Raw genomic sequence first — 144,179 nt, 5'->3', positions numbered from 1 at the left:
TAATAAATATTGACAATACATATATGTTTATAAATGAAAAAAACAATTGTTTAATATAATAGAATATAATCTATAATAGATATACTTGTATAAATATGCTTATTTTTGATGTGTGTCTCTGTAAAGTGTGCATAGAAACTATCCAGACTGTATTTTTAATCTTTCTGACATGTGTTTTATCTTTCACTTGGATGTTATAATTTGTACGGATTAAATTATTCTAAAGAGGGGTGATTCTTTTCTATACTCACTCTATCTTTCTCTCTCTCTCTATATGTATTTTATTTTTCATAAATGAATCCTAATCCTCTGTTTTCCATGAAAACACACACAATCAGAACAGCTCGAGGGATTAAAGCTTGTTTCGAGGGAACTGTTTTAATAATGTGATTAATCTTGCAGTGTTTCTGTGAGGGAGGTGGAATGTGTTTTTCTCCTCTGATCGGCTGAACTTCCAAGAGTTGAGTGGGATTTGAGCACCGACGGCGAAAAAACATGACAATCAGCAGCCAAACACACAAACTCAGAGGAAATCTGAGAGATCTGACTGAAATATGAGCACCATAAACCTGGAAAAAGAGTTTGAACATGATTTTCAGCGACCTTGTAAGATCCAGAACATTTACTGTAACAAAGAGAAAGAAAAAAGACATTTCTTAACATTAGCCGATGCATTTACTAAAATGAAGTAATGAGCTTTTTTTCATCACTTAACTATTGCTAATGTTTGTTAATAAAAATACAGATGATCGTTGTTTTAAACCATAAAAACATTATGAAATAAATGAAATATAAAAAGGTTATCTTATTTCAGATAGTTTCAGCATTTTATTTTAATTTGGATGTATGGTTCAATAAATAAAATGAAATTATGCAAATCAATAAATAAAATGAAACTAGAAAACATATATGAATAAAAAAAAATGAATAAAAAAAATGAAGTAAATAAATAAAAAAACAACATAAATCAATTATTAAATAAAATGAAATGACAAAACAAATTAATTAGATGACGTAAAAAACAAACAAAATTAAATGTAAAAATACATAAATTAAAAAGAAAAAGTGTATCATATAATATAAAAATGACAACATTTTGCTACCTCGTATAAATATATATTTTAACTAATTTTAATAAATAATTCTTAATAATCATTTTGACTTAATTTGGATGTATGGCTAAATAAATAAAATGAAATTACGCAAATCAATAAATAAAGTGAAATTATAAAATATAAATATAGGAATAGAAATGTGAAAAAATAAATAATGAATAAAAAAAATCTAAAATAAATAAATAAATAAACAAATAAATAAAATCATAAGATAAATAAATTATAAAATAAAATTAAATTATAAAACTAATTCATTAGCTAAAATAATTAATTTAAATGTACAAATACAAATGAAAATGTGAATAATATAAAATAAAACGATAAAATAAGTACATAATATAAAAAATAAATAAAATTGATAAAAATAAATATTTAAATTAAAATTTAATTGACTTTACTGCACTGCATCTTTTCTTAAAAGGTTGAAATCCTGCCTAAACAACAACAACAACAACAATATTGAATTCTATGATATTTTGCTGTATATCGTAGTGTCATCTGTTTTGGTGAGGAAAGCTGCACAGTAACATCTCTCTCGCCTGTTTGTTAATCTAAGCTCCCCTGTCATCTTTAGTGATGGGTGCATGATGGGACAGGTGTCTCTCCACACGCACACAGGCTCTCGTTACAAAGACATGGACCACAGCCAGAGGACGAATCCTTACGGTCCCACACATGAAACCCCATTCCCACGGAAAGAGAGTTTTAACAGGAGTGTGGTGTTTGAGCTCATCTGTGACGGGGTTATTACAGATGAATGTGTGCGATGTACTGTGTCTTACACAAGCGTTTTATGAATCTGTTCAATGCTGTCCTCTACTTCCTCTTTCTGGTCGGGGACAAAGCGGTATTCAGACACGTAACCTGGCGTGTGTTTGTAAGGGTCGTAGTCTCCGAGCTCAGCTGAAGCAGAAGACAAAGAGACACAACACATCATATAATATAATATAATGCTGGAATAGAAGTAATACAACTATATATTTAAATATAATTAATCATTATAATATATAAAAAAAATAATAAAAAATAATAAAACTAAACTATACAGTTAAATAAATTAAATTAAATTTTAATGAAATTATAATATTACAGAAATAAGTCAATTTTAATGTTTAAATGGAATTAGACAAACAAATAAATGACTAAAGTGAATAAAAAAAATGAATAAAACTATCAAACTGAAAGAAATAAAACATTGAAATTATACAAAAAAATAATAAAATGAAATTATAAAATCAGATGAATACATGCATTAAAAGAAAATCACTAAATAATTCAAATAGAATTATAAGATAAATAGTTATAAATATACATAAAATTAAATTATTAAATGCATACAAATAAATGAGAAGAAATGAAAAAATAAGTAAAAAATAAAATGCTTAAATAAAATTATTAGTGCATCCAAAATAAAAGATTTTGTTTGCATAATGTATGCGTGAACTGTGTATATTTATTATGGATATATAAACACACACAAACACACACACATTTATTTATCTATATTTATATTTATATAATTTATATTATAATTTAATATATAAAAATATTTTTTTCTGAAATATATACATGCATGTGTGTGTATTTATAAAAATTTACATTTAATTTAAAAATTAAATTAAATTAAATTAAATTAAATTAAATTAAATTAAATTAAATTAAATTAATGCATTTAGCAGATGCTTTTATCCAAAGTGACTTACAGTGCATTCAGGCTATCAATTTTTAACTATCATGTGTATATATATATGCACAAAACACACATATATATTATACAAACAAAACTTTTATTTTAGATGTGATTAATTGTTTGACAGCACTAAAAATTCGCAAAATATAACAAACAAATGAATTGTAAATTCACACCACAACATAACCTTTTACTCTCATGTTACACAAAAATATGAGTTATACAATTTCTTACTATATTAACAATCTCAGAGAGCATCTTATAAAACAAGTGGGGAAGCCCATAACTCATTTGTATCTGTATTAATATCTAGACTGCTGTATTAACTCCCCAGGAACAGATTTGCTCATACATTGAACAGCAAGCGCTCCCAGCTGTGTGCTGATGTTTGATGGACAGGGCAGTCTCCCCTGCAGGACGTCCTGCTTTACCTGAAGGAAGAACTCATACCTGACCCAAGACAGAAACACCCACAGTTAAGAGCATGATATTACTGAATATATGCACTTCTAATATCAACATAGTGCTGATTTATTCTCACGATACACTGAGCACACACCTTGTGATTTCTTCTTTCAGTTTACAGGGATCTTCGGCGTAAAATTTCACCCCAAAGTAGAGCGTGAACGGAGGTCCAGCTGGAAAGAAGAAAACAACCCTTTAACTCAAATACACAGTGATCTAGCGTCTAGAAAATACATATAGGGAATAGTGATTTATCTGTCTTTTATTAAAGCAAAAATACAATAAAACAATACAACACAGCCAATCAGAAGATATCTGATGTTTAAAGTTGAGCTTTTGGACCAATGAGATCGTGTTGTGGGCGTGGCTTACCCAGCGTGAAGCTTGGTTAGGACTAAAATACAAATATTACATAAATAAATAAACTGAAATTTAAAAATACACAAATACAATAAAATTATGATAATAAACAAATAAAATTAAGATTAAAAAAGGTTGATAAAATGGAATTGTAAAAATAAAATAAAATAATAAAAAAGTATGACATACGTAAAATGAAATTATGAAATAAAAGAAATAACATGAAATATATATACATAAATTATAAAATGAATAAAACTAAACTAAAATTAAATTCTACATTTATCAATAAAATAAAATAAAATGAAATGTTTAAATATATAAATACTATAGATAAAGTGAATAAAAATGACAAATACTAGATAAATACGAAAAAGGAAAAATTTAAAAAATAAAAAAAATGTGATTATAAAATAAATAAATTAATACACAAAATAAATAAATTAAAAAATATTTTAAAATTGAAAGTTACAAATATATAAAGAAAAATTAACAATTAACATTGCAAACGTCTTAAAAAAGAAAAGAAAAAAAGGATTGTGATAAATTTGTGGATTGTAATCCAGACTTAATAAATATATTTTTGCCATATCGCAGTAATATGTCATTCTGCTTTGTAAAGAAAAGTTGCATGTTCACAATTATTTCCAAACAAGCCTGGTTCGGACACACTGCCAGTGTTTACTACACAGATTACATGCACTTATAATTAATTTTCAAAGCAATAACAAGAATTATAGGTCATTTTAAGCAGTTGCACAAAACATAACATAACATAGCATTATCCTCTACGGCTAATTTACCAATTTCCCTTCCTGCTAAACTATCACACCTGGTCAGGTTTATTTTGGATACATTTTAAACAATAGTTTTAGAAATATAGCCAGGTGGTAGCACGCAAAATATTTAATGCATACATTTCCCAGATTTCCCTGAATTACTGAATTAAACAAATGTGTTGTAAATTCTGCCCTACATTCACATCAGTAGATATGCAAAACCTCAGCTTGCTCTGCAACTAAACACACAAACATAATTGTATTCATTACCACTTATTGAGGTGGGATTAAACGCATAATTACTTTCAAATTATCATCTGAAATGATGTGAGTTTTATCAGGAGAACCATTACGGCTCCTTCTGTGCCGATCCATATTTAATCTCCACTGAAGATAGAGGATCATCATTAGGTCAGTGTTTCATCGCATGATGCATTAAACACCGTCTCTGAAGATTTCTGAGGAGCGTTTAAACAAAAACCAGTGCATACTTACTTGTTATCAAATCTTTATGCTCAGCGAGTGTTTTTGAGGGATCGAGCCAATACTGTAAACATAAGAGAGGAGATGTGATCAGATGGAAACATCAGAAACAAACAAAACGTACAGACTTTAAATCGAACACTGCATTTGTGCTGCTTTTGGTGGACCTAAAACAGACTAAAATTAAGATTTAATATGATTTTTATCAATTTCTGAAGAGACTGCCTTTGCTAAACCCACCCTTTTGATTCTCCGCGACAACTCGTCAAAATAAAAGTTTTGATGTAATGATGACCCAAATTTTCTTCCATGTTTTAATTTTAACAGTAAAAATCTGTTTCGCAGCACTTTGTTCGCCCCCCAAAAATGAAAAGGTTTGTTTAATTTTAATTTAATTAAAAGATAAATAAAATTAATGTTTTTATGCCATAACACTGAAAAAAAACCTAAACAATTAATAGATAATAAAAAAATATTAAAATTTAAACCATTAAAATTAAATCCAGTAAAAGTAAAACAGAAAACACAGGATTATGCAAAAAAATAATAACACACACAATACAATACAACTGAATTTGTTTAGAAAAAATAAAACTGATTTCATAATGCCCTAAAAAATATTTAATAAAATTATGTTAACTTGTATACGTTTTATGATTTCAGTTAATCAGACATGCATTTTGATTAATACAATTTAATTTAATCATTAAAGTCCAGATAAATCAAGAAAAAAATGGAATCCTGAAAAATTAACACAGGAAAAAAACTACATTTGGGGGAAAAAATAAAACCGATTATAAAACAGCCCTAAAAGATGTTGTCTGTAGAAAGTTTCTATTTGCGTGGTCAAAAATATCATTTTTTTAAAATACTTATCCATACTGAAATATCTAAAATGATTCCAACACTCTTTTTTTATTTTTGCAGTTTTGATACACAATAGTATAACCGATACATCTATACATATATCCACCGTACGTTTGCAACAAAATACACATTTAACAACACATATTTACCTCAAACTGTGAAAAAGTGTTTTAAATAACTTCCTTTTGTGATCTGAGTGGCTTCTTATCATAGAACGAGGCCGAAAGCGTACTTTTGTAGTATTCTACACTGTAATACATACTATGTGGATTAGCATTGCATTATAAATCGAATTATTATAATTTAAATTAAACATATGCAATTAGTTTTTCTCCATTGTTTTACTACCTCAGGAAGTTTTTATTAGTGTAAAAATGTACCTCAGTGTCATGTTATATTAGAAAGTAATATAACATGTAGTTATACGAAAGTAGTACCGAATATCGATATTTTTCAAGTTATCGTATCGAAATTAAAAATTCCAGTATCGTGACAACACTACACTATAGGGAAATGTTCAAACTGAATAAAAACATTAATAAAAATGAGAAAAGTATATATATATATATAAAAACAGCTTTGCACAAACAAGCAGCTTCAATTTCTGCCCAGAAATGTAAATAACTAGTTCAAAACAAGACTCCTCCAATGGATGTGGACAGATGTTTTATTTTAAATGTATAACATCATGTCAAAAATGTCTGCACCGAAGGAATTCTCTGTGCCTTACAATTAGATGAACCATCTATGAGTCAGGAGTGCATGAACACCACACCCAAACAGCAGAAAAAAGCATGCTTCTGAGTAAATTACACCCGGTTTTTACCGTAATAACTGTTCATAGAGCTGACAGATTTGTGTAAATGTAAGTTAAAGCGTGCCTTTCGCCCAGTGCAATCCAAGCTCGTGGGACAGGGACTGAAATGCATTGTGGGAAAAACTTCTGTCTTAGGTCGAGCTAATGATCTAATGACTGTTGTGTTCTTTCACAATGCTGCACATTGACTAACACAAAATTTGGCCCTTGGGTAAAACTAACCATCCTTAACCTCAGACGCGACCCTTAGGACCTTACGAAAGCAAACTTCCTTAAAGGAATAGTTCACCCAAAAATGAACTCATCCTCACGTCATTCCAAAGATTTTTTATTGCATTTTAAATCTGAAAACAAATAATCAATGTTTCCCATTGGCTTCCATTATATGGACAGAAATAACAACGGGGAACCAAAACGTTCTTCAAAATATGTGTTCAACAGAAAAAAAGAAAGTTTTACAGGTTTGGAATGAGATAAGGGCGAGTAAATGTACCAGAATCTGAATTTTTGGGGTGATCTGTTTCTTTAAGAGCTGATTTGGGATAAATTCTCCAAGAACTCACCGTTTGATGACTGTGGTCGCAATAGCGAAGCCCAAAATACTCGGTTTCAGCGAGGTTCACGTGACTGAAGACATAGTCCAGCACAACAGACCCTTTGGTTGATTTCTGTGGAGGAAGGCATGAGAAATATCATCATGACCAAACTGTTTTCAGATCGCAAACAACATTAAAGCAAAAAATATACCCACACTCTTGGCAATTAAGATGCCAATGAGTTTGTTTCGTCATCAGATTTGGAGAAATGTAGCATTGCATCAGTGTCTCATCAATGGATGCTGTGCAGTGAATGGGTGCCGTCAGAATGAGAGCTGATAAAAACATCACAATAATCCACATCTTTTGTCTTCTCCAGATGTTCACTGATGGACTGGAGTGCTGTGGATTATTGTGATGTTTTTATCAGACTCTCATTCTGACGGCACCCATTCACTGCAGAGCATCCATTGATGCAACGCTACATTTCTCCAAACCTGATAAAGAAACAAACTACTTCTTAGATGGCCTGAGGGTGAACACATTCTCAACTGTACTGCGTCGTTTGTGGCTTCGTTCTGATTTAATACGGTGTTTGACAGGTTACTTTCAACCAGAAACCACACCTATGATAAATGACCCGTGCACACACCAGTCACAACATGAAAACAAACCGCTAATGCCAATAAAGCCAAGAATGACTAAGTAAATAGAGGCAAAAAGAGTACAACTCAATGACTAATCCTTCTGACGAGCTTTTTCTTGTTTTTGAATATTGCTCTTAATGTCCTACAGTTGTTTGATATTTCAGACATGCTGAGGTGATTATCACTCACAAACACAGCCGTGATGTCAGCTGACACTAAAGAAACACGTGTATGACACACTGACTATGAGTTACAGACTTGAGTTTTCTGAGAGAAGGCTCTTCTGCTCATGAAGGATGCATTTATTTGATACAGTAAAACAGATAAATGTGAAATCTTTTTATGATTTAAAATAGCTGTTTTCTATGTTAGTATGTTGTAAAATGTAATTTATTTTCATGACTTTCAGCATCATTACTCCAGTCTTCAGTGTCACATGATCTTCAGAAATCATGGAAATATTTGTTTTGTGATGCATTTTATTTTTCAGGATTCACAGATGAATAAAAAGTAAAAAAAAAAAAAAAAAGCATTTATTTGAATATAAATCTTTTGTAGCATGTCTTTACTGTCACTTTTGACAGATTTATTTTTTATAAAGACACTTATGCATTTTCTAGAGCAGCAAATAAGCTTTTTCATGATTTCTGGAGATCATTGAAGACTGGAGGAATGATGCTGAAAATACAGCTTTGGTCACAGAAATAAATTACACTTTAACAGAGATTCACAAAGAAAACAGCTGCTTTAAATTGTAATAATATTTCACATCATTACTGTTTTTACTGTATTTTTTATTAAATAAATCCAGCCTCGATGAGCAGAAGAGCCTTGTTTAAAATAAAAAAAATAAAAAATAAAAAGACCAGCGTGGCATGAACATCTTTGTGCTAGTAAATTCATGCAACAAGTACGTTACCACCAATAAAATCTTAACTGTGCTCATAAATCTCCAGTGTTTATGTGACATCTCTGCTGATAGTTGTGCAACAGCAGCTCAGACGTATGACACACGGAGAGTAAGAGGAAACCTGCAGGAGCGTGTGTGTGTGTGTGTGTGTGTTTGCTGTAAGAACCCACCCACACAGAAAACACACAGAGGGACGTATGTCATGATCGCTCCTGTTACACGCTGCAGGGTGAAACACAATGAACTTCACATCTGAAACACTATACAGCTACAGCAGCAAACCCACAGGACTGAGAAATCACACACAAGATCTCTTCATCTAGACAGAAATACAATTAAACGGAGAGCAAGTGGAGAGCTTTCTACTGAAAACACCACAGTAATCTCACACGCATCTCATTTCTCATCAAATTAGCTGAGCTGCTCAACATTCATTTAATAACTCTTAACTCTTCACAACTATTGACTCATTTGGGTCTGTTTTTATTGATTTTGTTAAAAACATCCGAGACAAAGTTGATACTTCAATTAAATGTGATTGAATCACAATTTGAGCAATTCAATTGAGATAAATTCAATGTAACTTTGCAGATTTACTAGTAAGTTTAAATGAATTCAGTTGATTTAACCTGAAATTGAATTTTCTTGTAAAACATGATGCAAGAATATAATCTTTTTTATTTACAATCACTGCATTTAATGTGGTACAAGAGCAAAAATTAAAGCCAAGCAATGCATTTTATTTCCAAACACAAAGAGAAATCCACTGATAATTACCAGGAGAAAAATATAATAATATCTGAAAAAAAAAAAATATATATATAAATAATATACAAGTGTGGAAGTATACAAATAATAATAATAATTATTATTATTATTTTAAAAATGCTAAGAAAAATCTGTGAGAAAGAATGTTGATAAAACTGAGGAGAAAAATGTAAATAAATAAATAAATAAATAAAGACATGCATTAAAAAAATGTAAAGCCAAAATTAAAGATTTTATTTAGCGGAAAACTGAAAAAAAAAAGTTTATTTCATAATCAATTAATAAATCACTTTTATTTTATAATAACAGAGTAAAAACATTTAAATTGCACATAAGGAAATTTTTTATCATATTTTTACTGATATAGCTTATGTTTCTACTTCCATTTGTTGTTCAAATATAAACTTTAAACCAGCGATGCAATAAAAACGTTTCCACGGCAGATTAATTAAAACATTCATTAAATAATGGAGTTAACAGAAATAACTCAATAAGCCAGAAATGAGCTAAATTTAAGCAACAACCTTCACATTGAACAGAACTACAGGAATAAACCTAACAGTTTGCAAAACTGCATGATTGGTCAACCTTGGTGAACTCAGGTTTATTAAGGACATTCTTCTATAAATAGTTTTTCACTGTGGACACCGAGCGCTCACAGGTGATGTATGTATGTTTAAGACGCTCAGGTTCACCCGATGGCGAAATATCAATCAAAGCTGAACACACAGAGGATCACAGGAACGGTCTTACCAGGGAAAACCCCTCTGATGCGAGCGTCGTAATTCAAGTCCCAAAAGCCCAGCGGGAGGAGAACTGAACACCACACACCGCAAACACAAGCATCCTCCTAAAACATGCCCTCTGCATTCCTGCCGTATCTCTCTTCCTGATAAGACTTCAGCGCGGATCAGGCTGGGAATGTTCAAACAACAGGGAAGAGTGAAATGAATAGATAGGGAACGGGTTTCCTTGTGCAGAGAAATGCACCTACTGTAGATAAAAACGAAACACTAGCCAAGCAAAGCTTTCCTGCGTCGGGACTGAAACTTAACGCCCACGTCTCTTTATTTCCATCCAAATGCATTACCAAGTGTACACTAATAACAGCTTTATTTTGAGGGACAAGTGAAAAAAAACTAAAATTTTACAGCATTTTTTAGAAAAAATGTTAAAGCTGTGCAATGCATTTTAAAAACAAATACAAAGAGAAATCACATTAGATTTGCTTAATTATACAACGAAGAAAAAGTGCTGCGAATGCAATCACACTAATATCTCAAATCAGACATCAAGTCAATAAACCAATCAGAAAATGTGCTTAATTGCCTTGAAAGAAGCTTGTAATGTAATGATTGTAATGATTGGGGGGGCAATATGACCCGGATGTGCTCTCGACAGGTTTCCTCAGATCCCGGTGAGATTCTGGAGGTTTGATCATTGAGGAGATTCTTTGAAACAATTAACTCCCTTTAACATGCCCTGCTGTTCCCATAGCAACGGGGTCACTGTTAACGAGGCCTGACCATCTGCTGACCGCTGGTGTGTGTGTGTGTGTGTGTGTGTGTGTGTCTCCATCAGCAGATGTTCCTTTACTCCCCCAGAGACCTGAACGAGACTAAACGGGTGAATCTGACGAAAACTGTCAGGAACACGACCAGGTCACATTTCACCCCAAACTCAAAGAGAAAGAAAGAAGAAATTATGCTTTGCACAAAGAAAATGATTGAGAAATGCATAAAGAAACTGATTGAAAAATGCATCAAGAAATTATTGAAAAATGCATCAAGAAATTATTGAAAAATGCATCAAGAAAATGATTGGAAAATGCATTAAAAAATGATTGGAAAATGCATCAAGAAAATTATTGAAAAATGCATAAAAAAATGATTGGAAAATGCATCAAAAAATGATTGAAAACACATCAAGAAAATGATTGAAAAATGCATAGAGAAAAAGACTGGAAAATGCATAAAGAAAATGATTGGAAAATGCATAAAGAAAATTATTGAAAAATGCATAAAGAAAATTATTGAAAAATTCATCAAGAAAATGACTGAAAAATGCATAGAGAAAATGATTGGAAAATGCATAAAAATGATTGAAAAATGGATAAAGAAAATGGTTGGAAAATATATATTTTTTCATGTCAATTAGACAAAATAAATTCATATAGAAAGAATCTTGAGAAATCTGAAAATCTTGGAAATCTGTGAAAAAAAGATTTCTTCTAACTCCAGAAAAAGACATGATGTTTTGCATAAACAAGCCATTTTCATGACAATTAACCACACTGAGCCCTAAATTCTTTGAAATAACAATCAAATTTGTGAAGAAAGAACCTTGAGAAAATTATTGGGCAAAAGAATCTTGAGAAAACTCTTTGTGTAAGAATCTAAGGAGAAAAAAAATCTTGAGTAAATTCTTTAAGAAATATTTATTTTCAAACTCACGAGAAAGAAAGTCATTATATTTTGCATTAAGAAAATATATCCTTTTTTTATGACAAACACATTTTTTTTTTAACTTTGAAAAGAATGTTGATAAAAAGATTTGAAAATAAATCATGAGAATTTTTTAAAGAAAAGACATTCTCTTTAAACTCTAATGAAAGAAATAAGTTATATTTTGCAAAAAATGAAGCTTTTTCATGTCAATTAAACACATTAAGCCCCAAAATTCTCTGAAAAATAATCTTGAGAAAATAGTTTGAGGAAAAATCTTGAGAAAAATGTGGAGAAAGATTGTTGATTCTTTAAGAAAGAACGTGGAGAATATTCTTTGAAAGAGTATTTCTCTTCAAACTCAAGACAAAGAATTATATTTTGCATAAAGAAAATTATGTATTTTCATGAAAATTACACAGATTAGCCTCAAAATTCTTTATGCAAGTAATGTGTGAAAAATTATAATAATAACTGTACAAGCACAATACATTATGGTAATATTTGCTGTACTTAATATAGTTGTACCTTTATTGTGTGATGAAATTAATTATAATAAAAAAGTCCTGAGAACATCCTAGAATAAAAAGAATGACAAAGCACTTAAAAAAAAAGGCTATTTAATTTTTTTATTCTTTTGATTTCACTTAGACAGTGGAAGCTCTGCTTTGAGAAGTCACAGTAGAAACAAAGGTAGAGAGCGCTGTGGGACCTGAGCGTGTTTTAATGACTAATAACAACAGAAAAGCCACTTCTCTCCTGGTTTCTGCTGGAAACGGTCCAGGTGTCTCAAACCCCCTCTGCGCTGGTGGCACAGACCCTCCTGTTTCCATAGTTACTCGAAAATAAAAGACAAAGATGTGACACATGGAGCAGTGGAGATTTACAACAGCACTGATGAGCACGCTTGACAAGTCTTGAGTCACGGCGCATTGTTAACCAGCGATATTACAAGCGGCTAGCATTCTTCTGTTAAAAATGCAGGATGCTCTTAGAAAGGCTTTACAAGGTAAAAAAGCATGCTCTCAGCATACTACAGAATGATTAACAAATTGGTATTTACATGCAACTCCAACTACACTGTGGCATTGGCATGGTGCATGTCCAAAAAACATGCTATTTCAATGCAATCATGCTCAAAAAACATGAACACAAGGGGGAAAAAAAGCAAATGTCTGTGTTCTGCAATACATCCCAACCACCATGACTGGAAGAAACACTTGCAATCAAAGGCAAAGGAAATTACAGACAAATAAACACAGCGAACACTGATAACATGTGCTTTGAGCTCCTAACCAAACACATTAACCAAAGCTGAAAGAGGAAGCCAAACATGAAACGTGAATAAATAAATTCACACTAATTTACTTGGGGGAGAAAAAAACCCGCAGGAAAGCAAAATAACATCTCTGACACACAATTCACAATTCTGATATTATAACTCACAATTGTGTTTTGTATCTCCTAATTCTGAGAAAAAAAGTCATAGTTCTGAGTTTATATTATATATATGATTTATTATATATATTATGATTATAATATATTTCAGATTTTTACCCCCAAATTGCAAAAAAAAAAAAAAGTCTGAATTGTGAGATAAAAAGATGCAATTTCCTTTTTTTTTTCCTTTTTTTTTATGCCATGGTGGAAACAAGCTTCCATCTCATTTGTTCTCCCAAAAATTCTTGGAAAAAGAATCTTCCGAAAATCTTCAAACTCGAGAGAAGACCCCAAAAAAAAAAAAAAACACACTTGAGGAAATTTCTGGAGAAAAAAAAAGAAATTATATTTTGCATAAAGAAAATAATGATTTTTAAATGACAATTATTAGCCCAAAATTCTTATAGCAAATAATGTGAAAAAGAAGAAAACATTATTTAAAAAGTAAAAGTATTAATATGTAATGGTAGTATTTGTTGTATTTCCATTAATTCATGATGAATTTAATTTAAAAAGAGAGCGAGAGTTCCCGAATATGGAGAAATCTCACATGTTTCTCCTACACAGTTCCTGAAAAGATCTCAAATATGTCTCAGATTTGCCAAGATCGCAAAAAGAAAGTTTTTTTAACATACCAATTAAAGCTGCGGTAGGTAACTTTTGACGCTCTAGCGGTTAATAAACAGAACTGCTTGCGTCTTGCGGAAGAACATCGTAGCCGGAACTACTTCTCTCTGTTTATGTCTATGAAGAATCACAAAGGTACTGGGTTACTCCGCCGCGGTATTCCCGAAGCAATCTAAAATAGTCCGAATATAAACACTTATTATAGGTGCACCCTAGTGATTCAGGACAAGCCAAAAACACGGTTTGGAAAATGGATTCATGGTGTACTCGCTTATTATGTTCATTTTTCTACATTTTGAACACAAACAAAGTTACGGACCGCAGCTCTGATTGGTTGTTTTTTACCAGGAGCGATGGAGTTTCTGCAAATGGCAATAGGACACTGGGAGGAGCCAGAGGAGCTTGATTTTTACACAGATTATCTGTCTCATATTCTACTGTCAGGATATAATGACAGGTTTAATAAATATGTAAAAAATATATTTTTACAAAAATTACCTACTGCAGCTTTAATTGAAACGAACCGCTTTATTATCATCTTATCTTGTTTTGGGTCGTGGGTCCCTTTAACAAACTCTACAATTGTTATTTCTTCTTCAGTGATTTACAATAAATTTACCTTATAAATGTTTTTTTTTTTTTTTTTTTTTTTTTTGACATATTGCCCCAATAGAAGATCTAATATAATTAGAACTTTAATACACCACATTGTAGAAAAAGTAAATAAAGATGTTTGGAGCATGTTTTACAACAAAACACTACATTAGCTTAGCATTTCTTTGCAATTATTTGTAAACTTCACAAGCAATTTTGGGTTGAAAATAGTTTCAAAGTGAATCCTATGCCGTTTTTTTTTTTTAGGAACTTGGTTAGTTCTTTAATAAGAGATTTCCCAGCTACTGGATTTGAGTTTATGATTCAGTCTACAGATCAAGAAGCTGAATATTCCATGTTTCTCTGGGAACTAAAACCCAGAAACCACGTCTCTCTGGAGCTCTGCGCTTTGGGAGAGTTTGTGCACGGCAGACAAATTTAAAATTAGACTCCAGCATCAGTAATAATTCATATGCATGAGGCTTGTTGAAATACTCAGCTTGATGACGGATGAACGTTTCTGAAAGCCTTTGTTGAACGCTTGCTTTTGACTTCGGAATGAACTTCCCAAGCCATTATAAACGACAGAAGCCTGGAACAAAACTAAAGACCGATGCAGCTAGTTTTTAAGACTGACGCGGTTCAGAATAGCTCTGGAGTGACTCTTAAAGGTTTAAATAAAGCATAAAAGAACAACAAACCAGCTTGATTATTTTTGATCAGTCTTTTATAATTCAAAGCGATTCTCAGACGAATTTTTGATGTAAATTTGATGAGCACCTCAATAAGCTCAATCAACTGAATAATTAGCATTCTAAATGCCAACGGTGGTTCATTTAAGAACTGTTTCTGCCGTCTGCACACGCCGAAGGAATGTGTCTGTAGAAAAACAAAGCAATCAGTGTTGATTCTGCGTTTGACAGGAGAGATTACGACCCTCGGTGTGACTGAAGGAAGTCGCTGATGCAGAGATTATTCTCATGTTCTTTTCTCGCTCCTTCAAATCTCTGTTAAATCCTCTGACCTCATCTGACACAAAAACACTGCTGACACCAAGTCCGCAGATGGACTGTGCATGTCCGCACCATTTTGTGACAACATCGGCAGGATTCTGTGGGATTTAAGAGGATTTATATATGTTAAGATGTGTAAATTGAAAGTTCTACGGTTACTGTACTAGTAGCTGAAATCACCAATCAAAGATATTCAGAATTTGATTACAATCAACTGTAGCTCAATCAGTTGCAACACCAAGTCCATTGGTTCGATTCCCAGACAATGCATGACTTGATCAAATGTTTACTGTAAATGCAGTGCACATAATTTGGATAAAAGCATCTGCCAAATGCAAAAACGAAAATTGTGAATTTCCATTACAGTTCTGTTGAATTTTAATTCTAGAAAGTAATTCACAGCCATGGTAACTTTCTGCCAACAGAATGTAAAATTATAGCATATTATAGTAAAATTATATGCTGTACTTTTGGTTTTCAACCGATGAAAATGGGTACAATTCAACAATTTGGACACCAAGTCACAGTGGAATTCTCGTATATTTGGATTCGAAATATAGGGCCTAAAAAATGAAGATACCAATAGAAATGTTTGTCAGGAACCACAATCTAAAAGGATATTGAGGTATCTTTAATATTTCTTGAGGTACATGCATGCAAAATAAAAATAGTTTTTTTTAAAGTGCTATTTTCTATTTGCATACAATGCAACAAAGATCACTCTAATATTACACTCGTATCAGCCAATCAGATTCAAGGACCAGAAAGAATTGTTGTGTGTGTATATATATATATATATATATATATATATAATATGAACAAAGGAGTCCATTCCTAAGGGTAAAGACTGATGGTTTAAATTCTTAAGAGCAATATTTAGGCGTTTAAGTGTGTTTCAAATAACACCTTTATAATAACAATTGTTTTTAATTACAGGTTTGAGATAATTATCTGTGAGGTGAGGTTTCTCGGAGGAATGTTGTGTGACAGGCTCACTGGAAGCAATAGACTATCAATATTGTACATCTCTCCAGCACACTTGTATTCACTGATAAAATCGTATCGTAGGTATTAGCTTGGGTTTGTTTTGAATGTTTACTACGGTGTTGTTGGCATGATATTCTTGATATGAGTATTCAAGGTGTTCATATCTTCTTAATATTAGCCACCACTGTCATCAAACTAATAAAAAATATCATATGATTTTAATCTAATTTTACAGTTGGTTGGCAGAACGCTACAGTGGGTGTGGATTATATTCGGAGTGAATTCCTTTCTTGAATGAGATGTTGGCAGAGCCAGTAAAACATCTCTGGGCTGTCAGGGGCTTCAGAGTTCAGGTTTGGAGTCTGTCTGTGCCTGTCTCTGACGAAACCATACACCCCTGCATCACACACGCACACGCAAGCACGCACACACACACAAACACACACACACACACACACACACACACACACACACACACACACACACACACACACACAGAAACATGTAAATCTCGGGATAAATAAATGCTGTTCTTTTGAACGTTCTATTTATCAAAGAATCCTCAAAAATTTAAAATGCATCACATTTTTCACAAAAATATTGTGCAGCACAACTGTTTTCAACATTGATAATAAACAGAACTGTTCCTCGAGCAGCATATTATAGTAATTTCTGAAGATCGTGTGACACTGAAGACTGGAGGAATGATGCTGAAAATACAGCGGAGCATCACAGAAATAAATTACACTTTAACACAGATTCACACAGAAAACAGTTATTCTAAATTCTAATAATATTTCACAATATTACAGTTTTTACAGTATTTTTGATCAAATAAATGCAGACTTGGTGAGCAGAAGAGACTTCTTTCAAAAAATATTTAAAACCCCTTACAGACTAACCCATACCTTTAAAAGAAAACTTCATGCACTTTTAAAATAAAAATAAATAAATATATATTTAATGCATTAATTGTTTTACCATTGGGAAAGCTAATGCACAAAAATGCACATCATATGAGCTGCGAATGCGGTTTATTATTTTTAATGGCACATTTTCATTACAAGATGAGCGCCAGATAATGGGCTTAAATGGTCACACTGTACAACAAAACGGTCAATAATTTAATTCTGTCCTATTCTCTACTGTATAATTAACTAATTAGGCTCAACATCATTATTAATGTGAGCTGTGAAATCAGCTTGTAAGTGAATATGTAAAACACCACACATACAGGAATCCCATTAAACGCATCAAGGTGGGATTAGATCCAGAGCTCGCATTAATCCGCATTATGTTAAAATGACATATTATTTGTGTGTTTTGCATTGCAATAAGAACATTTGGTGGTTTGAATTTGTTTAATTGTCACGAAAATAAACTTTCCTATTTACTTGCTTTCATTTCTGTTCAATTGTAGAGTGAAATGTGACGCAGAGATTCCCTCAAATATGTGATATCGCCACTGTACAAAGAAAACATTTTCTGTGCACCTCATCCTGAACCTCTGAACTCTACAATAACAGCTTTTAATAATCTTTGTTTTTTGTTTGTTCTGAAACGTGCCAAAGGTCCTTATTGTTTCGTGCCATGTGTTTTCTCACAGGAAACACCGCGGAGGAAGACAGTCTAAATCTGGTCAGAAATGAGAGCATCACCTCGACACAAGCACGGCCTCCAAGTTGCTGTCTTTGTTTTGTGATGATGGAAACTAGAGCCCGACCGATATATCGGCCGGCCGATATTATCGGCCGATATGAGCTTATTGCATTTAAATCGGCATCGGCGTTTATAATGGCCGATGGAACATGAGAAACGGAGTCTCATGCTTTACTCATGTTATGAGTGTTGCATAGTTTACCCACCAGAGGGAGCTCTGCAGCTCCAGAGTTGACAACAGCGCCAGAAATTCACTAGCGAAGAAAGCGATAAGCCAAGCCAGCCACGGAGATTTTTTTTCTGTTTTGACGGTGAGTCTGTCGTTCTTCATGTGAAATGATTTAGTTCATACACTGTATATACAATGATGTGGTAGTTCTAGCTAACGGTCCTATCATTATCACTTATAAATATTCTGTAACATCACTTACAGCCACTAATGCATTGCTATATTAGATTAGCCACGAAGCTAATACCATGTTTATCAGTGGAAGAGTGCGAACGTTAATAAGATGTCAAACTATAACGTTATCGTTTAACTTATTCTAAATATATCTGCAGTGTTTCCCACATAATGACCGGGTAACTGTGGCAGGGGGGCAATGACTAGAAGTTATGTACAGCGTGCCTCGAAAAAACAACAGCTGTTATGTTATTGAATGAATTCATTAAAAATAGGTCATTGCACTTACATCAAATCACGATATGGACGAATATCTGTAAGTATTAAGACGGAATAGTCTGTTTAAATATGAATCCTGCATGTTCTGCGTGTCTCTGTTAATGAATGGCGCAGAAGCGCCTCTTCATTCATTAAACACACGTAAGCGCGCATTAAGCTCGCGGTGAATTCAGCGTCCGCTGTCTCACTAAATAATCACGTGAACACATGAACAACATCCCCAGAACTGCTCTGACAGTCACTTCATGAGCATTTGACCGTTTGATTTAAGTAAAAACAGCGCCACATCACATACACAGAACTGTAAATGTACGCCAACCCGTCAAAATAAAAGTCCAGTTAAAGGCTGTTGTTCAGCAGAATGTACAAAAGCCTATCATAGACCCGATTACTAAAATATTCGATATTTACAGCCTTATGTTATTCTAACGCTAATATAGCTTCCTTTTTAGCAGGCCCCTTAAATGCTTGCTATTAACTTGATTGAAGGTGGTTCTTCTCAAAATTGACAGCGGTGTGTTCATGACACTAACGTTAACCATTCAACTTCGAGTAGGTGGGTCAGAAATGATTAACCAGAGGGGACATGTAAATAAATGTGAGCTGAACAAGCGCTTTTATTTATTTATTTTTATTTTTTACAGATTGTTTCAAAGCAGCTTTAAAGACATAACAGGAAAATGTTGTAATATTGTTAAATAGAAGTAGGTAATAGGTAATACCTATTGGTTGACAAATAAAAAAAATATATATTTCTCATTTTTGCCTATGTAGGAGATCCCTGTTTATTATAATTCTAATTCTAATGATGACACGAGTAATGATACATGGTGATATTATTAATACACATGCTTATTCTTTCTCTGTCTCTTTCTGGCCTACAGATACCTGAAAAAGGTGAATGCTGTAGCAGCAAAGTGTGGGACTACTTCTGCAAATACTTTAACTTTAGTATTATAATTTATTTACAGAACACACACAGACTGTTAAAACCAGCTTCAACTGGAAGAAAGTAAAAGTGTTTTTTTGACCATTAAAAAATATATACTTTTGATGTGCAATTGTTTAGTCATTGAGACTATAATCTAAGGCTTTTTTTTTTACATAATCTCTTCTGGAAAATGGTTTATACAGCCCACATACATAGAACAGGCAGATATTTTGCTATTGAATGTTGTGTAAGTGCAGTATATAGGAAATGGGTCTAATATCCAGTTTATTTTCAAAATCAAAATATCGGCTTATAAATCGGCTCTTTTCGAGTTAATATCGGCATCGGCATCGGCCCCCAAAAATCCATATCGGTCGGGCTCTAATGGAAACACGTGAGCCGTTCTGTTCCTCACACACAAATACACACACCGCCGTCTGGGTCAAATCAATGAGGCCTTTGTGTCGTAAGTGTGTGTGTGAACCGCTCAGTGTTTTATGTGTGTGAGCTTCTGTGCACGTGAGCAGAATCAGCAATGACTTTACAAGCACAAACAAATGCAAAAATACTTTTATTAGTCATTATCAGTATTAGTGCTCGAGGTTAGATCACATGCACAAAGTATTAAAGTCGATGAAAGGGAAGAGTACACCTAGCAACCACCTTAGGATGTGCATAGGAACATATAGGCTTTAAATTTTAAGCAAAAGTATTACAATTTCATTTGTGCTGTGTTGTTTTTTCAGTGTCCTTGATGGAGGGAAACATTAAGAACATCCAGACAAGCGTGACAGATGGACACTTTCATCAACTTTCATCTCAACCTGAACTCGACGACCTCGACATGTCCAGCAACGTCAACAAACTAATAAAACTCTGATGAAAAAGCTTTTTTGATCCCTTCACATTGTTATTACCTCCTCTCTGCAGATATCAGCTAAAAGCTACACTGTTGTGCAAAAAAAGAAAAAAGAAGAGTCATTCAAACTCCAAACACTGCCCATTTTTCAAAGTTGTGTAGTCCTTATGTACAGTACATTACAGACCAGCTGTCCATCAACTATTCACAGCAAAGTCTGACCTCTGACCATACTCTGTTCAGATCATGATTAGGAGACGAGCAGTAGCCCAGCTGACAGAGAACGTTCTCTCAAGGTTCTTCCATCAACGTTTGGTTGAGTTATCTGGTCTGTAATATTAATGTTCTCATATATAATAGCTCAAAACGTTATTTATACATCGTTCATGGAACATTTTATTTCTGAAACGTTGAATGTTCATCTATCTTTTTTTTAAATGTTACTATTGTTACAGAATGTTCAGAGAACATTCAAAAGTAACATTCCCATAGTGATTGGAAAATGTATAAAATGTTACATTCCCTGAACATTCTTAAAAAAATAAAAAAAATAAAAATAAAAACACTTTAAAACCCGGACTTTCGTGATCATTCAGAAATAACGTTCTCATTTTTATGGAAACGTTAACATATTGTATAGAACATAGTTTTGTTAGCTGGGATAAAATTTCAACTGGATAGACCACTCTGATACAAATACAAAAATGTAAAATAAAGGAAAAAAAACAAAAAAATAATAATATTATAATAATATTATAATAATATTATATATATATATATATATATATATTATTATTATTTTTTTTACTTTAAGTTTACTTTTTTTTTAATGTCTTGTTAATTTACAAGCCTCAAGGGAACGTTCCATTTGATCATTTTGAAAACTTTGAACGTTCCTTATGAACGTTTTCTGAGCGTTCCGAAACAAGAAGTAACATTTAAAAAACATTAGAACGTTCAAAATGTTTCAGAAAACATTCCACGAACAATGTATAAACGTTACGTTTTTATATACATGTATTTATATATAAAGACAAAACAACTTTGAACAGACATTTTAATAACGTTTGCTCATAACTTTCAAGAACTCTTCCAGAACATCAGCAAAAGTTCTGAGAGCGCTTCATGAACACACCAAGTCCAAAAAACTACAGCAATCCCATGATACCTCCTAGTTAGTGTACACTTCCAGGTTAAATATTTCTCTGCACACACCATAACCGCTTTAAAGCATCAATCTGATGTAGTCCCTGTTCAGCAGCTGTATATAATAAAGCTGGTCTCTCGTGTTTAACCAGATCATCTTCTGGTTACCAGTGTGCTGGGCTCATGGGTTCAGGGTGTGCACCTCAGGACTGTTCAAAATCAGTATGATGAATTAACATGATTTTACATCTTTTATTTATTTTGTTCATTATTGTGGTAAGAAAGAAAAGCAGAGTGTAACCTACAGGCCCTTTGGATCACGATAGCTCATTTTCTGAAGATATGCACTGAAATAATTTATTATAAAAGCATCTTTTACCTTTATTCCCTGCTGCTGGGTGGTTAAAATCAGCTTGGACTCATCCAGGAGCAGAACCTCACAGTAAAATTCCTCTTGGACTGAACAGAAACAACTCATCTTGAACTAGACAGAAGATGTAGGAAGAGTTCTGATCCAAACTGAAGAGCCTACAGAGAGCTCGAGATGTTACAGTCCATCATCCAGCTCGTGTCCTCCTTTGTTACATGTTCTCCGCTTCAGTCCTCATGCACCTGATGTTTGCACCAGCCGAACGTCCCATCTGAACTCAAAAGATGAATAAAGTCTCTGTGGAAAGGTTCATCGCGCTCCTGAAAGTAAGTCCTAGAACCTTTAGTTCTGTTCTCGGCTTGTAGGCGACTTTTGCTGCTGGTCTGGTCCAAGTGTCCCATTAAAAATCTCCTGATATTTCACTTGGATTCATGCTGTGTGTTGCCAAGCAGCACGAGAGGCTGTTCATGTGTGTGACTCCTCCCAAGCGCGTGCACGCATCATTGTGTCATGAGCAAGACTTTCCTGCCACCTGTTGGAAACTCAGCGCATCCTGTCCTCTAATAATAATGGAAGTCATTCTTTGTATCATGCATTCATGCATTTATTTATCAGTCAACTTTTTATTATAAATAATGATTATTTGTAATAAAATAATTTAATAAATAAATAATTTTCAAATATTAAATAATGCTCAATGATATTATAATTTAGTAAATTTCAAAATCAAATTTATTAGTTAAAAATATTTCTGTAAAACATTAACGTTTTTAAATAAAATCATTTATTATAAAGTACATTGTGTTTTTAACTTGCTGTGAGCAACATGAATGTATGAAACATTCTCTACAAAAAGCTATTTTACCCTAAATATCTCTTTACGTAAAAATGGCTCTAATAATGTCAAGATCCGGTCTATGAAGTTCTATTAATTCACCACCAGGGGTCATCATCCACCATACACTCTTACACTACACAGTACACCCTGGACTACATTTCCCATGCTCCATTGCACCAATCACATTCACATGATAACAATCACACCATGCACCTGAGACTAATCACACACACAGCACAATCATCAGACACGCTTTATAAGTATTGGACTTCCTCTCACACACTGCCGAGTATTGTTCTGCATATATTCCTCTCCTAGCAATAGTTGCAATAAAAAAATAAATAAAAAAAACAACTCTCTGAGTTGTTTCTCTTATTGTATTAGTTTCTAGTTTTCATAGTCTTGTTTCAGTTTCTTGTTTTCATAGCCTTGTTTCAGTTCATAGTTTTCATAGTTTAGTTTTTTTTCCTGCCTTGTCCGGTGACTTTTTTTATCTCACTATTCAGACTTTTTTTTTTTTTTTTTTTTAATTGTGAGTTTATATCCAGTAATTCTAACTTTATAACTCACAATTATGAGTTTTTTCTCGCAATTGGGAGTTTATACTTTGCAATTCTGACTTTAACAGGTTTAGAAATATGAAACCGGTTCCATATTAATACTGACACTAATACTAGTAATACTAATTACTAATTGTGAGTTATGAAGTCAGAATTGCCTGATATAAAGTTGCAATTTTGAGAAAAAAAACTAAAAACTAAAAACTAAATTGCGAGATTATTATTCAGTGACGGAAACGGCTTCCATATTAATACCAATACTAATATTAGTAATAATAATTACTAATTGTGAGTTATAAAGTGAGAATTGCCTAATATAAAGTCGCAATTTTATTTTCTTATTTTCTTTATTTTCTTAATCGTTTAATTTTCTTAATTTTATTTTTTACTTTTTCAAAACTAAGAGATTATATCACACAATTCTGAGGGGGAAAAAATACGAAATGTGATTTAAAAAGTCACGATTACCTTGTTTCATTTTTTATTTAGTGGCAGAAACGGGCTTCCATATTAATACTGATACTAATGCGTGATATAAGCAAATAATTCTGGGGAAAAAATTCAGAATTGCAACTTTATATCACACAATTCTGAGGGGAAAAAGGCAGAAATGTGAAATAAAAAGCCTTGTTTTATTTTATTTTATTTTTTATTATCCACTAAATAAATGTCTAACCATTATTGAAGAGAATGAAGCAATTCTTTTACCTGCCGCTTGGTGGAGTTTTGCGCATACAGCTCACTGCGCATGCGCGTCCACTAACAATATGGCGCAGCGTCGAGGAGACAGAAGCTGCTGAGCAGATCACTCACACAAAAGAAGCAAAAGTTTCTAACAAACACATGATATAATCAGCAAACCGAGAAACATCCGTTTACTGGGCTCTAACAGTATGAATTCCGGGGATTTATCCCGACTTGGGCGATACACTCGAGTGGTTTAGTGGAAGAGGACGAATGTTTGTGCAGGTAAGAGTTTAAAAAGCTTCAGCAGTGTTTATATAAACAACACAAACTCAGATACACGTTAATAAACACATTTTCTGTTAATAATGCTTTGTCTGAGTTTATAAAACCGTGTGTTTTTAAAACAAGTAGTGCTTTCTAAAGCTGAGCCTCGAGAAGTGTCTATTTATGTGTAATTATGTGTTAAGAGTTTATAGAACAGCTGTGATATGAGCAGAAGTCCATAAATACTGAATAAAATCATATCAGTGCAAATGTCATGTATGGTTATTGTTTATTTTACTGCTTTACGATGCATCTAATATTATCTCCCTGTCCTCAAGTAAAATATTTTAAATAAATAATTTTAAATTAAATGATATTTATATGATTATTTGTTGTTATTTGCAGTGAAATAGTACTTATTACTTAATTGTTAGGGGTGTCAAAACAGTTATGCATGCTATAACTCGCTATATATATATATTTACTTTATTTGCTTGCTTTAATGCTCTTTTATTGTTTTTTGCATTGAAAACAGTGAGCAATATTTTATTTATAATTGTCTTCTGTTAGTATTTCATGGTTTTAAGCCTTAAATCAGTGCATTAAATCGTATTTCCAATTTGTAATTACTTGTGATGCAAAATAAAAATATGAATTCTAGTTTTCTGAAAACTAAATAGAATTTCTGATTAAAACTAGAACAAATGTCTATCCATGGAGTCAGATTAAGTGTTTGTTTTTTTGTTTTTTTGAGCACATTGGAAGAAATCTGTTCTTGTTTTAAATGATAAACTTAGGTTTGAGCAGTTTCTTGTTAAACAAGACTTCTTATTTGATGTAATTTTGCTTCTTGAGTTAATGTAACTTGATTAAAGAATCTTTAGGCTGTAATACAAGACAAAATACTAAGGAAGAGAATGCATTTGTTTTTTTGCAATCAAAAACTAATGCAGAGAGTTTGTATTTTTCAAGCATTTTTAATACTGATGTATTGTTTTCCATTCAATATATTACTTCAATATTCTTCACTTGGTCTTAAAATGTGCTTAAAAAGTACCTTTTATAAAAATGCAGAAACCCTGTGTAATAAGTAAAGCAAAAATGTATAAATAAGGACAGAATGTACATTTTTGATGGAGTTTTTGTATGTGTTTGTATTTCTGAAACGAATCTGGGGGAACTTGACCGTAGCAAACCTATTGATATTTAATGTGAGATTGGACAAGTTTTGGTGTATTTTTTAATATACTGTTATCGTTATAGTCATTGTCTTCTCAGTTCTTCCTGAAAAGTTGCTGATTTTGGTTGAACAAATCAAGTTTGGAGTGCAATATTTGTGTTTTGTCACGTATAGGTCCTACACTTCATTAGCACTAAATGAACAGGGATACTTAAGCATGGAAATTATAGATTGAGGTTTTATTAAAATATTAGCTATTTAGAAAACCCTTTGTGTCCTTTACAGTTTGGAGCAAATGTTGTGTGTGTATTATGTTTTGGCTTGAAACTGTGGCTCACAAGCACAACAAATTTCTATGTAAATCAGAAGTAAAACGTTTTGATTGTCATTTGTCCCAAATGGAGTAATTTTTAAGGTTTACACACATTCGTTCCACTCGAGTTTCATGCATAAGTTTCATTACTGTGCTGGTTTTGTATATTTGTGGAAATATCTCGTTTGGTATTTCTTCTATAGACCGTAAAAATAAATTTTAGATTAAAGCTTTTTTAATAAATGAATTTAAATGATAGGGTTTTTTAATTATTATTACGTAATACTGAATGTGAATTGTCAATGTTTAAATTAGGCTTTTTATGTGCATACATAAAAGGTATGGGATAAAGGTATTAAATTAATTACAAGCTGTTAATTCACAATTATTATAAAATTATAAATTATGAAACTACATTCTAAAAACCATTTCATAATAAAATTACATTGCAAAAACGTAAATTATTCATTGCATATAATTCTTAAACACAATAATTATTATGCATCAGTCTATGCATGCACTGTGAGACATTTCTTTTAAATTAGGGTTTATTGTACATAAATTGTTTAGTGCAAGCTTTCTATTTGATCGGTTAGATTGTAGAAATCGTGTACTTGTGCATCTTGCATGCAAAATGTAAATCTGAAGAATTACTGTCATTTTCTTATTAAATTATTGCACTATTAAATGTTATAAATTAATTACATCATGCAATTGCATAATGTTAAATAGTTTTCCATTTGTTTGCATTCAATAAAATATTTAAAATGAAAGTTACTTAATAAATAATGTCTGACATTGCATATAATTATTAATATCATATAATAAGTAAATAATTGCATTGCACAGAATAATTATTAAAGTGTGTGTTTATGCAATGTCAAGCTTTTTTTTTGTTTTTTTTTTTTGCATCTAATTTCGAGTTTCAGTATCGATTTCAGTTGCATCTCTCAATTTTATTCGTCCATCATAGCTTTTCTTTAATGCATTAAACATTCTATATGATCCGTGATTAGGCTGTCATATTGATCATTTTTGTTGTAAATCATGTCATGTGACCTTCCGCCATTCCCCCGCAAGAGCTTATAAAGCCAGTCAAGGGAAGCAGCTGTATGGTGGGCAAGCCACCATCAGCCACTGCACCAGCACCGGCCTGGGCTGGCTGCTTCTGATTGGCCGAGCCCTCGTCCATGTGACTCAGGGCTGGCTTGATGCTCTCGGCAACTGACACAGTAGATGTGTTGCTGGGATGGAGGCTGTCACTGGAGCAGAATGGGGTAAGTCTCTGTTTAACGCCCGGATCTCTCCATGCAAGCGTGCTGATGCGTCGTCTACTGTTCTGGCTATTCAGCTCTGAGGAAATAATAGTGCGTTTGTGGTACAGCAAGGCGGTGCTGATAAGCCTTTTGTTTTGATGGGAGTCAGTGGGGGGATGTGCATCGATTGGGATTCATGCTTGATCACCAGGATGCTTAAAAAGCCTCTTTTGTGCCGTGAGAGGACAGATGCGCGAGAAGGCTGATTATTTACAGCGATGGACAAGATTCCATGCTAAATGTAAGCAGTAAATGCTCCTGACAAGATGAAAGGGGCTGTTGCAACAAAAGCCTTATTTTCTGATTTAGCGGGTGATGCACGAACAAAGCAGACTGGATATGTTGGTGCAAAACAGGATTGTGGGTAGGTTAGATGGTGCATGTTAGACTGGGATGTCATTGCACACCGTGTCTTTGTGCACGGAGGGAAGGGCATCTTGAATGCAGGGCATTTCGTATCTTGCATTGCTGGCGAAGAGGTGACTGCTTTGACACGTCAGAAGCGATGCATGCACAACCTCTAATGAATAAATGCACACAAGATTTTGGAAAACGTGCCAAGGTGCATTCTCATTTTTTAAGAAAGTGTTGAAATATTAATGAGTCTTTCTCCTTTTTACTCCTCCCTGTTTCCTTTTGATTCTCTCATACCTAGAGCCTTTTTGCTGAGTAGATGTCGACCATTTTGCTCTGTCTACAACATGCCAGAGAGAGGTTTGTACTCTTCATTACGATGGATTTATAAGAATACAAAATCGCGAAGCATACATTGTGCAAGGTTCAAATATTGTGAGCATAAAATGCATCATTGCATACATGAATTTCTCCTTTTAATTGCATTTTCTTTTAAAAGTGCAAGTGTTCGTTTATGCACAAAATGTGCGTCAGCAGGTTTATGTGGCAATCGGACTCTTTCTGTCCTTATAATAGCCCTAATTAAATCATAAGCATCCATGTTGGTTAATTATTCAGGTTACTTTATGATCGCAAGATCTTGATGCAATTATGTGGATTATGCAAATAAATTTCTCTCCATTTTTTTGGTTGTTGTCTGTATCGGCTACATTTAGTTCCCTTTGGAAATCTGACCAATCTGTTATAAACAGGCGGATAGTGATAGTATATTCTTCTTTGTAATGGCTGTAGATGCCCTGGAAACAGTGGCAGAATCTGTAGCAGAGTCACATTGATTGGTTACAGCTGCAGATTAGCCCTGACACATTGACCGGCTGCTTGTAATCTAGGCTGTTTATGTTGGTTAATGTAAAACCAGGTTAAACAGAACCTGGTGAAAGTGGAATGGAAGGAATTGAGTTCATTGTACATGTTGTGAAATAATCACCACAGGCACATTTTTCCCTTTGACAGTTTTTTGCCCTGTGCAATTTGGTGTTTTAGCACAAACCGTTTTGAAGGCAAATGCACAGTTGCATTGCTTGTAATTATTAAAGTGCAATGTTTCTTTAGCATGCAATGTTATTCCGTTTCCCTTTTTTGCTAATAAATCAATATTTTGATAATGTTGCAATATTTTGCATCACAGGCCATTGATATTCCTAATGTTGAGAGATAATGATTCGATATTGTGGTTAAAAAAGGCAAATGCAAATAGTTGCATTGCTCATATCTATTAAAGTTCTTATGCATGCAATATCTTCTTTTTACTATTACGTGTTTTTGCTAGAAAATCTGTAATGTTGCAATATGTTATAATTTAGTATTTTAGCAAAAAAAAAAAACTGTTGCGTTGTTGAGGGCAAATGCACATAGTTGCATTGCTCATTATTCAAGTTCAAAATGTGCTTCCTCTTTGATAATGCATGCATGTATTTGAGGAGAAGTGTGCTCTAATTGTGCTTTAAAGTGATCAGGTGCACCATTTCCACCTGCTGGACCAGAAAACAGGTTCTTCAGAAAGTGCAAATATGTTTTTTTCCCCAATTGCATGCATTAATATACAGTTACAGAGATCTAGAGTCATGCTGAACAGGGCTTGTCGTTGATCTTTAGCATGTCAGTGGTGATTTAGTGGCGATGTGCTGATTTTTCCACACGGTTGATCAGACCTTCACTTCAGGATGGAGATAAAAATAGGGACTCGTTGATCGCAGCTTCATGCTGGCATCGGCTCTGCCTTCCACACACACACACACACACACACACACACACACACTCACACGTGTGTGTTATTGTATTCCTCGTGAGTGTGGTGACCTGGTCATTGAGTATATGGCATCAGTTCAGAGGATGATGCTCACTCACGATTGACTCGACACTGATGGGCTTTGAGGAATCTTTCAGCCCAACACTTCATACATGCATTAAGCATTATGTTTCTCACTTTATTCTTTTCACTGCATGTTTTATTTTGCATGCTATCCCCCCCCCCCCCCTTGGTAGGAGGAAAGAAATCTAAAATTTTTATAAAATTGCAGTTTTTTACCTCGCAAACCATCAATATTGTAAAGTTGAGAAATATCTAACTATCTATAGATATGAAATATATCTTTTAGAAATATAATTTTGTGTGTGTTTATATATATATATGCTATTTTATAGTTATTATTTATAAAATGCGAAAATATGAATATAAAATTTAATATACTGTTATTTATCATCCTCTGAATAACAGTATATTAAACAAAGAAAAAGCCGATAATTGTACAGTGATCCATATACTGATATATCACAATTTCGCCACTGATTTTGCAGATATTTTTGTTAGCTATAATGTTGTAAGATTTAAACGTTCTTTGCTTAATTTTTTTAATTTTTTTAATTTTTTATATACTTTTCTTAAATCTATATATGCATGTAATTTGTTGATTTTAAATCACTTTTATTTAAAGCACTTTGAATTACCATTGTGTATAAAGTGTGCTATATAAACAAATGAGCTTGCTTAATTGCTAAAGCCTATCTTTGATCAGTTATTTTGTCTCTGAACTTGAATATATTCTAATATAATGGTCAAAAATCAATCAATCTTTATAAACTTTATGAGTGTTCATCCAGAACTTAATGCAGTCTTCATTTACTCAGCCTCATTTAGTTCCAAACCTGTAAGGTCTTGTATATCAGAATAGTCTTGTATGCATCTGTTGTCCGTCCTGCTCTGTGTATTATTACCCGAGCATCGCTCTGAACCACATGTGATCGTTCCTGTGTTCTGGGTCGTTGTAGGTCAAGAGATAGTCCAAGATGGCTGCAGCATCGTATGATCAGCTGCTGAAGCAAGTGGAGGCGCTGAAGATGGAGAACTCCAACCTGAGACAAGAGCTCGAGGACAACTCCAACCACCTCAACAAACTGGAGACCGAGGCGTCCAATATGAAGGTGCAGTGTCTGTTTGTATCATACAGCAGCGTAATTGTGTTCTGGACAACATGAAATCAAATACCAACTCTATTTACCGCCTCAACACGTGTTTCTTGACTCATAAAGCGCTGCATTGATGGGATATAAAAGCGTTAAAATGCACGTGGAATCATTGATGTATTTTATGTCATAGGATAACACATGAAAATATCTTGAGCTTATGTCTAAAAACTTTAAAAGCTCCAATGACTTCGAGATGAGGGAACCGGAAGTGATAAAATGCTACATATACCTACATATATACCTATACCTAAAGAGATATATACACACACGCATTATTCTTGAGAATAAAACAATTTTCATAATCTTTCATTATGATTTAGGGAAAAAAATTATATTGACTTTCAGAATATTTGCTTGCTGTACCATGCAGAATAAATTGGGGAAATCACAATTGCTATTATTTTTAATAATAATTATAAAAAAGATTTATACACACAAAAAAAAAACTATTAAATATCAGAACAACAGTATTGAACTTTTGAAGTTTTACATAAAAATAACAATTAGTTTATATAGTAATATTTATGCAACTATAATGATGATAATTGCTTTTTTTTTCTTTTTTTTTCTCGTTTCTATTTTAACAACAGGAACGGTGGAAAGATGTTTGGCACGTTGCATTTATTAAATTCACATAGTAATGTGCATATTACAATACATTCTCTGAGTGTTCACTTTAGCGTTTTAAAGAAAGAGTGCTAGTAGAAAAAGACTGACTATACGACTACACTACCATACTTTTTCCTCCTACCTCCAGTCAGGTTCTGTTCATCCTCAAAGGGTTTGTATTTAAACTCCTCAGCACCTTGTTTTGTCATCCAAACGCTGTACGGTTCTTTTAATGCTGTGGACTTTAAAGGCTAAAAATGGCAGTGATTTCCCACCAAGCACTCTTCCTTCTCTCAGCTCTGGACACCAAAGGCAGGACTCGCATGCTCTTCTTTGAGTCCAGCTTTTGAAGTGGAAGAGACAGCCTGCCAGGTGTGCATTGAGAAATTAAAATTAAAATCCTGTCATCATTTACTCACCCTCAAGTTGTGTCAACCCTGTATAAGTTAATATGACCCCTTTTGACATAATATTGCCCTTTTGTTAATTTTCAATACTTTCATTTTGCTCAAATGTAAGTTGCTTTGGATAAAAGCTTCTGCTAAATGAGAACATTTTAAATTTAATGTTGCCTTTTGCATGCTTTCATTTAGTGTCCAAAGGAACTTGCTCTTCAGAAGGCCTCATGCCACAGACGTTCCCTAGACACTCATTTGATTCTCAGAAAGAGAAAAATCTTATTTGTCTGTGTCGGGTCTCAGGAAGTGATATCGCTGTTGATGGTTTGGCTTGTGTAATAGCTTTTGGATGTAAACTTTTTCATCAAGATGATCTGATACTGGACACATAGAGTGCCCTGATGATTAATAATTTTTTCTTTTATTATGTGATGAGCAGCATCACAGCAGCTGTTATGAGGTTATTTCAGCTGCTTTAAGAGCTGCTGCTGCTGAACGTGACGCGGATCTGACGCGCATCTTAGTTTCTCGTAACTCTTCACCTTTTCACTTCAGAGTGAAAAGTCTCATTTTTGATGTGGTCCTAAAGATGTTTTGTGTCTAAACACAATTCTTGTCAAAAAATTAAAAGACAGAAGCAGCAGTTGTGGCCAACTCTAGCTCCGCCCCTTACATTAAATATTTTTAACATGTTAAACTGAAAAAAATGTATTGCATGCATTAACTCGCAATATATATGTAACCGTTGTAATATTTATAATATATTAATATATCAATTGTTTCCCTGCCATTGACAAGTTTTTACAGCTTTTTGTGTTTTCATTGTTATACACTGGGGGGCGCTATTACACATTCAATTCAAGTTTATTTGTATAGAGCTTTTTACGATACAAATCATTGCAAGGCAAGTTTACAGAAAATTAAGTTTCGACAATATTTAGTAGTAGCTTAAAAAGTGGTGATCAGTTTAAGTGCAAATGACAGGAATTTTCAGAAAAATGTATACAAGTCATAGTCAACCAGACGCATCTTCTGAACGAATACAAAACCTCTGAAACAAAAACACACATGAACGGGACGGGAAAACAAGCAATCTCTTATGTAAACTAGGGATGGGCATGATTAATCGACGATCGATAATTGATCGTTAAGGATTTCTTCGATCATGTTAATTTGTTATCGATTAATCTAAAGCACTTTTTTAATCTAATGCATTAATTAATCTAATGCGTTACGTAGTGTGGCAGCAAATAAATATTTTACCACCAGGGTGCAATATTTGACACCCTACTCGGTTATCTGTGATCTTACGTTTTGATTTCAAAAGAATAATCATTAAGATGTAACGGTGAAGTGTTGCGTGGGACCATTTTGATTTAAAAAGCGAACTAGTTAACTGCAAACATTGCGATGGGGTGTTTAAGTACAACACGGCCACGACTCAAATGATGTACCTGTCCTGTGCATCCCGGCAACGTCAGTTCCCTCAGAGTGGGTGTTTTCGGCGGCTGGACTGACGGTCACCAGGGTTGCGGTCGCGTCTGGACACCAGATCATGTCAACATGCTTATATGGTATTTCTCAACAAAAATCCGTAGACTCGTGCAGAAGTTGTATGCTAGTTACTAAAGTTAGTTATTTTTCATGAGGCTTTAAGTAGCATAATTTGTTAAGTTAGCGTAATTGTTAGGGAGGCTAATATCTGGCCTTTTCTTCTGGCTTGGATAGTTTTGAGTTACATTTTTACAAAATCTGTCCGATCTAAGTTTTATAATGTTTTTTTAATGTTATTGTTTAACATGATTCTTTTATCATTATTATTGTTTTGGAACAAATGAGGTCTCTGTTTAAAAACGCCTGCTAGCAGCTGCAGGTTCCGCTGCTTTAGAGCACTGTATGCAGCACGCGCATATATGTTCGGTTTGCCTGAACGTAGTTTAACTGTCTGCCACAAGTTGATCTTGTAATAAAGGTATCACCGAGGAAAAACACACTGTATTTTTGTATTCATTGCATTTTTTAAATTAAATAATTAATTATATTATAAAATATTAATGATTAATCGATAGTCGATCGTTAATTCTCCCGACGATCGACTAAGAAAATTTAATCGAATGCCCATCCCTAATGTAAACAGATGCATATGATAAATAATGCGATCATCAGCAATAGACAGCATAGAAATGAAAACTGTATAATGTTATAAGTAATACATAATTGTCTACGAAGTAAAAAAACTGGCAGAACCATTAACTCTTTCTCCGCCATGGACAAGTTATTTCTTCTTTTACATGAAAATACTTCCCCGCCAAAGACAAGTTTTGACAGCTTTTCGTGTTTTCACTGTTATACACTGGGGGGCACTATAACGCAACTTATGAACGAGTACAAAACCTCCCGAACACAAAAACACATGTGGACGGAAAAACTAGCAATTTCTTATGTAAACAGATGCATATGATCAATGTTGCAGTGGTTTTCTCATTCATCAGAAATGCCCTGCGGGTTCCCTAAACGATAAACACTTTCGTTTTTTATTCACGAGATCTGCTTGCTCCAGTTTTTCCAGCATCGAAATCACTTCCTATTTCTCATGGAAGTGTTTAAAGGCCCCATCCGTTTTGCTCACAGCTTAATTTAAATAGTCTCCCTTCCTGTCTTTGTTTGTTGGATGAATGCAGCACGGCTCCATCCTGCTGTCACTTCCCTTCCCTTCCGGCGGCTGAAACAATCTTCTGCAGGCAAACAGCGTTTCTGGGATTCCCCTCTATGCGCTCACAAATCAAATGCCCAGAGCTTTTTCATTTATTAAAACTTGAGAGCAATGCAAGAGTCCATTTGGGTTTTTTAAGTGACTTATAGTTTCTTAACTTGTCATGCCTGGTTAGGAGACGTTTAATCACAGTAAAAGTTTTGCATTTTTAATTTAATTTTGTGTTAACTTTTACCTGTCCAGTTAGGATCAATGCAGACTGTCAAAATAGATAAGTTTGATGGTTTAACATTTGAAAATATAAGGAATTTAGATTAGTATTGTAATAAAAATTATAATTTTATATTATTCAATACTTGTTTTTATCGCACAGTGAAATATTACAATAATTTTATTTTTCAGTACGTTTAATTTTTTATTTACTAATTAATATTCTATTTTATTAAGTACTTATAATTACTAACAGTACTATAAATAAATACTCATAGTAGCTAATAAATATTATTGTGCAGTGCTACAACTAAGCCTGGAATGTTTAATTTTTTTTATATAAATATTTTATATATATTTTGTATTTTTTTTTATATAAAAATACTAATATTATAATTTTTGAGATGTAATTTAAATACTTAAACATTTAAATACTACTTTTTTATTTTTAGTTACAGTGAAATATCGCAATTTTAATGTATTTTATTTTAGTATAAATGTTTATTTAATGTGCAGCACTACTAATAAACCTGGGGGAAAAAAATTTAATCAAATTTTTAATTGCAGTCACAGTTTTTATCATAAAAATTGCATGTTTTTCCCCCCTCTAAATCTTCCAGCCCCATTCTAAGAATTTTTCACATCGGCTACAAAGAAGAGAGAGGATTTATCGCTTGTTTTGAGTTGGTTGTCATTTCCAATTCCAGCTGATGTTTTAGTGCTGGGGGTTCACATGAGTCACAGGAGGTGTGTCGTTCTGCTTCAGATTCATTTCTCTTCAGAATGCTTCTGAATTATGACACGGTTCTTCCTTGATTTGGTCACGTTGACGCTAGAGGTTCCCAAGTTCACTTTCTCTATGGATGAGCTCAGTAACTCGTAATTGCGATGCCCACATCATACAAAGCTTCTCAGTTCCTACAGTAATGACTCAGAATGCTGTAATCGTCTCGTATAACATCTCTGCTGGATTTACTGAATGTAGTTTGCACCTTGCCCAGACAAGTGCGGTGTTGAAGGAGATCTTGTTTTCTTCATAAAGTGTTTTCTGGGTTCTTAGAAGTGATGAATATAATGAAGTGAAATAAAATTAAATATAAAATAACGTAAACTTCTAGCTAGTTGCCAACTTTATGAACTACAATAACTAAAACTAAAATAAAAATTTATTTAAAAAAAATAATAAAAAAAATAAATAACTTAAAGCGAATATAAATGTATAATTCAAAAAATTATATTTATTTTTTAAAAGATTGATAAAAACTATTATAGTATCTCGATGATACTAAATTAACACTGATTTTGGCAACCGAAAATATTTTACCAAAATAAATTAAATTAAATTAATTGACCTGTTTTTTTTTTTTTTTTTTAATGTATATTTTTATAAATATGTTGTGCCTAACAAAGCCCCTTAGCTGTTATAAATTCACTGTAAACCACGGCCACCGAGGGCTTATTGCTTTTATAAAACTGTTATGCCGTATTCGTAGTAAAGTTCAACATAATAAGACAGAGCAAATAAAGTGTAATGATTTTAATTAAAACCGTATTCTTCCACCAAACAATGTAACTCTTCAGAAACAGTTGTGGTTCCAACAAAGTGGTTGCCGAGCAACACACACAAAGTAAACAAAGGTGTATGTTACTTTGTAATTTACAACAGTTTCGAACGTGGCTCAGCCAATCAGAATCAAGGACTGGAACTCTTAGTTTTATAAACAAGTTTTTATTATAGCTGCTGTTTAAATGTTTATATTTTAATGCTTGTATTTCAATAAAAACACCCTGTGCAGTTTAAATAAAAAAACAATTTGTGTAAATTTTATTATTTAATTGATTATTAAACTTAAGTTTTGTTTACTTTTTGACCAAAAAGAATAAATAAATAGTTTATCACTATTTCTCAGTCTTGTTTTGTTTTTTCTCAAAGAAGTTGTTGTTGAGGGATCCCGCATTATTTCATTCATTGTCCTTTTTTTTTTATTTTATTTTTTTTTATAGAAGAGTGGCCAGTTTCATGTTTTAAATCTTGTTTGTCGTCTGTCGCCATGCTTGTTTTTTTCTAAGTGCATACCATGTGTGTCATGTGATGTTTTCTCCAGTTCAGATAAACGCTCAGAGATGCGGGTATTTCGGGCTCCCTGCTGATGGCTACCTAGGAGCATTGATTTCCATTACTGGGAGGATAGGATGACATTTTTAAAAGCGTTGTGTGCTTGCAGCTCCACACATGAGGGGGTGGATGGCTCTAATATTGTACCAAGGGCATCTGCATCACGGTAACCTGATTCCTTAGTACACTGACTCTGGGAAGAGCAAAACCGGGACTCCATTATAGCCTCAGAGACGCATTAGGATACTGAAGACCATCCAGATGTGGATTTGGCTGTTGAAAATGTTATTACAGCTGAAATATACTCTCATAAAGGTTATTTTAGGATGTCAGCAAATCACTCTTGTTATATTAGAAGACTAGACCTTTTAAAACATGGATCAGAATTCCCAATGCAGTTAACTTACGTAATATATTTTATAATATTGATATGTTTGCTAACTCAGATATCTAGTGCTGTGGCTATTCTTTAAGTTTTATTATAATTTTAATCCAATTTATTTTCAAATTCATTTAATATATTTTTTCAAAGTATATTATATATTTATTTTTTGTTTATTTTTATATATTTTTTACATGATATAATAAAAATAAATTTTCTTGTAATTATATTAATAAATTTTTAATTTCATATTTTTTTGTAAATATATATTATGCATTTTATCATATATTTTTATTTTTTTTAATTAGTATAATTATTTAATATTAATGTTTGTTTTTTATTGTACTTTTTATTTTATATATTTTGATTTCATTTTAATGTTGTTTTTTATAAAACAAATTTAAATTTTTTTTATTTTTAAATGTATTTATTATTTTTATACTTTCAATATACTTTTAATTTCGTGATTTAAATTTTTATATTACATATAATTTATTTTATTACTTTATTATTATTTTTGTTTATATAATTTTAAGTATGCATTAAATTTTTTTATTATATTTTATGTTTAAATTATTTTATTTTAATTTAGTGTATTTTGTGCGTAATAAGACCAGACACATTTCTTAAGAACAAAAATAGAGGCCATTCAATTCCACATTGTGTTGAACGAGCAGAGAATAATAACGTTGTCATGCCATCATTTGATTCACTATCTCTGTGACTCACAGTGTAGTAAAGGAGTCTGTAATCATGTGATCCCTCCCATATAATGAAGATGTTGTTTCCTGAGACATATAAGTGTGACGTCACGCTCCTTTGGGAGAAAACACCCGATGACTTCTGAGACCCTGAGTAACCCCGTGCTGTTCATTTCTACTGGATTAGGGAAGATAAATGGCGAGCTCATGCGTGACCTTTCCCTTCTGGACACCTCCAGCCTTCTCTGTGAGCCGGTTGGGAACGGTGGTCCATTGAGCCGAAATGGGGAAGCATCTGTGTTCTCCGTCAGGCTTTGGGTCTCCGGGAAGGGATGGGGGGTAGCCGCTTCCTGTAAGGCAGTCACATTGTTTGGGCTCTTTCGGCTTCCAAACATGAGCGCTGCATATGTCTCGTACTTGATATGGTTTTAGGACATTTATGAAGCCGTAAATGGACATTGAGCAAAACCTCAGCGGTAAGTTCTCCAAATGTGTTTTTTCCTGGACTTTGCTATCAGTGTGCCAAGATGCATTCATGTTGATCAGTCATTTCTAGTGAATGTTCATTAATGTAACTATACAATTTGATCAAGTTTGTAACATTAGCTGTTTGTTTACTCGTCTAGACGCCATGCTTTTTTTTTTTTTTGGTTTTAATGGTTTTTCATTGTTTTTGTAAACAAGTGAACTGATTAAGACTAGTTTATTCATTTTATATGCTTTAGACATGTTAAACATCCATGTTTCACATCATTATTTGGTGAATTAATAATATGGGACCCTGGAGCACAAAAGCAGTCTTAAGTCTATGGGTATATTTGTAGCAATAGCCAAAAATACACTTTGTGTGTCAAAATTATAGATTTTTCTTTTATGCCAAAAATCATTAGGATATTAAGTAAAGATCATGTTCCATGAAGATATTTTGTACATTTCCTACCGTAAATATATCAAGACTTCATTTATGTTTAGTAATATGCATTGCTAAGAATTAATTTGAACAACTTTAAAGATGATTTTCAAATAGTTGTATCTCAGACAAATTTTGTTCGATTCTAATAAATGTTACATCAATGCAAAGATTATTTAAGCTTCCAGATGATGCATAAATCTCAAAATTGACTTTTTGTGCTCTCATGTCAGGTATAATTCAACAATGCTAAAAAAAACTAGTGAAGTAAACAGTTTATTGAAACATGGAAAACAGTCAGATTTTCCCTTAATCTAAGTTTCTGGATTACAGGTAATATTATGTAAATAATATTCAGTTTCTGATCATTTTGCATCACAAGATCTCAATATATCGTCAGGAGCCATGAATATTAATTCTGTGTTGCCTCATATGCTCTTTTTTTGACTCTCAAAGAGATGGTAGAACGATTGATTAGTTCAAGAACACCGTAGCGTCATGTTTTCTCCTTAAAACGTCATTTAATCTCCAAATTTAGCTGCATTTGTTGTACAACATAATGCTGTGTTTGCTGATGTTTAAAGCTGTGAGTCGCTGATGTTTGGGAGAGCAGCGATTGCTAAAAACCCCCTTCAGAGAGAAATCGAGGCGTTATCACGGCCGGATCATGCACAAACATGGCACTAAAGAAGCAGCAGGTGCATCTTTAGAGCTTCAAAGCTGTTTACGTCTCTGACACGTGTGTCTTCAAAGCACTTCAAAGCTCTTTGATGCAAGTTTTCTTCTCTTTATCAGCTCGGTCAGACTGAAGAAGTCTTCTTACATGTGGTGGGAGATGGAAATCTCTCATGCTTTTTCTTTTTCCGGTTCCTTCTGTGCATCATGTTATATTATCTAAGGATGGCTTCTCAATCTCTACCACACACACAGATAGTGTATTTTCAGTGTTTGAATAAGGTCTGTTTCTCTTTCAGGAGGTTTTGAAGCACCTACAAGGAAGTATTGAAGAGGACTCCAAAGATTCGCAAGGGCAGATTGACTTTTTGGAAAGATTTAAAGGTGAGGATAGTTGACTCATTTAGGATTCATATGAGCAATGCATATTTTAGCATTATATAATCTTGCTTTGTTACATAAATTTAGTGAGATGTCCATCTAGATTGCGTTTAAGTTAGTAGAGAAAACATTTCAACTAATAGAAATCATGATAGTTTCTCCATTGAAATAATAACTATATTAAGACAATGTCTTTGGCTGCTGAAAATGTTATTATATCTGTAATCTATTAGTTATTTTAGGATCTAAGCCAAGGACATTACTTTTATAATATAAGTAGACTAGACCTTTAAAAAAATAATATATAATTTGAAATGTAATTAATATTTGATTGGTTATGTTTGTGGAGTCAAACATCTAGACACGATTACTACCAAATCATCATAAATATTTAGATTTATTTATTTATTAATTTACAGTATGTATATTTTTTATTTTATTTTATATAACATGGTTATTTTATTCTATATATTAAATGTTTTTAGTTATGATATTGTGTCTTATATTGTTTTTCTTATAGTTTTTTTTTCTAATTTGTATTAATAAAAATAAATATATATTTAGTTCTATATTTTTATATCACATTTTGTAATTTTCTTTTGTACATTTTGTATTTTCACAATTTTCAGGTATTACAGATTTTCTGAAATGTATAAATATGCTAATTATGTATTAATTAATTTATGCACTAATTTGCATACATTTCCAGAAGAGAAATTATATTTTAAAATTTTGTTTATATTAGGATTTCAATTTTTATCACTCCATAAATCAGAAAATGCTGTTAGCAGGCACACACAAAAAAGTCTGTGTGTGTGTATATATATGTATATATATGTGTATATATATGTGTATATATATATATATATGTGTGTGTGTGTGTGTGTGTGTGTGTGTGTGTGTGTGTGTGTATAGTGCTCCTGTATCTCAACTGGTAGAGCATTGCGTTAGCAAGCAAGCTAGTGCAAGGTTGGGGGTTCGATTCCCCGGGAACACATGATAGGTAAAAATTGATAGCCTGACTGCACTGTAAGTCGCTTTGGATAAAAGCGTCTGCTAAATGGATAACTTTAATTTATATATATTCATATGTGTGTATATTTGTGTATATATATATATATGTTATATATATGTATATGTTATATAAATCAGGAAAATTATGCATCAACAAATCTCTATAAAAAAATACAATAAAAGGTAAAGATAGGAATGATGTTTAAATTAGAGGTCGACCGATATTGGATTTTGCCGATACCGATAGCAAACTTGGACCACACTGGCCGATACCGATTAATTAATCGATAGTTTTTAAAATGGATACTGAAAAAAGAAAAAGCTAAAATAGTGCTTTATTTACAAAAAAAGTAGGAATAATAATAGTAATAGTAAATGTTGAAATTACCACACTCTAATAGGACCCTATGAAATCGGTTTAATTGTTTCCTAGATCCCATTTTATTTATTTCCAAATTCTGTAACTTTTTCTGGATTCTGTTTTTTCCATTTACATTTTACTCCACTCATTTTTAATAGTTAAAGTTTATGAATTAGGGCGAGGACAACGAATGACTCACAGGGCGTGTACGAGAGAGAGCCCCGGCTGTGCGCGCACTCACAGTCTTCAAACAACACGAGCGCTTCTTGCTTTCTCTTTCCCTTGTGCATGTTAATCAAAATCATTAAACACTATAGAGAAAGGGCGAAACACCAAAGTTTCACGCGCGCTTGCGCACTCACAGTCTTCAAACTACACGAGCGCTGTCTTGCACGCTCTCTCTCTCTCTCTCTCTCTCTCTCTCTCTCTCTCTCTCTCTCTCTCTCCCTCGTGCATATTAACCAAAATCATTAGACACGATAAAAAAGGGCGGAACGCCAAAGTTTCACACGCGCTCGCACACTCACATTCTTTTATTGAATGCTATCTCTATACAAGTGCAAATTAATGCATTCTTAGTCTTTTATTTTGTAATTTTAAGAGCAATAAACATATATTGCAATGTTAAGGAATTCATGTTTTTTCATTCAGATATGTAAATCAACATGTAGAAATTGTTAGTAGTCAATTAATGGGGAGATAATCGAAATCGAATCGGTCCGGAAAAATTAATCGTAAGATTAATCGATGCATCGGAAAAAAATAATCGCTAGATTAATCGTTTAAAAAATAATCGTTTATCCCAGCCCTAATATGAATCATAAAGTAAATCTATAAAATCATGAAACTTATACATTTTCTAATTAATTTAATAAAAGTTTAACACAAATTACATGATTAGGGTGTATGAAATGTTTTATTTTTTTCTCACAATATTTTTTTTTTATTCTTACCAAATTCTGTTTTACCATGTCTAATTATTTGTTATTTATTAATTATTCCTTAAAAAATTATGTTTTCATTTTAGTAGTAGTACATGTACATTCTACTGAACAATAGACAATAAATCTATTCTATAATAAAGAACAATCATTTAATGGAAAACTATGTGAATGGTGCTCTGAGGTGCGGCAGGATTTTCTGTCTGAAGTTCCTCGCTCTGTTCAGCGTGCAGCATCACGTGTCTAAACACACAGCACGTGCTGTCAGTAATTTCAGCCACTAGAGGCCGCTCTTGACTGTATAATGAAAACAGATCCTTCTCAGCCTCTCCAGCAACGGACTCAACCCGGGAAACTATCGGCATTGATTTTTGCTGATAACATTGTTCCAGCAATCAACAATCGGTGCCGATTAATCGGCAAAACCGATAAATCTGTCGACCTCTAGTGCAAATAGATAATTGTAATAAAACAAACACTCAAATTATTTTTCGGTCCACTATTCTGCAAGCTAAATAGCCCAAAAGTGCACAAGTGCATGAAAAAAAAAAAATCTGGTTTTGTAGTATTTTGCAATAAGATATTACATGTGCGCTACCGAAAGCAAGCTTTTTAAAACATAACTTGCTGTGGTCCAATTTTCATTCAGTATTTCTGTGTGCTGTGTATTTTTATGCATGACATATGCTTGTCACTAGCTTAGCAACAAGGTAATGTCAAACCCTCTCAGAATAAAAATGCTATTTATGGTTATTTACTACACAGGGCGCTCAAAATCGCTCACTTGGGGTGTTCCATTTCAGATAGATTCTGCTTTAGAGAGTTTGTGTGGTCAGAAGACAGCAAGGCAGCTCAGTAAGCTGAAGATAATATAAAAGCTCTTTAATGTACTGCATTTTCCAGAATATGAATCAAGCCTTTTATCAAAATGTGCAATTAATGTCCAGCATGGAAAACATGCATCTTGAGAGAGAAATTTCTGTTGTGCTTTAAAATACATGAGTGTATGCTTGCCATTTATAATAAATGTTTCTTATACTCCGTGTCACAATAATTTGTTTTATAATGTTTGTAAATGTTTTATTCACATGCATTTTTCATTTGTTTTTATGTGTAATTATAAAATATGCCTTATACACCAATGCAACTAAATTTTGCATCTCAGTTTAACTTCTGTGTGGCTGTACAATGGTACCCGAAGTCGTCGTCATCATCTCTTCTGTCCTGTAGAAATGAGTCATGACCCCAGCAGTTTCTCTGGTGTGAAGATGAGGTCCAAGGCGTCTCTGCAGGGGTCCGGTTCGACCCACTCGGCCGACAGCAGCCCCGGGCCCAGCCCCATGAGCTCCTTCCCCAGGAGAGGGGTGACCGGCGGGGGTCGAGACAGCGCTGGGTACCTGGAGGAGCTGGAGAAGGAACGGTGAGCGACAAGGGATCATTCTGAGCATCACATGGGAAGGTCATGTGGCTGATTAGATCCTTCTTAGCAGGTTAACTAAACGTTTCTTCAAAATCTCATAGAGGGTTTGTATCAGATGCTACATTCCTTTGCTTACAACCTTGTTACAAAGTTTTACATTTTGAAATATTCTGATATATGCACTAATGTTCTACCATTTGGGCTTTTGAAAGAAATTAATACTTTTATTGAGCAAAGACGCATTAAATTGATCAAAAGTGATAATAAAGAGATTAAGTTCTTTTGAACTCTTTATTCATCAAAGAATCCTGAAAAATAAAATCACGTTTCCTCAAAAATATTAACTGTGTTCAACATTGATAATAAAAGGAAATGTTTCTCGAGCAGTAAATAAGCATATTATTCTGATTTCTGAAGATCATGTGACACTGAAAACTGGAGGAATGATGCTGAAAATACAGATGTGCATCACAGAAATAAATTGCACTTTAACAGAGATTCACATAGAAAACAGTTATTCTAAATGGCAATAATATTTCACAATTGCACATTGTTTTAAATTTATTTTTAATAAAATAAAGGTGAGCAAAATATTTATTTTTCTTTTCTACATTTGTGTCCCTGGAGCACAAAACCAGTCTGAAGTCTCTGGGGTATATTTGTAGCAATAGCCAAAAATACATTGTATGGGTCAAAATGATTTTTCTTTTATGCCAAAATTCTTTAAAATATGATCATGTTCCATGAAGATATATTTTTTTTAGTTTCCTACCATAAATACATCAAAAACATTTTTTTTATTTGTAATATGCATTGGTAAAAATTCATTTTAACCATTTTTAAAGATGATTTTCTCAATATTTAGATTTTTTTGCTCCCTCAGATTCCAGATTTTCAAATAGTTGTATCTCAGACGGATATTGTGCTCCTCACAAAAAATGAAATATTATTTATTCAGCTTTCAGATGATGCATAAAATCTTTGATCTATAACAAATTAAGGAGTCAAAAATTCAAAGCAAGTTAAATTGTCTTTGCTTTTATTAGGTCTTTGTTGATGGCAGAACTTGAGAAGGAAGAAAAGGAAAAAGACTGGTATTATGCTCAGTTACAAAACCTCACCAAAAGGATCGACAGTCTGCCGCTGACTGAGAATGTAAGTATGTACAGTATGCATGCGGCTTTCACTGCATCAGATTCACTGCATGATCTCTGTATCTTCACACTTCTTCTGCTGCTGTAGTTTTCTCTTCAGACCGATATGACGCGCAGACAGCTGGAATACGAAGCCCGGCAGATCAGAGCCGCGATGGAGGAGCAGCTGGGCTCGTGTCAGGACATGGAGAAGCGAGCGCAGGTGGGCTGAGATGCTGAAACCTAGAGACTTATGATTTGAAACTAGAACTTCTAAATTCAGAGTGAAACCAAGAGTTTGGTAATGAAGTTTCCATCATGCGTCCTCAGGGCCGCGTGGCTCGGATACAGCAGATAGAAAAAGACATGCTGAGGATTCAGACACGGTTACAGACCCAAGCAGCCGACGCAGAGGTACTGGATTATTCTGATGACTATATAATACAGTCATGTTTAGATATTAGTACTTTTAATATATAACATTCACTCACCCTCAGGTCTATCCAAGATTAGGATGAGTTTGTTTCTTCATCAGATTTGTAGAAATGTAGCATTGCATCAGTGTCTCATCAATGGATGCTCTGCAGTGAATGGGTGCCGTCAGAATGAGAGTCTGATAAAAACATCACAATAATCCACAGCACTCCAGTCCATCAGTTAACATCTAGAGAAGACAAAACCTGAAAGAAATCCAGCATTAAGATGATTTTAACTCAAACACATAGAGTCTATAATCCATAATAACACTTCCTCCAGTGAAAAAGTGCATCTGCTGTTGTCTCTAACATCAAAATCCAGCCACATATTTGTTTAGAGCTGCTTGATCTGTGCAGATTTCTCTCCTGATTCACACCACATGAGCTTTTCACTGGAGGAAGCGCTATTATGGATTAAACTCTGAAGTTAAAATCATCTAAATGCTGGATTTGTTTCAGGTTTTGTCTTCTCCAGATGTTCTCCGATGGACTGGAGTGCTGTGGATTATTGTGATGTTTTTATCAGACTCTCATTCTGACGGCACCCATTCACTGCAGAGCATCCATTGATGAGATACTGATGCAATGCTACTTTTCTCCAAATCTGATGAAGAAACAAACTCGTCCTGATATTGAATGGTCTCAAGAGTGAGTGAATTATCAGAAAATTTCCATTCCTTTAATGTTTTGCTTCCCCAAAAGCTCAGTGTTGTGATCTCTATTTAGCCTTGTTCAGACTGTCAGTCCAAACCTGATTTTCGTGCTTATCTGATTGGAATCTGATCTAAATGATTGAGTGTCCACACTGTGTATTATTACAACTGTTCAGTTCTGATTTGTGTATCCCGTAGTCCAGGTTTACGTGGCGTGAGAACATGAAAAACTACGCTAAATCCAATCTGAGCAATCAGACTGAAACAGATTTCCAGAAATGGCTTTTGTGTCCACTTGAACAAGTGAAAGTCATTTTGTGAGGTCTAGATAATCATATGTTGTCATTATGGAAATTTGTGGTCAGATTGTGCAAGTGCTTGTTCCTCTTCACACATTTAATTCCTTTGCTTTAGAAAGGATGTGATTTCCATCTCCGTATCTGTGTTTGCTTGCCGCGCTTCTTCCAGTCTGTAATGTTCCGCTTTTACAGCTTGTTCAGAAATGCACAGAAATGGTGCACAGAAAATGCATCTGTGCATAATCAGGGAAGCCATAAAAGTTTAATTGAATAGCATGCTGCATTAATGGATCGTGTTCAGTGAGGCTGAGTGTAAAAAAAACAGTAGTGTGACACAGCTTTAGGATGCAGAGAGCTTATTTAGCTATGCTTGCATTTATTACATTTACATGCATGCATTAATAGTTACTTTCATCCAAAGCAACTTATAATGCATGCAAGGTACGTTTTATTGGTTCATTTAAAATTGAAGTCATAAATGAATTAAACAAAACAAAAAGAATAAAATAAAACCATTTAAATAAGTACATTAAAGTATTATAATATATATATAATGGCATAAGTTATTTAGATTGCATTGCATTCAAAATAATTTTTTTATTTTTCTTTAAGTTGTAGTCATGAATTAATCAAACAAAATTATTAAATACATTTATTTATATATAAATTCAGATTTATATAAAAAAGGACAAAAAAAGTTAAAACTGAAAATAAAAATAAGTAAATTCAAAATAAATAAATACTAAGCTATTAGAATTATAATATTATATAGTTCATTGGTTTTCAACACAGAAAATGTCAATATTGACAGTAAGAAAGCATATACACACAAATGTACTTGTAACCACATAAACCAAATAATGATTTTATCCATATTTATTTATGATTAAACGTTTTACATATCCAGTGATGCTATGAAACAGCTTTCCATTCCTTTAACATGTAATATTCTGAGCATAAAAATAAAAAAAATCCAGGTGGTTTATCAGTAAATATTACATTTGCATTACAAAAAATACATTTATAACTTAAAATAATAATAAAAATTAAAAATAAAAACCTTCCCATTTCTAATGCACTACTCTTTTATATAGTAAAATAGTAGAAAGCACTAGTTTTTTTGTATGCATGCTCAAGAGTTGGCACATGTGATTTATACTTGAAGTTGATAAATCCTATTGGACACTTTTGCACTTCCTCCACAATCCCGCCGGCTGAATGAGAAGCCAATGTAGGTCAGGAAGAGCCTGATGCTGTTGAAGCTTCTGTCCTGAAGCTGAAGACTCATCCTCGCTCTGTATCTCTATGCACTGAATCATCCGCACTTCTCAGAGCTGATTACACACCGTCTCCTGTAGCCTCGGTTGCACAGAGTGACTTGCATTGCAGGTGTGATTTTGCTCGGTTTACCTTGCTGTTCCTCATATTACTCCTCGTTGAATCTTCAGGTCAAGCATGATCCTGTGACACAAACCGAAGGAGCTCATGCTGCAGGAGATGCTGGCGCTGGTAATGCGGCCTGCTCACAGGTGAGTACTAGATCTATTTGCAATAGTCTCCCACTGAATCAGACTCATTTTGTTGATGGTCTCATGAACAGAAGTGTCCTCCGGTGGGTGCCAAGTATTCAGTCCTTTTTTAAAAGCTCTTTCAATCTGTGCCAAAAGCTTCGGCATGCTTTGAATAATAATGATTTGAATGCAGATGCTAATGGTTTTATTGTTCATCATAGAGCCCTAATTAGAATTCAGAAGGGTTTTTTTGGTTTCCGTTGCATTAAGGCCGAATGGTATTTTTCAGACGGATAGTGCATGCAGAATGTCACTGGATTGGGTGCAACTTTATTTAACTTTAAAAGGTGTTTGATAAGCTTTGATGAAGACATGCATTTTTTTTTATTGATTCAAATATTAAATGCATTTAAATGCATTGATTCAATTTGCTGCAGACATGTCCGTTTAACATTTTTTATTTTTATTTTAAAGTATATTGTTTGAAACTACTTTGTATGTTTCTGTCTGCCAGGGCTCAAGTTCTAGGGTTGATCATGATGCCGGCAGTGAGATGAGCAGTGCAGGAAGTTACTCCGTTCCACGCCGACTGACCAGCCATTTAGGCACTAAGGTTAACTAATGCTAGATTCTCAATGCTTGAGTCTCAAAATGACTTGCTGTGACGATTGAAGACAAAATGACAGCATGCATCACTTTAATCAAGTCTTCATATGCTCAGGTGGAAATGGTGTACTCGCTGCTGTCTATGCTGGGCACCCATGATAAAGACGACATGTCTCGCACACTCCTGGCCATGTCCAGCTCTCAGGACAGCTGCATCGCCATGCGTCAATCCGGCTGTCTGCCGCTGCTCATCCAGCTTCTACACGGCAATGACAAGGACTCTGTGTTGCTTGGAAATTCCCGCGGCAGCAAAGAGGCGAGGGCGAGGGCCAGCGCTGCCCTGCATAACATTATCCACTCGCAGCCCGATGACAAACGCGGCCGACAAGAGATCCGTGTGCTCCACCTGCTGGAGCAGATCAGGGCTTACTGCGAGACCTGCTGGGAGTGGCAGGAAAGCCATGAGCGCGGCGTGGACCAGGACAAGAACCCAAGTGAGACCCAATATATCTCGCAATGATATATGCAGGCTGTCAGGAATAGTGCAGGGGGTGTGATATGGTATCCGTGCAGTGGCAGTATTTTTAGTTGTAGTAAATTTGTGAAATAAATAGAAGTGTTTTTGCATCCTTGTGTTGGTTTCATAATTCACTGACGGCTTTAAATTGACAATAGTAAATTTCTGAAAAATTTAAATGAAACGTTTTCGTTAATTTTGAGTGAATGTATAGTAAAATGTGTTCTTTTAATTTCAGCAAAATATGTGCACATTTAGCTGTTAATAAAGAACATATAGTATTTATTAATATTTTAAATTCTTTTTTTATATATATTTAAAATGCATATATTTTTACTTTATATAGTTTTCATTTAAATTTTTGTTAGATTTTTAAAAAAAACATTTTACTATTTATTTTTGCTTTCATTTATTTTTTTATATTTGGTTTTATTTTTATATTGACCGTTTTAGCTTTTGTCACTCTATTTCTATTTTTTACTAGTTAATATTTATTTATTAATTGTATTTTATAATAATTGTAGTTTCAGTCATTGTAGTACTTCATCTTATTTCAGTTAGATTTTTTTTAAGATGATTTAAATTTTCATATAATGTTTTATTTCAGTTAACATAAAATATTTAGTACCCACTATTATGTATATATTTAGCTTTGAATTTGGCTTTGAATCTGATGCATCTGTATTAGCCATTTAAAACAAACTCAGGCACAAAGTTCTGAAGCATCTGCATTAGCCATTTAAAATAAACTTAAGTCAACAACAGTAATAAACTGGCCTATATGTATCCCTAATATATTGCTGCTGTAAATGCAGTGCCTTTTTATATTATTCCATATAGTACTACATATAACTTTTTATTAATTTATAAATGCCATTCATTTGAAATGCCCTGGTGGGAAGGAGCTTAATGGATGATTTAATGGTTGATACATAATTTAAGTATGTGGAACAGTACAGCCTCATTAATGTACTTTTGCTTTCACTGCAGTGCCTTCACCAGTCGAGCATCAGATTTGCCCAGCGGTGTGTGTTCTCATGAAACTTTCCTTTGATGAAGAGCACAGGCACGCCATGAATGAGCTTGGTAGGTTTTCCAAAATTATAAACGAAACTTGTCCTCCTGTTTGTTCTTGTTAGACATTGAAAACCCTAAAATATAAATATCATTGGCTGATTATTTCAATGCATTGTTCATGCAGGTGGCCTTCAGGCGATTGGGGAGCTGCTTCAGGTAGACTGTGAGATTTACGGTCTTACCAGTGATCACTACAGTGTTACACTAAGACGATATGCTGGAATGGCTCTAACTAATTTAACCTTTGGAGATGTAGCCAACAAGGTGTGTTATGTCTCAGCATTATATGGATATATTTCCAATCATTGTTTATTATTGCATTTAACTGTTACTTTCTTGTTTTGCCTACAGGCTACGCTTTGCTCAATGAAAGGTTGCATGAGGGCCATGGTAGCTCAACTGAAGTCAGAGAGTGAGGACCTACAGCAGGTATAACTGCTTGGAAACTCATGTTATCATTTGCATAGTCATGCACGGCACTGGAAGGAAAGATATTAATGCGAATTGATTGTACTTTAGGTTATTGCCAGTGTTTTGAGGAACCTCTCATGGCGAGCTGATGTGAACAGTAAGAAGATCTTGCGAGAAGTTGGTAGTGTTAGAGCCCTGATGGAGTGTGCCTTGGAGATTCAGAAGGTGGGATTAAGTTATTTCTGTCATCAGAATGCAAACAAGCATTTCAGTCATTAAGGAAATTGTCTTTCTTATTATTTTACAGGAATCCACATTAAAAAGCGTCTTGAGCGCCCTTTGGAACTTATCAGCACATTGCACTGAAAACAAAGCTGATATCTGTGCTGTTCCTGCAGCTTTGGCATTTTTAGTGAGCACTCTAACATACAGAAGCCAAACCAACACCCTTGCCATTATAGAAAGTGGTGGTGGCATCTTGAGAAACGTATCGAGCCTAATTGCCACAAATGAGGAACACAGGTAGAGTATGCTGTATGAAAGCTGAATACACTCACAGATTTTTATTATGTCCGCATGTCAGCAAACCTTTTCCTCTTTTGGTTTATTTCAGGCAAATTTTAAGGGAAAACAGCTGCCTTCAGACTCTTCTTCAGCACCTTAAATCACACAGTCTGACAATAGTGAGCAATGCCTGTGGGACGCTGTGGAACCTCTCTGCTCGGAACGCAAAAGATCAAGAGGCATTATGGGATATGGGTGCAGTTAGCATGCTAAAAAACCTAATTCATTCCAAGCACAAGATGATAGCTATGGGAAGTGCTGCTGCTTTGAGAAACCTCATGGCCAATCGGCCTGCCAAGTATAAGGATGCCAACATCATGTCTCCTGGATCCAGTCTACCGTCCCTGCATGTAAGAAAACAGAAAGCACTAATTGAAGAACTAGATGCACAGCACCTCTCTGAAACCTTTGATAACATTGACAACTTGAGCCCAAAAGCCTCCCATAGGGCCAAGCCAAGACATAAGCATAACGTCTACGGCGATTATGATGGTGTCTGTCGATCCGATGGCTATAACCCTAATGGAGTCGGTGTTCGTTCACCTTATATGAACACCCCAGTGCTCTCAAGCCCATCATCTCGAGACAACAGAGGAAATGGAGATAGTGTCCGAGGCGAGAGGGACAGAAGTCTAGATCGAGAGCGAAGAGGTTTCCATTCCGAAGCTGAGGCTGCCAAGCGAATGGTGCAAATTCCCACGACTGCAGCTCAAATTGCAGTAGTAATGGAGGAAGTGCAGAGCATGCACCCAAGTTTGGATGATAGAACCACAGAAGACCCTCACGTTGGGCAAGACGACATCCGACGCCAAACTGCTGTTCATGGTCACCAAAATATATACAGCTACAACAAATCTGACCCTTCAGGCGGACCATGCCCAATGCCCAAACTGGAGTACAGAGCTTCTAATGACAGTCTGAATAGTGTCAACAGCACTGATGGCTATGGAAAGAGAGGTCAAATGAAGCCCTCAGTGGATACCTATTCAGAAGATGATGAAGGCAAATGCTGTGTCTACAGAAAATATCCTGCAGACCTTGCCCATAAGATACACAATGCAAATCACATGGAAGATGACAATGGAGATCTGGACACACCTATTAACTACAGTTTGAAGTATTCTGATGAACAGCTCAATTCTGGTCGACAAAGCCCAAGCCAGAATGAAAGGTGGGAAAGGTCTAAACTCCATGAAGATGAAATTAAACGGCCAGATCAGAAACCACAGAGATCGCAAAGCCCAGGATACCATATGTACACTGAAGCTGGCAGTGAAGGAGAAGATAAACTAAAAAAGTACCAGCCCAGGTTTGTTCAACAGGACCTGCCTGCATTTAGGTCAAGGGGCTCAAATGAACAAATTAACAGTGGGTCAAGTCATGGACTTAACAAAAAGATCTCTCAAACTATTTGCACTGTGGATGACTATGCCGATGAGAAACCAACAAACTTCAGTCAGCGTTATTCAGAGGAAGAGCAGCTTGATGAGCAAACGCCAAACTACAGCATGAAATACAATGAGGATCATCATGTAGAACAACCTATTGATTACAGTTTGAAGTACTCCGATGCTTCCTCCAAGAAGGCCATGTTTAGTCATACAAAGCAATCTTCTACCCAAGGTTCTGGCAAAGATTATTTGAGCCAAGAAACTTCATCCTCTGTGGCATCTTTAAAGAACCAGGGTAGACAAAAGCAGCCCCACCTTTCTTCTGCTCAAAGCAGAGCAGGACCAACAAGAGCAGTTCAGAAGAACCCAGCATGCAAGGCTCCCACGATAAATCAAGAAACATTACAGACGTATTGTGTGGAGGACACACCCATTTGTTTCTCACGTGGTAGCTCTTTATCATCATTGTCCTCTGAGGAAGATGAAATGGAAAGCTGCAAGCGTAATGTCAACTCTGCCAAAAACTACGCAAATCTACCCATGTCAGAAAAAGAATCCTCTAGTAACATTGCATCTGACCAACGCACAACTGAGAGCCAAGGGTCAGGCCATTATGTTCGCATAAAGCCTCCACGACATCACTTGGGACATGGAGACGCTTCCAGGCATCACAAAACAGTCGAATTTTCATCAGGTGCTAAATCCCCATCTAAAAGTGGTGCCCAAACACCAAAAAGTCCTCCTGAACATTATGTACAAGAGACTCCGCTCATGTTCAGCAGATGCACATCTGTCAGCTCCCTTGAAAGTTTTGGGAGTCATTCAATTGCAAGTTCTGTGCAGAGTGAGCCATTTAGTGGGATGGTAAGTGGGATTATCAGTCCAAGCGATCTGCCTGATAGCCCAGGACAAACAATGCCACCAAGTCGCAGCAAGACGCCACCGCCTCCACCGCCCAGATCCACGTCTGTAAAACAAAAAGTTACTGTGCCGCCCCATTCTGAAAAACGTGATTTTGCTCCAAGACATGCAGTTGTAAGTGCTGCTGTACAGAAAGTTCAAGTTTTACCAGATAATGATACCCTTTTACATTTTGCAACAGAAAGCACTCCAGATGGCTTTTCTTGTGCTTCAAGTCTTAGTGCACTAAGTTTAGATGAACCCTTTATTCATAAAGATGTTGAGCTGAGGATAATGCCCCCAGTTCATGAGGATGACCATACTAATGATGCAGAGTTTGAGAAAGAAGACATCCAAGAGCCCAAGGTTCAAGAGAAACCACCATCATCAACTGAACCTGGAAAAGACATCTTGGATGACTCAGATGATGATGACGACATAGAAATTCTAGAGGCCTGTATAAACTCAGCAATGCCAACAAATTCATCAAGAAAAACCAAAAAGCAATCGCCCTCAACCACCTCTAGAATACCCCCACCCTTGGCTCGCAAACCAAGTCAGCTCCCTGTTTATAAATTGTTGCCACCACAAAACAGAGGACAACAGCAGAAACATGTTACCCTAACACACTGTGAAGACCTGCCCCGTGTGTACTGTGTGGAGGGAACCCCCACTAACTTTTCCACAGCAACATCTCTCAGTGACCTCACAATTGATTCACCCCCAAATGAGATGGCGGGCAATGAAAGTTCAGCTTCCCATGCAGAAGCATCTGGTCAAAGACAAGACACTCTGCCAGAGGGGGAAAGTGCAGAGGCTAAAGATATAGGTTTATCACCTCCCATGCAGTCTCCCTTGGCTGATAACGAAGGGGACGATATTCTTGCAGAGTGTATCAACTCGGCAATGCCCAAAGGCAAAATTCACAAGCCATTTAGAGTGCAGAAGATGCCTGAACAGGCTCAGCATCCATCCACCGCTACTAGCAACCTAGTTCAGCAAGACTTAGAAAAGAAAAAGCCAACTTCTCCTGTAAAACCTATGCCACAAAGCAGTGAGTACAGAGCAAGGATGATCAAACAGCTAGAGGGTCCTAATAGCTTGTCAGAAGCAGCATCATATCCAAATAAAAACAAAGAAATGGAAAAGCAAGAGCCCAAAGAAGTCACACGAGAGTTTGCGGATAAGCCTTCTAATCCCGAGGTGAGAACACGTCCGGGGTTTGCCTTTGATTCTCCGCATCATTATACACCAATTGAGGGCACTCCTTATTGCTTCTCTCGCAATGATTCACTGAGTTCACTTGACTTTGAGGATGACGATCTTGACTTGTCTAAAGAGAAAGCTGAGCTGCGAAAAGATAAAGAGCAAAGAAAAGTTACCCCTTTGAAGTGCAGTGCAGAACGGCCAGTAAACCCTAATAGAGTATCGGCATTTCAGACAGCTCCAACAAAACCCCCTCTAAAACCAAGTTTTCCACAAGCACCCAAAGAACATACAGTAGCAGTGTGCGATGAAAAGCAAAAGTTTTCCATTGAAGACACACCTGTATGTTTTTCAAGAAACTCATCCCTTAGCTCATTAAGTGACATTGATCAAGAAAACAACAACAAAGATTGCTCACACAAAGATGATGCAACTCAGATGGAAGTCCCTAGGCCACAAGCCTCTGGTTATGTGCCAAAGGCCTTTCACGTTGAGGACACCCCTGTGTGCTTCTCTAGAAATAGTTCCCTGAGCTCTCTCAGTATTGATTCTGAAGATGATCTTCTCCAAGAATGCATCAGTTCTGCAATGCCAAAGAAAAAGAAACAGCCACCAAGAAGTAAAACTGAGGAACCAGGGGTTAAGGAAGAAAAAAGCATGTTGGCTGATGGTATTTTAGCAGAGGAACCAGATCTTATATTAGATCTCACAGACACACATAGCCCTATTTCAGAGCAAGCCTTATCACCAGACTCTGAATCATTTGATTGGAAAGCCATTCAAGAGGGTGCCAATTCTATAGTTAGCAGTCTTCATCAGGCTGCAGCAAGTCTCTCCAGACAAGGTTCCTCTGATTCGGACTCTATTCTGTCTCTCAAATCGGGCATTTCCATTGGATCGCCTTTCCATCTCCCTTTAAATCAGGAGGACAATAAGCCTGACATAAATAAAGGGCCAAGGATACTAAAACCTGGTGAGAAAGGTACTTTAGAGTCCAAAAAGAAAGAGGAAGAATCTAAGAGTCTGAAAGGAGGAAAGAAAGTTTATAAAAGTCTAATCACAGGAAAGCCCAGACCCAGTCTTGAAAGCATGTCATCTCAGCACAGACAAGCTCAAGCTCCTGTGATCTCCAGAGGGAGGACAATGATTCATGTTCCTGGTGTGAGGAGTACCTCTCCTAGCACCAGTCCGGTACCCCAAAAAAACCCTCCACGTGGCCAAATGTCAAAACCACCATCACAAGTACCTGGACCTGGAAACTCTTTAATACCTTTGAAAATCCCAGCAAATTCTGAACCTAGTCCTGCCAGGGACGCAGCATCGTCTCAAGGAGGGTCAAGTAAAGTTTCCTCTCAATCTGGGTCTAGAGACTCCACACCTTCTAGACCTGTTCAGCAATCTCTAACAAGGCCTATGCAGTCCCCTGGTCATGCCTCAGTTTCACCTGGTAGGAATGGTTTGAACCAATCCAGCAAATTAACCCAGCTGCCTCGTACTGCATCCCCCAGTGCTGCTTCAACAAAATCTTTTGGATCTGGACGCATGGCTTACACTTCTCCAGGTAGGCAACTGGGCCAGCAAACACCAACAAAGCAGAGTGGTTTGCCAAGAAGTACCAGTGGAATTCCTAGAAGTGAATCTGCCTCAAAAAGTCTAAACCAGTGTGGAGCCTCAGCCCCTTCAAAGAAGGGAGATTTGTCCAGAATGTCATCTACCAAATCCAGTGGGAGTGAGTCTGACCGGTCCGAGAAGCCTGGACTTGTTCGTCAGTCAACATTTATCAAAGAAGCCCCTAGTCCAACACTTAAAAGGAAATTAGAGGAGTCTGCATCTTTTGAGTCTTTGTCACCTTCGTCTCCAAGCCAGTCACAGACTCCAGTATCTAGTCCATCTTTACCTGATATGTCACTTAGTCTACCATACCAGGGAAGTGGTTGGAGAAAGTCCCCTCAAAGTCAGAACTCTGCAGAGAATGGTAATGGAAAGTCACTGCGAAGGCATGACATCTCCCGATCCCATTCAGAAAGCCCTTCCAGGCTCCCAGTCAACAGGACAGGGACATGGAAAAGGGAGCACAGCAAACATTCAACATCTCTCCCAAGAGTAGGCACTTGGAAAAGAACCGGCAGCAGCTCTTCCATTCTCTCTGCTTCGTCTGAGTCCAGTGAGAAGGGAAGAAGTGAGGATGAACAGCAACCCACTAATCCTCCTCAAAAATCAGGTAAAGAGGGTGGCTTGGAACGCAAAGGAACATGGAGGAAAATAAAAGAGAGCGAAAGCTCATATGTACCTTCTATGACATTAGACTTACCAGATCCAACTGGTGATGCTGCTCATTCAATGGGTGCTGCTATGTCCAAGACAGATGATGTCTGGGTGAGAATTGAAGACTGTCCCATAAATAATCCAAGGTCTAGTAAATCACCCACAGCAAACACACCTCCCGTTATTGACAGTCAATCAAACAAAGGGCTACCTTGTGACAGGGACTCAAGCGAATCGCACTCAAAACAGCCACTAGCAAGGGAAAATGGAGCCATGGGCCACCTTGGTTCAGAAACAAATCTGAATTTACTCAGAAGTAGCGAGTCTCTTGATAAAAAAGTCACCGATATCAAGCCTGCACCAAGTAACCCAAACACTGGCACAGAGGTCCATGAATTCCCAGTTGCTGAACGCACACCTTTTAGCTCAACTAACTCTAGCAAACACAGCTCCCCTAGTGGTGCTGTGGCTGCTAGGGTAAGTCCTTTTAATTACACACCAAGCCCCAGAAAGAGTAGTGACGAAAGCACAACTCCAAGACCATCTCAGATCCCAACACCTATTTCAAGCAATGCTAAAAAGCGAGACACTAAAGGAGACACAACTGAAAGTGGGTCTTACATTGTTACTTCTGTCTAAGTTTGGACTTACTCGTAAAGCTTAATGGTGACAACCAAAAAAACACTTATTACAGACACTCTGGCCTTGTTTATAATTTGTTTTTGTGGAAAAACCTCTGTGGAGGCCTCTTTCTTAGAACTTCTTGTTGTTGCACCCTGTTTTAAGAAACTTATTCTTGCTGGTTGATTGCGGTTTAAGCTAATGTTGGTTTCAAATTCAGAGAAGCATTGTAGGGAGGGAAAAATATTTGACAATTTGTACTGTACAGATTTGATTATGTATATATTTAATTTAACCACACATCAGTGTCCTGTATTTACTATGACTTGACAAGAATATTGGCTAACGATGGACCATTTGGGATGCTGTTAAACTTCTGGTGGAATTCAGTACTATTGCATTTAATTAAAATTACTTTTTAGGACAAACCGTAAACCTGTATTAATTCAAATGTTAAACACATTCTTACTGTTGCATATTGTATGTTACATAATGGGTTTTCTCCTTGCATGAACCGATTCAGTGGTATAGCATTTCCTATAAAGATAAACATTTCAGTGGACATATGACCTGTACTGATAGCCGTAGTGTAACATTTTACACTCTTGTGTGTGCATTTTGTTTTAAAGCAAGAAATAACCCTCGGAACTGTTGAATAATGCTGATGGTTGACATACATAATATAAAAAAAAACTTGGTTCCATTTCTCTGCTATTTGTGTATAGTTGTTGCCAGATGAGCCAGGTGTCTTTTCAATGAAACCGTAGTCTTGGAAGGACTGAAGTAATGTTCGAAAATTAAATTATTCACGTAGGTTTTGGTGTTGGTATATTTTTAAAAGCTCATTTGCTTCCCCTTATGTTTAGTACTTAAGCACATAATTATATTTTGACTGTTTTGCCAAAACCATGGTGTAAATAATCACATTTTATTTGAGTTTTTTTTTTATTTAAATTTTTATCATGCAATAAAGTGGGCAAATCAAATGTTTACAAAATATTTCCAATAAAAAACTATTAAATTACACAAATGGTATCATTTTTGTGACTTTGGCCTGATTGTTTATTATAATCTGGGAAAAAATATATTTTTTTGGGGGGGGATTGTTGTAGCCAGTTTTTTTGTTAAGCTAAAAAAAAAATAAGTAATCCCAATAAAATGTGTGATCTCAAATTTTTGAGGGGCTTTTTTCTTTTCCCAGAAATGCAGATAATTACAGAGTAAAAAACGATCTTATCTTAATTGAGTAAAAAAAAAAAAATATATTCTCTTGGGTGGATTAATGTAAACCAATTTCTCATCCAGTTTGGTAAGGCAGATAAACATCTAAATTTCCTTTTATGATTCACTTTTAGTCAGCTCTCAAGAATGCAGTACTTTCCAACAGTCATTTTGTAAATGCTCGTAGACACAATATGAGGCTACTGTCATATATAGTTCATTTAGTACATATAGGACCCATTTCATTTGAGGACTGTGGTGGTGGCAGCTATTTTTAGAGCAATGACAAGCAGGCAAATAAGCACTGGTCTTGTTATTTTGCAAATTACAAAGTTGTGGATATTCACAGTTTCTTTGTGCTTCTCCGGTTTTGGTTTTGGTTTACCACAATAGGAAACAGAATGTGAGAAACTGCAACAGAAGATCAGAACTCCTTCAGTTTGTGCTTAAAGAACAGCATTCTTGACGGAATACTGAAAATTATATTTTGGTAAAAAAAAAAGGAAATTTCTTCATACGCTTACCCTAAGAGTTATTTGTAGTTGTTTCATCAAAGCAGTAGGACTTCCTTCCATTTCCTGTGGTTTCGTCTTAAAGTGGTGAGCTGGGCGAAGTGCGCTAGTGAGTACAGAGCAGCTGGTGAGGTGAGTACAAGTTTTGTAAGACACTTATATCTGTAAAACTCAAGTGTGATTCAAACCATATCAACAAATACGTGACTATTTAGAACAAACTGATATAATATTGAATGTTGTTTGTTCATTTCCCCATTTTGATAAGTGTATCTGCTAAATGAATTTTTTGACTGATAATATGTTATATTTATAGGATAAACGGAGCACTTTGGACAGCAGCAAGTCAAGCAAAATGGACCAGACATTAACATACGATCTCGATGATTTCTGGAATTATTTTTCCAATGAAAGTATGACAGACCCTTCAGTGTCTTCAGAGGTGAAAAATTCCATGAGGACACTTTCTCTGGTCGTCTACTTCCTGACGTTTCTCCTCGGAGTTCCCGGAAACATGTTTGTTGTGTACATCGCTGGAATGAAGATGAAGAGGACTGTTAATACAATATGGTTTCTCAATCTAGCGACTGCAGACCTCCTGTGTTGCCTTTCTATACCCTTCAGTGTGGCGGAGATCATCCTTAATCACCACTGGCCGTATGGATCCATCATGTGTAAGATTCTTCCCTCTGTTATAATCATCAACATGTTTGCCAGTGTTTTCACCTTGAACTTGATTAGTCTGGATCGGTTTACTCAGGTGATCACACCGGTTTGGGCTCAGAATCATCGCAGTATGTTCATCGCACGACTGTCCTGTGCAGCGGCCTGGATCTTATCTTTGGTGCTCAGTTTGCCCTTTATGATATTAAGACAAACTTTCACTGACTATAACAGCACGCTCTGCACATTTCATGTTGGTGAAGAAGATGATTCCAGCCTTCCAGCATTAGGAACGTTAAGCATCATCAGATTTGTGTTTGGCTTTTTGATTCCTCTCATATGCATCACAACATGCTACGGATTCATCGCACGCAAGTTAGGCAGGAGTCATTTTAACTCTCGACGAGCGATTCGCATCATGCTGGCTGTAATTGTGGCCTTTTTTCTGTGCTGGCTGCCGTATCACATAGTGGATTTGATAATGAGGTACGGAAAAGACTCAAGTTCCTTGGTGGCTTTTGCAGTGGATCCGTTGGCCATCTCTTTGGCGTATTTCAACAGCTGTCTGAACCCCATTCTGTATGTTTTCATGGGGCAGGATTTTAAAAGTAAGGTTAAACTCTCCCTCAGACGTGTTTTTGAAAGAGCCTTCTCTGAGGAGGGAACACAAGCGTCACGATCCACACAGTCACAACAAATGCACTCAGTTTAGAGAAGATATGAGCTTGTTTATTCAGTCATTCTTCTATACTAACCCTGTGCACTTGTAAACAAAACCCATTACATTTGCTTTAATATTCTATCGAATGCAGTGACATGTAGACATTTTTCTTTTTTTAGTGTGAATAACAAATTATCTTAGGTGTTTTCTAATTAGACATCATTTGTATTTGTCCAAATGCTCCTATGAAAAGTTGTTCCTTTTTTATTTCTTTTAAAAACCGAAACTTAAGATATGCATTACGGCTTACTTTAGCACTTTTCATTAGGAAGTGTCCACTCTGCTTTTTGTATCTGTCAGGAAATTATGAAATCCATTAAGTGCATCTAAAATAATCTGTTCTGAGTTTTATTTGTATTTTTCCTGATGAACAATGCTCAATTGTTGGTGCATTGTTTTTTTTTTTTCACTTTTACTTGAATTAATCATGCTGATGACATTTCTTGTGTACAGCTTGCAGTCGGTAATACTGATGCTATTTTTAGGCAGGTGCAGTATTTTGAGGAAGTTAATGTTGTGCCTATTGATGGCATGTGCTCTAATCGTCAATAAAATAGGCTTCATATACACAATATTCCATCTTAAATGCGAAGTTCCAGTGTCTGTATGTACAGTAGCCTACATAAACTACTAAGAATAGCTACTAATGCTTTACTATAACTGTGTGTGTGTGACATCAATCCAGACTTTAATATTTAACTTGTAAAAAAATATTTTATTGCATTGTTTTGTTTAAAGTTAGAATTACTGTTATGATCTTAAAACATTAATTTAGCCAAAAAGTATTCAGTACTATATCCTCCTGGGACCAGGCATAGACTTCTGACATTATATTTTAGTGAATTTCTCGGAGACTGTACTTGCCACAGTTTGAAGTCTGGGTGTCCTGTAGAGATCACATTCAGGGCATTTCAGAGATATCATGTGTCTGATCATAAACACTTCCTCTTTTTGGCCTTTAAATATGGCTTCTACAGATGACAGAATAAACATGAAAAACGAGGCATACTTTTCATGCATGTCTTCTGTAGAGAACACCAGGACAAACATGTTCATCAGGAATTTTGGGGAAACGCAACAAAAAATTATAGATTGATATTCTTACGAAAGTGTATTAAATTAATTTGCAAATTAGATGCAATGTATGGACACATTGTATAGATTGGGAATACCAATTTATGCACATATTATGCACAAAAATTATATCTTTCATAACATAGCTGAGAATTATCTATGTTCAAAGTTTAGATAAATATTCGCTTGTACTCTACATAATAAGTTGAATCTTATCTAACAACGTTGTCTGTCAGATGTTTTATTTTCTGACCTGGCCTTTGAAATGTCTCGTATCACTTCACACTCTTTCTTCTGTCATAATAAAACTATTTAAACGCAAATCATATATCATGTCATTTTATATTGTTAGTTTATTTTTTTTTATGTAGCTTTGTATTGGTCCTGGTCAAACTTTTTAGCTTAAATATGATACTTATGAAAATTAACCAAGGTTTTACTATAGTAAATGTTTAGTAATCATGTTTATTTTTTTTATTTTAGTTTTTTGGATTGCCATTTGTATAATCACAGTTACCACAAATACAATGGTTAAACTATGGTTAATTTGTGGCCACCATGGTTTAACTACAATAACCATGTTACCATGTTATTATTCTTTTTTCTTTTGACAAAGTGTTGACATTACGTCTAAATGCCCCAAAACTCTTATTTTGACTGACTGGACATCCCTGACCACTGGAGAAAATCATGATGACATATTTCATTCAGACCTTTCGATTTCACCGTTCACCAAACTGGAAGTCGTTTGTGTCACTGCTTCAGACACGAGACTTTAAAAGAACAGAAACATAAACAACTTTTTTTATGTTTTGCTGACTCTTTTTCTGAAGAAATCCCTTATCTCAGTATTTTCAGCTTTAAACATGTTCCTCTTTTTACTACATGTAATAATACATGCTCTCTCAGCAGTAATAGGTTAAAGTTGATTCATAATGTGTCACCATTTCGTTTAAACACAACTTTGTCATCTCTAGTTCATTTAAATGGACTTGCAGTGTAAAAGTAGCAATAAATGCATAATATTTATAAAGGGATTGATAAAATGGTATTTTAAAAAGTGTGTTAGATTGGGTTTAGCATGCCAGACCATATAAAGTGCCAAATTCTCCAAATTAAAACTATACAAAAATAGTTCTAGTCAACATTGATGGACTTAGGGATTTGATTTTCATCACTGTTTTATAGACAAATGTGCTTGATCCATTGGTACAGTCAACATAAAATTAGTTTCCTAGCATACAAAAACTAAATTTATTTTCTTTAACCACTTTGTAGAAATCTCATTATGTTCTGTAGTTTCTACTCCGTAAAACAGACATGATAAAGTGCCATCCACACCACCAGAGGTCAGGATCTCCTCACTGACGTGACTTTAATGTGCTTCAATATGATTGGTCAGTTTTTCTAGTCAGCTGAATGTGTTTATCTGTTGCTTAAAGGAATAGTTAACTTCCAAAATCTAAATTCTGTCATCATTTACTCATCCTCCACTTGTTCAAAACTGGAAAGAGTTTCTTTCTTCTGTTGAACACAAAAGAAAATATCTTGAAAAATGGTGGAATCTAAACCGTTGACTGGAACTATTGACTTCCATAGTAGGACAAATAATTACTATGGAACTCAATGGTGCCCATCAGCTGTTCGGATATTTTTTGGTTTGAATTTTGTTTTGTTACAATGTTAAATACTAAATTAGCAATTATTAATATTATTATTATTACAATCATTTTTGGAGACAGGTGCTAAAGTTTTGAGAACATTAATGGTGTGTCTGACAGGATGTTGTCTGCTGACACTTATCTTGTTGTCCATGAATATTCTGTCTATATATACAGTATATACTAATCTAATAGCTACTAATGCTATACTATTACTTTGTGTGTGTGTAACATCAATACAGAACTTATTAGTTTTGTTAAGCTATAGAGTTCTGTTTTTATGCCACATATCACATGACTGCTGAGCATATCATCTCAAATTGATATTATAGCTAAAGACCAGATAAGTGTATGTTTTAATTTAGAAAGACTTTTTTGTTATAATTATAGATTCAAATTGTCTTTTAATTTGGACAAAATCAATATTCATATGATTTGGCCTCTGTGGATACTTGATTTTGATTGGCCAGTGGTGTCATCATATTTCATAAGAATGTCTCACAAAATAAGAATACTCAAACCCACATCAACATTTAATGCAATTTCATTGATTTATTTTTAAGTAGATTTGCATTGGTGTCCTGATGACCTGTTTGGTATTTATTTTACGAAAATATTGATTGTACAGTGACCCTTATTTTTGCAAATAATGGACCTGTACTCTACTATTAGGGCTCCAAATATGGATGTTTTCTCTTCAAACACCAGAAAGTTAATGTTTATAGTTCTGGATAAATAAAATGAAGATTATTATGTTTTCTTTATATATTGCTTCTGTACTAATCTTAACCTGCTCTATATTCATATACATACAGCTCCTTTCCTCAAAGAAACAACCATTGCACAAGTTGAGTAAAGGCTCCAAAATAAATACACCAATTTATTATTTGTACACCAATTCCTAGACTGAAACGCTTAACTAGATGTTTTTATTTTAAAATGTGTGTTTTAACCATTCATTTAATAGCCGTGATATAATGAATCCAATGAACTTTGTGGGACGAAATGGAGATTAATCACAAGGTCACAACACAAACGATAATTTTTAGTTAGGTTTACTCATTATGTTTATGTACTCTTTTAGTCATTATAACTCTCATCTTTTACTTTTCTAAATTATTTTTTGTCGTTTATGTTTGTTAAATAGTTACACATCCATGTTACAGATAGCTATCACTCCCGATCCCAATCCGGCGTCTCATGTCTTCCACTCCAAGTCAGCTCCAGGCAGGCAAACTTGTACCCCTACCTGTTCCTTGGAGGACTGGTCAGGCCAGAAGGTAACACGTGTGTCTTCATTTTCTAAAGCCTGTTAATTAATTCCCCCTGAGGATATTAGTGCTAGCTGAGTCCCCCATTGGAAGGCAAAAGAGGTTTCCCTGACCGGGAATCGAACCCGGGCCACGGCGGTGAGAGCCCCAAATCCTAACCACTAGACCACCAGGGAAGGGTTGGTCAACTTTTTGTGAAGGGGAAGTCGTGGACTAGTGGTTAGAGAGTTTGACAACCAGAAACCGAATACCAACCAAGAAATCCAGTAAAAAACTTACTATATAAAGGTTATAGATTGATTTGCATTTCAGTGAGTGAAATAAGTTTTTGATCCCAAAGCGAAATATGACTAAGGACTTGGTGCAGAAACCCTTGTTGGCAAGCACAAAGGTAAGACGTTTTTATAGTTGGTCACCAGGTTTGCACACATCTCAGGAGGGATTTTGATCCCTTCCTCTTTACAGATCCTTTCTTAATCCTTAAAGTTTCTTGGGTGTAGTTTGGCAACTTGAAGTTTCAGCTCCCTCCAAAGATTTTCTATAGGATTGAGTTCTAGAGACTGGCCAGACACTATATAACCTTAATGTGCTTCTTTTGAGCCACTCCTTTGTTGTCTTGGCTGTATGTTTCGGGTCATTGTTCTGCTGAAAGACCCATCCATGACCCATTTTCAGTGTTCTGGCTGAGGGAAGGAGGTTCTCGTCCAAGATTTTACAGTACTTGGCCTTGTCCATTTGCTGCTCAATAGCCACGTTTCCACTGCTAGTGCGTGCCAGGGCCAGTCGCGTTTCCACGGTCACTCACGGGGCTTGATCGTGCCTCGTCGGGGCTTCCTCGGGGCCAGCTGCCAGGGTTTGGCCCAACGAAAACCTTGTGCCAAAGCGGGCCAGCTGGGGCTAGAGGAATGGTTATGAACAAAGGCGGAGTTTCTCTTTTTTAAAATAAGTTGAGCTAAAAACTCATTTAAAGTCAGCTGCGAGTGTTTAAAAAAATTTGATCCAATTCAATGTGGATTATAATCAGCATAAAAGGCAGAAATATTTGTAAGCAATGTAGACGACTATGCACGCTAGGTATTTAAGTTACCATAGTAAACATTGTAAACTGTGACCGCTTGAAGAAATCAGACGTCAGCTCAATCGTGTAGTAACAAATTTTATCTGTCATAAGTCTCGTCTAAAGAGTTTAGCTCCATGTAGCCTATTTCATAAAAATATAATAATGGGGTTTTTTTTCGGGAGCTTTTATAAAATAGAGAAATTATGATTCATTCTAAATGTGATTACAAATAAACAGAAACAGTCTCACCTGAATAAGCATGCTATTTTCATAACGCTGTACCACAGTGGAAATGCAGCGCAATTTTGGCCTCGGTGCTACTGGCCCGAGGCGATTAGCCCTGCCCAGCCCATTTTAAGTCCTGGCTCGCACTGGCCCGACAGTGGAAAAGCAGGTAATGTGTTGAAGTCATCCTGTACCCTTAGCAGAAAAACAGCCCCAAAGCATAATGTTTCCACCTCCGTGCTTGACTGTAGGGATGGTGTTCTTAGAGTCATTTCTCTCCCTACAAACATGGCGAGTCGAGTTAATGCCAATTTTTGGTGTCACCTGACTGAAGCACTTTCTCACATCCTTCTCTGAATCATTATATGTTCTTTGGAAAACTTTAAAAGGGGCCTGTAGAGGGGGACCTTGCGGTCACTGCAGGATTTCAGTTCATTGCGGCGTAGTGTGTTACCAATGGTTTGCTTGGTGACCGAGGTCCCAACTGCCTTAAGATCATTAACAAGCTCCTCCCGTGTAGTTCTGTGCTGATCCCTCACCTGTATCATGATCATCCTTACCCAATAAGACGAGATCTTGCATGGAGCTCAAGACCGAGGCTGATTGATGGTTGTTTTGTATTTCTTCCATTTTCTGAATAATCGCACCAACAGTTGCCTCCTCCTCACCAAGCTTCTTGCTGATGGTCTTGGAGTCCATTCCAGCCTTGTGCAGATCTACAATCTTGTCTCTGACATACTTTGACAACTCTTTGGTCTTTCCCATGATGGGGGGAGAAGTTTGAATGGAAGATACAGATTGTGTGGAGAGGTGTCTTATACACCTAACGAGGTGACATTAGGAGTTATTACTTAACGTGAGACGACTAAACTGTGTTCCACATTGGTACACAACCAATCTGTGGTAGCCAGAGTTCTTGCTGGTTGGTAGGGGATCAAATACTTATTTCACCTACTGAAATGCAAATACATTTCTAATCTTTATACAAATGTATTTTTTTTCCATGGGGTTTCTTGAGGTTTCAGCAGGGGATCTTATAAATATTTCCCCCACTGTACATATACTCACATAAAGCAACTCTTTATAGGAAATCTTAGTTGAATTATATCATCACCCAACGTAACCTATCCTTGTCCAGCTGTCTATAATGCATATTAAATACAATACTACATTAAAAATAAACAATAATATAAGTTAACTAATATAATATGTTAATAATTTTGCATTTAAATGCTATTTAAATAAATCTGACTTGCAATTGGTTGCCTTAATTTCTGCATTTATTTACATGTTAAATTGCTATTTTAGTCTTAGTTTAGTATTTTTTCAATTCATGAATTACAGCTTATCATCTTTACAGAGTTGGTCATGATGTTTCACAACCCCTCCATGTTTGAAATGTTGCTGACGCATGATGAAGTAACAAAACTGAAGAAGTGGTATAAAGTCTTGAACAGTAGAGAAGAAAACATTGACCGGAATAATTGTGAATGGAATCACCACAAAGTAAGTCATGATTACTTGCCTAAAGCTATTTGTATGACTTTTTGTAATGCTTAAATAGCATGTTGCATGTTTGCAATCATAATTCAGCTTTGCCAATAATAAAAATACATTGATCATATAATTATTTAGCTATACAAGTTTCTTACACTTTAAATATGATTTATGATTTTACATTGACAAAATGTGATATTAGCAGGATGAACCAGGCACTTCAGCTCCATCACTGCAATGGAGGATTATTATAACATTTTGGAATATCCGATGAGAGTGATTTCTCTGGTCTTCTTCTACCTGACCTTGATCCTCGGTGTTCCTGGAAATGCCTTTGTCGTGTATGTTGCTGGATTGAAGATGAAGAGGACTGTTAATACAGTAGGGTTTCTGAATCTAGCGATTGCTGACTTCTTGTGCTGCCTTCTCACTCTTTACTATGTGATTGAGAGCAAATTTGATGATTATTGGCCGTACGGATCCACAACGTGCAAGATTTTCCACTTCGTTCTGCTCATCAACATGTTTGCCAGCGTTTTCACCTTGAACTTGATTAGTCTGGATCGGTTTACTCTGGTGATCACACCGGTTTGGGCTCAGAATCATCGCAGCTTGTTCATCGCACGACTGTCCTGTGCAGCAGCCTGGATTCTGGCTTTAATTATCAGTCTGCCTTTTATGATGTCAAGAGAGATTTACACAGAAAATAATGAAACATACTGTGTGCATTATCAAGTTGATGATGAGAATTCTGAAAGAAGGTATAGAAGGTTAAGCGTCATCAGATTTGTGTTTGGCTTTTTGGTTCCTCTCATGTGCATCACAACGTGCTACGGATTCATCGCACGCAAGTTAGGCAGGAGACATTTTCACTCTGGACGAGCGTTTCGCATCATGCTGGCTGTAATTGTGGCATTTTTTCTGTGCTGGCTGCCGTATCACATAGTGGATTTGATGATAATATACGGAGATCAAGCAAGTTACTTTGTGGCTTTGGCACTGGATCCACTGGCTGTCTCTTTGGCGTATTTCAACAGCTGTCTGAACCCCATTCTGTATGTTTTCATGGGGCGGGATTTTAAGAGCAATGTTAAACTTTCTCTAAGACGTGTTTTTGAAAGAGCTTTCTCTGAGGAGGGAACACAAATTACACAAACCACCCAGTCCCAGTCACAACAAACCCACTCACTGTAGTGAAGATATGAACTCATTCAGGTTTCTGATCGAATTGTAATCGAATTACATTATTTATTTATTTTCAAAAGTCAAGTCAAACTCAGCAAGTCATCTAACTTGTATTCATAATGCCGATATCATTTTTCCACTGTACTTTAAAAAAATATATATATACATTTTAGTGTTTCGTTATCTGTTGACAAAGTTTAACATAAGCATGATCAAGTACTGTGCTTATTATTATCATTATTATTTTTTTGGTTGTAATCATCTTCGAAAAAGCTTGTAATATTTCACTAATAGTGGCATGTGGTTTCTATGCAGACATTATGAAGAAAAATAAAAAAGGAATATACACAAATTAAAGGTTGCGTTTGTGAGTATAACAAAAACATTTTATTTTACTTATATTACAGTGATTGTCATTTTATAATTGTGCTGTTATTTTTTCACTGTTGTGTTAAGCAGTTATCATATAATAACTTAAAGCAAAGTGCATGATATACAAACAGTGTTTTATAAATAAAATGCAAAATAGAAAAGTTTAAATTGATCATTTTTGTAATGTTCATTAAATAATAAATTAATTTATTAGAATTTTTATTTCTGAGTAATGATTGTTCATAATCAGTGCTAATACATTTTTCACCCAGTAGTTTCATTGTGCTAACAGAAGTCTTCTCTAGGACAAGTAGCTAGAGCATAATGTTTTCTATGCTAAACATCTTTAAAAGCAAAAGCAAAAAATAATCACCTACATCTTTAAACACACATTTGCTGGCAGTTACTAAGAAAATTGGGCACTTTTAACTACTTCCTCTTTTTCATTACCGTAGCCTACTCAAGTAAAATATTGTCGCCCAACTTCTGTGGGCTGTCCATGTGTTTAAGTGACCCCAATAATCTGATGTTTAGCCCACAGAATGTGAATTTTTGTAGGGGAACCCCGCCAAAGGCACTCTTTCCCTACCCTATACCCTTTCTATTAGGGGTGTAACGATACGCGTATTCGTATTGAACCGTTCGGTACGACGCTTTCGGTTCGGTACGCGGTACGCATTATGTATACCGAACGGTTCGTTGGAGTAATTAATTATATTTGGAAAAAAAAAAAAAAGAGAGAGATAGAAATATAATGATATGCGTTCAACAAGGTAGCCCAATAACCCAAACAACGTAACAGGCAACGCCCCTGACACTCCCGAAGAAGAAAAAAACACCATCTTATATGTTTATGTTAGGCTACTCAGCAGGCGCTCGCTCACTCAGTACGCGCTGAAGGCTCGTTGCAAAATAGCCAATGCGTTTAACAGACTAGAAATGAGAAGATCCTCCAATAACCAACAGGTCTGGTGTTTGGGTGCACTTTGGATTCCCTTTAAGCTATAATGGTGATGGCAAGAGAGCGCTCGGGCAGAAGCGCTCGGGCTCGCTCATGAGGCGTCTGTCTTTGCTAAGCAACAATGACGTGCTCTCTCCATGAGACGCGGAAATTTCAGCGAAGGATAAATGGATTTCCTGCTCTAAAAATCGCTTGCAGTAGCTCTGCTACTAAATTTATTTCAAAATTGCAATCCATATACAACTATGATCAGCTGTTCCTTCATCTTGGCTGAGCTCTCAACCTTGTTACGGGAAAGGATGAAGCTGATTGGTTGGTTCTTGTCACATTACCCGCGGTGCGCTTGCGGCATTCTGAAAAGTTGAGATGTTTTTACATTTTGCTGTATCTAAAACGTATCGAACCGAACCGAACCGAACCGTGACATCAGTGTATCGTATCGAACCGAACCGTGAATTTTGTGAACCGTTACACCCCTACTTTCTATATAGAATTAATTATTTAAAAACAAAAATCTCCTTCATCTTCTCCATATTCAGAGAGAGATTATTGTCACTGCACCACCCGGCCAGGTGGCTCACCTCGCTCCAGTAGTTTGTCTCATCCTTGTTGCTAATGAGACCCACCACAGTCATGTCATCCGTAAACTTAATATAGAGGTTAGAGTTGTGTGACTGTGTGCAGTCGTGGGTCAGCAGAGTGAAGAGGAGGGGGCTCAGCACACATCCTTGGGGGGCCCCAGTGTTCAGTGTGATGGTGCTGGATGTGTAACTGCCGACCCGTACTGCCTGAGGTCTTCCAGTCAGAAAGTCCAACAGCCAGTTGCACAGCGAAGTGTTGAGCCCCAGCTGGACCAGTTTGTTAATGAGATGTTAAAGGAATTATTGTGTGGAATGCCGAAATTAATGCTATGGACGTATAAGTCTGGTCACCGGGAGTCTATGATGTATAAACCTGGTCACCGGGAGGAGGTGGAGTGTTCTGTGCAGTGGTGCTGTTTTGTGCCTCAAAGTGAGCGAAGAAGGTGTACAGCTCATTCAGCTGTGAGATAGTGCTGTCACAGGTCCGTGTTGGGGGCTTATAGTCTGTAATGGCCTATATCCCCAGGAACAGGCTCTGAGTGTCTCTGCTGTCACTGAATTGATGGGCTATCCTCCTGGAGTGCTGTCTTTTAGCCTCTCTGATGCCACGGGACAGGTTGGAATTGGCTGTTCTCAGGCCCACCTCATCTCCAGCTCTGAAGGCAGCGTTCCTTGTCTTCAGAAGTCTGTAGATCTCCCCTGTCATCCACGGCTTCTGGTTGGCCCAGACAGTGATGGTTTTTGTGACTGTTACATCATCAGTTCTCTTGTTGAGAGAGAGCAGAGTTAAACTCTAAAAAAAGTGGTTCTGTCCACACTGAGCAGAAACTCACAACTGTATGCGTGCTTAAATACAGGTAGACATGATTGTAACGGATTAAAACTCCATAATCATCGGGAACAAGGAGACGGGAACCGGCAGGCAATCAAAATGAAAACTTTAATAATAAAATAAAGACAAAACACAAATAAAAACCAAACACAATTAAAGTCCAGGCCTGGTCCTCTCTCTTCCATCACTGTTGTTGCTCCAGTTTTATATCCTTCCATCTCCTCTGTGGGACTCGAGACCAGTGGGTCGAGCAGGTGTCGCTCATCTCCAATCACTCCACCGTCCTCGCTCCAGTTCCCACGTCTCTCGGCCCCGCCCCACTCGTCACATACCCCCATCGCCCCTTGCAGGCCTCGAGACTGTGCTCTGTCGCTCCTCCTTCTGTGTAATTTTCTCTCGCCTCGTCTGTCCGCTCACAGGGACCTGCGGGAACCTGGGGGTAGGACAGACGAGGCGAGAGAAAGTTAGATGGAAGGAGGAGCGACAGAGATGAGAGAGGAGAATAAATTCCGGTTCCCAGACGCACTGCTGCTCGGCCCTCCACCAGCTGGGTGACCTCCTCCGCGGTGCCTGGCGGTGACACTGGACGGCCCTCAGCGGACAGCACGACCTTCACTGTCATCGCTCCAGTTTTATATCCTTCCATCTCCTCCGTGGGACTCGGTGGGTCAAGCAGGTGTTGCTCATCTCCAATCACTCCACTGGCCTCGCTCCTGTTCCCACGTTTCTCGGCCCCGCCCCACTCATCACAATGATGAAGACGTACATAAACACTGTTCTGACGGGAGCGATAAAAGCAGCTGCGTGTGGAATAATAATTATGCGCAATTGATCAGATACAACTGCAGTCACAAATTATGAGGTGAATTATTTGAACGCTTGGTGAAGATATGTGTTTTGAATCTAGATTTAAACAGAGAGAGTGTGTCTGAACCCTGAACACTATCAGGAAGACTATTCCAGAGTTTGGGTGCAAAATCTGAAAAAGCTACCTCCACAAGACTTCAAAAGATGTGCAGAAGTAATAATCACAATGATCCAGAAATAGGTTACTTTTATAGAGTTTTATAGTACAGAAAGTTTTATAACAAAACTCTGATTTTTGCATTAATTGTGTTTATATTTGCATTTATTAGTATGCATTTGGCATGCAAACCCTAAAGTCTGCCATCTGGCATTTAACTGGCAAGTGTCTCATGAAAAAAAAACTTGTTTCTTAGTAATTCCTAGTCCATGTGAAAAAGAGGAACTTGTTGTTTCTTAATAATTGCCATTAAATGTGTGTCTAAAGATAAGACCACACTGTAAAATAGTATTAAATTTTTAAAAATATTATTTAAATGAAGTTTTAAATAATATTTTTAAAAAAGTAATCATAATTTTTATAGCAATTCATAATTTGACAATCACCATCAAGGCCTAAATAAAATAAATACATTTTACATGGAAATTAACTCTTAAAATGTGCCTATTCAGTGAATGTGTTACATCAGGGGTGTCAGAGTCTGTTCTTGGAGGGTTTAGTTTCAATCCTGCTCCAACACACAAACCATGTAGTTTTTAAATTAGCCTGAAGGACGTGATTAGCTGAATCAGGAGTGTTTAATTAGGGTTGGAGCTAAACTCTGCAGAACTGAGTTTCACAGTGCTGTGTTACATGAACGACCATTTTCTCCATATTTGAATGTTTCCGCAGAGCATTTGCAGCGCTGTGATTGGCGGTGCAGCTGTGAAATTACAGCAGGCTGAACAACAGTAAATCAATGGGAGAGTAATTCCAAATTCCAAGAAAAACTGACCAATCATGTCTTACCTCTAAACGGACAGGTCTTGTTATCACTACCTTTATGACAAGTTCCGCTGTGGGGATCTCTATGGCAAATAAAAGACGGTGATAAGCTAACTAGCTATTATTCACATCATGATCAAAGCCACAAATAACATAACTGAGGACATTTACTAGGCCAATAAAAATATTTATTAAAAACACTGCCTGTTTGTGATGAAGTGTCTACCGCTAATTTGTTGTTGTTGCTGTGAGAGCTGTCATGATGCGTTGGCTTAAATCAGCGGTTCTTAATTCCAGTTCTCGCTTACCCCTGCTCTGCACATTTTTCTCTTATCGCTTCAGATGTTTGTTCTATTCGAATGTAAGTGCCCTGCGAAGTGGAGATCACAGGATATTCTGCCTTGATTCCAGTTAGAAAATAGTGCATTGAAGTATGTAAGATGTGAATTTAAATTGTATTTATTTACAGAGGTATATGATGTCACACTTGTCCATGTGTGACATTTTGCAGCACAAATCCGTGAAGGAATGTTCTTAAGTGAGGTAAATTTCAACAGATTTCCCCTAACTCAGGCAGTAAGGGAGCTGTTCAGCATTCAAAACAATCATCCCTCAACAGCTCATTTACAAACTGATCCAGCTGGGGCTCAACACTTTGCTGTGTTACTGGCTGTTGGACTTTCTGACTGGAAGACTTCAGGAAGTACGGGTCGGCAGCAATACATCCAGCACCATCACACTGAACACTGGGGCCCCCCAAGGATGTGTGCTGAGCCCCCTCCTCTTCACTCTGCTGACTCACGACTGCACACCGTCACACAACTCCAACCTCTTTATTACGGTCCCTCCAGAAAAACGCGATTATGCGATCACCTGATTTAATGCATAATCAGGCAAGGACTGCATATTTATGCGGGGGTCGCATTTTTTCTAATACGCCGCGCTTTCGCTGCATAAATTGCAGATTTCAGGAAGCAAAATATGCGGAGGTAGCATGATTTCATAATAATAATAATTTTAGTTGCAAAAAAGTCACATATATCTTAGCAGAAAGTTGAAAAATATTGCGTCTACTTCACACAAGTAAATCGACATTATTTCCCAATGGGAACCTTATGAAGTGACGTAACTGCGTGACGTGAACATCATCTGTGAAGCCCGCGGTGAAACCAGAGTGAAGGACGCAAATCATTCTCATCTGCCAAAAAAAAAAAAAAAAAAAAAAAAAAAAAAAAGCGCAAAAGACCGCGCAAAGCAGTTACCCAGTGTGTTACATGACAGTGGGGGCAAATTATTTTGAGAGAGGGATGAGGACGAGGAAGGCGAATGATAGGCCAGTGTTAAAGGCTACGCAGTTAGTTTTCATTTTCACAGTGGACTGTTGTAGTTTCATTCAGAAGTTGATTCACCTCTACAGTTGTAAGATTGTACTTTTTTGTTACAGAATAGTACCAAAACCTTACAGTTGTAAGTATATTAGTTGTATGTAAAATAATTTACGTTGCAGTAAGAGATTGCACTTTGCAATTCCTGTAAAACAGCATTTGTATTTGTGTGATTTGTGTGATTTTATTTGTATTCATTTTTACAGAAGTTGTTGCTAGAGAACTTGTTTGACTTTGTTTTGAACTTGTTTTGTAAGTTTGAGCCATGTGTTAATTAAGGTCTGAAATAACAGTATGAGAACTTAAATATTATGTGATTTAGTATGCTTGCTAATCATAGGAAGTTATAAGAAATGACTCTTTACAGTAAGGTAGTAGCCTAGTGAGAACAGGGTGTTGGGGGGGATCACCAGTTTTTGCAAGTTCCTGCAATTACATCGCATAAAATTGCAAAAATATCCTGCATATTCCATTCCAAAACCTGCCGCAAAATCAAGGATTTTTGCCCGCAACAATCACAAAAATAATCCGCGTTTTTCTGGAGGGACTGTTATTAAGTTTGTGGATGACATGACTGTGATGGGCCTCATTAGCAACAAAGATGAGACAAACTGCAGGAGCGAGGTGAGTCACCTGGCTGGGTGCTGCAGTGACATCAATCTCTCTCTGAATGTGGAGAAGATGAAGGAGATTGTTGTTGACTTCAGGAGAGTTCACACTCAGCACGTTCCTCTCACCTTCAACGGTGCGCCTGTGAAGAGAGTGAGCAGCACCAAGTTTCTGGTTGTGCACATCACAGAGGACCTCTCCTGGACTGAGAACACAGAAGCACTGGTCAAGAAATCACTACAGCGTCTCTACTTCCTCAGCAAACTGAAGAGAGCCAAAGCCCCGTCCCCCATATGTACATAATGTCACTGTTTTATAAGTTGCATTGTCTGGAGATTTTTGAATTTTTTCAGTGCCCAATTTCTGTTTGATTTATTATGAAGGTGCAAATTATAATCTATATCACATGAAAACATTTACACACATGTAGATTTATGTAATGACGTGGAGGCGGCGTTAGAATCCATGTGCAGTTTAATAACATCCACAGCAGACATATCCAAACAGTAGGCAGAGAATCGTAATCGTAGAAGGCAGAGAATCATACACATAAAGGCAGTCCAATCCAAACAACAAGACAGTGGGTAAATCCAAAGGCAGAAACGAGGAAACCAGGCAAAGATCATACACAATAAGGCAAACTATGGCAATGGGAAAAACGCTCGGTAAGGCAGACAGGCTGGCAATACTTCGCAACGTGATAGTGGTGGCGGCCATGCTTATATATAGCACATACAGGAAGTACAAGTGAAGCAGAGGGAGCGGAACACAGTCAGTACTCGGGAGAGGGCTCCCTCTGCTGGCGTGGCGTTACAATTTAATTTATTTACATATAGTTTGAGTAAACAGGAATATATTCTGTGAAAATATGTTTAAGTTTATTTACTTACCTTCTACAGAGGCAACATTGAGAGCATCCTGTTGAGCTGCATCACTGTGTGGTATGGAGCCTGCAACGCGTCCTGCCGGAAGACTCTGCAACGCATAGTGAGAGCAACTTAGAAGATCATTTGTGTCTCTCTCCCCTCCCTGCAGGACATTTATGGAACCCGTCTCACTCACAAAACCCCCTGCATCACAGGTGATCCCACCCACCCGTCACACAGCTTCTTCAGTCTGCTACCATCACGGAGGAGACTGCGGAGTCTCCAGTCCAGGACCAGCAGACTGAAGGACAGCTTCATCCATCAGGCTGTCAGTAAGGTGAACTCGCTCCCAAACTCATCCCCCATCCCTCTTCTGCCCCAGGCCACACTGAACTATGAACCCCCCAAGATCCCACATCCACAGGTCCTTCCACCCCCACCCCCCCACTAACATACGATGATATGCACCAGTCATTTTGTGCAACATTGATCTGCTAACCACCTCATTGAACGTCATTCTACCATCACATCACATTTAAATAAAATAACTGCTCTTGAGCCCCTTGTCACTTTAATCAGACTGATTAAGCTTTTTTTTGCACTAAAAATCTTTTTATCTGCACTGTTTGTTCACTTCACTGGTTAGAACTCTATATACCATGTGCCTTGCACTGCTTTATTTAACTTTATATTTAATTGTATTATATGTCTTTTTTTTACATTCCCTTATTGTATTGCTGTATCTTATATTTTATATATGATCTAGGTTTTTAGGCTCTACTGTTAGTGTTCTCTGTATGCAATATTCAGAGATGGGGGTCACGAGGACTGGAATTGAGAACTGCTGGATTGAACATATACAGTAGGTGTTGGCTTTGTGCAAAGGCCGATTGTGTGATGATGGATTTGTAATGAGGATTTTCATTGTACTTTAATTTAGCTATGTTGTATGTGGCTGATGATATTCCCTCTTGCTGTGCCGTTTAGATGACACAGTAATATATATATATATATATATATATATATATATATATATATATATATATATATATATATATATACTGAAAAAAATTATTCATGCAACATTTTTGTTTTTGTTCCCGTTTTTAATCCTGAACTGAAAGATCTAAGTATTTTTCTATGTAGACAAAAGGCCTATTTCTCTCAAATATTCGTTCACAAATCTGTCTAAATCTGTGTTACTGAGCACTTCTTCTTTGCTGAGATAATCCATCCACCTCACAGGTGTGGCATATCAAGATGCTGATTAGACAGCATGATTATTGCACAGGTGTGCCTTAGGTTGGCCACAATAAAAGGCCACTCTAAAATTTGTATTGGGGGGTCCGGGGGAGTCCGAAAACCAGTCATTATTTGGTGTGCCCACCATTTTCCTCACGCAGTGCAACACATCTCCTTCATACAGACTTGATCAGATTGTTGATTGTGGCCTGTGGAATGTTGTTACACTGCTCTTCAATGGCTGTGTGAAGTTGCTGGATATTTGCAGGATCTGGAACACGCTGTCGTATACACCGATCCAGAGCATCCCAAACATGCTCAATGGGTGACATGTCTGGTGAGTATGCTGGCCACGCAAGAACTGAAACTTTTCTGAAGACAATCGGTTCCCTTCAGAGGTTCATTCATATGAAAACTTGAATTAGCAATCAACACGGGCATGCACGATACAAGCAAAGTACTAGATGTTTCCTGCCAAAATCTGCTACGATAAGCTATTTGTGCCATGTTGTTTTGCATAGGCCTATACTAAGTTCCAGTTTTAAAATAAATAATTTTTAAGATACTTGACAAGAAAATTTTATCTAGACAATTATTCTGAAAATAATATTATACATATATTATGAAAATAACATAATGTGCATTTGTTGTCGTGATGCTCTTTCAAAAACATTTCTTAAAGAAAGTTACCTTATACTTTTAAAATGCTACCCTATGAAAACACACTTCTGGCAATGACAACCACTAAAATCTAATGAGAAAAGAAACTAAACACTTATGTGCTGCTGTCTTCTTCAATATAAATGATCAACCAGTTGTGATTTTAGAGTTGTCAGTTGATGTTATTAATTAATTCTCTGCTGCAATTTTCAAAACAAATAAAAATTATTTCTTGTGAGATCATCATTGGTAAAGAGATAGCTACTTACTTGTGAGGCATGAAATGTCTTAAAGGAATAGTTCTGTGAAGTTCTGTCATCATTTACTCACCCTTGCTCAGTTTTTTATTTCTGTCGACCACAAAAAGAAGATATTTGGAAAAATGTCTGTATCCGATCAGTTGATGGTTCATATTTGTTGATTGGTTGATGGATGATTGTTGCCCATCAACTGTTGGGATACTAGCATTTTTCTTTTGTGTTCAACAGAAGAAACTCTTACCAGTTTTAAACAAGTGGAAGATGAGTAAATGAAGACAGAAATTTCACTTTGGAAGTGTACTGTTCCTTTAAGCAACAGAGAAACACAATCCAGCTGACTAGAAAAATTGACCAATCATACTGATGCACATTAAAGTCCACATAAGTGAGGAGATCCTGACCTCTGGTGGTGTGGATGGCACTGTATCATGTGCCAATAATAATATTATTTATCATAAACACTGCCTGTTTGTGATGAAGTGTTTGCCATTAATTTGTTGTTGTTGCTGTGAGCACTGTCATGATGCGTTGACCTAAACATATAAAGTACATGTGTAACCCTGGACGCTACATGTATTCTTTATATTAATAAGTAAATTGATAATGTCACTATTTTATTAGTTTCATTGTCTGGAGATTTAAAAAAAAAAAATTCAGTGCCCAATTTCTGTTTGATTTATAATGAAGGTGCAAATTATAATCTATATCAAATGAAAACATTTACACGCATGTAGATTTAATTTATTTACATACAGTTTGAGTAAACAGGAATATATTCTGTGAAAATATGTTTAAGTTTATTTACTTATGTGAAGTACAGTAAAAAAGGAGCATTAATTAAATATGTAAATGTTTTAAAATATATTTACATTTATAGATATCTACTGTATTTACATATACATAAATGTAATATGATACAAAATATTATAAATTAATATGTATACATATATTGAACATTCTTATATTTAAAACATATGATATCCAAATGTTTTTACATATTAAGGAAATAAATGTGTAAATATTTCTGATAAAAAATATTAACATTTTTTTAATATATGTGAAAAATAATTAAAAGCCAAATATTTAAATATGTTTAAAAATGTATTTCAAAATATATTTACAACACCTGCAATCTGCAATGATAGAGCTTGGAATATCCAGGAGAATTTTTAATATAACTACGATATGATTCTTACGAAAGAAAAAATTAATATACACCTATATGCCTTGAGGTGGAGTAAAACATCCTAATTTTCATTTTTGGGTGAACTAACCCTTTAATGAACGTGTATTAGATCTCAGGTCTTGCAGCTGGTAACTATTTCTTTCAGATCTTCATTTTAATAATAATTTTCCTCATCCCTATTAATTTGAAATGCTCCTGCACTAAACCTAGAAATATTACATAGTCTAGAGAGAGATATGCTACACCACCTGTCAAATTCTTTGATTGATGGCTTTGACCTTTTGACCTCTTACCCCTGATCCACCTGACCACCCACGTGACTGTGACCTTTTGACCTTTACCTCTCCCCCACCAGCATGGCTTTAAACTTTCAATGGTTGCAGCTGTTGTTACGACATGTGATGAGATCTGTTTTTAAATAAATCATGGTTATATGTCATCAGCCATGAAATTACTCAATATTTACAACATCTCTCTCTCACACGCACGTGTACACATTCAATCGACCCCAGATCTTATATATATATATTTTTTAAAATGAAAATAAATTATGTAATCTCACATGATATAAAACAAAGCAAAAGCTTTACACTAGTTAATAACCATTTATATTTACATTATATTAATGATTTTTATGCAGTATCATCCCCTAAACCTAACATTACAGTAAACATTCTATAGATCATGTGGTAACAAACATTTTACTAAAGCAAAGCAAATCGTTTGTCATACATTTTAATCATGCATTCAACATTTACTCATGTTTATTGATCTTATAAAAAATATTTTGAACACATTTTAATTTTAGTTTTTCACTAACCAGGCATAAACGCTGCTTTCATAAAATCACAGACAAAAAATGTACATTCATATAATTCACATATTTTGGTTGCACTTTATTTTACAGTACGTGTACTTACATGTACTTAAATACACTGTAAGTACACTATCTAAGTAAGTTCTGGTATTACAAGGTAACTACATGGGGTAGGGTTAGGTTTAGGGGTAGGTTCAGGGTTAGTACCTAGTTATTACATAGTTATTGTAATTACTATAATAAGTACATAGTATGTACATGGGGAACAGGACTGTAAAATAAAGTGCTACCCATATTTTTATAGCCCTGTTCATGCTAAATACAGTTTATTCAGACTTTAGCCATTAATACGTTTTAAGAGACTAAAAAAATTCAAATGTCAGGGCATGCCAAAATATTTCCAGTGCCCCAAAACCTACTCAGACTCCAGGGTTCAAGAATATGGAAATAAATAATTATATATTACATCATGTTACTATCATGCTACTAAAACAATTCATTAATTTAAAAAAAGTATTCAACATTTAAGTTTATCAAGATTATAAAACACACCAATCTCTTCTTTTAAAAATGATAGTAATACATAAAATATGATTATAAAAAACATAGTATATAAAATAAACATTTCTGACAATAAATATAAAAAGACTGTTTAGACTGCTAAGAGAATGAAATGTCCCCAAAATAAAATAAAATAATAAAATAAAAATAAATAAAATAAAAATGTTTAAGTTGAATCGTAAACAAAATCCCACAGGTCCTCCTAGGGGTATTCACCTGTATGTGAAACTGAGGGCAGCGAGGGGTAAATAATTTAAAAACATAACATTAATGTAAAGTTGAAATAAACAATACCTCTACTACACCTGTTGCCGGTTGTTCTTATATTTCAACAATTATAATTTATATTACGTATAATATTTATATTTTATATGCATTTTGATATATCTTTTAAAAACTATAGATTCTTTAAAGTTCTTATATTAGCATGATCTTCATGCTTCTGAAGTTTTAAGTCAAGTCACCTTTATTTATATAGCGCTTTAAACAAAATACATTGCGTCAAAGCAACTGAACAACATTCATTAGGAAAAGAGTGTGTCAATAATGCAAAATGACAGTTGAAGGCAGTTCATCATTGAATTCAGTGATGTCATCTCTGTTCAGTTTAAATAGTGTCTGTGCATTTATTTGCAATCAAGTCAACGATATCGCTGTAGATGAAGTGACCCCAACTAAGCAAGCCAGAGGCGACAGCGGCAATGAACCGAAACTCCATCGGTGACAGAATGGAGAAAAAAACCTTGGGAGAAACCAGGGCTAAGTAGGACTCCAGTTCTCCTCTGACCAGATGAAACCAGTAGTTCAATACCAGACTGTAGCAAAGTCAGATTGTGCAGAAGAATCATCTGTTTCTTGTGGTCAGTTTCAGTTTTACAAATGCTAGAAACGTGGCTTTCTAAGGAAAGATTGCGATCAAGTAGTACACCTAGGTTCCTAACTGATGATGAAGAATTGACAGAGCAGCCATCAAGTCTTAGACAGTGTTCAAGGTTATTATAAGCAGAGTGTTTAGGTCCTATAATTAACACCTCTGTTTTTTCAGAATTTAGCAATAAGAAATTACTTGTCATCCAGTTTTTTATATCGACTATGCATTCCATTAGTTTTTCAAATTGGTGTGTTTCACCGGGCCGCAAAGAAATATAGAGCTGAGTATCATTAGTATAACAGTGAAAGCTAACACCATGTTTCCTGATGATATCTCCCAAGGGTAACATATAAAGCATGAAGAGTAGTGGCCCTAGTACTGAGCCTTGAGGTACTCCATACTGCACTTGTGATAGATATGATACATCTTCATTCACTGCTACGAACTGATGGCGGTCATATAAGTACGATTTAAACCATGCTAATGCACTTCCACTGATGCCAACAAAGTGTTCAAGTCTATGCAAAATAATGTTGTGGTCAATTGTGTGAAATGCAGCACCAAGATCCAATAAAGCTAATAGAGAGATACAACCATGATCAGATGGTACGGTCTAAATCCTGACTGGAAATCCTCACATATACCAATTTTCTCTAAGAAGTAATACAATTGTGAGGATACCACCTTTTCTAGTATCTTGGACAGAAAACAGAAATCTGAGATTGGTCTATAATTAACTAGTTCTTTGGGGTCAAGTTGTGTTTTTTTTGTTGAGAGGCTTAATAACAGCCAGTTTGACGGTTTTTGGGGACATATCCTAATGACAATGAGGAATTAATAAAGTCAGAAGAGGATCTATGACTTCTGGAAGCACCTCTTCTAGGAGCTTAGATGGTATAGGGTCTAACATACATGTTGTTGGCTTAGATGATTTAATAAGTTTATACAATTCTTCCTCTCCTATAGTAGAGAATGAGTGGAACTGTTCCTCAGGGGGTCTATAGTGCACTGTCTGATGCATACTGTAGCTGACGGCTGATTGGTTAAAATCTTATCTCTAATAGTATCGATTTTAGAAGTAGAGTAGTTCATAAAGTCATTACTGCTGTGATGTTGGGAAATGTCAACACTTGTTGGGGCTTTATTTTTCGTTAATTTATTCACTGTATTGAATAAATATCTGGGGTTATGTTTGTTTTCTTCTAAAAGAGAAGAAAAGTAATCGGATCTAGCAGTTTTTAATGCTTTTCTGTAGGATAGGTTACTTTCCTTCCAAGTAATACGAAATACCTCTAGTTTTGTTTTCCTCCAGCTGCGCTCAATTTTTTGGGACGCTCTCATTAGGGTGTGAGTATGCTCATTATACCACGGTGTCATACTGGTTTCCTTAACCTTCCTTGAGCGTAAAGGAGCAACTGTATTTAAAATGCTAGAAAAGAGAGAGTCCATAGTTTCTCTTACATCATCAAGTTGTTCTGAGGTTTTGGATATGTTAAGGAATTTGGATACATCAGGAAGACAACTTAAAAAGCATTCTTTTGTGGTAGAAGTGATGGTTCTTCCATACTTGTAACAAGTAGAATTTACAATTTTGGCTATATGAAGTTTGCACAAAACTAAATAATGATCTGAGATATCATCACTTGGCTGCATAATTTCAACACTATCAACATCAATTCTCTCTCTCTCTCTCTCTCTCTCTCTCTCTCTCACACACACACACACACACATACACACACGCATACACCACACACAAGTAAAACATGTTGCCAAAGTATTTTTGTATCTTTAAAAATAAAACAAAAAATATTTATTTTGCATTAAACTTATGCGGAGGAGCTTGTTTGTTTGTCACAGCACAGACATGGCTGTGAAGTTAAGATGAAGTTAAAGGGTTAGTTCATCCAAATATTAAAATTATATCATTAATGGCTCACCCTCATGTCGTTCCAAACCCGTAAGACCTCCATTTATCTTCGAAACACAGTTTAAGATATTTTATATTTTGTCCGAGAGCTTTCTGTCCCTCTTACACAAATCTATGCTATTTTCAGACACCGAGCAGAAAAGACATTTTGCATGGCCCTCTGTTTAGCTGTTACAAAATACATCTATTTAAAAGCAAAAAAGTTTCATTTACTATAAGATTGCATTACAGTAGTAGTGTAATGAAAGTAAACATTCCCTAAAGTTTATCGCTGTATTTGACTGTATCTGCATCCTTCTATTTATGTTGTATACTGTAAGAGTCATTAGGTGCATTTATATGGAAACTTTTTGCTTCCATCGGAATGAATTCATTCTGATTGATGAATCAGAACGTTGTGTTTACATGAACGTTAAATAAAGTGATCGGGTTGATGTGCGTTTTCATGTCACAAGCTTCTGATCGGATTTACTCTGACATGCGCTCACTGCATGAATATACAGAGTTTCCCGCTGCTGTTTTAAAAAGCACACGTGATATTTATCTACTTTGGGTCCTAATTAGGCGACGACCAGCACATGAAATGTGCTTCACAAGCTGAGCGAAAGGGGAGATTTATAATGACAGGACACTTGTTTATGACATTTTATTCACCAGGAAGAACACCTCATTCCGTGCATTATTTCTAAGTCACTGCGCATGCGCAGTACTTTCCAGTTTCGGTTTTCAATCAAGTGTTTACATGTCCTCTCGCTCGGATTACAAAAAGGATAAACCACCCCTTACAATCCGATCAAAATTTTAGTCGGATCGAGCCAATTCAGTCCGATTGACGTGTTTACATGTGACATTTTTATTCTGATTGTGCTTCTAGTCCTATTACGATCGGATTAGAAGGGTCCATGTAAACACAGCTATTGACTAGCAAAAGGATTCCTATTTCCCTAAAGGTTTTCATACGTGTTTTGAATTGATCTCACTATGTTCTCTAGGCAGTGAAGCAGTGTGTGTGTTTGGTTTGTGTGTCATCTGTGGCCAAAGTTTGAGTCTTACAAAAGAGAACATGTTTTTGACTAAACTGTTTGATTTTGACCTGGAAGTTTGACGTTTGTACAAGTTGGTGTGTAGTTTTGAGATTGTGTTTATAGTTGAGAGAAAATGGTGAACTGTTTCATGAACTGTGTGCTAGCAATCGATACAAACTGTAATGCATTTTTAATGCCACAGAACTTTGCAAAACTCACAGATGGAAGTCAAAGCATACAACATCACACATTACATATCTCAACACTTCACTTCACACACACGCAGGCAACACCTCAAACACTGTGTAAATAACACATTCCACTTTAAACCTCACACACCACAAATATAAAAAAGCATGTAGGTGTGTTTCAGTTGAAAGTGTAAAACTGCACAAAAATAAATAAATAAAAATATGCTAGATTTACTATACTGCTATACTATACTTAATGCTATACTTAAAATATACTGCATAATTTTTTGCAACCCTTTTCTTAAATAAATTTCACATGGAATTTTAAACAGTGTGTCTTAAAATCTTTAGTCTGTAATACTTAAATATTTAGTATCCCAATGAACAAATGTATTATTAGGTGTAACACAATATTTTAAGTAGATTTTACTAATTACTAGTTATTTCTTCAATAAAAGTCTTGCTTACCCCATTATGAAATTTTAACTCATTTAGATTGATCATTTAAAGTTTTTGTATTTAACAAATTCCTAGGTACTGCTCAATACTTAAATTAGTTACATATTACAATGAGCGGAAGACATGAGACAACTGGTGAATATTAATATTAAACTTCTTTGTTGTAACTTATAATCTCTTAAAATATTTGTAAGTTTTAATGACAATACAGATACAGTAAAAATACAGATTACTGAACAGCAAGTATCAACATGCTGTTTTATATTTGTGGTGCTGTGTGTGTGTGTGTGGGGGGGGGTATAAAGTGGAATATGTTATTTACACAGTGTTTGAGGTGTTGCCTGCGTGTGTGTTTGATTGCAGTGAAGTGTTGAGATATGTAATGTGTGATGTTGTATGTTTTTTGTTTTTACAATGTTCTGTGGCATTTAAAAGGCATGCTTGTATCGATGGCTAACACGCAGTTCATGAAACAATTCACCATTTTCTCACAACTATAAGCACAATCTCAAAACTACACACCAACATGTACAAACGTCAAACTTCCAGGTCAAAATCAAACAGTTTAGTCAAAAACTTGTTCCCTTTGGTCAGACTCAAACTTTGGCCAAAGATGACACACAAACCTGCCAAACACACACACTGCTTCACTGCCTGGAGAATATAGTGAGATCAATTCAAAACACTTATTAAAACCTTTTGAGAAATAGGAATCCTTTTGCTAGTCAGTGACTCTTTCACTATATGACATAAATAGAAGGATGCAGATACAGTTAAATAGAGCAATAACTTTAAGGAAGGTTTACTTTCATTACACTAGTGTAAAGCGATCTTACAGTAAAAGAAAAGCATTACATAAAAAGCTTGTTTATCTGCTCAACACATTTGATCTCTTACACAAGCAGCTTCCTCACCACTTTTGCTCCATCAGACATAACAGGACTCTTTATTTGTGATGAAAATGGCAGAATTGATTTGGATAAAAGGATTTAAAAACATGAAAATCTCCAAGTGATTCACATTGTTAAAAGCCATTCAAACTCAAATCACCAGCAAACTATTTTTGCATAAAGAATTTAAAATTCAGAATGAAAGATTGCTGATTTAATAACCTAAAATGAAGATTGTTATACATATACTCACATAAAGCAATACTATATAGAAAATAAAAATGAATGGATCATTTATATCATCACCCAGTGTAAACTATCCTGGTCCAGCTCTCTATAAATACATATTAAATTAAATATTAAATTAAAAACAATAATTTATATAATAATATATTATAAATTAACATTTCTTTACCTTAAACATTTTTAAATATTGGTTTAGTTAATTTCTGCATATTTACATTTTAAATTGCCATTTAAATAGCTGTTTTAGCCTTAGACATTTAGTTTTAGAAATTACTATTTTTTTTCAATTTATGAATTCCAGATTATCCAGCTTCACAGGATTGGTCATGATGTTTCACAACTCAACCATGTTTGAAATGTTGAAGCATGATGATGTAACAAAATTGAGGAAGTGGCATGAAGTCTTGAGCATTAGAGAAGAAAACATTTACCGGAATATTTGTGAATCGAATCACCCCAAAGTGAGTCATGATTACTTGCCTTGAGTTATTTATATGATTTTTTTTTGTAATTTTAAGTAATGATAAAATAGCATGTTGCATGTTTGCAATCATAATTCAGCCTCACTGATAATAGAAATACATCATCATATAATCATTTAGCTATAAAAGTTATTTACTCTTTAAATATGATTTTACAGGATAAACCAGGCACTTCAGCTCCATCACTGCAATGGAGGAATATTATTTCATTTTGGAAAATCCGATGAGAGTGATTTCTCTGGTCTTCTTCTACCTGACCTTGATCCTCGGTGTTCCTGGAAATGCATTTGTCGTGTATGTTGCTGGATTGAAGATGAAGAGGACTGTTAATACAGTAGGGTTTCTGAATCTAGCGATTGCTGACCTCTTGTGCTGCCTTCTCACTATTTACTATCTGATCGGGAGCAAATTTGATGATTATTGGCCGTACGGATCCACATCGTGCAAGATTTTCCACTTCGTTCTGCTCATCACCATGTTTGCTAGCGTTTTCACCTTGAACTTGATTAGTCTGGATCGGTTTACTCTGGTGATCACACCGGTTTGGGCTCAGAATCATCGCAGCTTGTTCATCGCTCGACTGTCCTGTGCAGGGGCCTGGATTCTGGCTTTAATTATCAGTCTGCCTTTTATGATTTCAAGAGAGATTTACACAGAAAATAATAAAACATACTGTGTGCATCATCAAGCTGATGATGAGAATTCTGAAAGAAGGTATAGAAGGTTAAGCATCATCAGATTTGTGTTTGGCTTTTTGGTTCCTCTCATGTGCATCACAACATGCTACGGATTCATCGCACGCAAGTTAGGCAGGAGACATTTTAACTCTCGACGAGCGATTCGCATCATGCTGGCTGTAATTGTGGCATTTTTTCTGTGCTGGCTGCCGTATCACATAGTGGATTTGATATTAATATATGGAGATCAAGCAAGTTACTTTGTGGCTTTGGCAGTGGATCCACTGGCTGTATCTTTGGCGTATTTCAACAGCTGTCTGAACCCCATTCTGTATGTTTTCATGGGGCGGAGCAATGTTAAACTTTCTCTAAGACGCGTTTTTGAAAGAGTTTTCTCTGAGGAGGGAACACAAATGACTCAAACCACCCAGTCCCAGTCACAGCAAACCCACTCACTGTAGTGAAGATATGAACTCATTCTGTTTTCTGATTGATAAATAAAAGCTTGCACTTGGATCTACAACGCTTGTCTGAATCCTGCTGTTACACAATACTATATAGAAAATATAAATTAATGGATCATTTATATCATCACCCAATGTAAACTATCCTTGTCCAGCTCTCTATACTATAAATACATATAAAATACAATATTAAATTACAAACAATAATATATTATAAATTAACCTTGTACATTTCTTGACCTTTGTACAAAATTTCGCTTTTGTAGCTCTTTAACATATAGAACTATTTACTAGCTCAGGGTACTGACCCATCAAAGACTGTCCGAATAGAGATGAAACGAAGATGCACTTGTTTTATTAAGACTAACCTGTTTATTGTCACCACTCAACACTGTTGACTGTTTGGTCATGGCCGTGGTTTATCTACAAAATGAAACAGTGACATAAACTTGAATATACATAATATACATGATAATAGTACAAATATTATAACAAACTGGCTATAACACAGTACAATAGATTAAGCTTAATTAAACATGAAAATTATTACAAAAAGACATGTAGAATACAAGGCAGGCTGTAATTCTTATCTTATAAGCAGCGCACAGCTGTAACTTGACACCTTGGGGCGGCAGCGGCTCAGTGGTTCATGTAGGTTGTCTACAAACCGGAAGGTTGGTGGTTCGATTCCTGGCTCCAAATGACCAAGTGTAGAGGTGTCCTTGAGCAAGACACCTAACCCCAGCTGCTCCCGATGAGCTGGATGGCGCCTTGAATGGCAGACACCGCCGTCAGTGTGTGAATGGGTGAATGTGAGGCAAGTTGTAAAGTGCTTTGGATGGCCATGTGGTCTGTTGAAAGCGCTATATAAATGCAGTCCATTTACCTTATTAGAGCCGTGGTGCTTGTGAAGCCTTTTTTACAGCTGCCCCCAGATTTTCATAAGGATACAAAAACGCTTATTTTATTGGTTGAATTTACAATTTCTTTAATCAGGAATAGCAGGTAGTTGTATAAGGCGTGCGACTGGTGTAGTGTAAGTTTTTTCTCCCACCTGAACTTTGGCTATCCTCACTCTGGTGTCAGCACCAGGGTATACTTCTGATACCTTCCCCATGGGCTAGAGAGCTCTGGGTAGCTGCCAGTCAATGATCAGCACCATAGTGGCAAACTGGATGTCTGGAGTATCCTTTTGCCTTTTTTGAAGACCTTGAAGACCAGGGAGGAAGAATTTTACATAATGTCTCCAAAATTGGTCTGCAAGGATTTGACTGTGGTGCCATTGATGCAGACTGATCAATTCCGACTGCGGTTATACTGTCAGGGGGAGTGATGCATCTGGCTGCCCCATTAGGAGACAATTTAGAGTAATAGGGTCAGGATGGGAGGCATTACATGACGTATATCCCAGTGGTTTGGAGTTCAAAATTCCCTCAGTCTCTGCCAGCATGGTTTGTAGGACCTTGAAGGTTACTGATAGAGTTCCTAGAGTAACCTTCAGTGCTTTTTTCAAAGAGCGAATTTCTCACTCCCAACAGCCTTCAAAGTGTGGTGAATTAGGTGGATTGAATTGGAATTTGATCTGCTGTTTGGCTAACTGTCTCTGCAGATCTGGGCCAAGAGCTGTAAAAGTTTCCCATAGCCCTCTCTCACCTCCTCTGATGTTTGTGCCTTGGTCTGACAAAAGTTTATGGGGTTTCCTAATCTAGCCATGAAACGCCAGAGGGCCATAGGGAGAAGTCAGTTTGTAGACTGTGGAGGATGTCGATGTGTACTGCTCTGGTGGTGATCCAGTACAATAGGGTGCATGTTGTCAGGCTCCAGGTAGGGACTATGTCGTAAACGTCCACCGACTCTGATTAACTGGGATTCTCCATCGAGTTCTGGGGCTAGTGCTCTCAGTCAGCTGTTGCACACAAGTGGTTTACCAGCCCTCAGTTGCTCTAAGCCTGATGGAAAACATTCCTGCTGTGCTTGCTGCAAAACACTAATCTCAGCTCTTCTGTAATCACTGGCTGTGGGATGACAATCAGTAGACCCTTGAAGAGCTGTGGACTCTATTAGCTCCTTGAGAGTCTTAAACTGACTGAAATCAGAATATGTGAAGCACACTAGAGAGCAGATACCAACCTTACGAAGTTCATTACTGTCTAGTTCCTTTGAACTCAGGGATTCAGGTCACAGATCGGATGAATTTTTCAGGAAGAGTGGTCCTCGGTACCAGTGACTTTCCAGGCCGAGCTCACCAAGACTCCTTCCACGAGTGATGTCATCAGCTGGATTGCTTGCGGAGGGTACATATTGGCAGCTGTTTCTCTCTGTGAGATCCTGGATCCCTGCAACCCAAGTCCCCACAAATATTTTGAACCGGCATGAGTTGGATTGTAACCATGTGCGGACAGTGGTGGAGTCAGTCCACAAGATCGTTTGGCATGTGGGTAGGTTCAACTTGGTTTGGAGTTCTTGAGCTTGAGCTCCAGTCAGTGCAGCACATAATTCCAGTCGGGGAACAGATTGTTGTTTCCTTGATGCTACATGGTATCTGGCTGTTAGGAAAGCCACCTCTGTTTGCCCATGTTGGTCCTCTGTTCGGAGTTATTCCACGGAGCCATTGGCACGTTCGGAGGCATCACAGAAAACTAGTCTCTTAGGCTCGGTACGGACATCGTCTCCGGGCTGGCTATGATCAAGGGCATGTTTCTGGATTTATAAAGACAGCGCAGCAGGGGCTGCAGGTGGTGCCAAAAGGAAGGACCTGCCATTCATACACACTATATAGTTCCTGTGCATTAAGATCTCTCCACAGGAAGCGCAAGAGTGTTTTGTCTTCTGGGAGCAGTCTAACTTGGTGGAACATCCCCTTGGCAGTAGCTGCTGACTAAATGTTCCCTGATTCCGAGTAGCACAGCAAGTAGAGATGGCCCCAACACTGGTCCTGGGAGCAGAAGCTCATTCAGGTTTTGTCCATGATATTGGAACGAGCAGTTGAAAACTATCCTGTCTTTACCATTGTGCTGTGTAGCATGTAGCACACGATGAGACTGATTGCTACACCTAGTAATGATGTTCAGTATGGAGCAGTTGTATCAGAAGAAAGGAATCTGTCTGGAGAGAGGATATGATGCTACAGGTGAGTGAATAGTCAACACAGATTAATTCTGATTCATATAGGAGTTGATAAAATACATTTTCTATTTGTAGTTGTTTCACGTAGAACGATCACAAATTAACAGTTAATTGATAGTACCTGAATAGTTGTCATAATTTTTCTGTTGTCTTTTATAGGACCAAGGATTTAACTGTGCAACAGCCTCAGTACAATTTGATGTTTCGCACACTTCACACAATGTGTCAAAATAAATTCTCAAAAAACAATACTGTGTCTGTTTCTTTCAAAACAATTAACTATAGTAAATTCTTCAACAAGACATTACATTCAATGACCCAAATATGCAAAAGAATGGTAATTGTATGTTCAATTTAACTAAAAATGCAGAAAATAAATGTAGATTACACTTTTGTCCTTTTGAACTCGACAGTATATTCAGCTATACTGATTGAAAACTTTAATTCTCCTACCAGTTGATGATTTTGGATCACAGTTCAAAGGTCCGTGGGCAGCTCTCCATTTGTGCACATGTAATCGCATATGGACCCACATGATTCCACACCAAAGATTACATTTGGCACAAAACAGGAAACTCTCGCACGAGATCAAGTTCAAAGAAAGAATCACAAAAAAAAAAAAAAAAAAAACGCCTTGCAAATAGGGCTGTCACGATAACAAAATTTGCTGGACAACAAATTGTCCAAGAAATTATCGCAATAAACAATAATATTGTCGTTCTAAGACCAGTTTCAACTAATATAATGATAATGGCATAATAACGCAGGTACACCTTTTCAAAGATCAGTAAAATTTTATGTTATGGCAGATTCAGAGCAATAAATATCAACATGTTGACTTTATGTGGCTTATATTATGTTATATATGTTTATATGCCAATTAGGGATGCTCATATTGACCGTTCAAATGTTAACCGAAAGTAAACATTTTGACCGATGAAGGGGCCATCCACATATCACGTCTTTATTTGTGCTCAAGTTCGTTATTTCAAATGCGGTATGCGCGCTCATAATGGAAGTGTCGCACTCGCATGCGCGTCCGCATCGCTTCGAGTTAAAAACAACAGCTTTTCAGAATGACAGAATCACACTGGTTCATGTGAAAAGAACCAACTCAATCAGCTTCCTTCAGGGTGAAATTCCCCGTTTTTTCTTTAAAATGGCGTGCACACAAATACTTTATACCTGGGACATCTGTGCCATCAGAGAGGGTGTTTTCTGCTGTGGGCAGTCCACAGGCAGTGCTGGGACAACCCCACATCGTGACATGTTACATTTTTTTAAATAAAAAAAAATGAAAAAAAGAAATTATCGCGGCTGAAAAAATGATCGAGCTCATTTTTTTATCGTGCGATTAATCGACTATCGCGACAGGCTTAACTTCTGATTCGAACACTTCCATCACAAATGCATACACACACGTCTCAAATGACACATTAATACAACCATTTGACAGGTATTAAACATAATGGCACTAATAAATCACTCTTTCTCGTCTCATGACACATTCAGCACTTTTACATTTGGTAGCTTTTGCCCAGACGTACTAATTAGCTTGGCTCGCGCGATATGCACGTGGCCTATTCAAAATTGCCTCATAACAAATAATTTCAGAATGATATTAGATTAATATATTAAAATTCTCTCACCAAAGCAGAATAAGATGATAAATTATCACAAGGAATATTAATGACAGGTCTTCAACACTCTGGGATCTGCTCCATCTATACTCCTCCGATTTTCAGTTCTCTCTCTTTCTCTTGCAGATGACAATACTTCAGGCTGTCACATTAACTCTGAAAGTTCCACTTTTCAAATGTACTCAATCACATTTACTCGTTGGGTCAATGTTAAACTCAGGGAGTTTCTGGAGAAACACTCTGTGCTGCTGTCTTATATGATGTCATCTCTCTCTCTCTCTCTCTCTCTGTTCAAAAACAGCAGCGCCCGTGCAGCCTGTGGGTGGGACCTACGAATGCACTGCTAACATTAGCTGTTAGGAAAGTCAGTCACTGAAGTAAGAACAGCGATTGGACAAAACAGTTTTCCTTCTGGAACTTTCCTCCCTTTTTCATTTTCTTAGCTTTCTTCAACTTAATTTTTAAATAATTTTTAATCTTCTAACTGGTAAGCTGGTTACCTGGGTTACAGCTACACCATGTGGTCTGGGATGAACCAGGAGCCAGATATGTCTGTCACAGCATCTTGAGGTAAAATTAACATAACCTGCTTGTACCAGTTTTGCAATCTATTTGGTATAAGCAGCTGCTTGCTGTGGATTTCTGGCCAGTCTCCTTTCAGTGGCCCTCAGCTGTGATAAGATGGCTTCTTTAGGTGCTTTTTGTTTAGGCAAGTCCTTGACACGCAGGAGAGGGGTTGCATATCGTTTGACACACTCCACTTCAACCCTTATTCTCTTCCTTTCCAGAATTTCCACTGCCTCTTGGTCCTGTTTGGATCTGATTCACATCTTTTCATTACACCAGGGTAGTAAGTCCATCTGCCATAATTTCTCTACTTGCCTATAGAGATCAGTTTCCGGGAATGAGACTGAAGTGAAGAGACAGTGTTGTTTACTCATGTTCTTCCGTAAGTGTTGGATCAAACCTTGTAATATCCAGCCAAGACGTGTCTTTATGGAGGCCCTAGCCCAGGGTTGGGCAAGTTCGGTCCTAGAGAGCCGCAGTCCTGCACAGTTCATCTCCAACCCTGAAAAATAAAACTCACCTGCCTGTACCTTAGTAATCCTGAATGGATTGATGAGCTTGTTCAGGTGTGTTTGATTAGGGTTGAAGCTGAACTCTGCAGGTCTGCGGCTCTCTAGGACCGAACTTGCCTACCCCTGCCCTAGTCTTCACTGGGTGTGAATGTGAAGCTTAGCTGTTGAGCAGTGAAAGCACCTTTGATGAGATACGGAGTGGGAGATCTTCAGGCTGACCTTTGAGGCCCAACTGCTGAGCTGCTCTGTGGAGGAGGATAGCTCTCTCTGATCCATCATCCTGGATTGCATATGCATTCAACCTTCTCTTGCCATTTCTGAAAATCACTTTACTGATTTTAAGTAGAACCTTCCTGCTGGTAGGTTGTTTATGAATCAGGAGAATCTTCTCATTCATGGTACTTAATACACAGCTGTTGGTATCAGCAGTTTAATCTTAAACAAGCTTTGGATTCTCTGGCTTCCCAGCACTGATATCATGCAGAGGCATAAGTTGTCGACTGCTGCACTGTCTGCAGCGCATCTTCAGGATACATTCTGCAGACTTATGAGTTCTGCCACAATGACAGCATCTATTGTTGTCTTTGATCCAGCTTTGTTTTTGGTCTTTAGCAAGCTGTTGCTGCAGCTGTTGAGGGAAAGCTTACTGTTGTCACAGTAGGGGCAGTAGTGTCTCCGAGAACCCCTAGATGGTGGAGTAGATGGAGTAGACTCAGAAATCGCCCTTCTTCATACCCAGAAAAATTGTGGTGCTTTTAGTGGCTGGCTTAGAGTCTCTGAAAGTCTCTCTTGTTTGTGTCTAGGGTCCTCTGCGCTGATTGCTTATGAACCTTGTCATGTCCTCTTGAACTCTTGAAGAGTAGGGATGGGTACATGATGTATAACTCTGCAATGCGCTGTAGCGCCAGTTGATGTGGCTGGCTATACTGTTGGTCTCAATTAGTCATTGTCCTTGTGTAAAGATTTTGAGAATGGCAGTACGAGTCAGCGATTAGTAAAGCCTCCTCTAACTTCAGATGGTCCATAAGTATCTGAAATTTGAACCTTTCCAACACATTAGCTGGGAAGACATTCTCCTGAGCAATTTTCCGCCTCGAGAACTCTCTTGGGTTGGGATGTATGAAGTCAGGGATCATAGGAGTTGGACCTCGATATATCAGTTCTTCTTCAGGCAGAGGTGATGGAGTAAATGACCGGCATGGTATTTGCGGATGCCTGGCAGTGTCTTGAGATTCCCTATATGGAGAATTGGAAGTGTCCTGTCTATGGGGATAGTGCACATCAAATCTCTGACCCATTTGTGGCATATAATGGTTGGTGGAGCTCTGTTTTGGTAAGGGGGCGGATACTTGAGTTGGGCTTCGAAACTTGTTCTTAGTCTGATGCTCAATTTGTAGTCTGAGGCGGTACAGCTGGTACAGGTTTGCTAACCTGTTTCAAACAGGAACTTAACTTGTACTAATAACAACAAATGTTACTCTAGCACTCACCAGATATATATATATATATATATATAAGCATATGAACAACAGGGTTAAAAATGTTTACAATGTTACGCGCATTATGAATGCACGTAGACACATATAGATATTGTTACCTCACGGACATAATAACCTTTAAACAAAAGTGAATAAGTCTCTCATTGACTATATAATTAGCGATTCAAACATACTTTTGCATTCACACACAACACTTTGTCCAAAAGGCAATCTTTAAACAGTCCAAAAACAATGATGTTGCAGAAACTTAAGCGTCTGACCTCATATCCCACTTTTTTGAAAAGTCTCTTGTGAGGGCTGGGGAGATCACATGGTCAAGGTTTCTGGACGCTGATTGGCTCAGGTGAAGTGGTGTGTGTATGTACATTTCTCAACATGTAGAAGTAGAGATTTAAGATAGAGGTTGGTCATGATGTTTCACAACTCAACCATGTTTGAAATGTTGCAGAAAAATTATGAAGTAACAAAAAATTGAAGAAGTGGCATAAAGTCTTGAACAGTAGAGAAGAAAACATATACAGGAATAATTGTGAATCGAATCACCACAACGTGAGTCATGATTACTTACCTTATTTACCTAAAGTTATTTACATAATTTTTTTGTACTTTTAAGTAATGCTAAAATAGCATGTTGCATGTTTGCAATCATAATTCAGCTTCGAGAATAATATAAATACATTGATCATTTAATTATTTAGCTATAAAAGTTATTTACTCTTTAAATATGATTTATGATTTTACAGGATAAACCAGGCACGTTTCTTACACTTTAAATATGATTTACATTGACAAAATGTGATATTAGCAGGATAAACCAGGCACTTCAGCTCCATCACTGCAATGGAGGATTATTATAACATTTTGGAATATCCGATGAGAGTGATTTCTCTGGTCTTCTTCTCCCTGACCTTGATCCTCGGTGTTCCTGGAAATGCCTTTGTCGTGTATGTTGCTGGATTGAAGATGAAGAGGACTGTTAATACAGTAGGATTTCTCAGTCTGGCGATTTCTGACCTCTTGTGCTGCCTTCTCACTATTTACTATCTGATCGGGAGCAAATTTGATGATTATTGGCCGTACGGATCCACATCGTGCAAGATTTTCCACTTCGTTCTGCACATCACCATGTTTGCCAGCGTTTTCACCTTGAACTTGATTAGTCTGGATCGGTTTGCTCTGGTGATCACACCGGTTTGGGCTCACAATCATCGCAGCTTGTTCATCGCACGACTGTCCTGTGCAGCGGCCTGGATTCTGGCTTTAATTATCAGTCTGCCTTTTATGATGTCAAGAGAGATTTACACAGAAAATAATGAAACATACTGTGTGCATTATCAAGCTGATTTTGTCCATTTGAAAATGTATAGAAGGTTAAGCATCATCAGATTTGTGTTTGGCTTTTTGGTTCCTCTCATGTGCATCACAACAAGCTACGGATTCATCGCACGCAAGTTAGGCAGGAGACATTTTAACTCTGGACGAGCATTTCGCATCATGCTGGCTGTTATTTTGGCATTTTTTCTTTGCTGGCTGCCGTATCATATAGTGGATTTGATAATAATATACAGAGAGAAATCAAGTTCCTTGGTTGCTTTTGCAGTGGATCCGTTGGCCGTAGCTTTGGCGTATTTCAACAGCTGTCTGAACCCCATTCTGTATGTTTTCATGGGGCAGGATTTTAAGAGCAATGTTAAACTTTCTCTAAGACGTGTTTTTGAAAGAGTTTTCTCTGAGGAGGGAACACAAATGACACAAACCACCCAGTCCCAGTCACAGCAAACCCACTCACTGTAGTGAAGATATTAACTGTTAAACTATTTCATTATTTATTTCTCTCTCTCTCTCTCTCTCTCTCTCTCTCTCTCTCTCTATATATATATATATATATATATATATATATATATATATATATATATATAATGTTTTGTGATGATCTGTCGCCAAAGTTTAATATCAGAATGTTGGAATACTATGCTTTTTTATAATTTTTTTTTTCTTTGGTTGTAATCATCTTAGAAAAAGCTTGTAACATTTCACTAAAGCAAAGTGCATGATGTACAAACAGTGTTTAATAAATAAAATGCAAAATAGAACAGTTGTAGAACATTACATTTTTGTAATGATCATTAAGCATTAAATTCACTTTTTACTTCTTTTTTTTTTTTTTTACTTTGTTCTTTAAATAAATTTTTTACTTTTGGGTAAAGATTGTTCATAATCAGTGCTAATAGTTTTTTTCACCCAGTAGTTTCATTGTGCTAACAGAAGTTCTCTGTTGGACAAATAGCTAAAGCATAATGTTTTCAATGCTAAACATCTTTTAAAAACATTAAATGATTTAAAAGCACAAAAATAAAGTTACATCTTTCGACACACACATTTACTGACAATTATTAAGAAAACTGACCACTTTTAACTACTTCCTCATTTTTATCACGACATCCGGAAGGCTACTCATGTAATATATTGTCGCCTAGCTTCTGTGGGTTGTCCACGGGTTTAAGTGGCACCAATAGAGTGCCGAAGTTATGACATCACTTTGTAGGCCAAAACGCGGAAGTGAGTTAGCATTTTAGCACTTCCAGTTTCCTCGCCCTAAAGTCTATGGATTTTTTGAATGGGTTTTTGCTAAATCGCCTGAAATAAGGTCTGTGGTTAACAAAGCCTCTAAATTATCTCCTATACAAGTGAGATATCTCGCTACTGTCCAATATGGGGAAATCTTAAATTTAGTCCCGGAAAAGTAGATGTAGATTTTAAGACATGGGCAGAAAAAGGTATTAAAAGTATAAAAGATTTATATAAGGAAGACAATCTTATGTCATTTCAAGAATTGAGTAATACATTTGATATACCTAAAAGTCATTTTTTTAGGTACTTACAGATAAAAAGTTTCATTTAAAAAAAGTACTGGAAATATACCACCATTATCAGTTTTGGAAAGAGTAGTCACCAAAGATTGTCATGATAAAGGTCGGATTTCACTTCTGTATAATATGTTGGTAGAGGGCTCCTGGAGTCTTCTAGCTCTCGTTTAGGAGCATGGAGTAAGGATCTTAACGAGGAGATCACACCAGATGGAGTGAGATTTGTTAAGATGCTCAAGTACAAACAGTCAATACAAGATTAAAGTTGTTACAATATAATTGGCTTATGCGAGTATACATAACTCCAGTATTATCAAACAAATTTAATGAAAATATACCAGATACATGTCCCAAGTGTAATGTTTGTAAAGGCACCTATTTCCATTGTATATGGGAATGTGAAGAAATATCGAAATTCTGGAAAGTAGTGCATAATATGATTGGTAAAATAATAAATGTGAGTCTTCCTTTTGAACCAAGGATTTTTCTAATGCATTTGTATCCTAAGCTTAAGTCAAAGGAATGTATCTTTATTTCTATGTGTATCTTACAAGCTAAACGCCTCATTGCATTACAATGGTAAAATCTAGAATCACTCAACATAAAAAGGTGCCTCAGGGAGATGGTACTGAATATGTCAATGGAGAAATAACATATATTATTAAAGGAAAGGTTAAGACTTTTAAAGATGTTTGGAATCCCTTTAGATCCTTCATAGAGAAGGAAGATAGTGACATGTTTAAGGAGACAATTGAAAATATGTGAGAGTATAGGATGTATCTTTATTAGGAGGCCTTAATAGTTTGTATGTGTTTTTTATTTTTATATTATTATTATTATTATTTGTTTTTTTGTTTGTTTTTTTGTGTGTTTTAATTCATTAGTCTTCAATCAATCAATCAATCACCTTTATTTATATAGCGCTTTAAACAAAATACATTGCGTCAAAGCACTGAACAACATTCATTTGGAAAACAGTGTCTCAATAATGCAAAATGACAGTTAAAGGCAGTTCATCATTGAATTCAGTGATGTCATCTCTGTTCAGTTTAAATAGTGTCTGTGCATTTATTTACAATCAAGTCAACGATATCGCTGTAGATGAAGTTACCCCGACTAAGCAAGCCAGAGGCGACAGCGGCAAGGAACCAAAAGTCCATCGGTGACAGAATGGAGAAAAAAACCTTGGGAGAAACCAGGCTCAGTTGGGGGGCCAGTTCTCCTCTGACCAGATGAAACCAGTAGTTCAATTCCAGGCTGCAGCAAAGTCAGATTGTGCAGAAGAATCATCTGTTTCCTGTGGTCTTGTCCTGGTGCTCCTCTGAGACAAGGTCTTAACAGGGGATCTGTATCTGGGGCTCTAGTTGTCCTGGTCTCCGCTGTCTTTCAGGGCAGTAGAGGTCCTTTCTAGGTGCTGATCCACCATCTGGTCTGGATACGTACTGGATCCGGGCGACTGCAGTGACCCTCTGATCTGGATACAGACTGGATCTGGTGGCCACGTTGACCTCGGAATAAGAGAGAAACAGATGAATATTAGCGTAGATGTCATTCTTCTAATGATGTAGAAAGTACATCGGGTGTTATGGGAAGTGTTCCCGGTTCCGGTTTACCTAATTAATGCAGCCTAAAAAACAGAGCAACCATCAAGTCTTAGACAGTGTTCCAGGTTATTAAAAGCAGAGTTTTTAGGTCCTATAATTAACACCTCTGTTTTTTTCTGAATTTAGCAGTAAGAAATTACTCGTCATCCAATTTTTTATATCGACTATGCATTCCATTATTGGTGTGTTTCACCGGGCTGCGAGGAAATATAGAGCTTAGTATCATCAGCATAACAGTGAAAGCTTACACCATGTTTCCTGATGATATCTCCCAAGGGTAACATATAAAGCGTGAAGAGTAGCGGCCCTAGTACTGATCCTTGAGGTAATCCATACTGCACTTGTGATCGATATGATACATCTTCATTCACTGCTATGAACTGATGGTTTCGTCTGAGTCTTGTGGATGTGAGTCCTGTACAAATTGAGATATGCTAAGTTGTAACGATGCGAAGACATCAATATGTGTATATACCTTTTTTTTGTTACTGGTGTGTGTTACAGGTGTTGTTAAAAAAGTTAATAAAAAAAAGCCTCTAAATATTTTCATGTTTTGATCTATGACATAAAACACACCAGTTATAACCTGCTTGTGATTTTTTAAGACTTTATTGTGTCTTAAAAACGGTGGTTGCAAATGACAAACAGGAAATCTCTCACTAGCACGCGTTTGATAGTTATCTTAAATACATAGAACACAATTATAACTCCTCTATCTCTCCCTAGTTTTACTTACCGAGATAAACCTTGTCCCTCATGCTGGCCCTTACAATACCGGTAAGTAATACCCGTGGTTACGAGTCATCCAAAAATATTTTTTATGATATTCGGGTCGCGGTCGGTCTGGTCGTTTGAAATAAAGATGCCAACCTTTGTAATTAATATAGTACTAGACACAATTTTGAAATACATAGGCATACACTTTATTGGCTGAATAACTGGCGAGAAGATGATGGAAGAGATGGAGGCAGCGAGAGAAAAGATGAAGACACTGTTTTTGGTAAAACATGATTTTGACGACTTCATTACGTTTTGTTATAGAAAACTCTTTTTAAAAGATTTTCGTTTTGTATAAATTGTATCTTAATTTTGATCAATGTTTTATCAATCAATTGCCTGTATTTAATAAATAAGAAGCAAATAAATCGCAGACAATGTAATAAGGCACTGGCATGATCACTTGCATTGCATGTGAACTAAACTCAGCGTGTGCCTCAGATTTGAGAAATATAGGCTATATATTACAGAGTTGCACAATTCATATGAATTTGTATAAATGACCTACACCTAACCCCGCCCTTAACCTAACTGGGGTTTAGACAAATCATATAAACTTGTACAAGAGAGGTCATACAAATTCATACGAATTAGCCATCTCTTAAAATACATACGAATTGGTTGTGATTTATCACATTTAATCACAAACGGGCAGTGTTTTAATAAATAATATTATTATTGGCACAGCTGCCTATTAAATGTCCTCAGTTATGTTATTTGTGGCTTTGATCATGACATCGATAATAGCTAGTTAGCTTATCACCGTATCTTCATTTTCCATATAGATCCCCACAGCGGAACTTAAAGTTATGAAGTCATAAAGTTAGATATAACAAGACCCGTCCATTTAGAGGAAAGACATTATTAAAACTATACTAAAATAATTCTCATCAACCTTGATTAGACTTAGTGATTAGATTTTTTATCACTGTTTTATATTGCCTGACAGTCTGGAAAACTGGACTGGAACCAGGAACACTTCCCATAACACCCGATGTACTTGCTACATCATTAGAAGAATGGCATACGCTAATATTAGTCTGTTTCTCTCTTATTCCGAGGTCACCATTGCCACCAGATCCAGTACGTGTCCAGACCAGATGGTGGATCAGCTCCTAGAAAGGACCTCTACAGCTCTGAAAGACAGTGGAGACCAGGACAACTAGATGAGCCCTCAGGGTTTCAAGTGCAGGTCAGTTTCATCTGTATATGCTATTGTAATTTTGTCTTTGTTTACTTAGCAGCAGCACACTGCTCACAATCACTCAAAATACTATATAAACAATAATCATATTTTATTATAGGTTTAGGGGGAGCTAGTGCAGACAAAACTAATGTAGCCTATGGTATGGCACTGAACGTAGTTTAAGCATAGAATTTGTAGTAAAAATCTAGCCCCCCCCCCCCCCCCCCCCCCCAAAAAAAAAACCTTGGTTACTGTACTTACAGACCATGGTAAAAGTCAAATACAAATCTTCAGTTTTAAAGTCATGAGATGGATAATGGAAGTTAAGGTGCAGTTCAGGAGAGAACTATTAATTATGTTGCATGTCCCCAACCTAAAGATTTAAACCTTTTTTCATGTCCATTCAAAAAAGAGGGTTGTACATGTTTCAGAATGTGTTGTGGGTGTATGAGTGTGAGAATTCCCAGCCTAATTTTTTTTTTTCCCTCAGTTCACCCCTACTGCCCCTTGTGGCTGACATGCGGTTTCATTTACTACACATAGGCCTACTGAAGCTTGCAGTGTTTTCAACCTCTGCCGCCTCAATATATGAGTACATGAACACATAAATAAAATCTCTAGAACTGCTCTGAGTCACTTTATGAACATTTTACTTATTTTGAGAAACTATCATCATATCATGTACAAAGAGACAGCAGTTTCAAAATGATAGCAATGTTTCAGGAGTTTACTACACAGAATAGGACGTATGCTTATTAGATAACTGTATTTGAGTTGAGTTGAGTTGAGTTGTATATGCTTTTATTTTATTTTGTATTAACGACCCCCCCCCCCAAACCATTGTTAGATGCAGTATTTCCTGTAATTATGCAAATATTTGGTTTCAAAAACAGTATCTGTAAACTATTTCTTATAATTTTAAATCTGCATCAAATGTAAGATCAATCTCAAAGTAAAAGGCAGTCCTAAAGTCTGATTTTGTGGTGGATATGTTCAAATGTGATCATCTTAATTCAAGTGGTGAAGGACTGTGAAAGTCTGACAGTGTTGAGCACTACGGTAAGCTTAAACCTCCATGGTGTAAATTCACCCCCAAAAAAAGGTCATCATTTACTGAACTATTCCTTTAAGAAAGGAAGACCAAGAATGATGACTCTCCAAGTCAGAAAACTCCAAATATGATTTGAGTTCTGCAGTGAAAAACACAGACATCAATGGTTTTCATCAAATACTGTATGAGCATGTAATCACACAGTTGTTGCATCACAGCCTTGTTTCAGAAAATAAAACTTTGTTTTGCATTACATTACACACTTCAAGCACTTTTACATTTCTATTGCATTAAATTAGATTAAACTCTTTATAAAAAACACACACACTTGGACCTATTTAATTTCCTATTTATTTTAGGTGTCACTATTATAACAATATTAGAAAAAAAAAAACAGACAAATAAACAACTCAAACATTCCCTATGAAAAAATTGGACAACATTTAATAACTGGATTGAGCTTAAAGGGGGGGTGAAATGCTATTTCATGCATACTGAGGTTTTTACACTGTTAAAGAGTTGGATTCCCATGCTAAACATGAACAAAGTTTCAAAAATTAAGTTGTACGTTTGAACCTTCCGGTTTGTCACAAGTTTCGGAAAGTTTTTTTCGAGTATGGCTCTGTGTGACGTTAGATGGAGTGGAATTTCCTTATATGGGTCCTGAGGGCGCGTCTGCCGGAAGAGCGCGCGCTCCCGTATAGCAGAGCACTGAGAGCACAACAGACTTCACTGATCAGAGCGAGAGCGTCGCGAAATATCACAAAAGAAGTGTGTTATTGGTTGCCAGGGCAAGACAACCCTGCACAGATTACCAAAAAAAAAAAACAGCATTAAGGGACCAGTGGATGGAGTTTATTTTTACAGAGCATCAACGGAGTTGTGCAAGTGTTTGTGTTTGTTCCCTGCATTTCTAAAATGCTTGTTTTACAAACAAAGCCCAGTTTGACGATGGATTTGCGTATCGTTTATTTCTTAAGGATGATGCAATCCCAACGAAAAAGGGTCACGATCGTGTGTTGGAACCACAGGCGGTGAGTAAAACTGCTTCAAATATCTCTGCCTCCTTGTAAGTGCGTCCGCCTCCAATCGGAGACCCGGGTTCGAGCCCCGCTCGGAGCGAGTCGTTGCTGCTGCTGCTCTCGTTCAGTTTCAGCCTTCACAACTGTCACAGCTTCCAAACGCTCTCAACGCAAAAGCCTACTTGCGCTCGTGATTCTTTAGCTCCGCCCACACGTCACACCTCCAGCCGGTCGTGTTTTTCCGGGAAAAATCGGTAAAGACTATCTTTCTCTTATGAATATAATAAAACTAAATACTTTTTGGAGTTATGAAGGATGCAGTACTACTCTTAGATTAACAGGATATTGAGTAAAAACACGCATTTCACCCCCCCCCCCCCTTTAAGGCTTAAAGTTTTCAAACATTGATTGTGTAATTTACTGCATCTTCACACAATTAAACAGTTCTGCAATTAAGCAAGGCAGTCTTAAGAAATCTGACTGGTTTTGATTCAGATCCCTCAATCTGATACACAACTTGCTGCAGAAACTCCCATGCGGGAGCACACTGCTTGGGGTAGTTGATATCAAGAACACAAAATGCCTTGAAGCACACGTCAACTGCCCCACGTTGTGTGCTTTGACGGATCGCCTGACCAGCTAATATCACAAATGCCTGAGAGACACATTGCTGGGGATCTCCCAGCACCAGGACAGAGTGGAATGGCTTCGATTGCTGGAGGTATTCTACCATATTTGTTCCAACCTAAAACTGACAAAGACAGAAAGATTGATAAAAGAAAATGAATATTGTGTAGAAGGTGAATTGCAAGAAAGATAACAGACCACCATTGTTTGTGTTATAATGCTGATACTAACTGTACAAGGAAGCCAAATGAGCTGTGGTTCTTAATTGTTGTGTTCGTTTTGAGTGGGTCATGAATGTATACAAGAAAATGTGGGTTGAGAACCACTTAGAGATAAAACTTAACATCTTTAACTTCACTTTCTAGTCAGATTGCTACCTTGGATGGCATCGGCTAAAACTGAAATACAACAGTGAGGAACCTTGTAGTTGTTGTTGTTTTAAAAAAAAAAATCAGGATTCACCCTTTAGCGTTCACATGAAACATAACACTTGGATTGCCTTCTTTCACCTGTACAGTATGGTTAGAATTAAGAATATTTTCTCTCAGAGTGATGCTGAGAAACTGATCCGTTGTACTTACAGGCATTTGGTGTATGAAAGCTGTCCGGGACTCTTCAGTGGAGTGCAGGATAGTCTTCTTCCCAACCCTGTAGACGGCCTGTGGCACCATGGTGGATAGCAGTGTTAGAGCTAATTCCCCTTTGGCATCTGTAGGTTAACAATATTCTAGGTATCAGTATGTGCGTGGAAAATAAAATGACTGTATAGATATATATAATGCACGGATATATGTGTCTCAACATAAAGACAAATTTGACCAAAAGGAAAGGAATCCCAGAACCCTTGCCATATGCAGTGTTTCCACCGAAATTACCCGGAATATTTGTATCGGGAAGTTTTTTCCCCCCAGACATGTTTCTTTCTGCGGTGTAAAGTTACCGGGAAGATTAGGCAAAGAGACTGGTGATGTAGGTCTGCGCGCGTTTCTCAATACAAAGTACACTGATTTTGGACGTCCATCCTCGGTAGTTCAGACTTTGTGCATATGACCCAGGAGTGCAACGTCCGCGATGACACAAATCCGGTAATTCTGCAAACAACAGCGTACTTGATCAGTCATCAGTCAGCTCGTCTTGACTACTGCAATTTTCCTCACTGTACATTTACAATAAAAATAATTACAATGCCATTACAATGAAACAAAACATTATATAAATTAGCCTTTTTTATTTTCATTTTAACATATAGATAAATTGAATACAGACCAAAAATTACCTGTTAGATTTACCCAAAACAAATTATATTTTATGTTTAACCACTAAGGGTGCTTTCACACCTGCCTCATTTAGTTCAGTTGAATCGTACCAGAGTTCGTTTCCCTTTCGTTCACCCTTTGGTGCGGTTTGTTTGGGCAGGTGAGAAAGCAGCAATCGCACTTGGGTGCGGACTAAAAGCGGACCAAACAAGCGTACCGAGACCAGCTTGAAGAGGTGCCAGTACGCTTTCAAACGAACTCTGGAGCGGTTCGTCTGTGGCGAGAATGTGATCCGACCTCGAACAGACCCAACTGCAAAAAGTACTGATCATTTTTGGACTAAACCAGCTGCCGTAGTCAGCTGCATTGGGCATTATGGGATGAGGAAGTGTTTGTTGACAGTTTGCACTTTAGCATGGCAGCTCGATGACAAACTTTGCGGAACCTCATAGAAATTTGGTCAGATGACCATAAGCATGTCAGAGTTAAGAAGAATTAATGCACGCCTCTGCTTGAAGTTACGAGCGATTCCCGCTCGCCGTTTGCACTGCATTAGAACGTTGTTTTCAAGCCGCATCCGCGCTTCATTATAGAAATGTATTTTTTGCATATTGTGGTGTATACTTAAACAATGTAATGGCCAGGGACAAAACCAGCCCGCGCAGTCGTTTAGTTGTGTTGTCTCCTTGTTGTTTGCTGGTTTTTCGTCTTATGTTGGAATTTTCCCACACGTAAATTCTGACCAATCGAAAAGCAGTTTAGGAAATACGTCGTGGCCAATCATTGATGTAGATGTTGTCATGTGACTGCATTTTGGTTCGTTTCAACTGGTACGGACCAAAGCAATCAGTGTGGTGTGAAAAGGAACCAAAAAAGCTGAAAAATGCTACAATGTATTTTTGTTTGCCCTTGGTTCGGACCAAATGAATCGAACTAGAAATGTGAATGCACCCTTAAGAGACACCAGCGGCACACATCAGAAGGTCTAGCCGAGGTGAGGCTGCTCTTGGTGGATACATAATTACTGAGCTCCCGATGATCCCGTGGAGCTCACCATCTCCGAGATCGGTGAAACACATTTTTAAATAGGAACTGTCTTTATAAATAAACCACAGATTTGAGTTTTAAACAACTACATTCTCGTCTGAAATACTTTTAAAATTGCATTTCATGACACAATAAAAGAAGTATTTTGAAAATGATCCGAATAAATGGTGGTTGAAATCACAATGCTGCATGAACTCAACAAATCAGGATGTTTTTTGGCGCCCAAGTCCCGCCCCCAAAAGTTCCAGAACTTTGAAAAAGTACTACCTCGCCAGCAGGGACTTTCTGATGGTGTCATGATTCTGCCCTCGTGTCCTTGATTTTTCGTAGTCTTGAGGCAGGATCATGGCAGACCCGTGTTTTGTGTTCAAGCACATGGCCTTGTCTTTGGGCCATGTGCTTGTGTTGTCTCATTCCCTTGCCCCGCCCCCCTTGTTATCCTAGTCTTGTTGTGATTGCTATCTGTGCCACCTGTCGTGTCTTAATTGTTCCCCTATTTAGATCTCCTAGTGTGCTCTGTCTTGCGTCGGTTCATTGTTCCACTCTGTGATTGTTCAACTTATGTGTTCCTACCTGTCAGCCTCCTGAGATATCTTGTCCTTGAAACCCCTCTAAGAAGTCTTTTGTCTTGCAGTGAGTGTTTGTTAGTAGTTAGTGTTCAGAGTCTTTGTTTACCTTGTTTATTGTGTTTTGTAGAATTATTTAGTGTCTACCCTAGCCCTTGTTTTCCCCCTCGTGGGTTTTTGTTTTCCCTTTTGTTAAATAAATCCTGTGTTTAGTTACTTCCTGTCTGCACCTGAGTTCCTCCTTGCCAATCCCTGACAGAATGAACCGACCAAAAAGGAACTCAGCAGGCAGGAGGTCCCCCGAGCTCCAACACCTGTTGGAGTTCCGTCGTCAATGTTGGATGTCGTCCCCCACCGACAGGAAGGGGGTCACCCTCCCATACTCGCCTGAGGGGGAATGGATCCTCCAAAATTATGCCCGGCTGTGGGAGAGCATCTCCCAGGAGGAGCCACAGAGGTCCCCTCCACCTACCCAGCTGCCAACGATCCCAGAGGGTCGTGTCCTGGCCGTGGCAACCCTGGGGGATCAGGCAAGTCCCTCCCAAAATCCTGAGGCACCTCCCACTACCTTCAGTCTCCCCAACAAGCGAGGGAGACGGTCTTCATGGGAGTCAGCTTCAGAGTCTTCGGCGTCCGAGTCTGCCCTGCCCGAGACCAAACTCCCCCAACCTGCCTCTGACCCAGCTGTGGCCTCTGCACCGCTCCCAAGGAGGAAGAGGAAGAAGAAGGGGCCTGCCGGTCCTGTGACCCTGTCTCCTCCTGTGCCAGCAGCGGAGAGCGCTGGCGTGCCCGTGCCAGCAGCGGAGAGCGCTGGCGTGCCCGAGCCAGCAGCGGTGAGCGTGCCCGAACCAGCAGCGGTGAGCGCTGGCGTGCCCGAGCCGGCAAAGATGAGAGCTGTATGCAAGTCTGCAGTCGTGAGAGCGGAGGAGAGAGCCGCGGCCGACTCTGCAGCAAAGACTCTAGTACAGTCTGTCTCATCTCGTAAGGAGATGCTAGTTATCCTAGCTGCTAAAGCCTTCTCAGATTATTTGTCTCGTCTTGTCCAGATCCTAGAAGTCCCCGTCAGTCCTGTCTTGTCCCCTGACCCAGTCCCCAGAAATCCCGAGTGTCCAGCCGTCGTCTCCCCGTGTCCCGTGAGTGTTGCCCCGTGTCCCGTGAGTGTTGCCCCGTGTCCCGTGAGTGTTGCCCCGTGTCCAGTGAATGTTGCCCCGTGTCCCGTAGATGTCCCGTGTCCTGTTGTCTCCCCGTGTCCAGTAGATGTTGTTCCCCCATGTCCAGCTGTCGTCTCCCCGCGTCCCGTGTCTGCTCCTGTCATGTCCTCTGTCAGTTGTCCCGAGACCCCTCACCACCCAGACCTGCCCGTACCCTCCGTCGTCAGCCTTCGTCCTGTCCTCCTAAGATCCCTACCCCTCCCACCCACCCTGGTCTGTCCCCCATGAACTTTGTGCTCCCGCCTCCTCCCCTTCCCTGTTTGTTTTTTTTGATTTGCCACCCTAACCCTGCCATTGTGTATTCATGTTTGCCGTTGTTATTATTTGTCATGTCTTGTTGGTTTGTGTCTGTATCCCAGTCTGTCATGTCAGTCATGTCCCGTGTTTGATGTTCCCTTGAGGAGCGTTCCTGGTTCCTGTGATGCAAACACACCGAGTTCCAGCCCAAAGTCCCTAGTTCCTGGGTAAAGTTCCTGTGGTGGAAACGCGGCTATAGAACATTCTTATGCATAACCGCTTAAAGACAAAGCACAAGTATCTTTTAACTATAAGGGTTATATAGATATGCATACCCCACTGTTGAAGAAGTTGTGACTTTCCCAAAATCTTGCACTGACACATTTTAGCCCTACTAAAGAAAAATGTGTATGAAGAGATGATGTAAGGGCAGTAAGAGTAAAATTTTCAAATGCCCTTTTTCAAAATGAATCAAAAGTGCCCCCTCAGACAAATATCAGTAATAATATTCTGGTCAATAAAACAAAATAAATTTGAATTATAATAACATGCCAATGTGTAAAAATTGGGTTTGCTTTGGGTTGTGTGCATTTTGATTGACTGGCTGATTCTCCACAGTCTGTTCGGAAATGGCTTTCGAGCCACATATAGTTCTTTCAGATAGTGTCTGTGACTTTAAAAGCATTTAAACCATTTTGACACCTAATTCCACAAACTCATAGTTATTTTTAATCATTCAAATTTAGCTGGGTGCATAATAACACTTTCTTCTAGTCTGACAAACTCAAAACACATATATATTTTGTCTTAACACAGACTTTATTATATAGTTAGATGTTGTCGCGATAGCCGGAGCTACATGCCAACCAGAATTAACACAGCTAACGCTAGTCTCAACGTAGCAACTAAGCCATGGTATTTTTTTTTCAGCAAATGGTGCTAAAAAAGCAACAGGGACATGGATACAGAAAAGTTTGCATTGCATCAAAACTGAACTACTTTCTTACCTTGAATACCCGAAGAATCCCACCAAAGAAGCACATGCCAAAACAGATCTTGCGTGAAGCAATGGTTATTTCGAACGACGATTGTTAGAAAATTCCAGAACGGGGATTGGTCGGGGTTATTCTTCTACGGGTGTAGAGAGGGAAGGTGGTGTTTATTCTTAATCTTCTTATGAATTTCTAGCAGGCTGATCTGTATATTATAGGGGCAAGGATATCATATATTAACTTATTTCTTCTATTTCTTAGTTAATATATCCATGTTTAGAGGGTGTGTCACTTTATTTCTCCTACAAATGGTGATACAGTTTTATCACAATGTACACAACACACAGTGTGATTGTTCATATTATAAACTATGTTGACATGATAATATAATAACTCCATAAAATACACCCCTCCAACAAAAAGTACATTAAAGAGAGAGCGAGAGAGAGAGAAAGCCAACCCTATAACCCAGATCATGGGTTACTCTTTGAAAAATAACCCAGAAACCCCCAAAAAAACAGAAATTGGGTCAAAATATTAGCCCTATGAACCAGAAAATGGTTACTCTCTGCAAAAAATAACCTATAATTTTAACACAACACAAATAATTTCCTTTAGTAGACTAACATACATTCAGTTTAACCATGAAAAATAAGATAACAAATTAACATGAGTGTAACCGTAACCATAACCGTCTATTAATGCCTTTAAAAGTTCAGGTATTGTCAATTCTTATGTAAATATAACATAAGACACTCACAGACATTATATTCCGTTCAATTAAAGAGGCCGTTAAGACCTCCGAGGTGAAAACCGCGTCTGCATATTTTACAATATAATCTCTTTTATTTCCACCTTCCATGAAACCTCAAAATACTCCCGGACATAAACAATGATTGATAACTTTACATTTTGAATCTTTTATTTCCATAATGTCTTTCACTCGCTTCTTGCTTCTTTCACGCTGAGAACATTGTTAATGTGAAGTGCATGCTCTCTTTCATATCCACGTTCCCAACCCAGTGCCGCTTGGTTATGATCAAGACCAATATTCAACCCAAATTTGGGTTAAAACAACCAAACGTCCTACCCAGTGGTCTCAACCCAGCATTTGGGTTGAAAAAACAACCTAGAGTTTTTCAGAGCGTAGGCTAAGTAAATAACTATTTTTAAACTGCATAGCATAATTTATTTTATGATAAGATAAAACATATCCCAGTACAACATTTAGAAAGAATTTCCAAACTACAACATCACTGCAAAATGCACTTCCTTGCACAATCATCATATAGTTGGCAAAAGCAAACATACGTGGCAGTTTTAACTGTTGAGCAAATAACATCATGTATTTCTCATTATTGCCTTTTAATGTTTTCATCTAACAGAATGTTTATCTCACTATTGCCTTTTAAGGCCTTTCTGGTTTTGATGTTTGCAATCTCAAAACTCTATCATTTGGGAGAGATTGGAATTCCAAATTAAAGTTAACCAACTCAATCATTTCTTTCAGCATTTTCATAATTTCCTAATTCCAAATCCTCTTGTTTTTGCATAAGTTGAATTATTATTCTTTTCATAAAAACAATCTCCCGCTTATCCATCAGTTGACATTACCTCCTGTTTTCCTCAAAGTTTTTCTTTCTACCTTTGTCTTTTGACTTATTTGTTCCAGTTCCTCTGTATCCCTTCTACAAGAAGATCATCAAAGTAAATTTTTAATTTACCTGGTTCATTATCACAGTTACCCAGTGAGACACGATTGGGAATATTGGGAATGGGAAACCTCATTCCTAAAGAATCCCCAGATCCAACAATCTAGCTAAATTATATGATCAATGTATTTTTATTATCGGCGAAGCAACATTTTGATAGGTCCCGCCTATCTTCAATGGGCAGCAGGTCCTTTTCCATTATTGCACCCAAACTTCGGAATTCACTTACCCTGGCACTCACAACAGTCACCTATTTTAGTGAATTCAAGTCAAAACTTAAAACGTATTTGTTCAATCAAAACTATCACTAATTTACATGTGTATTTGTCCATTTTGTTTTCCTATTGGACAATTGTTCTATGAAATTGTTCCTTTCTATCAATATTTGTTGCTTTGGTGTACCATGTTCAGCGTCCTTGAGCTTGGGAAAGGCGCTATATAAATTAAACATATTATTTTTATTTATTTTTGGCTATAAAACACAGGCGGCCTTGTCTTCTATTGCTGATTAATGTAAAATAAATGCTAAAAAAAGAAGACTATTTTGTGAATGCTGATCATGGTCTCATTGGATACTATGAAAAATAATGTTTAATAAACAGAAATGAATCTGCCGGTGGGGGCGGAGCCACAAATGCGTGTCAGTTTACAAATCCGTGGGAACAGATTGCAAAAGCGTGGACACGGATTATGAATTCGCGGGTACAAAATCAAAAACCGAATATGCGGTTTACAAAATTGGAAATTCGTGGGCACGATTTGTTAAACCGAGGGAACAGTTTATGAATTTGTGAGTACGGTTTATAAACTGAGGGGACAGATTGCAAAACCACGTCACCACGGATTTATTTTTTTTCTCCTACAGGTGACGTCCCGGGCTCCTTAGACTTCCTCTCACACATTGCCGAGTATTGTTCTGCATATATCCTTCGGCCTAGGGATAGCTGCATACAAAAGCCTTTCTTTGTTATTTCTATTAGTCTTGTCTTAGTTTCTAGTTTTCATGGTCTTGTTTCAGTTTCTTGTTTTCATAGTCTTTTCTCTGTTTCTAGTTTTCATAGTCTTGTTTCAATTTGTAGTTTCCATGGTCTAGTATTTTTCTTTCCTTGCCTTGTTAATCGTGTTTTGACACTTTTGCTCTTGTTACTGGATTACCCCTCTTGCATAGCCCTCTGGATATTGTTCGCTCGTCTCTGTCTAATAAAAGCTTGCATATGAATCCGCACATCTCACGATTCGTCAGCCTCGTTACAATCATGTTATTATAATGCTACTAAAGCAATTCATCCATTTGAAAAAAAGTATTCAAAATGTAAATATATCAAGCTCATAAAACACACCATTCACTTCTTTTAAAAAAGATGGTAATGCATAAAATGTGATTATATATAACATATACGGGTTTAAGATGTTGTAAATGTTTAAGATTAAAACTAGAGATGGATTAATTTGCTTTAATTAAAAAAATGCAGCAATTGCTTCATTTGAACATGTTCTACTAGAAGTTGCTACTAGGTGAAGGGTGCTGCTTCCTGTATCCATAGCAACCTGTATGAGCATCTGCATGCATGTGGGTGAGTCTGTTCACCGAAAAGGGCATCTGGAAAGGAGGGCGTGTTGTTTTTGTGAATATATAATCTTATGGTTGGAACACGTACACCGCTACAATTCGGGGTGAAGACTTTAAGCTATTTACTTTTATTATTATTTGCTTATGAGTTATTGTTTTAATAAAGTGAAACCATTTCCTATGATGACGCGTAAACTTGTTTTAAACAAGTAATTTATTAAGAGTAAAGTTATTATTTTTATTTTATTCCTGAACCTTCTTTACGAATTCCACAGTGGCAAAGACTCAATTGAGCTGAACTGGACTCTGGTGGGAAGAAGTACTGAAGTCCCTATTGCATCTGATAAATAACAGAGGTAAGAGTGATACTTTTTATCGATTTGCTTGTGGGAAAACAAATATGTGAATGGAGTATTTATTTATATTTATTTAGGATAATTTTACAACACTATAAAAATTTCTTACACTTTAAATATAACTTATTTTAAATATGATTTTACATTGACAAAATGTGATATTAGCAGGATAAACCAGGCACTTCAGCTCCATCACTGCAATGGAGGATTATTATGACATTTTGGAATATCCGATGAGAGTGATTTCTCTGGTCTTCTTCTACCTGACCTTGATCCTCGGTGTTCCTGGAAATGCCTTTGTTGTGTATGTTGCTGGATTGAAGATGAAGAGGACTGTTAATACAGTAGGGTTTCTGAATCTAGCGACTGCCGACCTCTTGTGCTGCCTTCTCACTCTTTACTATGTGATCGGGAGCAAATTTGATGATTACTGGCCGTACGGATCCACATCGTGCAAGATTTTCCACTTCGTTCTGCTCATCACCATGTTTGCCAGCGTTTTCACCTTGAACTTGATTAGTCTGGATCGGTTTACTCTGGTGATCACACCGGTTTGGGCTCAGAATCATCGCAGCTTGTTCATCGCTCGACTGTCCTGTGCAGCGGCCTGGATTCTGGCTTTAATTATCAGTCTGCCTTTTATGATGTCAAGAGAGATTTACACAGAAAATAATGAAACATACTGTGTGCATTATCAAGCTGATGAAGAGCATTCTGAAAGAAGGTATAGAAGGTTAAGCATCATCAGATTTGTGTTTGGCTTTTTGGTTCCTCTCATGTGCATCACAACATGCTACGGATTCATCGCACGCAAGTTAGGCAGGAGACATTTTCACTCTGGACGAGCGTTTCGCGTCATGCTGGCTGTAATTGTGGCCTTTTTTCTGTGCTGGCTGCCGTATCACATAGTGGATTTGATAATAATATACGGAGATCAAGCAAGTTCTTTAGTAGGTTATGCAGTGGATCCACTGGCTGTCTCTTTGGCGTATTTCAACAGCTGTCTGAACCCAATTATGTATGCTTTCATGGGGCAGGATTTTAAAAGCAACGTTAAACTTTCTTTAAGACGTGTTTTTGAAAGAGCTTTCTCTGAGGAGGGAACACAAATGACACAAACCACCCAGTCCCAGTCACAGCAAACCCACTCACTGTAGTGAAGATATGAACTCATTCTGTTTTCTGATGAGATTGTAAAACTTTTTCATTATTTATTTTCAAAAGTCATCGAGGTCAAACTCAGCAAGTCATCTAACTTGTATTCATTTTATAATTGTGCTGTTATTTTTTTACCGTTGTGTTATGCAGTTTTTATATGATAATATAAAGCAAAGTGCATGATGTACAAATAGTGTTTAATAAATAAAATGTGAAATAGAACAGATGAAATGGATAATTTTTGTAATGTTCATTAAATATTAAATCAACTTATTCAAATTTTTATTCCTGAGTAATGATTGTTCATAATCAGTGCTAATAGTTTTTTTTTCACTCAGTAATTTCTTTGTGCTAACCAAAGTTTTCTCTAGGACAAGTAGCTAAGCGAAAGCATAATGTTTTCAATGATAGACATATTTTAAAAACTTAAAAGCAAAAACTAATTTGAATCAATATATCAAACTCTTTATTTAAAACATTGCTTATATAACACATAAATACCGTGTTCCGATGCTGGAACAGTGCATCTTCATTTCTCCTATTTTAGGACATTTTAGGACATTTTGTATCATCTGGATTTATCCTAACAACAAATCTTTAGGCAATAGAAACATAATGGCGAAAAATATAAATATAAAGCCTATCTGATAAAGGACACCGTCAACAGTATTGACGGCAAAATAGACTATGTTTGACAGGAGCAATATTTGAAAATCGAAAATTATTAATTTATTTTTTAAATTACATTTATATCTGATTATATGTCAGAGTTCAGAGCGGGTTCGCGAATCATTTGAGTCAGTTCGGGAGTTCAAAACGGATTCGCGAATCAATTGAGTCTGTTTGGGGATCGCGAATCATTTGAATCAGTTCGGGAGTTCGTAGCGGGATCGCGAATAATTTGAGTCAGTTGTGGGGATCGCGAATCATCTGAGTCAATTTGGGAGTTCGGAGCGGGATCGCGAATCAATTGAGTCTGTTTGGGGATCGCGAATCATTTGAATCAGTTCGGGAGTTCAAAGCGGGTTCGCGAATGAATTGAGTCCGTTTGGGGATCGCGAATCATTTGAATCAGTTCGGGAGTTCGTAGCAGGATCGCGAATCATTTGAGTCGGTTATGGGGATCGCGAATCATTTGAGTCAGTTTGGGAGTTCGGAGCGGCGAATCATTTGAGTCAGTTCGAGAGTTTGGAGCGGGATCGCGAATCATTTGAATCAGTTCGGGAGTTCGTTGCGGGTTCGCGAATCATTTGAGTCAGTTCGAGAGTTTGGAGCGGGATCGCGAATCATTTGAATCAGTTCGGGAGTTCGTAGCGGGATCGCGAATCATTTGAGTCAGTTGTGGGGATCGCGAATCATCTGAGTCAATTTGGGAGTTCGGAGCGGGATCGCGAATCAATTGAGTCTGTTTGGGGATCGCGAATCATTTGAATCAGTTCGGGAGTTCAAAGCGGGTTTGCGAATGAATTGAGTCCGTTTGGGGATCGCGAATCATTTGAATCAGTTCGGGAGTTCGTAGCGGGATCGCGAATCATTTGAGTCGGTTATGGGGATCGCGAATCATTTGAGTCAGTTTGGGAGTTCGGAGCGGCGAATCATTTGAGTCAGTTCGAGAGTTTGGAGCGGGATCGCGAATCATTTGAATCAGTTCGGGAGTTCGAAGTGGGATCACGAATCACGAAAGATTTGCAATTGGCCATAACCTTTAATTCGTTGCTGCCAACTGGGGTGGCAGCAGGGGTGGCAAGGCTTTCTTTTAGGGTAGCATTTGCCACCCTATGCCACCCCGGTAGATCCGCCCCTGCTGCAGGTGACTGTTTAGTGGTTAATCTAGTCAGATGGAGGTGTTTATCATCTCAACACATTTAATCTCTCACACAAGCAGCTTCCTCACCACTTCTCCACCAGACATAACAGGACTCTTTATTTGTGATGAAAATGGCAGCATTGATTTGGATAAAAGGGTTTAAAATATGTCTGAAAATCTCTCAATGACTCACATTGTTAAAAGCCATTCAAACTCAAATCACCAGCAAACTATTTTGCATAAAGAATTAAAAATATTGATCTAAAATGAAGATTGTTATACATATACTCACATAAAGCAATACTATATGGGAAATCTCAACTGATTGATCATTTATATAATCACCCAATGTAAACCATCCTTGTCCAGCTCTCTATACTATAAATACATATTAAATACAATATTAAATTACAAACAAACAATACTATAAATTATGCTTATGACCTCCTGTAAACAATTGTACATATAAAATGCTATGTAAATGAATTTACTTCATTTATTTAAATTGCTATTTTATTCTAACATAAGTATTTTTTTCAATTTATGAATTCCCTTATGCGATAAGAAGGCTTAACCAGCTTTACAGAGTTGGTCATAATGTTTCACAACTCAACCATGTTTGAAATGTTGCTGACGCATGATGAAGTAACAAAATTAAAGAAGTGGTATAAAGTCTTGAACATTAGAAGAAGAAAACATTTACTGGAATAATTGTGAATCGAATCATCACAACGTGAGTCATGATTTCTTACTAGTTATTTATATGATTTTTTTGTAGTTTTAAGTAATGCTAAAATAGCATTTTACATGTTTGTAATAATAATTTAGCTTCACAGATAATAGAAATGCATTGATCATATAATCATTTAGCTAGAAAAGTTTCTTATCTTATATAACATTTTAAATATGATTTATGATTTTACATTGACAAAATGTGATATTAGCAGGATAAACCAGGCACTTCAGCTCCATCACTGCAATGGAGGATTATTATAACATTTTGGAAAATCCGATGAGAGTGATTTCTCTGGTCTTCTTCTACCTGACCTTGGTCCTCGGTGTTCCTGGAAATGCCTTTGTCGTGTATGTTGCTGGATTGAAGATGAAGAGGACTGTTAATACAGTAGGGTTTCTGAATCTAGCGATTGCTGACCTCTTGTGCTGCCTTTCCACCCTTTACTATGTGATCAAGAGCGAACACTGGCCATATGGATCCACAACGTGCAAGATTTTCCACTTCGTTCTGCTCATCACCATGTTTGCCAGTGTTTTCACCTTGAACTTGATTAGTCTGGATCGGTTTACTCTGGTGATCACACCGGTTTGGGCTCACAATCATCGCAGCTTGTTCATCGCACGACTGTCCTGTGCAGCAGCCTGGATTCTGGCTTTAATTATCAGTCTGCCTTTTATGATGTTAAGAGAGATTTACACAGAAAATAATAAAACATACTGTGTGCATCATAAAGTTGATGAAGAGCATTATGAAATGTATAGAAGGTTAAGCGTCATCAGATTTGTGTTTGGCTTTTTGGTTCCTCTCATGTGCATCACAACATGCTACGGATTCATCGCACGCAAGTTAGGCAGGAGACATTTTCACTCTGGACGAGCGTTTCGCATCATGCTGGCTGTAATTGTGGCATTTTTTCTGTGCTGGCTGCCATATCATATAGTGGATGTGATAATAATGTACGGAGATCAAGCAAGTTTCTTGGTGGCTTTGGCAATGGATCCACTGGCTGTCTCTTTGGCGTATTTCAACAGCTGTCTGAACCCAATTGTGTATGTTTTCATGGGGCATGATTTTAAGAGCAATGCTAAACTTTCTCTAAGACGTGTTTTTGAAAGAGTTTTCTCTGAGGAGGGAACACAAATGACACAAACCACCCAGTCCCAGTCACAGCAAAGCCACTCACTGTAGTGAAGATATGAACTCGTTCAGGTTTCTGATCGAATTGTAAAACTATTTCATTATTTCTTTTCAAAAGTCATCAATTCAAACTCAGCAAGTCATCTAACTTGTATTCATGATTCCTGTTTCTCTTTCTCTCTTTCTCCCTATTTTATCTTTAATATATTTTAAGTGTTTTGTGATGATCTGTTGCCAAATATATATTTGGTTGTAATCATCTTAGAAAAAGCATGTGATATTTCATTAATAGTGGCATGTGGTTTATGCGCAGAAGTTATGAAGAAAAATAAATATGAATATACATAATTTAAAGGTTTCATTTGTGAGCGTAACAAAAACATTTTATTTTACTTATACATGTTATATTGTCACTGTTGTGTTATGCAGATATCATATGATAACTTAAAGCAAAGTGCATGATGTACAAACAGTGTTTCATAAATAAACTGCAAAATAGAACATTTTAAACTGATAATTTTTGTAATGTTCACTAAACATTAAATTCACTTATTTGAATTTTTACTTTTGAGTAAAGATTGTTCATAATCAGTGCTAATAGTTTTTTCACCCATATAGTTTAATTGTGCTAACAGAAGTTTTATCTTGGACAAGTAGCTAAAGCATAATGTTTTCAATGCTAAACATCTTTTAAAAACATTAAATGCTTTAAAAGCAAAAGCAAATAAATAATCAGTTACATCTTTAAACACACATTTGCTGACAATTACTGAGAAAACTGACTACTTTTAACAACTTCCTCTTTTTCATCACGACATACTGTAGGCTACTCAAGTGATATCATCAGCAACCCTCGACTGGTTGCCCATTGAAGCTAAGGAGGGTTGAGCCTGGTCAGTACCTGGATGTCAGACCTCCTGGGAGAACTAGGTTGCTGCTGGAAGAGGTGCTAGTGAGGCCAGCAGGGGGTTCTCACCCTGTGGTCTGTGTGGTTCCCAGTGCCCCAGTGTAGTGATGGGGACACTATACTGACAAAAAGCACCGTCTTTCGGATGAGTCGTTAAACCGAGGTCCTGACTCTCTGTGGTCATTATTGTTGCTATATGGGTGCTTAGTTTTTCTTGTTTTCTTGTTGTTTAATACAATTGACCAAAATCTCATGATATAAACGATTGAGCACTTATGCACAGGATATTTAAAACATACAAAAGTATATTGGCTAGATGGCAAATAACATACTTCTCCGGTCACACACAAAACATTAGCCATTACAGACATAGTGTTTGATTAAAGAAAATGCTGTACTATTCAAACAACATCAGTTATTTATTTACCCTTGCATTGCAAAAAGCGGAGATCTGTCTCCTCCAGGTTGTCAAACAAAACAGCACCACTGCACAGTAGACTCCAACTCCTCCCAGTGACCAGGTGATGACGCTGACCCCGGACAGCATGAGGAGATCCTTCAGCAGGATCAATGCACGCAAAGCTCCGGGTCCTGACAACATTCCTGGGCATGTACTGAGAGACTGTGCAGCAGAACTCACTGATGTCTTCACAGACATTTTCAACATCTCATTTAGTCAGGCTGTTGTTCCCACATGTTTCAAAACTACCACCATCATTCCAATCCCGGAGAAGCCATCTCCATCCTGCTTCAATGACTACCGTCCTGTTGCACTTACTCCCATCCTCATGAAGTGCTTTGAATGGCTAGTCATGCACCACATCAAGTCTGCCCCCCCCCTCCCTGGACCTCTTCCAGTTAGCATATCGGTCCAACCGGTCTACCGATGATGTCATCGCCACTGCCCTCCACTCAGCACTCACACATAGAGACAAAAAGGACTCATACGTCAGAATGCTGTTCATAGACTAAAGTTCAGCAATCAACACAATCATCCCTCAACAGCTCATTCACAAACTGGTCGAGCTGGGGCTCAACACTTCGCTGTGCAACTGGCTGTTGGACTTTCTGACTGGAAGACCTCAGGCAGTACGGGTCGGCAGCAACACATTCAGCACCATCACACTGAACACTGGGGCTCCTCAAGGATGTGTGTTGAGCCCCCTCCTCTTCACTCTGCTGACCCACGACTGCACACCGTCTCACAACTCCAAACTATTCATTAAGTTTGTGGATGATACGACTGTGGTGGGTCTCATTAGCAACAAGGATGAGACAAGGAGCTGCAGGAGCTGCAGTGTCAACAATCTCTCTCTGAACGTGGAGAAGACAAAGGAGATTGTTGTTGACTTCAGAAGAGTGCACACTCAGCACGTTCCTCTGACCATCAACAATGTGACTGTGGAGAAAGTGAGCAGCACCAAGTTCCTGGGTGTGCACATCACAGAGAACCTCTCCTGGACTGACAACACAGCAGCACTGGCCAAGAAATCACAACAGTGTCTCTACTTCCTCTGCAAACTGAGCAGAGCCAGAGCCCCACCCCCATCATGTACACCTTCTACAGAGACACCATCGAGAGCATCCTGATGAGCTGCATCACTGTGTGGTATGGAGCGTGCACCGTGTCCTGCCGGAAGACTCTGCAATGCATCGTGAAAGTAGCTGAGAAGATCATTGGTGTCTCTCTCCCCTCCCTCCAGGAAATTTACAGAACCCGCCTCACTCGCAAAGCCCTCTGCATCACAGGTGATCCCACACACCTGTCTCACAGCTTCTTCAGTCTGCTGCCATCAGGGAGGAGACTGCGGAGTCTCCAGGCCAGGACCAGCAGGACTGAAGGACAGCTTCATCCATCAGGCTGTCAGGAAGCTGAACTCCCTCCCGAACATGCCCCCCCCCCCCCCCTTCTGCCCCAAGCACCACTTAACTATGAACCCCTCCCCCCAGATCCCACATCCCCAGGTCCTTTCACCCCCCCCCCCACCCCCCCCCCCCCACTAACATACGATGACATGCACCAGTCACTTTGTGCAGCATTGGTCTGCTCACTACCTCATTCACCTCGATACTAACGTCATTCTATCATATCATCAGTCAGTCTAAATAAAATAACTGCTCTTGAGCCCTTTGTCACTTTAAGCCGACTTAATAAGCTTTTTTTGCACTAAAAATCTTTTTATCTGCACTGTTTGTTCACTTCATTGGTTTGCACTCTATCCGGCATGTGTCTTGCGCTGCTTTATTTAACTTTATTTTTATTATATGTCTTTTTTACATTACCTTTTTGTATAGTTGTATCTTATATTTGTCACGGCGTGGTAGAGAACGCAGATGAAGAAACAGCGTCTGGGTCCAAATGCAGACATTTTCCGGTTCCGGTTCCGGTTCTACCTAACGGTGCCTGTTCTGATTCTGGTTCCATTAAAATAATTAAACAATTATTAAGAAATAGTGGTAAGGAAAAAGGCACAATACTCAACTACTCAATGGTCAATACTGTTTATTACTTACTGTCAACTTAATTTAAAGGTTGGCAATGTCAAAATGCAACATATATTACAGTGTACAGATCTTCATAAGTAGGTTGGGTACTTCTGGTTTCATTTAAATGAACTATGTTTTTTACTATTTTACCTTCACTGAATGTAGTGTTGCTGGGAGGTACTAAGTAATGTTGAGGTTGTCCATCAATCAGCATGTGTTTCAAAGTTGATGTTTTTTTCACTATCAATAACGTTTTGCTTTTCAAGCAGGAATAAGCTTGTTGGCCAAATCGTCCTTTGAGGGCTGAGACACTTGTTAATTTCCCTTAATTAATGAAATATAAACGGTAGAGAGGATCCAGTGCGTCTTGTCTCCAAAAATGTGATTGATGAGGATCATAAAAGCCATCTGTTCTGGACACCTGTTTGTACATCCCCCCTCCCCTCCCTGTACAGCCAAATAGTGATGGCCGATTTGTGAACGAATCGTTCAATTTAACCGGTTCTTCTTAGTGAACCGGTTGAACCAGTTCACCAAATCGAACTGAATCGTTTGAAACTGTTCACGTCTCCAATAAGCATTAATCCACAAATGACTTAAGCTGTTAACTTTTTTAACGTGACTGACACTCCCTCTGAATAAACCAATATTTACTCAAACAGTACACTGACTGAACTGCTGTGAAGACCGAACTGAAGATGAACACAGAGCCGAGCCAGATAATGAACGAACACGCCCACTGCTGGAGCAGTTCTCGTTCTCGAGTCAAGAACCGGTTGCTTCGGTTTTCGGATCACAAGTACACTCAACCGAGAATCGTTTCTGTCGGACGCGTCCGAATTGAGAACCGATGAACTGATGATACTGCGCATGCGTGTAATTTTTTAAGTATTTTGTTAAACATCGGAAAATGTGATAAAATATATTTTTTTTGTTTTTTAGATGAATGTTTCCAATCTGTATATTGTATACAATGTAGGCTATAGGCCAAATGGGTTTTCAGGGAAGTTGGACAATAATTAAGACTCTAAAGACTCTTATGTTTAATAGGAATAAGGGATGATTTATGAGATATCTGTACTGTATTTATAGTTAATGATGACACATTCACGAATTGAGTTTGTAGGAAACAGAACATGAACACAAGTAGAGCAGCTGATGAAATTAAACTGCAGCACGTGCCGGTTAGAGCGATTCTCGTTCTCGAGTCAAGAACCGGTTGCATCGGTTTTCGGATCGTCAGTACACTCAACCGAGAATTGTTTCTGTCGGACGTGTCCGAATTGAGAACCGATGAACTGATGATACTGCGCATGCGCGATTCAGCATGAAGCCAACAGACTCACATGTCTGAACCGATGTGATTCTTTTGGTGATTGATCCTGATTCTGTACTAATGTTATGAGCGCGGGTATTTCGAGGGCTTGGATGAAGGGGCAATCTGGCGAAACGTAAGTTCATTTAATAACAAATACATCGCAATGGATTATGTTTAGTAAGTGGATCATGGTTTCTGCGCTGATGGCACCTAATTTATTTACTTTATATCTTCAAGACTTAAATCCTTATATGCACATTATGGCTGTTACTGTATTTGGGTGTTGTCGCAAAATTCAAATGTAAACTTTTCATGATTATGAGGTTTTTAACTGACTAAAGTTATGATTACTGACTTTATATTTGAATGTTTAATAGACGTGACGCCATTACGTCATCGCCAATGACGTCATTACGTCGAGCGTAAAAGAACCGCTGAACCGTTTTTTTTCAACCGGTTTATTGAATCGAACCGTCCGAAAGAACCGTTCGCAGAAAAGAATCTAACTTCCCATCACTACACTCAAACCACTTCTTCTTCGTTTTGACGCAAGGCTTTAGGTGCATTTACCGCCACCTACAGGGCAGGAGTGTGGAGCATTGACGTTAATCAGAATCAGAATGAGCTTTATTGCCAGGTATGTTTACACATACAAGGAATTTGTTTTCGTGACAGAAGCTCCGCAGTACAACCGAATGACAGCGACAGAACATAAAACACATAATAAAAGAATAAAAAATACAAATATGTAGACAGTGAATGACAATATACAAATGACAATTGTAGGTAGGTATATTACATAATGGAGTTATGTATGTACATATATATTGTGTGCAGAATTTAAGTGTATACTAAGTATGTGTGTTAGATAAATAAAGTGTATGTGTATATAAATATAAAGTGTAGTGTGTTCACAGTTATTATCAGCTGTTCATAAGATGGATTGCCTGAGGGAAGAAACTGGTCCTGTGTCTGGTCGTTCTAGTGCTCAGTGCTCTGTAGCGTCGACCAGATGGCAACAGTTCAAAGAGGGAGTGTGCTGGATGTGAGGGGTCCAGAGTGATTTTGACAGCCCTTTTTCTCACTCTGGATAAGTACAGTTCTTGAATAGATGGGAGAGTTGAACCGATGATTCGCTCAGCAGTCCGGACTACCCTCTGTAGTCTTCTGAGGTCAGATTTAGAAGCTGAGCTGAACCAGACAGTTACTGAAGTGCAGAGGATGGATTCAATGATGGTGGAGTAGAACTGTTTCAGCAGCTCCTGTGGCAGGTTAAACTTCCTCAGCTGGCGGAGAAAGTACAACCTCTGCTGGGCCTTTTTCACAATGGAGTCAATGTGAATGTCCCACTTCAGGTCCTGAGAGATGGTGGTTCCCAGGAACCTGAATGACTCCACTGCAGTCACAGGGCTGTTCATGATGGTGAGTGGGGGGAGTGCAGGGGGGTCTCTCCTGAAGTCCACGATCATCTCCACTGTTTTGAGCGTGTTAAGCTCCAGGTTGTTGAGACTGCACCAGACAGCCAGCTCTTTTACCTCCTGTCTGTAAGCAGACTCGTCACCGTCCTGAATGAGGCCGATGAGTGTGGTGTCATCTGCAAACTTCAGGAGCTTGACAGAGGGGTCCTTAGATGTGCAATCGTTGGTGTACAGGGAGAAGAGCAGTGGGGAGAGAACGCAGCCCTGGGGAGCTCCGGTGCTGATTGTACAGGTGCTGGATGTGTATTTTCCCAGCCTCACTAGCTGCTGCCTGTCTGTCAGGAAGCTGTTGATCCACTGACAGACTGAGGTGGGCATGGAGAGCTGATTTAGTTTGGGCAGGAGGAGGTTTGGGATGATTGTGTTGAAGGCCGAGCTGAAGTCCACAAACAGGATCCTCACATAAGTCCCCGGTCTGTCTAGGTGTTGCAGAACATAATGCAGTCCAATGTTTACTGCATCGTCCACAGACCTGTTTGCTCTGTAGGCAAACTGAATAGGATCCAGCAAGGGCCCAGTGATGTCCTTCAGGTGGGCCAGCACCAGTTTTTCAAATGACTTCATGACTACAGACGTTAGAGCCACAGGCCTGTAGTCATTTAGTCCTGTAATTTTGGGTTTCTTAGGGATGGGGATGATGGTGGAACGTTTGAAGCATGAAGGGACTTCGCACAGCTCCAGCGATCTGTTGAAGATCTGTGTGAAGATGGGGGCCAGCTGGTCAGCACAGGATTTCAGACAGGCTGGTGTAACACAATCTGGGCCTGGTGCTTTTTTCCTTTTCTGCTTCCGGAAGACCTGGCGCACCGCATCCTCGCTGATCTGAATTGCAGGTGTGGGGGAGAGGGGGGATGCAGGAGGTGTGAATGGTGAGAGTGCTTGATTGGAGAGGTGTTCAGGATGGGTTGCAGGAGCTGTTAATGGTGTGAACGGTTGTTTGGAGAGGCATTTGGGTCTGGTTGCAGGAGTTGTGAAGGGTGTGAATGGTTGTGTGGGGAGGCGTTCAGGGCAGGTGATGGGTGTTCTTTCAAACCTGCAGTAAAACTCGTTCAGATCGTCTGCTAGTCGTTGATTCTCTACAGTGCTGGGGGGTGGTGTCTTGTAATTGGTGATCTTCTTTAGACTTTTCCACACTGATGCGGAGTCGTTGGAAGTGAACTGAGTCCTTATTTTTTCAGAATAATTCCTCTTTGCCACTTTGATCTCCTTTTCCAATGTGTATTTAGCCTGTTTATACAAGACATTGTCCCCCTTCACGTAAGCATCTTCTTTGGCCTGACGGAGCTGTCTGAGTTTTGCAGTGAACCACGGTTTGTCATTATTGTAAATTAGTTGAGTCTTTGTAGGAATACACATATCCTCACAGAAACTGACATATGATGTTACGGTCTCTGTGAGTTCATCCAGATCGGTGGCAGCAGCTTCAAAAACACTCCAATCAGTGAGGTCAAAACAAGATTGTAAATCCTGCTCTGCTTCATTAGTCCATCTTTTTACAGTCCTTGATACAGGTTTAGCTGATTTTAGTTTCTGCCTGTAAAGAATGAAACTAACTCAAACATAAGAGATAAAAGAAATACAAAAATAAAATTAATGATAATAATAAACTTAGTAGTGATTCTTTAAATAATGTTTATCAACTCTTTGAGATACTTAATCTGTGGAACATTTCTATAGTCACATCTTTATTTAACAATTTTTAAAATTAGATCCGGTTTATTTCTATATTAAGTTTAAGTAATTAAGTTGTATTCTTTCATTGTCATATATTTTACATTTTATTAAAATAGGTTCAACTGATTCAGGAAGATCACATTTAACACAAAGTCCAGAAACATGTTTTTCCTCTTATGAATAATGACTAATTAAGTGCAATGGGTCCAATAAGTGATTCTCTGTATGTTTTTCTCATACAGGTTCTCATCCTGCCGCACATACTTGAATAAACTGAAACGCCCACAGTGCATCTTGTTTACAGTGGTTGGCATCCACCAATCATACAATGCGTTGCTGCAAACAGGTTAGGCTGCCCTTCAGTCAAAATAAATTATTTTTTAAAAAAGTAACGGACAATGCACCATATCATAATGGTAACCAAGTTAATTTATTTAAAAAGTAATGCGTTACTAGTTGCGTTATTAGTTACTGTCAAAAGTAACTGTGTTACAGTAATGCGTTACTAATAGCCCGTTACTGCTCAACACTGGACAAACTGACTCAAATGATTCGCGAACCTGCTTTGAACTCCCGACCTGACTCAAATGATTCGCCGCTCCGAACTCTCGAACAGATTCAAATGATCCGCGAAGCCGCTCCGAACTCCCGAACTGACTCAAATGATTCGCGAACCTGCTACGAATTCCCGAACTGATTCAAATGATTTGCGATCCCGCTCCGAACTCCCGAACTGACTCAAATGATTCGAGGCACCGAACTCCCGAACTGACTCAAATGATTCGCCGCTCCGAACTCTCGAACTGATTAAAATGATCCGCGAACCCGCTCCGAACTGCCGAGCTGATTCAAATGATTCTCCGCTCCGAACTCCCGAACTGACTCAAATGATTCGCTGCTCCGATCTCTGTAGGCTTCAACTCTAGAGAAAGGGAGAGCGAGAGACAGAGAGAGATAAATAAGAAACATTTGTTTAACATATTCAACTAGAGCTGAAACAACTAATCGATTAAAATCGATTATTAAAATAGTTGTCAACTAATTTAGTCATCGATTAGTTGCTAAACAACTTTTATTTGCCGTAAGCGGCTCATTTTGTGCATATTTTAAATCTGCGATGACCAAAGTGGGGCAGTAATGAGCCACCGCAGGTTTTATTCAGCCAGTACAGCAAGAGATGTAGCGAATAGCCAATAGCTGGCTTCGTTTTGTCACGTGTTTCCCGAACTGCGTCTTCAGCATTCAGTGAGATGGTGGAGACAGACGGGCACTGGAGCAATCTTGAGAAAGAAAAAGAAAAAAGCTGAAGATAAAACTTGCAGCTAAATTATGACTGAATGAGAGAGTTAAATGTTTAAATGTATTTGAAATTAACTTTTTTCCCCTAAATATTCACTGCTCTTTTTCACACAGCAGGTTTTTGTGTCAAATTGTTTTTTTTTCTGGACAACATTCTGATGGATTTTACTTTAAAATGTGAGTTCCATTCAGGTTTCATGCCACTGGCACTTTATTCGAAGGATTGTTTACAATTTCACAGCATAAGCTATAAAGCTGTTTCCCAGGTATAAGCTGTGTGTTTATAGAAAAAAATAATAAAGTGCAATGTACTGCAATTTTATTCTTCGTGAAAATATTTTCTGAAAGGTTCCTCAATAAGCTTGGTTCGGGATGTTAAACTACTTTAGGAGCCTTAAGGACTGCGATGGTGAAAACATTTGAAATCTTGTGAAATTTGCTAGTGTATTGGGTCAGTGTTTTGATTGCAGAAGAGTTTGACAAAAAATTACTAACACATATTAAATCAAAACTCCAGGTATATATTGTTCGTGTAGCTCAAGTAGAGCATTGCACTGTCAAGCGCAAGGTTGGGGGTTTGATTCCCCGGGAACACATGATAGGTAAAAATGTATAGCCTGAATGCACTGTAAGTTGCTTTGGATAAAAGTGTCTGCTAAATGCATAAATTTAATTTAATTTATATTTTGATGAGGATATGACAATGCAAAATGGTTAAATTCTCAAAAAAAGTCTGTTGAATGAAAAATACCTTTTGTTAATAATTTAATTGGGGAAAAATGGGCAAAACTAAAATATAAGTACATAGATTAATCGATTAATCGTAAAAACAATCAACAGATTAATAGATTATCAAAATAATCGCTAGTTGCAGCCCTAGAACTTTCTTTAATGTCCCCATTAATGCGCTTTTATGCGTTATGGTCTTTACAAACACAAAGTAAAACAGAAAGTGATTTTTAAACACTATTTTGATTAAGTCAGACCAGCACAAACTGAATATTGTATATCACAAGGATTTCTGAAATAACAAAACACCTGAATAATTTATTCAGAATCAAAAACTAAAGTTGCTTCTGCATCTTAAAAGCTGTTGTGTTGAGCCCTTAAAAATATTCCTTTCACAGCTTTAAGTATGAAAACTATCAACAATGGACAACATAACACAAAACATTTTGAAATAAATAAATGAAAGCAATCTGAATTATTCAGAATCAATTTCGAGAAACATACATACACACACACACACACACACACACACACACACACACACACACACACACATATATATATATATATATATATATATATATAAATGAAATCTATGTTATCATGCTAAGGAGCTGACTGAAAGCCTCCACAGTAGAGACAGGCTGCATGTTTTCAACAATGTTTCACCTGTATGAGAAAAACATACAGAGAATCACTTAAGACACTTTGCTGTAGACCCATTCCACATAATAATATTCATTAAAACTGTATGTTAACACATAGGAGCTTGCTGCATGAATCCGTGAGAAGGCTACAGTTTCCAAATCCATGGGAACGGATTGCTAACGTGTGCGCGCAGATGATGAATTCGTGGGTACAGATTCAAAAACCGAGGGTACGGTTTACAAAATCTGAGTGCACGGATTGGAAATTTGTTGGCTAGGATAGGACATTCGAACCAGAAAGACACAGCTTACATTTGACTAAAAGGTTTTTGTCTTTATGCTCAAATAAAGTGAAATAATGAGCATATTTCCACTTTGAGAAACTCGTGTTGCTCTCAAATTCTTATTACATTAACTTATATTGCCGTTTATATAATAAACTAAATGGTGTTATGAGCACAATATACAGAGTGAGCCCTTTGACTGTCTAGATTAATGATGGAGCTAAGGCTTCTCTCTTTAATTTCACTACCATTACTTGTGTACAAAGATTAAGTGGTAACACTTTAGAATACTAGTCTTTTACTTAATGTTAGTTAATTCATTAATGAACATGAACAAACAATGAACAATACATTTATTACTGTATTTATCCTCTTTGTAAATGTTAATGAAAATAATTTTTTTCATTGTTAACACAACTTTTGATTTAAATAATGCATTAGTAAATGTTGAAATGAACATCAAAATGCTGTAGAAGGATTGTTCTTGCTTAGATCATGTTAACTAGTTAACTAATATTAACTAATGGACCGTTATTCAAAAGTGTTACGGATTAAGTTTATCATCATTTGATTATAAGGATTTCATTGCTTTCCATAAAACTGTGAACTTATTCTATTCTTTTTTCTTCCCTTTTAGCCATTTGTAAACAGGACAAGGACAGCCTTAAGGAAAGCTGAGGACAGCTGTTCTCAGAGACAAGACTATTCCTCCACAGACTAGTGTTGTGTTTGTACTAAACCCAGAGCAGCCCTGAATGAATCGACAGAATGACCCAGCTCATATTCTAATACTATAGACTGCATTTTAAAAGCTTTGCACAGGCTGTTTAATGCTGATAATGTACTGCGTGTGTCTTTACACAAAAACTACATGATGTTAATAGCATATATATATATATATATATATATATATATATATATATATATATATATATATATATATATATATATATATATATAAAACCATGCAAGAAAACCTTTTTAAATATTTTGATAATTTACTGAAAATAAATAAATTACTTTTTAAACCCTTTAGCTGATTATTAATCGGTCAAAATCAGCTGATCTGAGTTTGCTGCACTCAGAAACCGGTGACTGTGAACGAATCAGCAGAGCTTTTACGAGCTTTTGTCATCTTTAAATCTTTCTCAGACGTTTCCATATGTCGAAATTGGTTAGCGCATCTATCTGTGCATGATGATGTCCAATGACTCTGGCGAGCGGAGCTTCTCAAAGTTGGGAATAATCAAAGGAGAGCTGGGGTCCTCGGTTGGGCAGGAAAAGGCTAAGCATGCTGGCGCTTGTGTGTGGAGACCGCGCAGGATGGATTTTTCCGTCCAGCTCTCGCAAGATTTTATCTCGCTCCCGCAAAAATATATGTTATTTTCTCCCGCTCCCGCGCGCAAACGATCAAGTTTCGTCCCGCTACCGCCTGCAAAATCCCGCGGGTAAAGTAGGCTATAAGTTTTTTTTAAAATGCATTGCATAGTCTGCCTGCTATGTTATTTTTTCAATTGCTCCCCTGTTGAATATAAATTTAAAAAAGAAACCAATGTTTCGTTTTATTTGCATTTAATTAAATGGATGAAAGGAACGAACAAAGAACTTAGAACATAGAAATACAGTAAAAAAGAAATGTAAATAAAAAAATATACCTATTAGGCTATAGTATAGCCTAATGAATTATATAATAATAATAATCCTGGATTTATTTCATGTTCAAAGGAAAATTAGCCTATACTGCTTAAGAATGCCTTCTTTTCTTCAAACATTAAACAAAAAAAAAAAAAATTCCTCAGTAACAAAATAGACCAATTTTAAATATTTAGCAAAATAAATAAATAATAATTAAATTAAAAAAATAATTCTACACTATTTGCAAAATCGAAAGGTAATTCAACGTTGATTCAACCATGGTACCTGATGTTGTTTCAACCTTGAAATGCCAGCTGGGGCTGCAAACTCCCGAACTGACTCAAATGATTCTTGATCCCCAAAATGACTCAAATGATTTGCGAACCCGCTGCGAACTCCCGAAATGATTCAAATGATTTGCGATCCCCAAAATGACTCAAATGATTCGCGAACCCACTGCGAACTTCCGAAATGATTCAAATGATTTGCGATCCCCAAAATGACTCAAATGATTCGCGAACCCACTGCGAACTCCCGAACTGACTCAAATTATTCGCGAACACGCTCTGAACTCCCGAGCTGATTCAAATGATTTGCGATCCCCAAAATGACTCAAATGATTCGCGAACCCGCTGCGAACTCCCGAAATGATTCAAATGATTCGCTAACACGCTCAGAACTCCCCAACTGATTGAAATGAATGTATGTGCAAGTCTAAAAGTGACGGTGGCCATTGACTTGCATGTAATAAATCACCAAGAACCATGGTTTCAGCTCAAAATCCTCTTCACTGTTCTACTGAAGAAAAAGTGTGTTATGTAATAGAAGGCCTGAGGCTGAGTAAATTAACAGCAAATTTTCATTTTTGGGTGATTAGTCAGTTTTGCATGAAAACACAAGCCCAACACGAGTGTGTAAATTGCAGGCGTATGAGAGATGGAAGCCCAGTGTGAGTGGGAGTGAGACAGAGGAGTGATTGAGAGATTGGTGTGTGGGGGTTTGGAGGAGAGCAGAGACTAGAGGCCTGGACTGATTACTCCAGGAGTAACACACTGATCCTGAGATCCATCATTTCCTCCGTCCCTGGGATTACACTCCGTCTTAAGATGCTAACACCTTGTTTCCCTCCAGGCTGGAGTTGTGTTTAACACAGAGAGCTGTAGACGCCGTGGATTATGGGCTTCTTAATTAAGTAACGCTGTTAGTTCATGAATCACATCGGCGGTGATGCAAAAGAGCCGGACAATATCCCAAGGGCTCAGGGGAATCCTTACCTCAGAGCTCACGAAGAAGCTTTAGTTGGTTTGTTTTTAATGCATTAATAATACGATATGTGCAGCGCCGTGGTAAATGATTACGTTATCTGGATTACACAATCAGATTCCAAAAATGAAGTACTTGCAATTCAATTATATTGCATTTAAAAAATAATAATTATCAGTGGTTAATGATCATATATTTTATTTTTTTAAAACAAATAAATACTACGCATTTACTTAATCATCTGAACTGTATTTTCAGATTTTTCTTTCATTTGTTCATCTACAACCAAACACACACCATCGATGTCTGGTTGTTTTCAGTCTACCTGTCGCTGAAGCTCATCTGTCATTAACGCTCTGCGTGAGTTTGCAGGTCACAGAATCTCACCTCATCCTCAAGGCCCCAAACCGGATCGATTCGTCAGTCCCGTCCCTTCCCTAAAGCCCAGATGGAGTTCGTTAGTAACCCAAATCTTGGCAGATTGTGAGAATCAAACAGTTGTCAAACTTAACAACAGTGTGTGATGGCATCAGACTTATCCAAACCAAATCTAGTGCCGTTAACAATCTGTAAGTTTTGATAAAAAGGTTTTCTGATAACCACAAGGGATCCTTCATTGGCTTTTTGCACTCAAGTCTCTTCTATTTTTGGAGACAAATCACTCAGTCCTGGCTGTTTCCACCCAGTCAATAAAGTCGCCTCACCGGTCTCTTTGTCTGAACCTAATATCCACTTACCCCGAGGCAGCACGGATCTCAAGAGAACATCTCCTCAGGGGGAAACGTGTCTGCTGGAGCTATGAAATTCACAACTTCTATCACTTGAACCATACAGCATCAGCATGTTATAACCAGCACAGATGACACCACATTTGGTGATTTTAAACTCAACATCAAGTCTAGAAATGACATTTCCACTGAGCAAGAAAGAGAACAAAAACGTTTGACATGTTTCTAAAAATAGCAGTAATCATCATTTATGAAGCATGCATGTGTCTTGACTAGCATACTCCCATACTATTTGTACTATTTTGTTGTTTTAAATCTGTGCACAGTATTCAGCTTTTCTGTAGGCTATGCACTGAATACTAAAATAACTGCTGCATTTGCCAAAATGTATAGGCCTAGCTGTGCATTAATGATAAACAGTGCATACATTCTATTTATTTATTCATGCATTTAAGTATGCAGGAAAGAGAACAAAAATGTAGCCAAATTTGTCTACAAATATCAGCAATCAACAGCATTTATGAAGCATGCAAGTGAGAATGGACGTTTTTGGAATAATATACTGCCATACTATTTGAACTGTGTGCAACTTTTCTGCACTCACTTAATACTTGGATTAACTCTTTCATTTGCCAAAATAGGCTGCATGGTAATGTGCATTGATAATAAAGAGTGTGTAAATTTTTCATTTATTTATGCATTTTTATATGCATTTGTTTATTTATTTATGCATGCATTTTTTAGTAATATATATGAAGCATTTTAAGTCTGTAAACTCTGCCCAGCATGCAGTTTTTCAGTATGCATTGATTGAATACTTAAATGAATTGCTACATTTGCTATACACAATGCAATGCATTCAAAAGCACCTAGTTTTTCATCTTGACGAAATATGCAACTGCACATTCTCCACCTGCCAAAAGTGAAAAATTTGATTTAAAATGGAATTTTTGATGACTGGATGATGACACCCATTGAATTAAGCATGCAATACAATGAGATCATGTGACAATAATTCAGTTATCGTTTGAGATTGCATATTCTATTTTTTGTACTGCATTATATAGTATGAATCAGTGAGCAGTTCACTAGTACTTGGCTGTGGTTCTTCATCTGTAGGGGTTTCAGTGGGCTTCGTGTGTGTGTGTGTGTGTGTGTGTGTGTGTGTACGGTATTGGTGTGTCATTCCGAAATGTAACACTGCCATCTAGAGTTTGGACTGAGGGAGTCTAGCATCCTCCATGATGTTACTTTTCTCAGCACTCCTCAGCGCTGAAAGTGAACACTCGATGCTGATTGGTTCCCCTGCTTACACCCTCCCTCTCCCCTTTTCTTTCTCTTTCACTTAGTGGTGTAATTACATCCGCAGATTCGGCACATTCGCGATAGAAAAGCGGAGCTTTCATGTAATGGTATTACAACTGTGAAATTACAAACAAAAATATATACATTCTGGGACAAGAACCGACATGATTTTTTTTACATCTTCCTCATTTTCACCTCAAAATTTGGGGGAAACTGTGACATGAATTTTACCTTATTAAGTGAAACTGATTAATTTTGGTAAATATTTTGCTAAATGTGATTTTGTGCTGGTAGTAGGCTAGTGTTGGCACCTTGTCTGGTTTAGACCTTTCATGCTTAAATAATGACAGTAAATCCATGGTTTAAGTATTTATTGAATCGTTCAAATCAAACTTTTCGTTCAAAACGGCTGATACCATTCACCACCCCCCCCCCCCCCCGAAAAAGAAAAATTCTCTACCCCCCCCTAAAACAATTTTAAAAAAAAGTGGCCACTGTATAAATACATTTGAATATATAATATTAATATACATATGAATATTAATTAAATTACTGTAAAGATTAAAAGCTTAATTTATTTTTTTAAGTAACGTTTCCTGGGGTCCACAGTTTATAAAAACGTAGTACTGGAGTTTTAGCTGTTTGCTTTACACCTCGACCTAACCTGTGCCTTTTTATTTTTATTTTATTGCTTAGCTTAGCGCTCACTATATATTATAATAGTTTATATCATATTTTTTAAACATTAGTTATTCATTAGCCTATATGAAATTGTATGAAAATACAGATGTTTAGATCAGGGGTTCCCAAACATTTTAGCCCGCGACCCCATGATAAATGCGCTGCTGCCCCGCGACCCCCCCCCCCCCCCCCCCAAAAAAAAAAAACACCTCTGGTCGCGTGAAATGTACAGCAAATCGATTTTATGCCCAGTCTCAAAGCACACGAAGTTATATTTTATTGTTCTGCGAACTCGTTCATTATTCTGCCATCAGGAACCAGTCGAGTAAGTCTGAGCTGCTCACACGCGTGCTCACACCCGTGCGCGCGCACGCACACACACACACACACACACACACACACACACACTCATGCTAATCCGCTAGATGTGTCACTTTATGCTTTCCATGGTGACGCGTCATTGCTCGTCACGTGACATACCGCAACAACAACAGAGCTGAATGAATGATCTGCTTTTGTCATTTTTCCTTTTTTATTCAAAATATTAACAAATTTGCTAGATATGGCATGAAATAGCTGATATTCCGATTGTCAAATATATGCAAGTGGAAGTGTTTTGTTGTTTAAACACCTTTATAACGATCGCGTTAGTTGAGCTGTATGCGCGATGGGCGCCGCCATCTTAGTTTGTGCCGCAGACGCAGTTCAGAGAATCAGATCTGTTGGATTTACAACACGTGAATTCATCCACTTCTCCCGAAATACATAAAAGTAAGTGGCTGGTGAACTGGGAGAATAATGGAGTAAACTTTAAAGTTACTTACACAATGTGTATCTGATATGAATAAAATGTGTCTAATTATAATGAAAAAGATTATTATTGCCTCTTCCTTTGACATCAGTGTGTATTTTACAAACTCTAAATGTATTGTTTTTTCTGAAACCTAAAATAAACATTATGTGGTTGAAAACACTGAAAAGTTGTGATGACAGCTCTGAGCGCACTTGTCTCTGGCTCAGCGCCAGCCAACTCGCGAGAGCACATTTGAATTTCACTTCATGCACTGACCGGTGTGGTCGTACACTCCAGGGACTAGCCTAGACTGATCACACCGGTGTGATCGTACGTGCGATGCGAAAGAGTTAAATTAATTGAAACAAAAATATATAAAGCATATATCGAAATCATCTCGCGACCCCTGCGCCGGGGTCCCGCGACCCACCGTGGGGTCGCGACCCCTACTTTGGGAACCACTGGTTTAGATTATAGTTCAGGTTTATTTTTTTTTTATTTTTTTTTATTTTTTTTACAAAATATAGATTTTTTTTTAAATATCCGTTTTTGTCTTACGTGAACATAAACAGATGAGAAAGAAAACACACGTGCAGTATTTTTGCTTAAAGAGACAACAGCCTAATAAATGCGCTGCCTGTCATTAATGTTAATCAAAGAACAAAAGAAAATCATTCACTGGTCTTGACTGAATATATTTAATAACTTTACTTGATTAATCTTTATTTTATTTATAAAAAGAAAACTATGCAGTGTTTTTAAACTTTTAATTACAGTTTCTGTACCTGAAATTTTGTTTAGTTGTATTTATTTATGATATTGCTTATTGATTTGTTTGTTCCTATCTTATTACTGACTGTTTACTTGTCTTTAACACTTTAATATTTGAAATGTATATTAATCTAGTTGTTTTTGCTATGGTTTGTGTGATGTCCTTAATGCACCATTAATGCACCACTAGATGGCACTCAAGCCCCTTGAGTTAGATATATACATAGTAAGTAAGTGAGATGAGTAAGAAAGAATGCTGAGCATGTGCATGCATGTTAACCTGCTTGTTCATAGTAGTTATTAAAGTTTGCTAAGATAAATACACAGTCTTGTACTTCTTGTCTACATGAAGACATAACAAAATTGGCGACGAGGAGGTTTTTTTACGATATTCCCTGAGGATGGCATCAGTAAGTGCTCCATTTCCCAGTCCTTTTTTGCCTTGTCCCGGTGAGCCTGCTATACCATTAGTAACATGGCTGAAGATGTTTCAGAATTACATGCTTGTCATTAATGCTACTGGAGATTCCTGGCCAGAAGCCAGAAAACGGGCTTTGCTCCTTCACTGCCTCGGAACTGAAGGTCAGAGACTGTTTTATACATTGCCTAATACCGGTGACGATCTAGCAGATGCTATTAAAGCTCTGGAAGAGCACTTCATTCCAAAAAGAAATGTGGTCGTGGAAAGACATGCCTTCAGGAAACGAGTGCAGAGGACAGATGAAACGGTATTGCAATATATTGCTGCACTGAGAGATTTGGCAACTACTTGTGAATTTGCTGATAATCTCGATGATATGCTGCGTGACCAGCTTGTTGAAAACATTGCTAACTCTCGCATTCGTGAAAGATTATTAGTGGAATCTAAATTGACATTGGAGACTGCAATTACAATTGCCACACAGCTAGAAGCCGCTGATGTTCAGGCAAAATCAATGGCTACAAGCAACCCTGCTCCAGTACAAGCTGTACATTCCACTCCTGCTTTTGGACGGCAATGTCCAAAGGCCAAATTCAAAGCACGTACCTCATCAAAACCCTCTGCTTCTGCTCCTTCTTCGTCAGCTCGGACATGCTTTCGTTGTGGCTCTGCTGGACATCTTGCAAACGCACAGAATTGCCCTGCTGCATCTGCTAAATGTAAGAATTGCAATAAGACTGGACATTTCGCACGAGTCTGCCGTTCTGCTCCTACACGTTCAGTGCATTCAGTTGAATTACCAGAGGTCTGCATTCTCTATCTACCTGGAGAAACTGACCGTTTGATGTGTGATGTGATCATAAATGCCACACCTGCTGCCATCCCTGTGTCTCTACAGCTCACAGTGGACACTGGTTCATCAGTGTCCATCCTGCCAAAACAATTGTATGAGCAGCATTTTCACACTGTGCCGTTACATGCTCCTACTGCCCGTTTAGTTACTTACTTAAAAGAACCAATTTCAGTACTAGGATGTTTATCTGCTACAGTATCTAAATATGGCCTCACCTGTCCTGCAAACTTCTTCATCGTTGACAATGGCAAAGCTTTGCTAGGCATGGACCTGATTAAGGGACTCCAGCTTCGATTTGATGGACACACTGTGCTGCCGCCGCCACAATCTGCTTCAGTCTGCGCCCTTTCCACTCCTCCATCACAGCATGCTACATTGGGCTGTGTAAAAAATTTTACACACAAGGTTAACATTTCTGAATCTGTACCTCCTGTCAGACATAAACTGCGTCGCTTACCTTTCTCTGTGAGAGATGCTGTTTCTACGGAACTGGAACGACTTTTGCATGCAGGTGTGATTGAAAAGATTGACTCTTCTCCATGGGTTTCTCCGATTGTTGTGGTCCAAAAGAAAACAGGGGGGATCCGCATGTGTGTGGATCTGCGAGGGCCCAACAAGGCAGTTATAGTAGATAGCTACCCCTTGCCGCACATGGAGGAAATGATGACATTACTGCAAGGCGCATCTGTATTTTCAACTATTGACTTGGAAAGTGCATACCATCAGGTACCTCTTCATGAAGACAGCCGGGACCTCACTGCATTTATTACACACGAAGGCCTCTTCAGGTTCTGCAGGGTACCTTACGGCTTGGCATCTGCTCCATCTGCATTCCAAAAGATGATGGTTGTCATTCTAAAAGGACTCCAGAATGTTGCAAATTATCTGGACGACATCATCGTTTGGGGACGCTCACTACAAGAGCACGATCAAGCGCTAGAGAATGTGTTGCAACGTCTCAAAGATGCCGGGTTGGTGCTGAATCAGTCTAAATGTCAATTCAGAAAACAGAGCTTGAAGTTTTTAGGACACATGGTGACATCGCAGGGTATTCAGTTGGATCAGGAACATCTCTCTGCAATAATCGATGCACCTGCACCAGCGGATGCTGTTCAGTTGCGTTCTCTGCTAGGCCTTCTATCATGGTACAACAAATTCATTCCCAATTTCGCCTCTGTGGTAATGCCCCTGCGTGCATGCCTGAGAGATGAGAGTGGATTTCGTTGGTCTAATGAAGCTCAACAAAGCTTAGCTGATGTCAAAAAGCTACTTGTACACAGTCCTGCTCTTGCGATATTTGACCCGGAGCTGCCAGTGGTAATTTCTACTGATGCATCAGCTTACGGACTAGGTGCTGTCTTCGCACAAATATGCACGGATGGTCAAGAACGTACTGTCGCTTTCGCATCCAGAACACTCACCTCAGCTGAACAGAAATATTCCACTGTTGAAAAGGAGGCTCTGGCATGCGTTTGGGCAGTGGAAAGGTGGAGGACATACTTGTGGGGACGCAGATTTACTCTACGGACTGACCATCAAGCCTTAACGACGCTGCTGACCACAAAAGGGACTGACAGAGCTGGTATGCGCATAGCCCGGTGGGCTGCTCGGTTGCTCTGTTTCAACTATACAGTTGAGTATCGTGCTGGATCTGAAAACCACACAGCAGATTGTTTGTCCCGCTTGCCTCTGCCTCTTACTTCAGATGCTGAGTCGGATACAGAGCCTGAGTTTGTTGCTTTACTGTCCACAGGTCCGACTGCTATTTCTCAGGATGAGTTCGCTGCTGCCTCTGCTCGCTGTTCGGAACTCTCTGCACTGCGCACACAAATTACAATTGGATGGCCTTCTTCTGTTGCTGCTTTGGATCCTGTTCTTCATCCGTACTACAAACTCAGATATGAGTTCAGTGTGCAAGCTGATTTTGTGTTTAGAGGGTCTCGATTGGTGGTACCTGGGGAACTGCGTGAGTCATTGGTCCGCATTGCACATGAGGGCCATCAGGGAATTGTTAGAACAAAGCAACGCCTGCGTGAAATGTATTGGTGGCCCAAAATGGACACACTTGTTGCAGAGAAAATTACTGCCTGTCAGTTATGCCTTTCTCTGGATAAAACTGCGAAAGCCTCTGCTGTTCCACTCCAGCCTGTTCCTTTACCTTCTGCACCTTGGGAAAAACTGGCAATAGACATCGTGGGCCCTTTCGAGACTGCTGTTTGGGACTGTCGATATGCTCTGACACTCACTGACTATTATAGTAAATGGCCCGAGGTAGCCTTTACTGCATCTGTTGCAACAAAACAGGTGACTGCATTTCTTACCTCTGTCTTCAGTAGGCACGGCAACCCGACCACTCTGGTCAGTGATAATGGGCCTCAGTTCACTTCCCCAGAGTTTGCTGCGTTCCTGAAAAAGAGAGACATTAAGCATATTCGCACATCAGTGTATCATCCTGCTGCAAATGGAGCTATTGAACGCTTCCACAGAGTTCTTAAAAGTACGATTCAGTCAGCAATCCTACAATCAGCTCCATGGAAAACAACAGTGACTGACTTCCTGCAATCTATCGCGCTACACCTCATGCTGTGACAGGTGTTTCCCCCTTCGAATTACTTCATGGAAGGAAAATGCGTACCTGCCTCAATGTCTTGAAACCCTCACCTTCTGGTCAGGCGCCTAAACAATTGCAGAAGCGTGTTTCATCACGTCAGGATGTCATGAAATCTCGCTTTGACCAAAAGCATCGTGTGCGTAATTTTTCTTTCCAGAAAGGGGATAAAGTGCGCATTAAAAAGTCAGCACATGTACCAAAAGCTCATCCAAAATTCACTCCTCCAGTTGAGGTTAGGAAAAAAGTTGGCCCTTACACTTACCTCTTGGATGATGGAAAAAAATGGCATGCATCGTGTCTTGCACCTGTACCGACTAATGTGCTGGATAATGGACTGACCACTAATGCTGAAAATGTGATTCCCTCTCAGGTTCCATTGTCTGGAAATTCAGTGTCTTCTGATGCTTGTCCACGGGAGAAACGTCAAAGACGTGAGCCAGTTTGGCTAAAAGATTATGTTTGTTAGTAACAGAAACTGACATGGACTATTGCAACATACATTACACACACTCACATGACAATTCAACACTGAATAGTAGTTGAGTAGTTTGGTTCATGTTGCTTATTATTTAAAATGATCTTTTGCATTCAGTTAATGTGTTTCTTAGTGCATAATTCATAGAGATGTAAACTTGTTGATACATTACAGATCTAATGTTCTTTATTTCTATTTCATGCCAGTTGTTAGTTACAGAAAGAATTCATTTAACTAAGAGGGGAATATGTGATGTCCTTAATGCACCATTAATGCACCACTAGATGGCACTCAAGCCCCTTGAGTTAGATATATACATAGTAAGTAAGTGAGATGAGTAAGAAAGAATGCTGAGCATGTGCATGCATGTTAACCTGCTTGTTCATAGTAGTTATTAAAGTTTGCTAAGATAAATACACAGTCTTGTACTTCTTGTCTACATGAAGACATAACAGTTTGCTATGCTATGAATGCTTTGTAAAAATGTTTTATATCTAAATATTTGACTTAATTTTTTTCATATTGGATTTTTTTATCTTATTGGAATTGAAACTAGGAATCGATAAGAATCGGAACCTCTAAAATTCAAACGATACCCATCCCTAGTAAGAAATATTACGAACATAGATAAAATAACTGCTGATAGTCAATCATATTTACAGTACAAACCTTGTCAGTGAACTATGAGGGCAAAAAAAAAAAAAAAAAAACAGAAACAAAATAATCATTCATTAACCCTTTAATGAACGTGTATTAGATCTCAGGAACTTCAGCTGGTAAGTTAGCATTTGTTATTAAACTTCAGTTCTTCATTTTAATCACTATTTTCCCATCCCTATTCATTGTAAACATCTGTGCACTAAACCTAGCAATATTAGTCTTTCAATTAATATGATCTCATAAATGCATAATATTCATTTAAAAATAAGCAAAATGCTGTTTAAAATAGTTTTAGGTGAGGAGGTTTGGAATGTCACACCACAGCATATGACAGCTTCCCAGATGCATTAAAATGATCCAAAAATAGTTCTCATTAGCCATGAAAGTTAGAGACTTGATTATCATCACTCTTTTATGGAGTCAAGTTGTTTAACTTTGCTCAAATAAAAGAGTTTACATCAACAATCTTCTACTGACTGTTAAAAATGTTTCATCCGTTGGTACACCATTACTTAATGTATAAAACTTTTTTTTTTCTTTTTAATGACCACATTGTACAAATACAATACAATATTAAATTACAAACAAACAATAATATATTATAAATTATCCTTATGACCTCCTGTAAACAATTGTATATATAAAATGCTATGCAAATGAATTGACTCCATTTATTTAAATTGCTATTTTATTCTAACATAAGTATTTTTTTTTTCAATTTAAGAATTCCCTTGTGCGATAAGAAGGCTTAACCATCTTTACAGAGTTGGTCATAATGTTTCACCACCCATCCATGTTTGAAATGTTGCTGACGCATGATGAAGTAACAAAATTGAAGAAGTGGTATAAAGTCTTGAACATTAGGGAAGAAAACATTTACTGGAATAATTGTGAATCGAATCATCACAACGGGAGTCATGATTACTTACGTAGAGTTATTTATATGATTTTTTTGTACTTTTAATATAGCATTTTGCGTGTTTGTAATCATAAATTAGCTTCATTGATAATATAATTGAGTTGATCATATAATCATTTAGCTATAAAAGTTTCTTATCTGACACATCACTTTAAATATGATTTATGATTTTACATTGACAAAACGTGATATTAGCAGGATAAACCAGGCACTTCAGCTCCATCACTGCAATGGAGGATTATTATTTAATTTTGTAATATCCAGAGTGATTTCTCTGGTCTTCTTCTCTCTGACCTTGATCCTCGGTGTTCCTGGAAATGCCTTTGTCGTGTATGTTGCTGGATTGAAGATGAAGAGGACTGTTAATACAGTAGGGTTTCTTTGCCTACAAAACTACCACTGGCTCTGCACCCATTTACCTAAATGTGTTACTTCAGACTTATGTGCCCTCTAGAAGCTTGTGTTCTGCAAGTGAATGTCGCTTGATTGTGCCATCCCAAAGAAGCACAAAGCCACTTTTACGGACTTTTAAATTAAATGTTCCCTTGTGGTGGAATGAACTCCCCAACTCAATCCGAGCAGCTGAGTCCTTAGCCATCTTCAATAATCGCCTTAAAACACATCTCTTCCATCTTTATTTGACCCTCTAACATTGGGGAAGTCGTGGCCTAATGGTTAGGTTAGAGGGTTGGACTCCCAATCGAAGGGTTGTGGGTTCGAGTCTCGGGCCGGATGGAATTGTGGGTGGGGGGAGTGCATGTACAGTTCTCTCTCCACCTTCAATACCACGACTTAGGTGCCCTTGAGCAAGGCATCGAACCCCCAACTGCTCCCCGGGCGCCGCAGCATAAATGATGAACACTGCTCCGGGTGTGTGCTCACAGTGTGTGTGTTTGTGTTCACAGTGTGTGTGTGTGTGTGTGTGTGCGCATTTCAGATAGGTTAAATGCAGAGCACAAATTCTGAGTATGGGTCACCATACTTGGCTGAATGTCGCTTCACTTTTTTAAACTTTTTTTAACACTCACTATTCTAATTCTATTCTTAATAAATCTAACTTCCTTTCTAATCATTTTGTATTCTATTTTCTTTCCATTTATTATGCAATTGTGTGTGTGTATATATGTATGTGTGTATATATATATATATATATATATATATATATATATATATATATATATATAATATATATATGTGTGTGTGTGTGTGTATATGTATATGTGTGTGTATGTATATAAAAAACATTAATAGTGATGTGAACTATAAATACATGTTATATACTATATTACACTGTGGTATACAACTTCATAATGAAAATGAACATTATGAATTTCTGTAAGGCAGATGTAAGTTATGGTTGAAATTACTGCCTTTCTTGTAAATTTTCTCTTTAAAAGGGGAACGAGAATGTGGTAGACTGCGTCATCAAATGTTTTCTCAGAAATCTTTTAGTTTGCGTCACGTGGAAAAAAAAAAAAATCACCCTAAAGGTTCTTTGTAGTTCTTTCGTCAAGTCAGTAGGATCTTCTCCCACTTCTGTGATTCTTCTTTATAGAGGTAAGCAGGTTTTAGCAAGTAAATGAATAAATACATTTATTTATTTAAATATATATTTGTACATTTATTAAAAAATCTGCTAAATAAATTAATAAATGAAATGTATGACACTGATAATATGTGACATTTATAGGAGCACTATGATCATCACCAACTCCAGCCTTATGAACCTGACAGATGAAGATCCTGAATATTCTGGCAGTCTTTATTCTTATTCTTATTACTATTACAATTATTTCTATAAAGATTGTAAGGATTGTTCGAATATAGAGCTGAGGAGATCTACAGTAGTGATTTCTCTGGTCTTCTTCTACCTGACCTTGATCCTCGGTGTTCCTGGAAATGCCTTTGTCGTGTATGTTGCTGGATTGAAGATGAAGAGGACTGTTAATACAGTAGGGTTTCTGAATCTAGCGATTGCTGACTTATTCTGCTGCCTTTCCACTCTTTACTATGTGGCAGAAAACTCTCTTGAAGAAAACTGGCCTTATGAATCTGTCTTCGTGTGCAAGATTCTCCCCTTCATTATGCTCATCACCATGTTTGCCAGCGTTTTCACCTTCACCTTGATTAGTCTGGATCGGTTTACTCAGGTGATCACACCGGTTTGGGCTCAGAATCATCGCAGCTTGTTCATCGCACGACTGTCCTGTGCAGCGGCCTGGATTCTGGCTTTAATTCTCAGTATCCCTTTTATGATGTTAAGAAAGACTAATACAGACGATGGCAAAAAGCGCTGCCTGTTTTATAAATTTGATGAAGAGCCAATGCCAACGTTAAGCATCATCA

General features: G+C 37.1%; 6 protein-coding genes across 15 annotated transcripts in view; 5 read left to right on the top strand and 1 right to left on the bottom strand.

Annotated features, from left to right (window-relative positions):
• Positions 1–22,719, bottom strand: part of LOC128020874 (band 4.1-like protein 4) — a 40,464-nt gene extending 17,745 nt beyond the window's left edge. The window contains exons 1-6 of one of the 3 annotated variants that reach the window (XM_052607636.1): positions 22,199–22,719; positions 7,140–7,244; positions 4,905–4,956; positions 3,365–3,443; positions 3,158–3,255; positions 1,898–2,018 (exon numbers count right to left, since the gene is read on the bottom strand). In XM_052607636.1, the coding sequence (XP_052463596.1) occupies positions 1,898–2,018; positions 3,158–3,255; positions 3,365–3,443; positions 4,905–4,956; positions 7,140–7,244; positions 22,199–22,297 (554 nt within the window). In that variant the 5' untranslated portion in view covers positions 22,298–22,719. The remainder of the gene's footprint in view (positions 1–1,897; positions 2,019–3,157; positions 3,256–3,364; positions 3,444–4,904; positions 4,957–7,139; positions 7,245–22,198) is intronic. The other 2 variants (XM_052607634.1, XM_052607635.1) reach the window with 2 other exon arrangements.
• A 1,617-nt stretch (positions 22,720–24,336) lies between these two features.
• Positions 24,337–58,219, top strand: LOC128020873 (adenomatous polyposis coli protein). Of its 3 annotated transcripts, none has more exons than XM_052607631.1 (16): positions 24,337–24,556; positions 30,531–30,683; positions 39,742–39,826; positions 43,370–43,559; positions 44,606–44,714; positions 44,802–44,915; positions 45,023–45,106; positions 47,569–47,649; positions 48,146–48,244; positions 48,353–48,731; positions 49,745–49,840; positions 49,956–50,095; positions 50,183–50,260; positions 50,351–50,467; positions 50,550–50,764; positions 50,856–58,219. In XM_052607631.1, the coding sequence occupies exons 2-16, from the start codon at positions 30,549–30,551 to the stop codon at positions 57,205–57,207; spliced, it is 8,274 nt and encodes a 2,757-aa protein (XP_052463591.1). In that variant the 5' UTR covers positions 24,337–24,556; positions 30,531–30,548; the 3' UTR covers positions 57,208–58,219. The 3 variants fall into 3 exon arrangements, with proteins under 3 accessions (XP_052463591.1, XP_052463592.1, XP_052463593.1); XM_052607632.1 differs by lacking the exon at positions 24,337–24,556 and adding an exon at positions 27,235–27,308; XM_052607633.1 differs by lacking the exon at positions 24,337–24,556 and adding an exon at positions 28,025–28,061.
• Positions 58,220–58,516: 297 nt separating this feature from the next.
• LOC128020876 (C3a anaphylatoxin chemotactic receptor) lies at positions 58,517–117,957 on the top strand. Of its 4 annotated transcripts, none has more exons than XM_052607640.1 (3): positions 58,818–59,054; positions 59,239–59,879; positions 87,215–87,651. In XM_052607640.1, exons 2-3 carry the CDS (start codon positions 59,278–59,280, stop codon positions 87,627–87,629), a joined length of 1,017 nt encoding a protein of 338 aa, XP_052463600.1. In that variant the 5' UTR covers positions 58,818–59,054; positions 59,239–59,277; the 3' UTR covers positions 87,630–87,651. The 4 variants fall into 4 exon arrangements, with proteins under 4 accessions (XP_052463599.1, XP_052463600.1, XP_052463597.1 ...); XM_052607637.1 differs by lacking the exon at positions 87,215–87,651 and adding an exon at positions 117,523–117,957 and having other exon boundaries at positions 58,819–59,054; XM_052607638.1 differs by lacking the exon at positions 87,215–87,651 and adding an exon at positions 67,865–68,303 and having other exon boundaries at positions 58,821–59,054.
• LOC128020877 (C3a anaphylatoxin chemotactic receptor-like) lies at positions 86,306–114,622 on the top strand. 3 transcript variants are annotated; one of them, XM_052607643.1, is made up of 2 exons: positions 86,306–86,470; positions 113,226–114,622. In XM_052607643.1, the coding sequence occupies exon 2, from the start codon at positions 113,258–113,260 to the stop codon at positions 114,212–114,214; it is 957 nt and encodes a 318-aa protein (XP_052463603.1). In that variant the 5' UTR covers positions 86,306–86,470; positions 113,226–113,257; the 3' UTR covers positions 114,215–114,622. The 3 variants fall into 3 exon arrangements, with proteins under 3 accessions (XP_052463603.1, XP_052463604.1, XP_052463602.1); XM_052607644.1 differs by lacking the exon at positions 86,306–86,470 and adding an exon at positions 112,662–113,057; XM_052607642.1 differs by lacking the exon at positions 86,306–86,470 and adding an exon at positions 112,662–113,057 and having other exon boundaries at positions 113,223–114,622.
• On the top strand, positions 95,292–96,857 carry LOC128020878 (C3a anaphylatoxin chemotactic receptor-like). Its single transcript, XM_052607645.1, has 2 exons — positions 95,292–95,525; positions 95,720–96,857. The coding sequence occupies exon 2, from the start codon at positions 95,817–95,819 to the stop codon at positions 96,768–96,770; it is 954 nt and encodes a 317-aa protein (XP_052463605.1). The 5' UTR covers positions 95,292–95,525; positions 95,720–95,816; the 3' UTR covers positions 96,771–96,857.
• Positions 117,958–141,660: 23,703 nt separating the features above from the next.
• The window catches only part of LOC128020881 (C3a anaphylatoxin chemotactic receptor-like), a 5,194-nt gene continuing 2,675 nt past the window's right edge, over positions 141,661–144,179 (top strand). The window contains exons 1-2 of the mRNA XM_052607650.1: positions 141,661–141,848; positions 144,008–144,179. The exon at positions 144,008–144,179 is cut by the window's right edge and continues 2,675 nt beyond it. Of these exons, the coding sequence (XP_052463610.1) occupies positions 141,690–141,848; positions 144,008–144,179 (331 nt within the window). The 5' untranslated portion in view covers positions 141,661–141,689. The remainder of the gene's footprint in view (positions 141,849–144,007) is intronic.

This window comes from Carassius gibelio, chromosome A10, assembly GCF_023724105.1.
Source record: "Carassius gibelio isolate Cgi1373 ecotype wild population from Czech Republic chromosome A10, carGib1.2-hapl.c, whole genome shotgun sequence".
Lineage (NCBI taxonomy): Eukaryota > Metazoa > Chordata > Actinopteri > Cypriniformes > Cyprinidae > Carassius > Carassius gibelio.
This window is presented reverse-complemented; position numbering and strand designations above follow the sequence as displayed.

Bases quoted from the DNA above. Each gene is read 5' to 3' on its own strand.
- LOC128020878 (XM_052607645.1), top strand. From the start codon at position 95,817: ATGGAGGATTATTATAACATTTTGGAATATCCGATGAGAGTGATTTCT.
- LOC128020876 (XM_052607637.1), top strand. From the start codon at position 59,278: ATGGACCAGACATTAACATACGATCTCGATGATTTCTGGAATTATTTT. The intron at 59,880-117,522 runs GTTAAGCATCAT...AATGTATAGAAG, and splicing joins AGCCTTCCAGCATTAGGAAC to GTTAAGCGTCATCAGATTTG.
- LOC128020873 (XM_052607631.1), top strand. From the start codon at position 30,549: ATGGCTGCAGCATCGTATGATCAGCTGCTGAAGCAAGTGGAGGCGCTG. The intron at 44,715-44,801 runs GTAAGTATGTAC...CTGCTGCTGTAG, and splicing joins GTCTGCCGCTGACTGAGAAT to TTTTCTCTTCAGACCGATAT. The intron at 50,765-50,855 runs GTAGAGTATGCT...GGTTTATTTCAG, and splicing joins GCCACAAATGAGGAACACAG to GCAAATTTTAAGGGAAAACA.
- LOC128020877 (XM_052607643.1), top strand. From the start codon at position 113,258: ATGGAGGATTATTATGACATTTTGGAATATCCGATGAGAGTGATTTCT.